The 144179-nt window shown below is 35.7% G+C and overlaps 4 protein-coding genes across 4 annotated transcripts; 2 read left to right on the plus strand and 2 right to left on the minus strand.

Moving 5' to 3' along the window:
• Positions 1-5994: 5994 nt before the first annotated feature.
• LOC129280475 (cerebral cavernous malformations protein 2 homolog) lies at positions 5995-42198 on the plus strand. The gene is made up of 11 exons (XM_064112149.1): positions 5995-6036; positions 7129-7329; positions 14573-14656; positions 17085-17180; positions 21155-21242; positions 22928-22983; positions 24326-24449; positions 29211-29265; positions 30177-30279; positions 30910-31048; positions 37979-42198. Exons 1-11 carry the CDS (start codon positions 5995-5997, stop codon positions 38194-38196), a joined length of 1206 nt encoding a protein of 401 aa, XP_063968219.1. The 3' UTR covers positions 38197-42198.
• Positions 42199-54032: 11834 nt separating this feature from the next.
• Positions 54033-97315, plus strand: LOC129280583 (uncharacterized). The gene is made up of 34 exons (XM_054916586.2): positions 54033-54266; positions 55221-55471; positions 56469-56554; positions 57534-57653; positions 58274-58415; positions 59159-59305; positions 59732-59854; positions 60205-60278; positions 62643-62747; positions 63430-63559; positions 64334-64363; positions 65266-65286; positions 65910-66005; positions 68166-68383; positions 69091-69204; positions 70635-70776; positions 71291-71383; positions 72019-72132; positions 72428-72504; positions 80327-80440; positions 80890-81037; positions 81610-81717; positions 82286-82528; positions 82953-83134; positions 83685-83868; positions 84735-84833; positions 85550-85759; positions 86721-86822; positions 90951-91139; positions 92138-92251; positions 92753-92971; positions 93689-93814; positions 94299-95166; positions 95558-97315. The coding sequence occupies exons 2-33, from the start codon at positions 55243-55245 to the stop codon at positions 94496-94498; spliced, it is 4299 nt and encodes a 1432-aa protein (XP_054772561.2). The 5' UTR covers positions 54033-54266; positions 55221-55242; the 3' UTR covers positions 94499-95166; positions 95558-97315.
• A 3823-nt stretch (positions 97316-101138) lies between these two features.
• Positions 101139-109708, minus strand: LOC129280474 (uncharacterized). The gene is made up of 5 exons (XM_054916492.2): positions 109338-109708; positions 106429-106701; positions 105783-105806; positions 105013-105109; positions 101139-103944 (listed from the first exon to the last, which is right to left on the minus strand). The coding sequence occupies exons 1-5, from the start codon at positions 109480-109482 to the stop codon at positions 102768-102770; spliced, it is 1716 nt and encodes a 571-aa protein (XP_054772467.2). The 5' UTR covers positions 109483-109708; the 3' UTR covers positions 101139-102767.
• Positions 109709-126286: 16578 nt separating this feature from the next.
• LOC129280473 (uncharacterized) lies at positions 126287-132847 on the minus strand. The gene is made up of 5 exons (XM_064112353.1): positions 132450-132847; positions 131491-131760; positions 130842-130865; positions 130072-130168; positions 126287-129175 (listed from the first exon to the last, which is right to left on the minus strand). Exons 1-5 carry the CDS (start codon positions 132613-132615, stop codon positions 127999-128001), a joined length of 1734 nt encoding a protein of 577 aa, XP_063968423.1. The 5' UTR covers positions 132616-132847; the 3' UTR covers positions 126287-127998.
• Positions 132848-144179: the final 11332 nt, after the last annotated feature.

A 144179-nucleotide genomic window follows, 5' to 3' on the forward strand; every position in this document is an offset into this window, starting at 1 on the left:
GAATAAACCCAATTTCATATATTAAAAATACAACAGAACAAGTGGGAATATGGCATCATCAGTTTGCTCATTGAATATTCATGAAGACATGCCTAGAACTGTTTAACCAGAATAATGCAAATCTTTATTTGTCATAACTTTGTTAGTTTTTGTCCGATTTTGGATCAAATTTTCAGTGTTTAGTTTGTCTGATTTTTCCCTATCTGTTCAAAACTTCAAATCATATGAAATAACTGACATAAAGAATTGTACATGTATACAAAAAAGCAACAAACTAGCAATGTTTGCCCTATTGACAGCCCATATAATTAAAGTCCTGTAGATATTTAGACGACAGTCTTGCCATGACATGGCATCATACAATATTGTACATGTAGCTCCATGGAATAACCAACCACTTGACTTGGCTTATGAATGATGGGTACATGTAGCTTTACCATTCACTGGTAACTGGCATGGCAACAATGTTCAACAGCCATTTAAAATCACGGATTCAATGGCTGATACTGGCAAAGTTTAATACCGATGGGGTTCTGGTCATTACTGTTTAAAAAGGAATCCCAAATGATTGTTTTTTACAAATTTCCGAATCATTTTCTGATTTTGAACTAAAAAGCGAAACATCCTAACAAAAAGTTTGTCATAAAAGTAGCAGAAAAATACAATCAAAATGTTGATGGAGGTCTGAGGAAAATCCATGAAGATTATTAAAAGGGAGTAGAATGTTAATTTTTTGCTTTGTGACGTTATAAACGAGCAGCTGCCCCATATGTTATGTGATATAAAACGCACATATTTCAATTTTCTGATGGCTGATAATAGGATAAAGATTTTTTCTCTTTTCAGAGCTTGATACTACATGTACATTGTAAAGGTGCATTGCAATAATGTACATTTTTTTAGAGAGAATCACATTTCATTGATTTTTTGCTATTCAAAAGGCCTAGACCAACATGTACATTGTAGAGTTGCACATGACGTCACATACAGGGGTGTATTGAAAAATAAAATTCTTATGAAGCTTTTTAAAACTTTTTGTCTGAGGGATCTTCTCCTGTAATGGAAGATGCTTTCTAAAGTTACCATGATAAATTAAACATTCATGCATAGGGGTGCTGGTCATTTTTGTTCAAAATGAAAAAAAAGGATTGCAAATGTGTGGGTTTCTTTTAATTGCCAACTATTACTTGACTTGAATCCAGGAAAATTAAAATGCTTCCATTGCACGTCAAATGTACATGTATTAGGCCTGCACTATAATAGCAGATGCTTTAATACCTTGTAGACATATGCTTTTCACACTATAGAAATTTTCCTTTTAATCCCGGGAAATACAATGTACATGTAGGTGGCCAGATGGGGCTAAAGGGGGCGGCCTTTTAATAGCCCCACCAATTTCCCAGGGTTAAGTTTAGCCCACTTTGGTTTCACAATACGTTTTACCAAAGTGGACTAGCACGGTATATCGTACAGTACTACATGTATCTGGTCCTGCTAAAAAAGCAGGGTTAGCCGGCTTATTGTGGTGCTACCACCACAATTGCGGTGCTAAGAAAGTTCTACAGTGTGAAACTAAACCGGGCTAAGCATTAGCCAATCTCAAAAGTCCAAATTGCATGTTAATCACGCTCTGTGTGGCAAAATCATCATTATTCATGAGCTGTGCTATGTATAGTCCGGGGGCTTAATAGGAGTTAACCCCGGCTCAGCAAATAGTATGGGGTAAAGAAAGACATAAAAAAAAGAAGGAGATAGTACGGGGTTAAGGATAGTCCGGGTTAAGGATAAAATGGGGTTATAGGAAATACAATGGGAAAAGCATACTATTGTACATTGGATTAGACCTGTCTAATGTCTATATGTTATAGCCCTACTTGTAGGTTTTTAACCTTTTCTTTGATGAAGTAAAACAAATTCTTTGATGAAGTTAAAAAAATTATTTGATGGGATTCGACCTTGCAATTTCTAGCGTGACTTTTTTCCCATAATGTCTGCATGAGCTTTGCATGCTGGAGAAGGGGGCAAACTTGATGCATGATGATAAAGCTTCCCAAGTATGCATCCCCAGGGGGCAATAAAATATTTCCAAAAAAAGTGAGTGATGTTGTGAGACAAGTGTGAAATTCTCCCTATCTCTCTATCGATAATCGCTCCTGACAAATTGGTCTAACCAGTAGGTCCATGGTCTAACGCCCTGCAACAGTTGGGTGTGTATCGTAAAATTTTGTTTTTCATCCTCATTATTGCCTCCAAATCCCAAACTCTTCTGACGTGCAATTTGATGATAATTTCCCCAAAGGAAATTGGCTGAAATCGTGGCTCAATACCATGCCAGTTTTTTTTTTCATTCGCTGCTGCTAAACTCTCCTTTTTATTTTGCAATGTATGTGCAACCATGGTTCAACTGAGTAAAATTTACTGTTCATTTCATTTTTAATGTTTCTTGGAGAGACTGTCCTAAACAATTTTATTTCAGACAAAAAGGTAGCTTGCTGAAAAACTCTAACAAAGCTCACTTTTCCCTGAAACTTTTATAGAGTTCCATGTCAAAGTAGGTAGTTTCAAACCGCTTCGATCAGAAGAATCCCCGTTAAATTACGAGAAATTTTTCATGCTAAAAATACCAGATTTTTCAGATTCGGGGAAATTTCTCGAAGTTATGATCATGCGCAGTACTGTCTGGTAGCAGACGAAGAAGCGCGCGCTTTTAGCGGTACGTATCGCGATCGGGGGACGGCCGGGGCGGGAGATTCGCCTCCGGCCTAGCTCTAGCACGTACTAACTATACTCAATCGTATGTGCAAATCGTTTGTTCCCTTGATCATTATCTGCAATTGCACTAGATTTCTCTCCACATTGAAATTAAGGCCTTGGTGGCCTCCTCACTCCAGTAGAATGTAGAATACCGGTAAATATCACCCTTAATTCGTAAAACTAATTTTTTTAAAGAAGAAAATTCAAACGCCGAGTCACGTTGCATGAAAAGTGTACGTATGTTTATCGCTGCATGCACTGGCGCTGGCCGGGCGGCCGCGCCGGCTTGCTCGCTCGGTAGGCCTCGCATCAGCCTCGCATATCCATGCATATCGCGCTATGCACCGGAAATTCACTTATCGCGGTGATCGATGGGATACAAGTTCTCGTACTTTGCTTTCAGATTGCCAAAATACCCACGACCTTGGAAAAATCCCCGCGAAAGTTCTGGTAATTTCGCCAAGTACCAATAGCGGGTATTTTCTTTCGGGGAAATTACGTGTAGTTTGCTTTCACATTACCAAAATACCTGGTATTTTCTGATCGGGGTAAATTTCCTGATCAGAGAATACCTGGAACTGAAGAACTTCGAGGCGGTCTGAAACCACCTATTGATGAGCTAGATGTACATGTACAATGTACATGTATATAGGCTATGTATATGTTCAGGGGACAGTTGAGAAGTTTTAATGATAAAAGGGGTTCTCTGGGCTGAAAATAATTATATGTAAATGATAGAATAGAGTAAAATTCACACACCAAGCAAAATGCTTAAAAAAATCAACAAATTCTGATGACATTGACAAATAGTTATTGAATTTTACAGTTTAGCATTATTTTGTGACAATAGTAAATACATATTGTTATGTGGGCTGATGACGTCATGTCCCTACTTTCCCTTTTCATGTTATTACAGTATGACATAATGATTATTTCATGTTTTCATGCATTTGTGTTTGATACAGTATGTTTCCCTTTTAAGTCGCAGCAATGAATATATAATATTAATTAATACATTGTTTGTCAATCCAATCTTTTTTATAATTCCTGGAGGATGAAATTTGAATAAACAATTTCAAAAAACCCAATTATTTTCATTTGGGCATTGGACATCATTGAATATTCATGATGAAGATAGAACTGTTTTACCAAAATAATGCAAATCTTTAAATGTCATAACTTTGTTATTCCTTATTATTGTTTTGTTTGTCTGATTTTTGTCTTTATCTATTTACATCATATTATTTTCATCCTGAAGTACCAAGTCTTTTTGTCTTTCCATTGATATACACAGTCAAATTGTTAAAAACCAAACCAAGACCTTCATTCTTTATAAAACAGATTGTACTCTTGTAAAGCACAAACAGAAACCAAATGTAAATAGAATAATATTTTAGTTACAGAGTTTAAAATTTGTGAATTATTTTTATGCAAACGTGTGAATATTTTAGTGAGCACTTGTCCCCACCTTCACTTTTTTTTCAACATTTCGTTTTTTTTCCTTTTCTCTCAAAAGAGGAAATCTTGAATAGTTTTTGTTTTATTATATCTATTTTGTCTCTTTAATATATGAATATACAGTACATGTACATGTACTTTATTATTTTGCAATTTGGTAAATATGGGATACTTCTCACTATATTATGAGGTAATATCAAGCCCTAAAGATCAAAATGAAAACGTTCGTGTAAATATTACAAAAAAGTAAAAATACTGCTTTTGTTTGAAATTGAATATTTCAGACCTGTGAAAGATCGCCTGAACTCAACAGTGTTGTATTTAAACATCATTTTTTTATGGAGAATGATACATTGTAGATGGTTTGCATGCATGAGAATCAACGATGTGATTGCTCATTTTAATAAAAGAAGCCCTTGGGGTTAGAACAAGGAGGAGGAATTATAGGATATCCTGTAGGCAGAGATGATGATGTAAATAGTTAGATTGGACACACCTCTTTTCACCTTTATTAGAACAATCTGTCATATCTAGAGGAGGTATTACTTTTCCTTGGTCATACTGTACATACAGCTACATACCCCTCTCAGTGGCGTTTCATATTTATTTATACAGTTACGCACATCTTTGCAAATGTATGTTGTCACTTCCTTTTTTTTTATCACAGCTACATGTACATGTAATGACATTTTTACCACTTATTAGAGTTCAAGACAAGAACCAAAAACTTGAGGTAGCCAGACATTGTGTATGGGGATGAATTTCTAAAAAGCTGTGATGCAAAAAATATGAGTTGTAATACAAAAATCTAATTTTGTGATGAATGTTGGCATGTTCATCACAATGCATCCCTTTTTTGTCTCGCCTGAACCACTTGGTAGAGACCAACAGAGTGATCACTTTTCCTCTTTGGTCTGTTTATTTTATAGTCTGTTGTTACAAAAATATTAAAGTTTTTGTTCGACATGCTGTCATTTCTTTTTTTCTACATCAATTATGTTCAAACTTGGCACATATTATGATATAGTCCTTTGGTAATACCACATGTGATCTTGGAAGAATGTTGGGGTCAAATGTCATCTAGGGGTCAAAAGGTCAACTGATATGAGGTCAGGTCCAACCGTCCATCCTTTTTTCACAGTTTTGTTCAACTTGCTCTAATTTCTTTATTAATGTACCAGTTTTGATCACACTTGTTTCAAATGCTCTTTGAGTAATACCACATGTGTGTTGTTGAGGATAATTTGGTCAAAGGTCATCAAGGGGTTAAAAGGTCAAGTGTAAAATGTATGTTCAACTAGCTCTCATTTTTTTTATTTCTGTATCAATTATGTTCACTTTTGTTTATCCTTGGGTAATACCACTTGTTTGTCCATAATATTGATGGGGTCAAAGGTCATCTAAAAAGGGTCAAAAGGTCAAAGGATATGAGGTCTTGTCCCTCCTTTTTTGAAGTTTTTGTGCGACTTGCTTTCATTTCTTCATTTCTGCATCTATTTTTTTATCAAACTTCTTCTTCTGGAAACAGTACAGTCCACCGTCTGGTGTATTGTCGTACTGGCTTCTTCTTCTGGAAAGAGTACACTAACTACACCTGGTTTAAATGATCCTCAAAGTGGGTAATACCACATGGACATGTATATTGTGTATGTTGTACAGGATGATGGCATCAAAGGTCAAGGGGTCAAAAGGTCAAGTTTTTTTTTTCTGATTGCTCTAATTTTTTTTAATTTCTGCATCAGTTGTATTTACACTTGGTAAAAAAGAACCTTGGGTAACCTCATGTGTGTTCATGAGGATCATGGGGTCAAAGGTTATCTTCAAGTAGGGATAAAAAGGTCAAATGAAAAGGAAGTCATGACCATCCTTTTTTCTAGTTTCTGTTCAACATGCTCTCATTTCTTTATTTCTACATCGATTCTGTTACACTTGGAACAAATAATCATTGGGGAAATACCAGTGCCCATGTGTTCATGAGCCTGAGGATGATAAGGTCAGAGGTCATCTAGGGGTCAAAAGATCATTTGCATATTTTATTGATCTCAAAACAAGACTTGTGGTGAGCACCTTGTCTCTCCTTTTCTTTCTTTTCCTTGGTAGTGTTTTTTTTTTTTGGGGGGGGGAGGGAGTCCATGTCCCCAAGCCCCCCCCATCTGTGTTTTGAGTGGTCTAAAAGATGTAGTTTGTATTGTTTGAATGCCTAAAAAGTTGCTGTTGTACATAACTTTTCACAAATAAAAAAATTAATAAAAAGTTTACAATTTCTCTGTACAGTACTGTTTGCTTTCATTGTTATTCTGTACTTTGTTTCATGTACATGTAGGCCTAGTACAAGCTGGCATTATGCCAATAAATGACTAAAACAATGGAACAATTTAATTGAACCAGTAACACCCAATGACCAAACCTATGGAGTCGAATAGAGGAAAACAATGAAAAAAAAATGACCTCAAATCCCTTATAATAGTTATTATGACTATGACTGTATTGGGTTCATTACTTTATAATATACAGTACCTGTATATTGCTTCATTAGACAGAGTACCCCTGTAGGCCTAAGAATATATTTTTTTAAATAAACTCTATCGAAAATCTATCATTTTTCATGGTATTATTTTGTAGAACATAATTTGTGATTTTTTATTTATAAAAGAGGAATGCTTTGTTAAATTATTATAAAAGGACCATATTTCTTTTTGAGTTCTCTAGACCTTCAACATTTCAACTGAACATCTATGGAGTACATTTTCCAAATTTGTATCGATTTATCCTTTATAGTTTTGAAGATAATTTTTTTTACCGTAATAAAGATACTGTATTAGTCAGTAAATTAAAAGAAAAGATGAAAATGAGATTAACCTTTCCAAATGATCTCGATAATTTAGACACATTTTACCCCATATCTCTCCTCTACAGACTGGTTTCAAACTCTTTCCTAGTAGCAAGCAGAGATCTTCCACCAATTCAAACAGAGAGAACGGTTCTAACAACAGTGCGTCGTCGGCAGCTGCCCAATCAGAGCCAAGAAGGCAGCTGAAGACACTGGAGTTAACTCCACCAGACTTCAAAGTTGACAGACAGATCCTCATCGATAGCTATCTAGATATCGAAGTCAAGGTATTTATCTTCGATTCATGCATTTTTTGGGGGGAGGGGTTGGGGGTTATTTTGCAAAAGTTTGTTAATTACAAAGAGGTAAAGTATCTACTTGTAATGTTAATTACCACAAAGTATAACAACTGTCTACTGTTATCATTTAACAAAAATCAGGTTTTAACATTTGTATTTTGTTATATTATTAAGGCTTATTTTTTTATTTGCTTAATATGTTTATCAGGGCCAATTTTGAAACCTACATGTATTACCATTTCTAAAATGTACTGTACATGTACACCATGTGCTTTGATTCTGTGTAGAATCGGCACATTGAGAGGAAGTATACCAGCAGACAAAAATGAGAAACAAAGCAGGAGGAAAAATTAGACCAATTGATATCATTTCCTGATTCCATAAATAACCTTTAGATTATAACGTCAAGGTAAACTACAGAGGTCAGTAAAAGGTGTTCTCTTTGATTATATTTATTCAATATAAAATTCATCCCGGTTATTAAAAATGTGAATAGTGACAAGCAGAACACTGGATTAAAGTCTCTCTGTAAAGATTTGAAACCTAATGACACATAACTCCACAACGGTAAGTCGGTTTTCAACCAAACTTGGATGGTAGATGGACTTGGGGGACCTGCATGTTATGCTGCAGTCCGAGGTCACATGGTAAGGTCAAAGGTCATTTTCAGGTCAGCGTTAAAGTTTACATGCAAGACTCTTATGACACCTAACTCCGCAACCGTACATGTAAGTCGCTTTTCAACCAAACTTGGATTGTAGATGGACTTGGGGGACCTGCATGTTATGCTGCAGTCGGAGGTCACATTGTAAGGTCAAAGGTCATTTTCAGGTCAACGTTAAAGTTTACATGCAAGACTCTCTTATGACACCTAACTCTGCAACCATAAGTCACTTTTAATTCAAACTTGGATGGTAGATGGACTTTGGGGACCTGCATGTAATGCTGCAGTTGGAGGTCACATGATAATGTCAACGTTAACATTTATTAACAATTGAGGTCACACTCACAGTTGATGTCTCATACATGTATGATTTTAGGGGTATTTAAAGGAAACAGCTGATTTTGTGGTCAACTCTCCATTTGTTTTGTACACAAATTTTCAGATTTTCCTGTTTATTTTACATATTTCACATTATCTCCTCATGACCGTTACAATACATGTATACAGTATGTGGTGTGAAATGTGAATTGTATTTTCCCATGACATATGTTGTGCTCAGAAGGAGGCAAGATGCAATTTGAAAGATAATGAGGAAAATCTGAAAATTTATGCACAAAGCAAATGGAGAGTTGTCCACAAAAATAGCAATTTTGAAGAACCTTTGCCAATTTGAGGATCCCCATAGAAAGTACAACAAGAGTTTTCAAACTGACAGTACATAACTCACTCTATACAACCGATTTTGATAAAACAAGTTTTAGATTGCTCCTTTCATTTTATTCTTTCTGATAAAAATAGATTTTCTCCTTGTATTTTGGTTTCCTTGGTATGAAAATATCTTTTTTGGTAACAATTAGCATTATGACCCATGCAATCTTGTACATTCAAATTCAGTTCTTGTTCTAATCCAAAGTGAAATTCAACTTGATGAAATCCACATTTGGAAATCATTATTTGACTTTTGATATTGAGGAAAATAAATAATATGGAGATATCCTAATAAAGTGTACATGGTGTTTCAGTTGAGATTTTTAATAATGAAGATGAGCTTGTGCCAATGAAGTATAAACTAGCAAGATGTTTCACAGACAGCTATAAAACAATGACATTTTCAATAGCTTGCTTTAAAAAAAAAACTCATATTAAACGTTAGGGTAACACCTTCAGCAAACATGCGGCTGTGTACTGTTCAAACAGTATTTCAGTCAGCCTGTCAGGCAAGCGTGCCTCCATCGAAGGCGAATATTTCCATTGCCAGTGAAATAGGAGTTTACCGTTGGGAATCAATTTCCATTCATTTGCTCATATTAGAGTTTTCCTCATCTCTGAAATTTTATCCAGGTTCTGTTTGCAAGTTTACCTTTATAGTTTTGTACAGTAGCTGATGAGTGTGGGAAAGACAGAGAGAGAGTGAATTTACTAAAGGGTGATTGTGGCTGACAAGATCGAGAGATGGGGATGATGTGTGCTGAAAATGCAATAAAAGCTTTACTTTTGATATTTATTAGGGGACTGATGAGAACACAGTCAACACACCCTCACTATAATATTTCAATTTCCCTAAAAAAATGTGAAGCATTGTTCCACTGCTTCTGTAACATTAATTTTGTAATTGCTGTTAAATTGGAACTAATTATTATTCATCTACATTATTGATTGAAAGAGTCAAGTAAAGTTTTCATAAACACTTATGATTGACATTGTTGACTCTCATACCACCAACCATTATTGTGCAATAGGGCAAAACCTTCAGTGACATAGCTTTCGTATTACACCTCTTTTGATGAAATTTTTATATAATATTGACTGGTCTTGAGGGGAACATAAAATATATTGCCAGCAAAAGAATCATATTGGCCCGAGTCTTTAGACGAGGGCAATATGGGTCTTTTAAGGGCAATGTATTTGATGTTCCCCGAAAGAAGGGCAGTCAATATTTTTATTATCATCCAAATCAGATATCTAGAGCAAAAATCATGATAACAGTGATATCTTTTAAGAATAGAGTTTTGTTGTGTCATGATAATATCAGTGTCTAGGCTCTGCACTTTACCATTATGATCGACGTACTTGCAAGCGCCCAGATCCAGCGTTGTCTTTATTATGACGTAGATCGTTGGTGTGCGGAACATTATGAAGCGTATCACTTCATTCGCATCCTCAAAGGCCCGGATGTGAGACCAGGGAAAATACAAAGGTATATTTTGCGTCGTCTCTGCATGCAAAGTCAATACGCGCATTGAGACCGAGGAAAATACTTACAATATACCTATCCCTTCCTGATAATAATAAAATACAGGGAAATACGGTTTTGTAAATGACCAGCTCAGATGTATGATACGGGTGATAATCAGTGTTAATACAGTGATGCAAAGTACATGCTGTAGTTAAATTGTCATTTTTATTTGAATTATGATCATGTTGGAGAGGAATTACAGTACCGTTGGCTTTAAATTATTATGCAGTTGACAGACTATAATTCTGCTCAATTGTGGCAAAACAAAGCAAGTGACTTTGACCCAGTTGTTTTCTTTTGTATGGAATGTGTACATGTAAATATAAATTTTTCAAGAAATGATTTATTATTCAAGGCATTTTTAATCTCTGATGCTGCTGTGAGATAAACATGAAGCTGCATTGCTGTTCATAGTCGATAGCTTTTTGCTCTTTATAGACCTACATTACACTACATGTATGTTTTTAATAACAGTTGCTTTCTTTTTTTCTTCAAAATTTTGAAGAATTGATCAGGCCACTGCTGATTTCTTATTGTCTCCTCCCCCTTTTTTCCATTCACAAACCTGGATCACAACTGCCTTGGTGATCATAATAATGTAGGTGTACTGCACCCCCCTACATCCTGCCTCCCTCCCCTATTGGCAGTGGGTCAAATCGTAGTATTTAGAAGTACATTAACCCATCATCAGCGGTTCCTCATAGAACAACAAACAAACGTATTAATTAGTCTTTTGGAAAGGGTACCAGTATTAGGTAACTATTGGGAAGTTATTAATTAAGGGAGAGGAAAACTAAGATCAAGTCGGTGTGAAAACAATGACAAATGACTTTAAATCAAACATCTGCCACTATTTTGCCTATGTGTACAATGTACATGTATGTTCAAGCTGCAGAATTTTAGAGCAGCATGTTATTTTTGTTGTTCTTTTTTTTTGTTTTTTTTCCTCTTCTTCCTCTTGATACCTTTCCTCTCCTTGTATATTTTTTCTGCTTTCTATGCTACTTCATTTTCTTTCCCTTCTTCCTCCTCTTGTTCTTCTTCCTCTTTCCTCCCCTCCCTTCCCCTCCTCATTCGCCCCCTCCTCTTCCCCCTTCTCCTCCTCTTCCACATCTCCTCCCTCCCACCCCTCCCCTTCCCCCTCTCCCCTTCCCCCTCTCCCCTCCCCTTCCCCCTCTCCCCTCCCCTTCCCCCTCTCCCCTTCCCCCTCTCCCCTCCCCTTCCCCCTCTCCCCTCCCCTCTCCCCCTACTCCCTTCTTTCTACCCCCTCCACTTCTTCCATCTCATCCTCTACAGTTCTATATAAACCCAACATGCAAGCATATCCATATATCGACCAATGAAATTTCCTTAAAATTTGGTGTTACATACATGTATGAATATCAAAGTTACATTTTTAAGCTTCATACATGTAGATAGATATTCAAATCAATTTTTTTTTGGGGGGGATGCACTTGACCTCTATTCCACTTCTGACATCGATAGGGTGTTGCAATTACCTTACAATCTATTTGGGGGTCTTCCAAATCAATTTAAAGTCTTGCAATTAATTGAAAATTTTTAGTTGATTGCTGAGTATTATTAACTGATTTGCAAAAGCTAAAATTGATTTATCAATTGTAACAATGCAACAGAAAATCAATTGCAGAACTATTTCTTGCAACACCTCCTTTGTAATACACAACTGTGGTTTGATAAAACGGTCCCTTAGATTGTCTTGTACAGTACATGTTTCTAGGAATTGTCAATTAACACTCAACAAGGGTGGTTTCTTGAAGTGTGAGAGAAGCCACTTAGTGGTGAGAGAATCTAAGATTGAAGGATAATATTGGTGGAAATTGAATGTATTTCCTCATAGGATATGAGAGTGTAGTGGTATGGTATCACCTGGCTGCTACCGTAGCAAGTCTACCTTTTTGACTCACTTGTACCAGTTACATGTAACTTTGCAGTGGCACTGCCAGTGTTACGAACATTGTAGGAAAGCAAATAAGATGAATTTTCTACAGAAATGAGTCAAGATGAATTAATGCCTTGTTCCTTTATGTACATGTACTCCTGTAGGCCAATAGTTAGGCAGGGCCCCGTCTTCCATAGAGTTACGATTGATCGTAACTCTATGGAAATCCATCAGTGTCATACTTTTTTTACAGGAACTTTGCAAAATGTCCTTTGAAAACAAAGAACACACCAAATTGTCAAGAAATCAATGAATTTATGGATACATTCATATCTATTTTTAACAAACATGCATTTTATTTGTTGACTTCGCTGGCTTTTCATAGTTGCAATTGATCGGATCAATCACATCTCTTTGTAAGATGGGGCCCCAGGAGTCAATAATTTCTTCTGGTTCAGGTGGTTGAGTTTTGTAGTGCATTATTTTGAGCCTTATTATGGCCTTTGATTTTGATACAGGTATTCTTGTGAGTTGTTGGCCAGTGTGATGGAAATCCCAAATATAAAGGGATCTGTGGTGCAAATAGGAGACATGACGTGTAGGTCTACACATTTGAATACTAACTCATACAGCAAATGTAAATTGCAAATTGGCATACATTTGTATCTCAATCTTTTATCTCAAAACATTGTCAGGGAAAAGTAATACTGGGGATTGGGCGATATCTCCCCCAAAATGCTCAAAAGAGCTCTGGAAAATTCCTTTTCAGTGCAATTTCAATGCTTCTCTAATGTTGCAGATTCAGCCAGTAGGTTGGTACAAGTAGCCCCCCAAATTTAATAACAATGATAAAAAGAAGAAATGATTAAAGGTCAAGTCCACCTCAGAAAATTGTTGATTTGAATCAATAGAGAAAAATCAGACAAGCACAATGCTGAAAATTTCATCAAAATCGGATGTAAAATAAGAAAGTTATGACATTTCAAAGTTTCGCTTATTTTTAACAAAATAGTTATATGAACAAGCCAATAACATCCAAATGAGAGAGTCGATGATGTCATTCACTCACTATTTCTTTTGTTTTTTATTGTTTGAATTATACAATATTTCAATTTTTACGAATTTGATGATTAGGACCTCCTTGCCTTATTTTACATCCGATTTTGATAACATTTTCAGTGTTATGTTTGTTGGGTTTTTCTCTTTTTATTCAAGTCAACTTTTTGTTGGGGTGGACTTGTCCTTTAAAGGACAAGTCCACCCCAACAAGAAGCTGCTTTGAATAGAAAGAGAAAAATCAGACAAGCAAAACGCTAAAAATGTCATCAAATTCCGATCTAAAATAAAGTGATGACATTTTTAAGTTTTGCTTAATTTCACAAAACAGTTATATGCACATCCTGGTCGGTATGCAAATGAGGGGACCGATGACATCACTCACTCACTATTTCTTTTGTATTTTATTATGTGAAATATGAAATATTTTAATTTTCTCCTCATTGCCATGTGAAAAAAAGTCATTCCTCCCTGAACATGTGGGATTCCATTGTTTTAACATTTTGTGGTTCAAACAAGAGGGTCCTATTTGTCAAATACGTAAAAACTGAAATATTGTATAATTCAAACAATAAAAAACAAAAGAAATAGTGAGTGAGTGACATCATCGACTCTCTCATTTGCATATCACTGAATTGTGGAAAAGAAGCGAAACTTTAAAATGTCATAACTTTCTTATTTTACATCCGATTTTGATGAAGTTTTCAGCGTTATTCTTGTTTGATTTTTCTCTATTTATTCAAATAAACTTTTTTCTGGGGTGGACTTGACCTTTAAAATGAGGGTCTGTAGAAAAAGCTGTAGGGCTAACAGTGACTGTAAGATTTTTTTTCTACATTACATGTACTGCATGAAGTTGAAGTCAATGATTTGAGTCTAGAGATTATTATTAGATTAATAAAATGTGCTGCTATTTGTGGGATTGGGTGTGGGCATTATGACTGGCATTGCACTAAAAAAGGAGATCAATATTTGCACATCGGTTTGGGGCAAAAGTGCTGTCATTGAATAGAAAACTGGAAAGGTTGCACCCTATAAGACTTTTTTTAGAAGTGTGACCTCTCCCTTGCCCCCCCCCCCTCCCCTGGATGTCATGTAATATTTTATGGACAATTTTTTTTCCTTTATGGAGAAGGGGTTTATTTTCTGCTTGTCAGGAAATTTGAAGAAATCTACCCACTCGTCTCTTTATATCAGCTTCATCAGTGGTTTGAAAACACTGTTTTACAAGCTCTGTCCTCTCACTGTTTGTACGTGTACATACTGGTAAAGTTTATCCTCAAAAGTTTTTTCAAGTGGTTTCCGGCAGTTTGATGAAAATCATTCACAAAATTGAAACTTTATTCAATATTTTCCTATTTTTTGTCCCTTCCAGTTTTTAGGCCAACTTGAAGACATCCCATTTGAAATAGACCCTACCAAGAGAACGGAAATACTCAGGAACATTGATACAGCAAGGGTAAGTATTGGTTCCATGAGAAGCCTTTCACTGGGCCTATTGTCAATGTTTATGACAAATCTGCTCTCAGCCAATCACATGAAAGGATTTCAGTGGCTTATTACAGAGCAATGACAGATTGCTTCATGAAACCCTTCCAATCTAAATGCTTTACATCACACAACCTATCTACATGTACCCAATAATAACTAATTAACTGTAATAGCTATAAACTTAACTATCATTAGATAACTTAACTACCAACTAATATCAACAGACAACTGTGAAAATTAGATATCATATAAACTATTTGTGGAAGAGATGTTATATATTAAAAGTGAATGAGATCTTATTAGCTATGGGATTGAGTTCCAGAGTGTAGGAACAGCAACTGAAAAGGCTTTGTCGCCATGTGTATGAGAGGTGGTTGCCTTGGGTATGGCCAAAAGATTTGTGTTGGATGATCTAACTCTATTAAAGCCAAACTAACCAGAGTCATTGGGGATCTAGTGTAGTTGGTGGCCTGTGTGAATGTACAACATTTACACATATTACAGGGACAAAAAACCCTGTCAAACAAACCCTATTGTTACTGTCATGTCAAACATGTTTGTTATTCCTGTTTGTATGAATGGACTGCATTAGATAGAGGAGAATGTTTTTAGGAGTGTTGTTCTTTGTACACCTTGAGATGTAGTGTGTACAGTGCAATTACTACCTCGGTCACATTTGCTCTACGGTGGCCGTACGGCGAGTCGAAAACAGCCGTTTTAACATTTTTTTTACCAGCTATACATAGGTGGTTTGAATAAAAATGAATAAAAGGGCTGTTGTCGACTCGCCGTACGGCCGCCGTAGAGCAAATGTGACCAAGGTACATGTACATGTATAACTTTGCGAACATTAATAATTCAAAAGGGCCTGGTTTAGGCAGATATGAATGCAGAAAATCTCTGGTATTTTCATGCCTTTAACAAAAATGAATATCAAGCGTATTTTCTTCCTCCATTTTTTAAGGGAAAATTTCAGGAAGCGAAAACACTGTTGAGCTTTCCAATTCTTCATAGTCCACTGCAAGGGAGTGCTTTTCAATTTTAAGCAAAGAATCAAAACAGCTGACTTGTACAGGCTCAACATCTGTTACCAACCATCCCAATTCCAGCAATAGCTTGCCCGGGAAGATTCTCTGTGAAAGTCAATATTTGGTCTTCAAAAATCATAATTGTTCTTGTTATTAAAGACCAAATAACATTAAAAGTTTGTGTACAAAGAGTTTTCTTTGACACAAGTTTTTGCCGACTGTTTGGATATTTCACCAAGTTCGCATAGTTTGCACATCTCATGCATTCTGAGTGAACCCCAGTCAAACTTCTTCACTGTTGTTTTCTACATGTACATGATATTTTAAGCTAATATCTACATTTGTGTACATTCAATCAAATACTTATGTGGGATGTTGTTGATCAATTTTGACAAGTTACATGGATACCATTTCAAAGCTTGGGATGTGCTTCATTTCAAACTAGAAATCTCAAAATTCATGTTGGGCGAGTTATTGTTGGTGCATTTCTGTGTGAATGACTTGCAGCAGACTTGACTCAATTCCGTCTCCTTGTGATTCAAAGATCTCACAGCATATGTTAGGTTGCATTGTAATAGTGATAATGTTTAAGAAAATCATGAAAGTGAAATCACATAGGAAAACTAGGAATGCAGATGGATGGGTGTGGGGCGGTTGCAGGGGAAATGAGCAATTTGGAATGTTTCTCTTCAAAATCCACCGGCTCACTCATGATCACATTGTTCTGGAGTTTGGCTCGGAAATGAACGGTGTCAACGTGAACTGCACTTCATTTCACACTTTTGTGACTAGTTTCTAGCTTGCTTTGGCTTTATTGTTTTTGGCTTGTTTTTAACATGCACATTTGATTGTATGTGTGCAATGTACTTTAAAGCAGTAGGACAATGACCTAGCATTCCAGGCCTGGTTTAAAAATACTGTTATTGTATCAAACTATGCCATTCAATGGTAATCTATCATGGAATCCTTGATATTGAATGCATGTTGAGAACTTTATCATCGGATGGTAAAGTTACTATGTAGCATAGCCAGGATCCTGGACTGTACTTCACATACTTCCAGAAAATTTAGCACAATATACATTTATGTTTATAGTTCCATTTTTAATGTTGCTCGTCAGTGAGTAATTGCTACATGTAGATATCCATCAAGGGTACTTTTTTAAATTACCAATAATTGATATGCATTGAGCTTGGTCTTCTGGTCTTGAGTAATTATTATGACATTTGCTTTAATAAATACATTCTTATGAGGTACATGTGTGCACTGTGCAGTACAAGCTATAAAAAAATAACGATTCTTTTGCCTGTTGCTTTTACATTGTATATACACATGTATGTATAATTCTCCTTTTTTTCATCTTTTCAGAAAAATAAAATTTTACCATGGAACAGTCACTCCAGTCGCTACGACGCCATCATTCGTCTGTCTGCAAGACAAATCAATGTTTTACGAAAAGACGAGGTACGGTATATGAACACTGATAGATTTTCATTTTGTGAATGAAGGGTCATTCTTATTGCCTATCAGCAGCAAGTAACATTATGATAGTTTTTAAATACATATAGGGGCCTAAGACCTACCAACCAGTACGTTTTACGTTTTTTAGTACGTTTTTGCAACCAAAATACGGCATTACGTTTTTTCTTTAAAAAATATGTTTTTTTTACAAAATCGTAATTTATTGAGAAAAATCATCTCTATATGTCTCTATTTCATAAAACGTACACAAATATGGTTATTAGATCAATGTAATTTCAGGTAACTTGTTGTTTTTTCAATCATTTTGTTAAAACCAGGGTGAAGCTATACACATGTTTCAATGTTTTTTTTTTCATCTGCAAGAGCAGTGCGCATTTTAGCTTGCATGCAGCTTGAGCGCCGCGATGAGCAAGTGCGCCAAGCATTTTATTATGAAATAAACTTTTTTGGGGAAAAATACAGTTTTTGTCTCACCTGCATAGCAGAGTGAGACTATAGGCGCCGCTTTTCCGACGGCGGCGGCGACGGCGGCGGCGTCAACACCAAATCTTAACCTGAGGTTAAGTTTTTGAAATGACAGCATAACTTAGAAAGTATATGGACCTAGTTCATGAAACTTGGCCATAAGGTTAATCAAGTATTACTGAACATCCTGCCTGAGTTTCATGTCACATGACCAAGGTCAAAGGTCATTTAGGGTCAATGAACTTAGACCATGTTGGGGGAATCAACATCAAAATCTTAAAGGAGAATGAAACTCTTGGAGCAAGTTAGCTTTTGTGAAAGCAGAAAAATCAAAGAATAAGATCAACAAAAGTTTGAGTAAAATAGGACTAGCAATAGAAGAGTTATGAGCATTTGAATGTCGAGATCACTAATGCTATGGAGATCCTCCCATTGGCAATGCAACTAAGATCTATGATGTCACAGATGAACAACTCTCCCCTTTTGGACGCTGAAAATATACACCAAAACATCTCTTTTTGCTCATTCTAATCATATGACAAACGATTCATCAATGATATAATGTTGTGAAACCTCTGTACTTGTCCTCTCATAAAGAGAACACCTCACCTTGTGATAGACTCTATAAAAGTGAGAATATAAGTGAAATAAGTACTAAAGTAATGAGGGAGTTGTACGTGTGTGACATCACAGATCTTGATTGCATTGCCAATGGGAGTATCTACATGGCATTAGTGATCTCAATATTCAAATGCTCATAACTTTATTATTATTCATTCAATCTTCCTCAATCTTTCAACAATATGTTTCTTTGATTTTTCTCTTTGATATGGATTCAGCTGGTTTCAAGGGTTTCATTCTCCTTTAACCTAAGGTTAAGTTTTTGAAATGTCATCATAACTTAGAAAATATATGGACCTAGTTCATGAAACTTATACATAAGGTTAATCAAGTATCACTGAACATCCTGCATGAGTTTCACGTCACATGACCAAGGTCAAAGGTCATTTAGGGTCAATGAACTTTGGCCGAATTGGGGGTATCTGTTGAATTACTATCATAACTTTGAAAGTTTATGGATCTGATTCATGAAACTTGGACATAATAGTAATCAAGTATCACTGAACATCCTGTGCGAGTTTCAGGTCACATGATCAAGGTCAAAGGTCATGTAAGGTCAAAGAACTTTGGCCACGTTGGGGGTATTTGTTGAATTGCCATCATATCTCTATAAGTGTATTGGTCTAGTTCATAAAACGTGGAAATAAGAGTAACCAAGTATCACTGAACATCTTGTGCGAGTTATAGTAGTTTTCAAAATCAGCACTGCTGCTATATTGAATCGCGTGATGCAGGTGAGACGGCCAGAGGCATTCCACTTGTTTTATCACAGAATACAGTTTTTCAATCCCAGAGGTTGGCAGGTCTGGGGCTTACATAAACAGTAGTATTCCATTATAGTAATCGCCACCACAATCTATATCTATTCTAATTTTACAGAAAAATTCTGATGAACACTATTTTGTTGTATTCTGTCATTGCATGCCACCATCACCGCTGTAGTAGAATGAATGTTTACATTGTACAACGTTTTTGTTTTCTGTTGGAGGAAGAGAGCGTAAATTATTTGTTGAATGTCGGTCAAAATGGGTGCGGTGGGCAGACTGACAAAGATCAGGAAGGATATATTCCTCAATGAACTACCAACAGGGAAAACAATAGAAGTTTATATCAGTACTATAAAGTCAAATTAACCTTCATGGGTTTCACTCATAATCAACGCTTAAAGGAGAATGAAACTCTTGGAGCAAGTTAGCTTTTGTGAAAGCAGAAAAATCAAAGAATAAGATCAACAAAACTTTGAGTAAAATAGGACTAGCAATAAAAGAGTTATGAGCATTTGAATGTCGAGATCACTAATGCTATGGAGATCCTCCCATTGGCAATGCGACCAAGATCTGTGATGTCACACACGTACAACTCTCCCATTTGGACACTGAAAATATACCCCAAAACATCTCTTTTTGCTCATTCTAATCATATGACAAACGATTCATCAATGATATAATGTTGTGAAACCTCTGTACTTGTCATCTCATAAAGAGAACACCTCACCTTGTGATAGACTCTATAAAAGTGAGAATATAAGTGAAATAAGTACTAAAGTAATGAGGGAGTTGTACGTGTGTGATATCACAGATCTTGGTCGCATTGCCGTTGGGAGGATCTACATGGCACTAGTGACCTCAATATTCGAATGCTCATAACTTTCTTATTATTCATTCAATCTTCCTCAAACTTTCAACAATATGTTTCTTTGATTTTTCTCTTTGATATGGATTCAGCTGGTTTCAAGGGTTTCATTCTCCTTTTCAATTCTCCCAAAGGAGAATATGGTCTATACTCATCATGATGTACATGTATACACATGAACATGAATTGAACTGAATGTGCAATGTTTGCTAAGTTCTCAACCCGGATCCTTGCCCAGCAATTGAGCTTTCCAATCACAATGTCAATATTTTCATTTCATCAATTTGTATTGATTTTGTCTGAGATTTATGAGAAAATAGTACATCAGACAAAAGGGAAACAAAATTACTTTAATAAGATCATGAAATTAATCCATAGAACTTGGTGAAAGAAATCAAATTACATAAAAATACATTTTTTATTGTGCTTGAATTGGCCTATTCTCATACTAGTCAGCTTTAAGTTAAATTCGCAAGATGGTTTGACATTTGACAGAGTTAAAAAGAGAATCAATTTTTTAAAATACTTTTTTCATCTTGTCTATCTAATATTGGAATCATCTTCATTGAAATCCTGCGTGCCCTGGATGATGTGTATAATATTGCCTTATATCTTCCTTATACTTGCTCCCAGACATCTCTAGTTCGTGCCTTCATTCACAATATTGTCTCAGTCAGCTATGTATATAATTCTTACTATTGCACTGGATAATGTGTATAATATTGCCTTATATCTTCCTTATACTTGCTCCCAGACATCTCTAGTTCGTGCCTTCATTCACAATATTGTCTCAGTCAGCTATGTATATAATTCTTACTATTGCCCTGGATAATGTGTATAATATTGCCTTATATCTTCCTTATACTTGCTCCCAGACATCTCTAGTTCGTGCCTTCATTCACAATATTGTCTCAGTCAGCTATGTATATAATTCTTACTATTGCACTGGATAATGTGTATAATATTGCCTTATATCTTCCTTATACTTGCTCCCAGACATCTCTAGTTCGTGCCTTCATTCACAATATTGTCTCAGTCAGCTATGTATATAATTCTTACTATTGCCCTGGATAATGTGTATAATATTGCCTTATATCTTCCTTATACTTGCTCCCAGACATCTCTAGTTCGTGCCTTCATTCACAATATTGTCTCAGTCAGCTATGTATATAATTCTTACTATTGCCCTGGATAATGTGTATAATATTTCCTTATATCTTCCTTATACTTGCTCCCAGACATCTCTAGTTCGTGCCTTCATTCACAATATTGTCTCAGTCAGCTATGTACGAGATGATGCTCAACATCTTGTCATCATGAAAACAGGTTTGTACAATAATAAAGTATTTTCAAGTTTGGTTTCGGTACTTTGCCCCGTCTTACAAAGAGTTACGATGGAAATCCATCAGTGTCATAATTTTGTCTTCAGGAAATTTGCAAAATGTCTTTTTTAAACAGAGGAGAACACACCAAATTGTCAAGAAATCAATGAATATATGGATATACATTCATAAATAGAATTTTTTTTGAACAAACATGCATTTATATGTTGACTTTGCTGGCTTTCCATAGTTGCGATTGATCGGATCAATTACAACTCTGTTGGTGTTGTGCTTGAATATGTATCAGGCTGCTCTACTACATGTACATGTTCATGTACATGTACACCAAGGAGCTTCATAAAAACATTGCAAGTTCTACAACAACAATTTGGAGTTACAAAAACAAAGTATGTTGTATGGTTTTGATTTTTCAGTGTTGATGTTGGTGTATATGTTATCAGTACATATAGAATTGTAGCTTCAGTGCCAATTGAGGATTTATAAGATAAATACAGGTATTGTTGCTTGTGTTTGTGTGTATTCGCCTATTGGGTTGTTGATTCTAGTATTAATACAATAGCTATGGGTGATAAAATGTAAATCTTAGAATAATATAAAAAAAAAATCAACCATTAAAAACAATATCTGAAACCAAGTCTATGAAGGCCTAGAACTAATCCTAACCTAAAAACAATTTGAAGTCTTCTATAGGCCTAATGTTAAGATGCTCTACTATTCTAATCTTATCTACTATTCTAATCCTACAAATTTTGATGAAATTATCATAGCCTGTGTAAATGGCCTACTTAGCAAACATCTGAGTCAAGATACATTTGAGATTTGCGATTGATCTGAATTGATCATGACCATCTTTGACAGAGGGGCCTGGTAAACAAAGGTTGATTGATAAATCACAGACCTCCGGATCATATGAAACATATTTGTATGACTTCCTTTCTTGTGATACAATAAGACAGTCATCTCGTATGATGCCAGAGTCTTGACAACAATTGATTAGTTTGTCTGAATCTGTAATGATGTATCTTCATGTTTGCTCCAGTAGAGCAACGACCCCTGAACCACTCATTGGCCAGAGTAATTATATTCAAACCTTTAAAACTTGACAAATGATGTCTTGGAATATGGAATTGCACTTTAGTAGTGGAAATTAAACTATATTGTTTGTGATGTAGAGCTCAATTTCAGTTATACATCCTGTTTGATAAGGAATGTTCCATTATCAATATATTGTGATTATGGATTCCATGTCAATTGCTCTCCTGCAAAATTTCAACCAGGATTGCAAAGTAGAGTAAGGCCTGAGTCCAATACTAATGTTAATCCGAATCAAATTATCACGCTTATTCTGAACCAAGCCCCCATTCACAATCATAACTCTGGATTGTTTTTCTTCAGAAATTGAGATGAGATACATGTAGATACAATGTATAGGAGGGTGCAGAGTGGTGAAAATTAAAGTTGAAATTGTAAAATAAAATACATGTAGCTACTTCAGAGCAAAATCATCCACAAAATTACATTTTTGGATATTGAAGAACAAATAGCTCTTCAAGTTATTCCTGATTTTTTTATTGGAAAATGTTTGTCATTGAATTAAATCATGTCATTGAATATCTTGTACAGTCATAATACTCTTTTTTTACTTTTCCTTTGTTTTTGTTTCTTTAGCTACGGAAAGTCAACAAGAAAAATGTGAGCTTGTCGTATGGGAATGTCCTTCTAAGGTTTGTTTACTTTTGTTCTCACTCTGATCTCTAAACCACTTTGGGCAACTACAGATGTTATAGCCACTCACAATTGATGGCACTATTAGTAACAAGTGGTATCATTTACTCGTTTTCACTACATGTACTTGTGATAGATAGCGACAGGCAATCAGTAACACACCATTTATAAACATTATTGCATGTGGAAGTTGACATGCTTTATGCTTCTCGGCAGCACTATTATGACACATGATGCACCACAGTGCATGCAAGACATATCATACATGTAGTCGAGTGCGAACGAGCCTCCATAATCCAGTAGCCTTGGCAGGTAAAATGCATATAGGCCTAGTCTGCAGTGTGAACATGCTTCTCTAATCCAGCAGCTTTGGCATGTACATACATGTACATATAGGCCTAGTCTGCAGTGTGAACATGCTTATCTAATCCTACGGCTTTGGCATGTAAATACATATAGGCCTAGTCTGCAGTGTGAACAGACCCTCTTTAATCCCATAGCTGTATATATGTGGGGAGGGGATGTAGCCTAATTGAAGTGTGTCACACCCAGTAGTACATTCACCTTTAATGGACTCAATCAACCCATACTTGAGTACATCTCCATATAAGCCATTCTTTGACGTTTATATGCTCCTCAGTATTAGTGCTTAGATTTACTGTGGCCCCTGTAGATTAAGCACCCTCTCCATCCATTTCTCCATCTATTTGTGGGAGGATTCGTGGCCTAGTGGTTATGACTCTCGTCTTTCAATCTGAGGGATGTGGGTTTGATTCCCAGCCATGGCGTGTTTTTCTTCAGCAAGAAATTCACCCACATGTGCTGTACTCAACCCAGTTGAGATAAATGGGTACCCGGTAGGAAGAAATTCCTTGAATGCTTCAGTGCCTGCATGGCAGCACAGCTAAAGCCGGGGTAATAATATCAGCGCTTTGTATCCTCGGGCAAAGAATGCTTTATAAATCTAGCTATTATTATTATTTCAAAATAACCATTATGCAAACTTATATACTGAAGACGTACTTGTATTCATATCTACTTGTAAAACAAATGTCAAGCATGAATTGTCATTCAAGTATTAAGGCAACTTTAAAAAGTCTTGAGTGATGTCTTATTGTAGAAATCCCGCTATTGAGGCACTTTGCCTCCTTTCAATACTTTGTTTATTATGAAAAGTGAGGATTGGTATTAATGTAAAACTACATGCAGTATTTCTGTGTTGAAGATGCTGCATCACAAGCCCATGAACATTAATCTTCGGTAAACTGAGAGTGTACATTTTATACTGTGTAGTTTTAGATAATTCATTCATTTCTTGTGATGAATTTTATCTTCCTACAGGAAAAATCAGAAGAGATCTGCGCTATAGTCCAGCAGATCTTTGAAGTAGTGTACACTGAAATGACCATGAAACAATTTGATCTCTCACTCATGCAAGCCGTTAAAGACTATTCAATAGGTAGATGTAAGTATCACATTAGCATGCGGGTAATCAAGGATGAGATTTATATAAGATTGATGAATTAGAGACTGTCATTTCCAATTATTTTCTCTATTTCTAAGTCTCTCCTGTCAACCGTACATGCCAGAGTCTGATGTCTTGGACATATATATGAGCAGATTAGAATATAATTCTTTGCTCTGGGTTTTATCAATATACATGGATTAAATAGCACAGATGATTACAAAGGTTTGTAAAATTGTTGTATTTTCAGGACAGCAATCCATCTGGATATACATCTGGTGTACCTCTTGCAAGCTACTCTCTTATGTGACAGACTAGTCTAATAAGCATCAATGAAATCTAAACTGACACCAAGCAAAAACTTGATATCTTTCTGAAAACGCTGAGTACACTTTCCCTTAGTCGTTCTATGTCCTCTTTCTCCTTCATGTTCATCTCGGGAGAATTAACGAGGGAATCATTTTTAGGTCAGCATCTGCTTTGGAGTGTAACATGATATCATATCATTCCCCTATTCACCTCATAGTTTTCAAAAAGATACAAATTGGACTTTCATGATGCCCAATAAAAACCTGCTTTCATTTTGTACTCTTTTCTGTGTCATGAAAAAAGTGTTCACATACAAAACATAACCAGAGGTCATATGGTATTGGCATACACTTGATATAACTTGATTATATGTAAATGAACCTGGACTGGTCTTACGTTTCTGACCAGTGGTGACCAGTTTCGATATTAGATGAGGACTTTTTTAGTCTTGGCATTGGAGTGAGATCTAGGTCTAGTGAATGATAATGGTGATGATGATGATGATGACAACGATTATGGTGATGGTGATGATGATGATGGTGATGATGATGGTGGTGATGACGATGATGATGGTGATGATGATGATGATGATGATGGTGGTGATGATGATGATGATGATGATGGTGATGATGATGATTTTGATGATAACGATAGTGATGATGAAGATGATGATGATGACGTTGGTAATGGTGATGATGATGATGATGAGTGTGATGATGATGATGATGATGATGAGTGTGTTGATGATGATGATGATGATAATGCTGATGGTGATGATGATGATGATGGCGATGATGATGATGAAGATGATGATGATGACTGACGACGATGATGATGACGTTGGTGATGGTGATGATGATGATGATGATGAGTGTGATGATGATGATGATAATGCTGATGGTGATGATGATGACGATGGTGGTGGTGATGGTGATGATGGTGGTGATGGTGACGATGACGGTGGTGGTGGTGATGATGATGATGGTGAAGGTGATGGTGATGATGATGACGATAGCCTTTCTACAGTTTATACAAGGTTCAGATGACCTAGGATATTTTAATTAAAACAGAACAAGAAGAGACATTTGCTTGAAAAAATAGTTAGTATACTCACTTTATTTGAGGCAGCAGAGATGATAGAACTGTTAGAAATCAAGAAAATGTTTTTATGAAGAGCTCTACATTTATGAATGAATATATTGCAGAGCTTTTAGGATTGGGTTTAATGCAGGTGGTTGCATGACCTACATGTATGCACTTTCACTTTGATCGGACAGATAAGGGAATCATGATGAGAATGCTTACATTTTGAATATGAACAGGGCCAATAATTAGGTCATTCTTGTCAGATTCAACCACGTGTCTTACATATATATGAAACAATGGGACCATTTCAGATTGATATCTTATCTCTTGAGGATGCATGGGTCGCGTAGGATGATGGATGTGATACGTCTGACGTCTACAACAAATTCAAGACAAATTTGACCTAGATTAATCACCGATATCGTTTGATCAAAGAAATCAGCGGATACAATAGGCCCTACCTTCGGTATCCACGTGGAGTGGATTTGAACAATTTGTCGTTCGGATATTGCAAATTACACTCAACTTCAGATGATGCTTGATACGGTTGAAGCCATTGAAGGACGATCAAAAGTACAAGAGTAAATTTGATACATGCCATGAACTTATAACATATTTTTTACTATCTGTGAATTATGAATGGGCTTTTTGTGCACGTTTTTGTTTTGCTAGGGGTGATATAGAAATATGTTCCAGGGCGATTTCACCCCCAAAATGCTGAAAATAGCCCTGTGAAATATAAAAGAGCCCCAGAAATTCCGCCATTCACTGATTCTCTTTATCTGTCTGATCAATGTGAAGGTTAAAGCTTAACCACTGTTTCAGATTTAGACAATTAGTTGTGAAAACGAAAAATTGTCTGTGAGGTTCCATGCAACATTACAAATAGACCTGGTTCATATACCTAAAATCTGAATAAGTCTAGTTATCTCCTAATTGCATTGGCCACAGTACACAATAAAATTACCAGACTTATTTAGATTGAATGAATACGGGCCTTTGATTATGAACAAATATCTCTTCTCATGATTGAATGAGAATTTTTAAACTACATCAGAATTTTGTTACAAATTTTCAACAGTCCTTGTAACTTCAAGTTTATTTCCAGTTTTATGAAAGGCAGTAAAGGGTCACATCAAACAAAAGCTCAGCAAAATAAACATATTTACGTCTGACCCCTAAATCCTGGCCCTTCTTGAGATGGTGTGTCTCTGTATTTGGGCTTCAGATGGAAAAATTGTCATTCTTTCAAATGAACATTTGTTTTAGTATAGTAGTTCATGAATTGAAGGAAAGTTGGAGAAATTGGGATCTGACATACAAAATGTTGATAATATTATGGAGTTGTCGAGGGCCCATGTCTTCCAAAAGTTACGATTGATCTAATTGGTCTCATTTCTATAGAAATCCATCCATACCATATTTTTGTTCTACAGGAAATTTGCACAATCTCCATTATAATCAACAAAGAGAATCACACTGAATTTTCAAGAGAATGATAAATCTATGCATACACGTCATATCTAGAAAATATTTTGAACAAACATGCAATTTAGATGTTGACGTTGCTGGCCGTCCATAGTTGTGATTGATTGGATCAATCAAAACTCTTTGTAAGATGGGCCCCTGGTGTCACTAGGTGACAGTTGTGATATTAATGATAATATGATGAAGTTGTATAGCACACCCACTTTATATATATAATTCTTGATTGCATCTGAAGCCATTTCGCTTTCCGTCCGTGCCCTTTTAGCATAAGCCGAAATCTTTTCATTTCATCAAGTATTTTGTCAGTAATTATAACTGGGGCCCGTCTTACAAAGACTTGCGATTGATCCGATCAATCGCAACTATGAAAAGCCAGCAAAGCCAACATATAAAATGCATGTTTGCTCAAATTTTTTTCTAGATATGAATGTATATCCATAAATTCATTGATTTCTTGACAGTTTGGTGTGTTCTCTTTTGTTTACAAATTTGTTTACAAAGGACATTTGGCACATTTCCTGTATGAAAAAATTATGACACTAATGGATTTCCATAAAGTTACGATTGTTTGGATCAATCGTAACTCTTTGTAAGATGGGGCCCAGGGGCCCGTTGCAGAAAGAGTTGCAATCAATCGCAACTCTAAAAATCATGCGCGACTTGATGTTCAACCAATCAACAGCGCGCATTTGGGACTTGCGATTGATTTTTTGGCTTGGGTTTAAACGCAACTCTTTCTGCAACGGGCCCCAGATCTATCTTCTCTCAGCCAATCAGAGGCTGGTATGCAAGTAGCCTGCAATATATTTGTTGGTGATTTTCACTGATAATTTTCTTCATGAAGTGATCTCTTTTTTTATTTGTCACATCCCAGGGGTATGAAGAATATAGATAATAGCTTGTTTTAAGAAGAACAAAAAAGACTGATCAGTTGTTGTTAATAATCTTGGAAGGGTTTGGCCAAATTGTTCAAGTGGGAAGTCCAGGATATTTGGCTGATGCCATCTTTAATCAGTCTTGCTCTCCTGATGGAATGCTTGAATAGGAAACATTGCAAGGAGGCAGAGTTTCCGAGTTAGTGTCAGTCGGTAGGCGTGGCCCCTTCACCCGACAACCAGGAATAAAGCTAGTGGTCATTTCCTGCTTCATGGCAATATGCAGTAATTGCATTTCCGGTCATTCCCAGGACACCCACATTCTAACCATCTCTCTCCCCCTCTCTCTCTCTCTCTCTAGTTGACAAACTGGCTCATGTGCAAGTATATGTCCGACTGACTTTCCTTCTTTCCTTCTTTCTTACCTTCTTTCCTTTCTTTTTCTTTCTTTCTTTCTTTCTTTCTTTCTTTCTTTCTTTCTTTCTTTCTTTCTTTCTTTCTTTCTTTCTTTCTTTCTTTCTTTCTTTCTTTCTTTCTTTCTTTCTTTCTTTCTTTCTTTCTTTCTTTCTTTCTTTCTTTCTTTCTTTCTTTCTTTCTTTCTTTCTTTCTTTCTTTCTTTCTTTCTTTCTTTCTTTCTTTCCTTCCATCTTTCTTTCTTTTTCTTTCTTTCTTTCTTTCTTTCTTTCTTTCTTTTTTTCTTTCTTTCTTTCTTTCTTTCTTTCTTTCTTTGTTTCTTTGTTTGTCTGTTTGTTTGTTTGTTTGTTTCTTTCTTTCTTCCTTCCTTTCTCTCTTGTTTTCTGTTTATATTCAGCCCCTCCCTCTCCTCTTCTGCTATCACTTTCTTTATTCCCTTCTCTTGATCCCTACCACTTTCCTTCCTCTCTTCTTTTATTTTCATTTATCCACATGTCTTTCACACTTTGCCACTCCCTTTATTTTTATCATTTGAATATTTGATATTGATATTGTGATATTTTCTCTCTCTTTTTTTGCAACTTTACAGCCACAGTAAGTCACCAAAGACCTCCCTTGCCTGGCCTGTATAGTCAACCAGATACGTAAGTAATCACAAACAAGCCTTCTTTGACACCCCTCCCCATGGAAAGTATAAGATAAATCTTTTAAAGGTCAAGTCCTCCTCAGAAAAATGTTGATTTGAATCAATAGAGAAAAATCAGACAAGCACAATGCTGAAAATTTCATCAAAATCGGATGTAAAATAAGAAAGGTACACGTATGACATTTCAAAGTTTCGCTTATTTTTAACAAAATAGTTATATGAACGAGCCAGTTACATCCAAATAAGAGAGTCGATGATGTCGCTCACTCACTATTTCTTTTTTTTATTGTTTGAATTATACAATATTTCAATTTTTACGAATTTGACGATTAGGACCTCCTTGCCTGAAGCACAAAATGTTAAAATGATGGAATTCTACGTGTTCAGGGAGGAATGAAACTTCATTTCACATGACAATGACGAGAAAATAAAAATATTTCATATAATAAAATACAAAAGAAATAGTGAGTGAGTGATGTCATCAGTTCCTCATTTGCATACCAACCGAGATGTGCATTTAACTGTTTTGTGAAATGAAGCGAAACTTTAAAATGCCATAACTTTCTTATTTTACATCCGATTTTGATGAAATTTTCAGTGTTATGCTTGTTGACTTTTTCTCTTTTTATTCAAATCAAGTTTTTGTTGGGGTGGACTTGTCCTTTAATAGTATTTCTCATGTGCACTTATTTTTAGATCTATTGGTCAACTTTAAATTTCATTTGGGATTTTGTTGTTGTTGTTGGGGTTCCACTTTTCAAAGACTGTCTTTGAAAAGCTTTGTCGTCTTCTTTTATCCTGAGTTTGTTCAGAATTATAACTTGGCATAACTTGATAAATATGTTTGTGAAGAAAATGAAAAATGATATTTGCATGTTTCTTTTCCCTTCCTTTCCGTTTTGTGTTTAGAAGCAGTGAGGCCGTCCCATATTCAGGGGCAAATCCCAACTCAAATAGTGCAGAAATCATCAGTGTCACAGCTAAAGTATTGTTACAAGAATACATTGAAGAGGTATGTGGTCCCAATTTAATTTTGTGTGGGGTAATGGAAAATCGTTGAATGAATGAACATGTATGCAGTCTTGAAAGATGAAAGTGAGAAGAAGAGGATGAGGACAAGAGGGGAAGAGGGGGGAGGGAGCGAAGAGGGAGAAGAAAGATGAAAAATATTAATGGAAAAAGGATCAAGAGATGGAGGTTGCGGAGGAAGAGGGACAGAAAAATAGAGGAGGTGGGGTGGGAGAAAAAAAAAGAACACAAAAAATAATTAAGAAGGAAATGAGGATGGAAAATCTTGCATAAAACTACAATTTGAAAGAAGGCATTTCACTTTTACTCTAACCCGAAGGCTTGTTGAAGCTACTATTTTGATTTTAATAATGCTACTTAAATCGTCAAATGATTTTGGATTTTTTCAAAATGAGTGTAACAAAATCAGTGTATAATAGACCTTGAATATATGTAATACACATATATATGTACATGACACTCCAGTTTATCCATTTATTTCATCTTGAAGCAGCACTTACTCTGGAAGAATATTGTTGCAATTTTGAGCATTTTTATAATTGTATTACGCTTTATATAATAGTAAGACACTGACATGTATATCCATGGCATCCTCTCCTTTTTTTTTCTTCAGCTGAGAAGTAAACTAAGTGGTGAAGAGCTGCAGCAGTTTGCGTCCATTTTAAAAGACTATCGGCAAATGGGTTCAATAGAGAATTTCTGTACCAGTTTACAAAGGTTATATGGCCCAGACAGAAAGACATTATTTCCAGGTAAGTTTCTCTAACTGATTGCCACCATTATTAACTCTTTGAATATTTTTCCTGCGGACTTTAATTTTTGCTTGCGATTTGTGAAGAAAAAAGAACGGTTTTAGAGGAATATATTTGCTGCATGAATCTTGCTAATGAATGCTTTGGGTGCAAGCTATGTGTAGCATATAACAGTTAATTTTTGCTTCTACAGGGGCCATTTAATGGTATATTTAAGCCTCATGGTAAAGTCTATGGCAAACCGTTTACAATTTACAATCAGTTGTAATATCTCATTGTCAACTTTACGTTTCTTTAAACAGTCATGGGTAAATAAATGTTAGGATAGACAACAGGAGCATGTTTCTTGCAAATTGTAGAATTAAATCATTCTCTACTTCCAGCTAACTAATACTTGTGATTTAATGAAGCAGGTCACTAAAGATAAAACTTGCATTCTTTAGCACTTACTTTTTTTGGGGTGTGGTTGAATGGAAACATTATTTGTTGAATGGAAATAAAAAAAACAATGCTTATTATTAGGGAAGCCCTATGTCAAAATGATAAACTGAATTTTTCAGAATTTCAGGGAAATCTCTTTTCTTCCACTTGTACACTGTACACCGAAACTTGGCATGCAGTTGTTCAGCGACGCCTGACACAGTGTATTGCACTTGTCTTGCACTAGACGTTTCCCCTAATGTCGTGTTATCCACATTCACCCATCGTCTCCTTCCTAAATCTATTTTCAAAAAGCACCTTTTTTGGTTGTGGATAACACGTTGGCTGGGTTTTTTTGTTTGCAAAAACTAAAGGGAAGACAGTTTTGAAAAATAAATAAAAAATAGCAGGCTAATATACAATTTATTCAAAGAAATAGATGAAAGAAAATAATGTAATTATCTCAAGCAAAAGGGGTCGATATTTCAAAGTCTTATTTTTTTCTAGTGCTGACTGTTATATATTTGAAAATTTCCTTTGTTTTTGAGATGTGGTTATTTTCACATCCTCGCATATGTTGCACTATTTCATGCATGCGCATTTGTGTTTTCAATGTGGTGCCACTTTTACTTCACATACATCGTGTACAGACAACTACATTGTTGCTGTGAAAAACTACACTATAGACTTGGTCGCAGAAAATGTTGAAACAGAGACATCAAAGAATTAGATCAAACACGTTTGAGAATGTACATGTATGAGTAATATTTGGGAAAGTTATTCATGTGCAACATCACACATAACAGTTGCATTGGTGTTCAAAGTATTACTCATAACTCATAATATTATTCATTCATTTTTGCTCAAACTTTCATTGATCTGTTTCTTTTATTTTTATGGCTGATATCATAAACTGGTTTCTTTGGGAACTCCTTAATTAGTCACCATACAATTCTAATAATTTGACATTAAGAATGAAAATTTGACTAGCTGATTCTGATGGAATCTCTACTTTTCAACAATTATGATGCCATATATATTCTCACATCCATATAAAGTATGAACTACAATTGTGTAAGGGGAATAATTAGATGATTAACTGTATACTAACATGTAAATTGCTAATAGTTTTTGCAGTAATCACTTCATAACAATGAACAGTGCAATTCTTGGTCGATCATTTGTAGACTACTTGTATATACTTAGTGGTTTTCTATTAATTATAATTCACATCTCAAATATTCAAGTTTTACTAATTAATCCAAATACAGTATTTATATACTACTTTTACCAAAACTTTTCTACTTTTCATAGCTTTGATCTTCTGCACAATGTTTTACTTCTAAAACATATTCTGAATATAAATCAAGTCAATCCTATAATCATTTGCTGAGCTTTGTGTCGGGTCACGATTCCTGTTGTTAATGACTTATGCTAATTTTTTTTTTTCATCAATGATTCAATAAATTTCATGCATATTTGTGACATTTGTGACTGCGCCGCTCGCTGACTTTTTACTTTCAAGTCTTGCGCATCTTTTGAGACCAAATTTGCGACACCCGGGTATGTGATGAAGTGCCGGTTGTCAACATATTTACCAATTCAAAATTATTCTTCTAAAAAAAGTTTGTGAAAGAATTATCGAGTCATGAAATGAGTAGAATAGGAAAATTTTAAAATGTAAAGAATTTTAATGAATTAATTGGTACATTATAATTGCTACGAATATGGAAGAAATAATATGAAGCCAGCATTCCATTGAAGTGTGTAAAATTTTATTCTACACTGGTTGAGTTTAGACTGAGGGTAAATCTTTATCAGAATAGCAACCTGATTTTCTGTACCTTTATATAGTTTTCATTAGAATTTTAATAGAAACCCTGTTGTTGTCTATGTACATGTGCATTGCAACAGGGGCACCAATCTATGTCACAAATCTGCCCCCAATGTGATACTTGTACATGTATGTATAGACTTATTTGTATTGCTTTACATCACAGGGTGATTAATTAGATTCCTGTAGTGCAGGCAACTATTTAAACTGATATTTTTCCTTTCTCTCCAGATGGTATTTTTTACTATTAACCACAATGATTTCTCTCACATTTTTCTCTCTCATATGGCATCTGTAATGTGTCAATTAATCATCTTTGTTTTTCTCCTTTCTTTTCCATTTAGCAGATTAGATGGGCCTTTTTCTAAATGTTTCTTTTCATCATATATATATTTTACTATGGGATCCTGCAGTGCTCAACATTAACCCTCCACATTTTTTCTCTGCTAACACCACTATTTTCTCTCCAAACGGGGCGTATCAGGGCTGTGCTTTACAAGCTATGCTTAAGGTAGTTTGCAATGAAAGGAAAAAAAGGGGGAAAATAGAAAGATGATAAATGACTGAAAGTGATGGGATAACATGCATGGTAGTCAGCATTCTCTATAATGGTGTATATACTTGCAGACATTGCAGATTTAAAATATAGTGCTATATTTCTATTGCACTGTTTTGAATAGTGAGCAGGTATACAAAGATTAATATTCACAGCATTGTAGTATCTTTATATGCATTTAATATTTTTTTTAGAAGAAATCGGACAAAAAGCAAAAACAAAAAAAGTGCATTTTTGCCCTTTCTTTGTGTATTAAACCTACTTAAAGTTTGGATTTGTACAGAAATATTCCCTCTTGAAAAGGCACAATAATATACATGAAATATTTTGCTAAATAGAAGTCATATGTAGACCTGAATATACCCAATGCATGCTTCACTTGGAATCCTTTTTACAAAAATCTAAAAATCACCTTGATATACAATGTATCTTGGTAATGAGAGTCGTGTTTGCATAGAAACATATGCAAACTGCTAGTTTGCTATTGGAATAATCACCATTTTCATTATATTTGCTCCTCTGCAATCAAAGTCCATAGACAAATAGAAGGGAAAAAAAAGAACAGTGCTTTCAGGAATTTCTGTATGTACTATTTCTTTCCTTCTGCAAAATGAAATCGCAATCAGCAAAGGAACAAATTAAAGCAAATGTAAAGAAATGCCCTAGTATATAGTATTTCACATTTTCTTATATTTCAATTTCTTCAAAGTATCAAACTTACATCTAATACTAATCAATGCACTCTAGATAATGTTTTCTACTGTATAATTGATATTTACAATATTACATTTCAGTATGATCATATACCTCACTATACATGTACCTACTGTGTTTGCATTTCATATTGTGCAGGGAGATTTTTTCCCTTTATATCGTTGTTGTACTATTTTCTGAAATCGATCACCAAAATGATAACAAAGGCATATTTTTATCGTTTTGGGGGTACAGTAGCCTGTAATCTAGGCAGGGGCTTCAGCTATATGTCTGCTATTGCGTTAAACTTTCTGATGAAGCAAACCCACAGTGAGTGTAAAGCAAGCACCACCTGTACCTTCTCGTTATGATTTAGATGCGATGCAGGTTTTTATGTACAAAAATCTTCTACCGGACATTCAATGATAAAACAAGAACATTTTGAGACACTAACAGCTGTTCTGTTAGTAGTCTTCCCACATCAGACCTGTTGCTTACTCTCCCATAACAGCATCAGATTTGTAAAAAGCAAACTAAGACAATAGTTGTAGCCTCTGCCTGCGATGATAGGCTATGGGTTCATGTATATTTGAACCACGGTTGCATTTCTCAAAAATTGCCATTTTACTCTTCCTTTTATAGTTTTATTACTCTTCCTTAAAATCTCATATTCTGATTCTTTTTGCAATTAATCTGATTCAGTCAGCATTGTTATTCACAATCTCACATAATTTAATTTTTAATGTTCACATTATTCTGACTTTAATATATCACAACACTCTGCACAATCATGGGTGTGTCAAATTACTTCCATGACAGTTTATATCAAGACCAATGAATACTCTTTTGTTTTCATAATTTCACTTTTCCACACTGCCATACAACACTTCACCATTCTGTGTACATACACTATGTATATTCATACACTACATGTACATGTATGTACATTCACCTTGTGATGCAGGCCTACAAATGTACATATATTCACTTCTACACTGGTTGTTTAATATTAATTCATAATTATGATCACATATTTTGTTTTATGTGACTAAATTCACCAAATCTACATGTAGCTAATTAACTGATGAACTACTTAAACTGATATCATCACTTTTATGCACACCACATTTTCCTTTTCTCTCTCTCTTTTTATCATTTTTTTTTATTTCTGTGACCTCACACATACATTTCTATTCTTTTTTTATTTGTTCCAATTAAGCATAAAAAGGGTTCTTATTTTGCAAAAAAAAAATGTTCATGTAATTATACTGTTTTCTACATGTATATTGCATAGATATACATTATGGCCCGTATTCTGAAGTCGGGTTTAACTTAAGCTCAGGTTTAAAGTTGTGGTTTAAGTATGGGAAGCCAAAAGTATCACATGTTTTTATTGAGTTGTATGTTTCTTATGTTTTTGTGCTCTTTCCTGATTCATCGACGGTGAAGACAATCATCTATTTATACTTCCTGGACAATTATGAATGATTTGAGAGCCAAATTAGCTGAAATATTATATCTCTACTGTTAGTGATTTATGTAACAATTGGCTCTCCATACTTATACCACAACTTTAAACCTGAGTCTAAGTTAAAACTGACTTCAGAATACGGGCCTATGCCTGTAAGCTCATTTTAATATTCTATAAATCTAGCTTTTTGCTATTAAAGAGGGGGGTTCAGCAAGTTGGTTTGACCCAATAAAAATGAGCTGCTTGCATCTGCCACTGCTAAGTTATTTGTTTAAATCAGTTTTCCTAATCATTTGACCATTTCATTATCCAACTATTGTTTGTTTATTTTTCATTTGTTATTATTTGTGAAATCATTTATGACTAATTCATCCACTAATCCAACAATTCGTCAGCGGTCTTCCGAACCGTCGTATCACACATACGACGGTGCAAACCCATTTTAGAGAAAATCGACTTCAAAGTTTACTATAATTTTCACACTGAGTTCCCCAGCCTTACAACACATTCATTGCTAGAAAAATACATGGTTGGAAAGACCAAGACAATTGCTTGACAATAGTATCCTTATTTTTACACAAAAGCAAGGATCAGAGAAAATATCGCAAAAGAGTCACATGCTTGTAATTTCGGTTTGAGGGGTTTAAATTCCCCCCCCCCCCCCGTACAAAAACGCCATAGGGAATACAACAACCCTGACCCCGATTTCAATGCGCGCGGTCAGTCAAAATGTCGTATCGCTTTTCACGTGCAAAGTCAACGCAGTGCAGATGGTCGATACTACAGTGTGGCTGACCGCGCGCATTGAAATCGTGGTCAGTCAAAACATTGTATCGCTCTGTTACAGTACACGTTTCCATTGGGATTTGCGCATTTTATTTTAAAAATGTATGGCATCGCCGTGAAAATCCTCTCATATCTCAGAAAATAAAATAAATTGCTGCCTAGAAATTTAGTTATGAATAGAGTAGGACTTGTACTTTAATTGTCTGCAAAAATCTCAAAATCGATCTCAAATCTCAAAAAAAAAATTTGACCAAAATTGACTGATACGACGGTTCGGATGATCGCAGACGAATTCATCCACTTATTTATCCATCCATTCATTAATCCTTTATTCATCCATCTATCTATTCAACTTATTCATCCATCCATTCAAAAGATCCATCCGTCCATTCATTTATCCATCCATCCATCGATACATCTATCCTTCCATCTATCCATCCATCCACCCATCTTTCATTGCATCCATCAATCCATTTTTCATTCACGGTGAGTTGCAGTACTGCCGTGGCCGAGTGGTCTAAGGTGCCCGACTACACCATGAAAGTCCGGGGTTCGATTCCCAGTAGGCCCTTGACCAAGGCATTTTTATCTACATCGCTCTTTTATATTGCATCAAATAAAATGAAAATGCTTTATGCATTAATATTGATACCAACATATGCACATGTTAAAAAAAAATAATTCATCCAATCATTCATCCATCCATCTATCCATCCATCCATCTTTTCATCTATCCATCCTTTTCTCCATCCATCCACCCATCCATTCATTGTTTTGATTTTAATTATATTCATTCATTGATTCATTCATCCACTCATTCAATCAGTCATCAAAAGTTTCCTAAAATAAGTTTAATCTAAATAAATATAATCTAGTCCAGTCAAACTACTATTACAAAAATAAAATTTCCAAATTTTCTAACCATATAAAGAAATATTGACCTGTAGTTGATGGTTTATTTTCATCTTTTGACATCTTTTTTGTTATAACAATATGATGGTATTTCGTAATACTACCATCTACTCAAACATGTACATTGAAGAGTGTACACCTGTATAGAAATCTGCCATTTTAAATGTTGATTTTAATGATGTAATTGGGTTGATCCAATTTTGGAGAGAAAGCACAGCCCTGACCATTCCCCTTGCATGTATCTCCTGTCTATTCTAGGGATGCGTATGTGCCTGATCAGCGACCACCACAGATCCTTCTTCGACAGCTACATGCTAGCCAACGACATCGAGGACCCCTATGGGAGCCGCAGTCGTGCCTCCATTGGGAATATCAGCGATGACGCCGATTCCACTATCAGTGGAAACTCAGGTCCATTCACCCGGTCTTTGCTCTCTGCTATGGGCACTATTGAACCTGTCTCTCCTACGTTGTGATGAATGAATATTCATGAGCTTCAATCTATGTTGAATGAACATTTAAATTAGATGAATATTTATTAGTCTCATGATGATAACGATGAAGATGCTGCTTACATAAATGTGATTTATAACTGATTGTTACTTGAAGTACAACTGTATATAAAGATCAAGAGCTGTAATTTTTTTATTTCAGTGAAATATTTATTTAATATAATTCATTTCTTATTTTTCAAATTCATTAGCTTTTATTTGCTTCATTTGAATTTTCATCTGACTTCATATTCATGGATTCAGTGAGAAGTGATAGTTTTCCATTGAAGGCTGATTTGCATAGTATCATTATGTGCATGTTTGTATTCATACTGTACGCCTCCAAATTACAGAAATCTAACTGATCATTTTATTATGAACTAACTTGCATGTAAGACAAGCCCATCCCTCGTCTAATGAATATTCAACTGCTTTCATGTTCACGTTATGTGAATTACATTGATTCAGCTGTTAAACAGTAATAGCAAGAACAGAAAAAAATACAAATTTCACCTGATTACATATATGTCCTCTTGGGTTGCAAGAAAGCTAGAGTAAATAGCGCCATCTTTTGTCAATGTATGCACAATTTTTCTTGGTGGATATTCTGTCTTTTTTTTCCATCCATAGCTCAAAGTATTTCAGGTCTATGATATATTGTGTATATCCTCACAGCCCTTATGAGGATTTTGTTAACCCATTGACAACTGGAACCGGGTTATACCTGTACAAAGTATATGGGAATAACAGAATTAAGTATTCAACGGGTTAATAGGTTTCTATTTCACTGTTTGTGTAGCATTTGATTTGTGTTTATTCATTCCGTTGTAGTTGACTGGAACCCCCCCCCTCCCTTTGTCTTCTTCACTACTTATAGTGAATGGATGAATTAAACTTTAGCCAAAATTGAAAGTTTGTGATTATCTCATGACAGTGATAGGCGTATGTATTGGCCTACACAATTTTTGCTATTCTGATCAAAGTTGCTTCAGTCTTTGTTACAACTTTGTTGTAATGTATACACACATTTGATGTATCCTGAAGATACTGTGTATTTATGAGATCATAATCAGCAAATATTTCCCTTTTATGACTAGATGTAATTACAGGGGGAAAAATAACAGGAGCTCTGGGGTGATTTTGCCGCTGAAATGCTAAAAAAAGCCCTGGAAAAAATCGAAATCCCCCATTCACTGCACAAATAAAGTGTATCCAATTTAGCAGATTTAGGCAATTGGTTGTGACAAGCAAAAAAAAAATTATATATACATTTTTATAATTTTTTTGGGGCTGCAACTGAACACATATACCAACAGAAATACAGTTGCTTGGGTACCCTAAAATTGGTCTTTCAACTTGGCATTGATCTTTGACCTAATTTGACTTTTAATCTGAAGTTTAAAACCAGTTTCAGTCTGGTACTTTGTGAGACTTAAACTCAAATACATGACCTGGTGATTTGTTTTTCAGAAAGAGTTCAGAGTTGGTTCTTCCTGTGAACAATAGCATTCCTATTTTTTTTTAAATATCTGTAATAATTTCTATAGGTCAGATGACCTGTTTAAAAAAATATTGATATCTATAGGAAGAAGTTTTTTAAAATCTGATGGCAATTTGATTTTTGATCTATCTGAAACCTTAAATTATTATTATACCCGACAGTTGCGCAATTGTAGTAAACACAAATTGTTGCATAATTGCCTGATGTTGGTATTTTTCATTTTAGTCCGCACGTTGATTATAAAAACATTGGTATTTTTTAACCATGGATCTTGAAGCATCGACACATTTTGTTTAAAAAAAACCAAACAGAACAGTAAGCCACCTTTTGAAATGGATATGTGTGCAGAGAAAAGGTTCAAAACTTTTATCTTAATCAAATATTTATAATCTAGATTTCAGTACGGTTCCATTTTAAAGAAAATTTTATTGATGTTTTAAAATTGTAGTCTTATGTTTTGCTACACAGATTTAGTTAGCGTAGGTAATTTTACTAGCCAAGAGAAAGAGCGTGTATTCAAGTGTTGACAAAGTAAATATTTTACTTTGCATTTTACTATTCACTTCTAAGTAATTTACTTTACAAAGCCTAATTTAAGCAAATATTCCTGACAACTATTGACATCATGAAAGTCTATAAAACCAAATAATGTGAATTGAATGTTTCCACCTGCATGCACCAGATGACTTGGTATGACTGCGCGTATGTACATAACTTGTGAACTGCACACAAGCCATACTTAGTCCAGGTAGAGGCTGACTGAAGCAAAATTCTCCAAACCCAAAAGAAATATATTAATTGCAAAGATGGATAGGTATTCTACATTATATACAGAGTAAAATACTTACATGTTAGCCAGAATTTTAAGTATTTTACTCTGTATTTAAAATACTTAACCATCTATGGTATTCAATGGCATGTTTTGGCTATTAAAAGTATTTTGCTTTAAAGTCAGCTGCCTACCCGGCTTAACTCTGGCTAGCATGCAGTTTACAAACATGAAATGCGCGGTGAAGCTTTCTGCACAGATGGATACATACATGTATATTGCTATTTATTATGCTCAAACTTAATGACGTCACAGGTTATTTAGCAAGTATATTGCTTAAATTTGGCTTGATAAAGTAAAATACTAAGATGCAATCTGAATAGCTTTTTGTTTAGTCAAGTAAACTGCTAATTAAACTACTTGCAAAATCATTACTTTGAATATTTACCAACCTAGGACTGCCTAAGATGGCTATGAGAAGATTTTCTAATAGTTATCGTGATCATGTACTTGTACATGTGTACTAGTATTTGTTTTCATAGTAGTTGTGTATTCATCAAAAGGTAAAAGTTGACAAATCAGTACTGCGGATTAAAAGAGTCTATATGAATATGATCTAACTTGACTTAGATTCCTTATATAGTGTTATCATTTTTTTGTATTAAGTTTTATTCCACTTTTTAATACAAAGTGTCTTTTAATTTGTTCAATTGAATTTAATGTTTTGGTGTAAATGTCTATTTGTAAATGTTTTTTTGCCAAACTGGTAAAATTCACTCCATCTTGGGGGGGGGGGGGGAGAGGAAACGGTATGATTAGTCTTCAAACCCAGCAGAGAATGTGTGCATTTGTATGGAATAATACCCCCCCCCTCCATTTTTTGTGTGGTTTTAACTGGCTTCATGAATAAAGTGGATAGCTGAAAGTCAAAATGAATGATTTGAACAAAAACTATGACCACTGATGTTACAGGAGATGCAAATGAGGGGACTTTAAATGACAATACCAATCACTGTTTCTTTGTGTTTTATATGAAATGTGAAACATTTTCCTTTTGTTCACATGGTGATGTAAACAATTATTTGATACTTGAGTGATCATGTGTTAGTTGTGATTCAGTCAAAAGCAGCCTCTTTGAGATCTACAAAAATGAAAAATTTCTTTATTCCATAATGAAATTCATGTATGATATATGATTGGCTTTCTCATTTGCACATTATATCACCCGGGTTCTGCTTGGCTGTTTTGTGAAAATTAAAACTAAAACTTTGATGTGTCGTAAATATCTTATTTACATATTATTGTGATGAAATTTGCAGACACTTTTTTGATTTTCTGTATAAAATAAAACTTGATGGGAAGTCTTCATCTTTCAACCCTTATCAGTTCAAATCAAATCATTCAAATATCCATCCTTTATTACTAAAAATAAAAATAATGGAAAAACTGTTTTGCATTTTAGTGTTCCATCCTTCATTCAGAACAGCACTACAAAGTGCTGTCATTTTCTTCATGTACATGTATAGAATATTGAAGGCATCAAGCCCTAAATCATAATGCAATGTATCCACTTTGAATATGAGTATAGAGCTGTTGATATATGGATGTATATAATGAAATTAAATTTTAGAATAAATTCTAAAGATAGTCTAGTTATTCTTGTAAAAAAAACAGGGATGTATTATGTCAGGTATTAATTAAAATGCCTTAATGCCAACTTAGACAAGATGTTTGCATCAATTTATTTCTATGTTTCTGTCAGTAATCTAAAAATAATGAAAACAAGTTGTCAAACAAGCAATTCATTTCATAAGACAAGTCTTTTACATACATTTGAAATTTGAACCATTAGAAATCCTTATTGACTTTGGCCAGCGAAAAGTCAACCTTAAGATTTTTATTTTAAACTTGAAGATATGATTTTTTTTTTAAATATAGATTCCGGAATCAAAGTGCTGGTCACTGAACAGAGTCAATAAGGATTTATTTTCTTTTCGTCTGTGCCATTTGTTGAAATCATTCACAAATTATGGGACTCATTTTCAACCAATTGCCTGAATTTTTCAGTTTTCAACACTATTTAATATCAAACATCTTTTGATTCCAAAAATAACAGCATCAAATAACTCTTTAATCATCTACATGTATTCAGTGTCACACAACTTTACATGTATGGAATATTTATGATAATTACATAATACAAAATTAGACAGGCAACATTTCTTTTAATACATACATGTAGTTGATAATGTTGTTCTTTATTTTGGATTTTCTTTACATTTTCCGTACAATAATATGATTTTGTCATTTCTAAATGCATCCATCACAATGATTTTTAACTTTCAAAGACATATTTACGATCAATAATTGGGATACATGTACATCCATTTAAACACATTTATCTTCCATTATAAAAAAATACATGTTTCCTACACAACCATCAGGCTCTGACTGTATGGATGGCAATGAAACTACAAGCCTCTCAGTTATCTTGGCTAAGTATCTTATCATTCATTAAAAGTTCACCATCAATGATAACTACCATAGGAACATTATTCAACAACTAATCAGAATCAAGGTTTCTGTGATAATTACTATTGATTACATTGTTACCGTTAATACTAGTCAGTATGATTCTTCTACATTCAGGGCAGCCATTATTATTCAGAGCATTACGTTTTTTTGTTTTTTCTCAAAATGAAAAACAGGTCTTTAGATATCTTGGAACCAGGAAGGATCTCTACCTGCAGCAATTTAATCTTTCTGTTTTGAAGATTAAAATAGGATTATTATCATTTATATAAAAATGAAGATATAAGACTTTGTATCGTACTCTTAATGAAGCCATGAACAAATTCTTTTTTGGACTTAAGGTAGGAAGGTCATTTTCTACTCTTTTGGTCTCTCAACAGGCTTAAGAACGTACATCCCTGAAAAGGACATGGCTTTCTTTGACGGCTATGTGGATAGACTTAATTTTCAGGAAGAATACTTGGACGATCTAGACCTTGCGCTTAAGGAAATTTGTGATCAAGTATATCATTTAGATGCTAGTATAGGCTCATGATATTTGTTCTTCGATCAAGGTGTGTGGATTTTCATCTGTGATAGTCATCGGCATTATTGATTTTCACATCGTCGTCATCGGCATTAACAATCATTAAGGGTTATGATTTCAATAATAGTATTATACATAACAATCAGAGTAACAATATCAAGTATCGTTTCTGGCTACTGATGCCGCTGTTACTGCTTAGCCCCGTTGCATAAAAGCAACCATTATGGTAACTTTGACATTCAATGGTAACTACCATGGTAACAACACTCAATCAAGTTCTAGGATTCCATGCAAGTTACCATCGGATGGCAAAGTTACCATAATGGTAAATTTTATGCAATGAGGCCCTACTGCTGCTACTATTATTTTCTCCTTTTTTACTTCAATACTGATGACTATGGCTGCTACTGCTGATACTACTACTACTACTACTACATGTACTACTACTACTACTACTACTACTACTACTACTACTACTGCTGCTGCTGCTGCTGCTGCTGCTGCTGCTGCTGCTGCTGCTGCTGCTGCTGCTGCTGCTGCTGCTGCTGCTGCTGCTGCTGCTGCTGCTGCTGCTGCTGCTGCTGCTGCTGCTGCTGCTGCTGCTGCTGCTGCTGCTGCTACTGCTACTACTACTACTACTACTACTACTTCTACTACTACTACTGCTACTGCTGCTGCTGCTGCTGCTGCTACTACTACTACTACTACTACTACTACTACTACTACTACTGCTACTGCTACTGCTACTGCTACTGCTACTGCTACTACTACTACTACTACTACTACTACTACTACTACTACTACTACTACTACTGCTGCTGCTGCTGCTACTACTACTACTACTACTACTACTACTACTACTACTACTACTACTACTACTGCTACTGCTACTGCTACTGCTACTGCTACTGCTACTGCTACTGCTACTGCTACTACGACTACTACTACTACTACTACTACTACTACTGCTACTCCTTCTACTACTACTACTACTACTACTACTACTACTACTACTACTACTACTACTACTACTGCTACTGCTACTGCTACTGCTACTACTACTACTACTACTACTACTACTACTGCTACTCCTTCTACTACTACTACTACTACTACTACTACTACTACTACTACTACTACTACTGCTACTGCTACTGCTACTGCTACTGCTACTGCTACTGCTACTGCTACTGCTACTACGACTACTACTACTACTACTACTACTACTACTACTACTACTACTACTACTACTACTACTACTACTACTACTACTAAATATATGATTTCTAATTTACTGTTGTTGATGCTGCTACTACTACTGCTACCACCACATCTAATACTGAATTACTTCTTTATACTTGTTTTACTTTTGATACCTCGTCATTTCTACTAATACTGATACTGCCTCATATATTTGTAATGTTTCTTTTAGGACATTGCATATTACTACTATTGTAATCACTTATACTACACATATATCATGAAGATGTTTACATAAAAACAAATTTAAACACAAATTAATGCATAACTGATAACATGCTCATTGAGCTTATACTGAAATCCTCCAAACCTCCTTGATATATTAACAAAGTGATACTTAATTTCCTGAAAATTTCTTTTAAATTTCCTATAAATTTTGACTCTTTGCATATTCAGATGCTATTGAGAAGGGGGCCATTTCATAAAATTAGTTATAATAACAAATTTGCAATAACAATTAAAAGCTACTGAAATTTATCAATTTTATTGACTGTTAGTAAACTTGTTATAAAAATGGTGCATTTGTTATAATGGTACATGTATAACAAGTCTTTATAAAAACTGGACCCTGAGTTCAACTGTATCTGAATCAAAATGATTCAGAATATGCTTTAGCAGACAATAAATTATTCCAGTCTTGTAGAATTCATGTATAAATAGTAAACAGCTTTCTGAACTACCCTCTTGTTGTAATTTTCATTTTATTTTTTATTTTCATTTCATATTCTGTTTCTTTACTTTTACTGTATAACCCAATCACTGATACTATTTGAAAAATCCTCGTGAAAATAAAATCCTGGGGGTGTTTCACAAAGAAATAAGTTTAGGTTTGCTCTTCAATTCCCAGTTGCTTGCATTATAAAAGGCGTCACAGCATCGGTCAAACCATGTTAAGAGGATGTGCGCTTACTGCGTATTAATAAGATTGCAAGTTAGAAATCATGTGCGTGTCAGCATTTAGGCATGACTCTAAGTCACAACGAACTCTTTGTGAAACACCTTCCTGGTCTTTGTACCTTGGATCCATCTTACAAAGAGATATGATTGATTCAGATCAAACTCAAATTTTGATTAATCTCCATCCTGTGCTGTAAGTAAATGATTTGATATAAATCCTTATCAAGTTTGAACAATTAACTTTTTGCTGCTCTTCGTTAGAAGGGCTCTGAAGTTTGATGATCAAAGCATGTAATTATGATATTAAGCCAATAAACAATGACACATTCTTTTTTAATTTTTTAATTTTTGTCTTTTTGCCCAAACATTATTATAATAGATACTTTAAAAATTTGAGAATGCAAACATCGTTAGTATATACATTTCAAAAAATTATATTAGCATCTTAGAAGCATTATACCTCGAGCATCTTTTCATTGCTAATAACAATAATGAAAACATCTGTAAGGTGCTTAATACAGATTTTTCTAAGGGCACAATTTTTTTACTGTGAAAAGAGTGCAATATTGAATGAATAAATAACCCTGATCCTTGCATTCATCAGAGACAAAAATTGGAAATGCGGGAGAGCTAGCTGCTGTGAAAGATACCAAGCACCGATAAAGAAGAATTCAAAGTTACAATGTCTCCTTTACAGCAACTTTCCCCGAACACCTCTTTGTTTGATTAATGATTCATATGAGGATTGCTGATAAAAAGAATATAGATGGGTGGGACAGCATAGTTTATAGCTGATCCCCAAAAGTACTGCTTTATGTCAATAACTTTTCAAAAAGTCTGGGGTCTGCTAATTCTAACCCACTCTCTGTGAAAGAGCATGTGTTTGCCTTTAAATTACAAACTTTTAATTGAGTTAAATGTAATATACCTTTGCATCTTGCCACTCTAAGCATGTCCTTTCATAGCAATGTAGCTCGATCATCTATTATTAGTTTGATCCATTTTCAACTATGTTTTCAGGCATTTCCAACTGTTTTGCAATAAACTTTCTTTGTCTTGTCTTCCCTATGCAGATATGAGACCATACATCCCCGAAAAAGACATGGACTACTTTGAGAGCTTTCTAGAGAGGAACAGTTTACAGGACCAATACAGCTTCTATCATGGAGGTCGAAGGTCACGTAGAACTGGCAGCGATGCGTCCTCGACCTCGACGATAGGGGGTGTGGATAACGGTGTGTACAGTCACTCCATTCCATCGGACATGGACGATCTTGATCGCGCGCTCATGGACGTTTGCGATCAGGTGGATCGGTTAGACGCGAGTATTGACTCGTGATCATGGTGTTATCAGGGTGTGTGTGTGCTTTGTAGTTAGATATTGGAAGGATAACAGAGGTCTGGCGTAGTCGGTCTTGCCATGGTGTCTATCACCACTGTATGAATACAACTCTGTAAGAGGATAGTTTGTTCCGAAACGCAGTCAAGGTTCAATCTACAACCAGGAGGAACTTCTCAAATGAGGGTGCCAGGGTGCACTTAAATGATCCAACATGATACTGATTGTGTGAACTCCAATCTGAAAGAAAAGACCTTGTTTGAAACGTCACCAGAAACGAATTGAGGGCCCTTTTAGCACTGATCAGGAAGCAGGATCCAATATTGTGAACACTGTGTGAAAGCAACTCTATGTAGGAGGAGAATCTACTCAAAACATCAAAAACACAAAAATAGTGCTCGTCAACAGAGTAGATTCATCGCTGTATGCCACCGATATGGGAAATACATCGCTTTCATCAATTAATGGATCATCTCCAGAAGCTCTAGTAGTTTGCATGTCACTTTTTCCAAACTTGGAATTCATCTGAAACGACAAAGGGTTGTGTGTGACTCTATCATTCCCATCCTTAAAAACTGTTGTATCGAGATTATTTCTCCATGATCTTGCAAGCGTTACTAATATACATAACACCAGTCAGGGGATACGCGCAAGAGATCCAGCTCAATACTGGGTGTGTCAGAATAAAAAGTATACCCAATTTTAAATCCTTTTCCAAAGGAGAATGTACGATCAGTGACAAAAAAAACCCATATATCTGAGATAACTCTAATATTTTTTTTTTTTTTTTTTTTTTTTTTCAATTCAATTCGTATTTATTTTTCACTCATAAAAAGAAATCAACAAAGTACAAACATATAAACAGATAAGATAGATGACACGAATATAAATTAAAATCCAGTTAGCATGAGTGAGGGCAGTGGCAAAAAAGGACGAGCCTTATAAACGCCAACCCAAGATACTTAATGAAATAAATTGAAATAACACAATTATACTAAAAATTAAGAAAACAAAATACCGTACAGACCCTAGACAAAAACAAAACTATGATACAAGAGCCTACAATATTAATGCAAATGATAATGATCCAGTAAAAAAGTCTTATATTTTTTTTTGAAAACATTTAGAGATTTACTGTTACGAATTTGGCAAGGAATGGAATTCCAAATGACAGGACCCTGATAAAATATTGGCAATATTAGCATGCAATTGGTACCTTGATTATGTTTTAGGACCACACAACACCATTCTTTTTTAAAACATTGTGCAAAAATGCTTTTGGTTCACTTGCATTGCATGCTCAGTATGGTGGCAACCATGAACAATGAAAGGAATAAGAAAAAGGTCTAATGCCTTTCCTTCCTGTCTCATTTGCTTTTGCTCTTTATCAAGAACATTCTGCTTTGAAATGTATTGAGAAAATCCAATCCAAATGCATATCATATAACTATTTCTGAATGTAATGTTGACAGACCAAAGTTATGGATGATTCCATTCTTTAAAGGAGAATGAAACCCTTGAAACCAGCTGAATCCATATCAAAGAGAAAAATCAAAGAAACACATTGTTGAAAGTTTGAGGAAGATTGAATGAATAATAAGAAAGTTATGAGCATTTGAATATTGAGATCACTAATGCCATGTAGATCCTCCCATTGGCAATGCGACCAAGATCTGTGATGTCACACACGTACAACTCCCTCGTTTTTTTAGTACTTATTTCACTTATATTCTCACTTTTATAGAGTCTATCACAAGGTGAGGTGTTCTCTTTATGAGATGACAAGTACAGAGGTTTCACAACATTATATCATTGATGAATCGTTTGTCATATGATTAGAATGAGCAAAAAGAGATGTTTTGGGGTATATTTTCAGTGTCCAAAAGGGGAGAGTTGTTCATCTGTGACATCATAGATCTTGGTCGCATTGCCAATGAGAGGATCTCCATAGCATTAGTGATCTCGACATTCAAATGCTCATAACTCTTCTATTGCTAGTCCTATTTTACTCAAACTTTTGTTGATCTTATTCTTTGATTTTTCTGCTTTCACAAAAGCTACATGTAACTTGCTCCAAGAGTTTCATTCTCCTTTAAGGCACTTTTACAATTTGCAGATTCTATTTGCAGAGGAAGTGAACCTCCTGCTACATTTTGCATCACTTTTTTTCTTAGAACAAAGGTGTAATGCTTGGTCATAGAAACCTAATTCGGGTATCTTTGGAATGCTAATGATTCATTATCTATATTAAAGTAATATGATTGTCATGATTATAGGTTTAAGTTTGATAATTTTCTCGCAAACAATCATAAAAGTTGCATACCCTTGGTATTAATACACACCATTCATATGGTAGTATCATCTTCTGAAATCAATTGCCATAGTCAAGAATCAACTCATGAGACAGTTATCTCCTGGGGCCTGTTTCATAAAACTTGTTAATGTAACAAATTTGCAATAATAGTTTAAAGCTACTGAAATCCTTCAATCTGATTGGTAGATAGCACATTTCTTATAGAAATTTGATATATTTGTTATTATAACAAGTCTTTATGAAAACGGTACCCAGAAGTCATTTTTGTTCAATCAACTTGCCTCCCTTATGACCATCTCTCATGTAACCATGCTAAATGGTTACGTTTTATATTTATTGTTGTATGCCAAATGAAGTTATTTTTATTGACTTGCAATTGGATTGAGTTTGTTTATTCATATTTATTCTATTCTCTTTTTAGTCAGGTTTAGTGGGGATTAATTCCAGAAATAAATATTGACACAATAAATCCAAGGGCCCGTATTCTGATAGCAGGTTTAACTTAAACTCAGGTTTAAAGTTGTGGTTTAAGTATGGAAAGCCAAAAGTATCAACATTTTTATTAAGTTGTATGTTTCGTATGTTTACTGTGCTCTTTCCTGATTCATCGATGGTGAAGACAATCATCTATTTATACTTCCTAGACAATCATGAATGATTTTAGAGCCAAATGAGCTGTAATATGATATCTCTACTGTTAGTGATTTATGTAACAATTGGCTCTCCATACTTAAACCACAACTTTAAACCTGAGTTTAAGTTAAACCCGACTTCAGACTACGGGCCATTGTTTCTAATTTAGGATCTGTGATAATCTGCTACCTCCCTCTTTGATTTTTTTCTTTTGTTTTCCTTTTGCTTTTTTACATTTTATGTTCTCTTGATTATTCATTTTTTCACCCTCTCCCATTTTGATCAATAACTGCACATTATATACCTTATCGTGGCTGGGCTGTTAAAACCTTGTATACAGCTTAGAAAAGAGCTGTATTTTAGAAATTATGCCAATGCTGGTGCGAGTGAAAACATTTTCTTGATACCTGACAAGTACTCTTTCTAGGCAAAGGAAGGCTGCTACTCATGTTATCACTCTAAAATCAAGCTTTTTCTGAGCTGTCATCAAAATATTTTAATTTAAGAATATAAGGTTTTAACAGCCCATAGACGATATGTCTATTCGTTAATTCTTTCTGTCTATCTATATCTTTGTCTTTCTGTATTTTGATACAATCTATTCGTCAAACTGAATTTATTTTACATGTTCTTCATAAATGTAATTGTCCTATTTATCTTACTACCTTTCTATCTGTCTGTATGTCTGTCTGATTATCTATCTTTCTATAGGGTGTCTGGAGAAAAAAAAATATTTTTCTTATTTCAAGAAAATATCACATTTTCTTTGTGAATTTGAAGAGAAATGACCTTCAGACTGACAGAAATGTAACATTTAAAAAAAAATCCAATTATTGGCTGCAAGAAAGAAGAATGAAATTAGGTCAATTTTCAGCATTTCTCTGCCATAGACTGTGTAGTTAAGAAATGGACACAAACAAATCCAAATTTTTAGCTACCGAGAGCTGTTATAAATTTATTATTAATGCCAAAAACTTGTCCATAAAGAGTCCAATAGGATTTTTTATGCTTTTTCTGATGGTATGATTTTTATAAAGATTTGGAAACCAGATCACAGTGAAAAATTGCGACAAAGTGAAAAAAAATTTACAAAACAGAAATTTCATTTTCCCATAGAAAACGCATGGGGAAATCGCAATCTCAACACACACACAAATAAGGGTTTGCAATCTATCTCTAAATCCTTATTTCAAATAATCCTATAAACTTGTCCTTACTGTCAAAAGAAGCCCCTGAATTTTCTCTTTCCATACATGCCAAACACAAGTTAATAATCAATTCAGATCACATTTTTCTAGCAGCCTGAAATTCCCGAAAAAATGTGCCATATTTTCCCCTAAATCAGCCTGTTTTATGCTGACACTTCAGTGTGGCTTCAGACACCCTACTATCTACAGTATCTATCTTTCTTTCTATCTCTGTCTTTTTTTCTCATACATGTGGACAATTTTAGTATCTCTTTATTTCATTGACCATTTTATCTCTCTAATTTTCTACCTACCTACCAATCTACCTGCCTACCTACCTACCAACATGTACCTAACTACCTACCTACCTTTCATGTTGCCATTTTAATTTGTTTAATATCCATTTTTCAAACTATACTTTTCTCTGAATCAATTCCACTTGCCAATTCATATCTCCTGTTTCATTCTATTGAACAATCAGGAAATCAAATACATGGTTTAAAGATAAATTCACTTTGCATTTCCCTATATATCTTGTGGTCATATTCTATATGGTGATTCTGCCTCTTGTTAATATGAAAATATATCCAATCCCCCCCCCCCGGCCTCCCTTTGAAAAAGTATATGTATACGGCTATGTTTCTTCCACATCCGCCAAACAAAGTTTTAAGGAGGTATAGGAATCAGTGTAATCAGTGAATCAGTGTACGGTCGGACAGGCGGTCCGCCGGTCGTTCCGTGGCAAATCTTGTGCAACAAACTACTTTCTCAGTTTTTAACCAATTCTCATGAAACATGGAACACATGTTGGTGTTGGAGTGAAGATGTGTATTAAAGACGCATTTTTAGCATGTTTCAGAAATTGTGTTGCCATGGTAACAATATATTTTGGCAAAAATAAGGTAAAAATCTTGCAGTTGAGTTTCCTCAATTTTTACCAATTCTCATGAAATTTGGTACATATTGATGTGAAGATGGGCAAGACATATTTTTCCCATGTGTTGGAAACTGTTGACATTTTAACATCGTAGGGCGGCGGTATTAATCACCTTCAGTGATATAATGGGGCTCTGGTAAATATAAAAGGTGTAATTGTTGGAGAGATAAAATCAAAGAATTGTGCACGACATCATATCAATTCCAGTTTTCTCTTCATGAGTGGATTTTTTTTCTTTTTTAAAGATATTCAAGCATTTATGTTAATCTTTATTTATTTAAATGTGATTGTACATGTACAAGTCATTTTTACAGAAAGATGTACATTATTTTGTTTTGCTTCATAGTACACTGATATTTATGAGCAGAAATCATAAATAATTGTCAAATATTCAGTTTCTTCATGTCGATGAAACCTGTACATTGATATGAATGTAATCAAAGTTTGTACATAGTAATACAACAAATCTTGTATATCTTGCATATAGATTTTTGTATTTTCGTGTACAATAATTCTTCTGTATTTTTTATTTATGACGTCTTTTAGACCTCTGCCATTTCAGGATTAGTTTGTTTTGTGATAATAAGTGGTATTTTCAGTTCTTGCATTGGTATGTCCAACTCAAAATTAAGAGAACTTTCTCTTAACTCTTCTGCATGTATTGTTGATACAAAAAGTAATGTAGGAATGGTCAGATATCTCAAGATTATTTCCCAGAGCTTGCCAGTAAAAGAAAAATGTGTACTATTATCAAAGATGGGTACATCTTAGAGAGTTAGAAAATCATAATACTAAAAAAAACAATGTCATTCCGCTTATCTACAATTTCTTTATTTTGTTGTTCAAATTTCAGCAGTTTCAGAGAATGACGCCTCACTGGAGCACTATCCATTTATAGTGACAGAAAATGTTAAAATGTGAATTAATGCCTCCCCCCCCCCTTTGAAGAAGACAGTGTAGAATGTACTCCAACTCGAGTAATATGGTATAGCTATGTAAGCTAAAGTGACTAAGAACAAATTGATTATAGAGGGTCTTTTAATTGCTTAGCCTTCAAATTTCAACTAGTGTAAGGTTGATTCAAAGTTACATTGCAAGATCAAGCAGCTAGTATAATTTATTAAATTGTAACCAGTTCTTTTGTTGTATCAACTTTTAATTTCTGTCGTATAAGTATCGTTACTTATATGGTTCTTTTTTTATCCATCCTATCCCCATCTTCTATTTATTTTGTGAATATTTGCAAAGTCTATCAAACATCCATGGAGGAGGCAGTGTATTTATATTTTGTAAAGTCTCTAAACATGGATTTGATAGTCTTCAAATATATTCCTATGATCTCGTGCATAAAATTGAAAAGTTTTTGCAGTGTGTTACTTTTAGATGTTGGAAAATTGTATAGAGAGAGCGAGAGGGTGGGAGAGGAACAGAGGGAGAGAGGGGGGAGAGGGAGAGAGAGATAGAGGGGGAAGAGAGAGACAGGGAGGTAAGCAAGGGGGGGGGGGTGTGAGAGAGAAAAAATATATTTGGGTGGAGAGGGGTGCTAGAGGCATATTGCAGATCGGTTTGACCGAGTTGAAGGAGGAGGGAGGGAGAGGGAGCGGGACATATTGTACCATAAATTGTATTTAAAAACGAAAATGACACATTTCGATACTTTTCAGATAGCCATGCACTGAGGGGGGGGGGGGTGTGTATGCGAGCTAATTGGGAAACGTCGTCAGTGCTGTCATGACTGGGAACAATGAAATATAATCAATAGTCCTACTCGCCCCTCTCAAAAGTCCTCACAACAAGTAGAACTTTCGACGAGAAATCGATATAAAACTCAATCCATCCCTCCCATTCTATAAGATAGAACACGGCCAATATTCCTCTTCTTACCCAACAAAATTATCGATTTGTAAATTCAAAGGCGGGGACAGCGGTGATCAATATTTCCTGCGATGCCAACCAAATGCTTCGCCATTTTCTTGCGACTTACAGAAACTTCAGTGCTTGCCCGTAGTACCAGTTTAGCAAGAATCTTTATCCAAACTTAGATTGCAATACTAAACGTGAACACGAGAGCAGCGGTAATGCTTTCATTTTGACCAAAATATCGAGGCTAATGGAGAAATGATACTGGTGGACACATTCGAGAATTCAATTTGAAATGACGTAAGTGAGAAAAAGAATCCTCATCGGTTAGTATACATTGCGACATTAGGTCTCATACAATTTTGAAATAGGCCTTCTTGACTAGACATGCTAGATGGATAATCTAATACGGTTTTACGGGATACAATACTCATATCTTCCTAAATGGAAAAGAAAAGATGGATTAATTTAAGATTGCAGTACAATAATTGCACACTTAACACACCGACTCACATTATTGCTATCCATACTGAGTAAACTTCCTAAAGTTTTACTAAATCATCTATTTAACGAGTTCCTTGATGCTAGATAATCATATAAGATAATTGACTGATTTAATATTTACTTGTTTTATCTGCTTCATTCGCTTAATTTTATTTATATATGTTCCGTTGCTCTCTATTTTGTAGACATTTTGATCCATATGGAATTTGTAAGAATTTGGTCAATCTTTTAAGTTTTCGTCCCCACCGGCTATGACAGTATTTTTATAATAATTATCATACATGTACTTCTATACCTACGTGTAAGTATTTTGTATTTGTTTGGATTTTTTATGTATAACTTGCAATTTGCTTCTTTGTTTTTTTTTTATAGAAACGAGAGAAATAAACTTTGACATATGAATTTCAAATAGTCAGTAATATTTTGAGAATTGAATTCACTGTTCACTGGCGAACGGAAACCATCAAAACCTTTTATCGCAAATTATCAATGCTATGATTATTTGGCAGTAGATCAAATTCAATTGTAGAGATGTATGCTGGCAACGAAGTAATCACAATTTTAAGTTTGCTATTTTGTATAAAAAAAACTGATTAAGGATATGAATGCAGGAGAAAAATGATTAAATCACATCAAATTAAAGAACACTCGCTTATTTTTTTTCAATCAAACAATATTCATGGGCGATTTCAATAACGATTTAATGTTCTTATACTTTACTATTTCAATACTCTTTTTAATCCTATAAAGATACTCGCACTGAAAAAAAAACATGTTTCCGACGAAGTCTATTTCTTCCCCTACTGCCCTTCTCGTTCTCGCCCTCGTCTACGCCGAGTTTGTCGTCATCGCTCAGGCGCAGATCGGTTCGGTAACAGTCAGTTGCGACGGTGGCGATGTCGCACTCGGAATGGGAGACTATTTCATCGAAGACAGTCAGATTAGTACCTATCATGCCTACGCTGCCGGACCCGCTGAAAACGGAAGAATTGTTTCAAGCGGTAAGTCGCTTTGCATTGGGCAGAGACAGATCCAAATTCAACAAAGGTGGGCAGGTGGGGGCATTTTTTTTGTTCCAGGAAAATTGACGTGCCCCCCCCCCACAAAATGGGTTTTCACAAGAAAATGAAGGTAATTTTTTTCCAGGAAAATTTGACAGCCCCCCCCCCCCCAAAAGAGAAATCATCTCTTGCGAATGCATGACATATTCCCCTAAAGATATATGTTGGTGCCCCTCAAGGGGGGGGGGGGCACGGGCCGGATGTGCCCCTAGCTGGATCCGCCAGTGACACTCAGCACTTACAAGTTGTCAATATCCCACAGTCACCATAGTAACAGTCAGACACAATGTGCTTCTTAGTCAGTCAATCAATATCAATGAAAGAGTCTGACGTCTTATCAGATAAATACTAACCAAACGATCTCTAGACTCTCCGAAGAACTTCCACACTCCAGCCAATTAAGCAGATGGTATTCCATATAAAATTATATCTAATCAATACAAACCTTATTATTCTTTCTATCTTTTTTTCTTTCTTTTTTCTTCTTTCTTATTTCTTCCTTTCTTTATTTATTTATTTCTTTCTTTCTTTCTGTGTTTCTTTCTGTCTGTCTGTCTTTCTTTCTTTCCTTCTTTCTTTCTTTCTTTCTTTCTTTCTTTCTTTCTTTCTTTCTTTCTTTCTTTCTTTCTTTCTTTCTTTCTTTCTTTCTTTCTTTCTTTCTTTCTTTCTTTCTTTCTTTCTTTCTGTCTGTCTGTCTGTCTGTCTGTCTGTCTGTCTGTCTGTCTGTCTGTCTGTCTGTCTGTCTGTCTGCCTTCCTTCCTTCCTTCCTTCCTTTATCTCCTTCCCTCTTTTTTTTCTTTTCTTCCCCTTCTCTTGCTTTTTTCCTCGCTCTTCCAACTTCTTCATAATTTCCTTAAAAAATCTAAATTGTTTTAGCATTCAACAAGTGCAGGTTTACAGGCTAATTGATAATTAAATCACTGTCTATATTTTCCAGATAACACGTTGTATTGGGCAGGGAAGACAAGTGATAATTACAAGTGGTTTCAGGTTGACCTTCTCGCTCACACAGTTATTTCAGGGGTAAGTCTGAAGATTATTTGTTTACTTTTTATTCATTCTATTGACAAAAAAATGAAATATGAATGCATTTACTATAAATTCAATTTTGCTATTGCGGAGGCAAGAAATTGTATCAAATCGTTCGTTTTCTCTTCTAAACGAGCTTTAATAAGTGTCGTACACTGCAAAAACTCCGGTGTTGATTTAACACCAGCCCGGAATCTATAACTGTCCACACCAGAGAAGTGTTAAACAACACCGGTTTTGGTATTAGTCTAACACCAGATAGGTGTTTATACAACACCAATTAGTAGTAAAACAGCATCGGTTTGATTCCAAACTGGTGTTGTTTCAATACTTCGCTGGTGTGGACATTCCGGGCTGGTGTTAAATCAACACCGGAGTTTTTGCAGTGTAATGTTTAATATTGACAAAATATGTATCGACCATAATTAGGTCTAACCTTCTCAGTATAAAAAGATGCTGATGGTGTAAATATTTAATGTTACACACTGTTACAACTTACAATTTGCCTAAAATCAGAAGTTTCGCGCATGCCTATCATTGATTGCTTGTATACATCATTGTCAATATTATATAATATTTGTCATTGGTATAATCATTCAGATGTACATGAGTGAATCATCATAAGCTCTAAGAGCTTGAGAGCGATGTCTAAAAATACATAAATGGCTAAAAAAAATAATATTAATGATGCGAACATGAAATTAAAGGACAGAAGGAGAGATAGAAAAAAAGAGTATAAGGGGTCGTGAGAAAGAGATGTGATGGGAGTAATTGAATAGAGAAACATGAACAGGACTAGCACTATATGGAATTAAAAAAAATATATATTATCATGTTCTGAAGACGATTATAGAATAAGTATACAAAAAAGAGTATGACCGTATAAGATTTTGAACTCCCAGAATGGAACTCATTTCGTTATGTTTCGTGATCGTAAAAAAGTGCATTGTCCTTTGACATCTCTTTGACCCAGCTCGTAATGGAAGGAAGAATGGAAGATGGCGAAACTTCAAAACGAGTTCTGACTTATTCCATCGAATACAGCAGTGATGGTAGTACCTTTATCGACTATGCAGAAAGCGGTTCAACTGTGGTAATTATTCACCAACTATTCACCGACAAGGAACTATATCACTTCTCAGCCACTTTCTAATTATTATTTTCATCGTTTATTTTGCTAATTTATCAAATAAAAAAACAAAACAAATCTTTGACTTAACGTTTGATTTAAAGGTGAACTCCGGCCTGTTTATGGAGCCAATAACAGAGATGAAAATTATGGGCAACTCGCACTGTTTAACATTATACGCACTTTTATTAAAAAACAACATTAAATTGTCAGAATGATGTCCTGAAAACCAAGAACGCAGTGTTTGGTATACGTTCCGTAAGCGCGGAGCATTTTGTGCTGGTTATATAAACTGTTCTTCCAAACGGATTTTGGAGAAAAAAAATGCAATCGCTCGTACGTTAATTTTAGATCCCAACATCAATTGAAAGTCATGAATTTTATTGCAAAGTTGAAGTTTTATAGGTGGTCTGTAGCTTCGTGCATCAATAATAAGTATACATTGATTTACTTTAGTACAAATTCTATGACATGTAGGTTTGCATCGGAGCTAATTATTGCAAATATTTTTGGCAAGATTCTTGAATTGCTATTAGATCTGTAAAATGGGTTATTTCTTTCATTTTTGTGATTATTTTGTTTAGGTATTTGATGGCAATACTGTAGAAGGGAGCACAGTCAGCGAACAATTTTCAAAAGCTATCGTAGCTCGAACTTTTAGGATGAATATTATTACGTTTCAAAGCAAACCAAGTCTGCGACTAGAACTATACGGCTGCTACCAAGGTAAGAACTCTTAATTGGGCCGCGAAGAGTTACCATAATTGGTCCAATCAACCTTGAACAACTATGAAAGGCCAGCAACCCCAACATCTACACTATAAATGACTTTGTTTGTGCAAAATATTTTCTATGTACTTATGCTGAATATCCATTCATTTATTCAACGTTTTGTTGAAAGTTTAGTGAGCTTATTTTTGTTTACAAAGGAAAATTTCCGGGAGAAAAAACACATTTATCACATTTATTTATTTTCATGCAATTTAGGTTGATCGGATCAATCGTAACTCTTTGTAAGATGAAACCCTGAGATTTGTATATTTGATTCACGAATGATATGCAAACATGATAAATTGTTGCTTTAACATTTCACAGTATGTATTTTTTTGTCTTTCTTAATCACACGTCCACACGTTTGAATTTATAACCATAGGCCCCTATATATCATTTCATTAATATTCGATATAAGATAAAAGAGCTATGTAGATAAAATGCCTTGCTCAATGGCCGTGCCTGGAATCAAACACTAGAATTCCATGGCCTAGAAAGTCAGGCGCCTTAAGTAGACCACTCGGCCAATGCACATCGCCTTTAATCGTAATACTTTATTAACTCACAATTGATGAGATATTAAAAAGCAGCGATTATAAATATTATCAGGTAATTATAAATTCACATTTGATTCGATATTTCAAATTCCCCGTAGGCTACGAATCTACTTCATTATCATTACTGTTTTTTTTTTTCAGCGAGGAGCTGTCTTGAATGGGCATATCTAGATGCTGATTACCAGTCATTGAATGGCTACTTTTGGTCCTCTGGGTCAAATGCTCTACAGTACTACGATAATAAGTATAATCCTATATCGGTCTGCTTTTATGACGACGTAAACGATGGTGAGTTAATTGTTCCCCATTTGTTTTATTATCAGAGTAGCTTCGATTGTTTCGTTTTTATTTTATTCAGTTATTTCTGTTTCTATATATAGTACTGAGCTAATTCACAAATTTCATTTAATGTTTTTACTCGAAGGCCGATCGGCTGATTGTAAATTTGTCGTTGAGATTGTACTTTCGTTGTTGTAAGTTTGTAACAAGTCTTTATAATACGTGACCCTGGTGCTAATCATTCAGATTCAGAGTTCAGCAGGAAAAAAGCCTATATCGTTTAAAATAAAATTATTGTAAAACAGAGATAATTTAGGTTGGATCAAAGAATTTAACAGAGATCATCACAATTCCTTTTCCGTCTTTTGTAGCGATATGGAGATATAATATTTCGAACGCTTAAATTAGTTAGACTGGATTTCTCCTCATTTGCAGATTTTTGGGACTGCACAAGCCCTTTAGGTGTTAGTAATGGCTATATCGACGACTCACAGATGAGTGCTTCGTCAACTCTAGGAAGCAATTACGCCTGGAATGCAAGATACGACGATTCAGGAGGTGCGTACACTTAGAATTATGATATCTGTTTATTACTTAATTGCGATAAAAGCAACCCCCAAACTCCTCAAAACAACGAAAAAGACAAAACACCCCAAAATGAATGAAAAAATACAAATCAATAATAATGATAAAAGTCTGCAAAGTCAATGAAAATAAATATTTAATGAAATGTTCTTGAAAACAAAACAAAATAAACAAATCAATCCAAATATAAAAACAAACGAAACAACGGAATTTAACTTTTATTTTGATGTTAGGAAGTGGCTTACTTGTACCCCAATTTACCGTTTATTGATTATTATTTCATTATCAAATGATTTGAATAAATGATTTTTATTCTTAAACAGTGTGGATGCCAAGTAACAACGCACAAGATGAGTGGCTAGAGATAGATTTCACAACGGATACGTTCATATCAGGGGTAAGAATAAACAAAGTTCGTGTTTATTATTATGTTATTTTGATGTAGAAATAAACATCATGGGATGCAGTACGGATAAGACTGCGGAAAAAGGGCAGAGTAAACTAGAGATGACAGACTTCTTAACGAACATTGTAATCAATTTTAGATAATTCTTGTTGAAGTCAATGGCTTCCTCCCTAAAAAGTAAGAACCCAAAATAATTGAATTCATCGGGTTTTTTAAAGTACTGCCACCCACCCCTCCCCCCCAAACAAAAAAGAGTTAAAGAGGTCTCTGTTCTGTCAACATTTATCACAAATCCTTTTAAAAAGATAAAATTTATCGCTTGATCGTGACTTTTTAGAAATGTTATGCCACCATGGGTGTCGATCACGGGGGGGATGGGGGGGATATATCCCCCCAATATTTCAAGTGGGGGGATGGCCTGTATTATCATCCCCCCCAATAATTCAGGGTAGAAAAATTGTAATAATGATGATGAAAAAATGAAAAGTTTGATAATGATGATTATAGTATGCCATCAATCAGTTTGTTTCCCTCGCAATATTGTTATTAAATAAAAACATTCTTGTCCAGGGCTTTTAAACAGATGGGTGGAGGTTCAAGATGAAAAAGAATGAAATGTTTATGTCCCGGTATATGATATTTTTTAAACACATGACTTAAAAGGACCCTGACGAAAAAAAACTTTTGTTGATTGGGTGTTCCATCCCACCAGTGGTGAATAAATTAATTTTAAGAAATCAATTAATTCAAAAGGGTGGAAAAATAAACGGGTGGAAAAGGGTGGCAAGATAAACAGGGAAACCTCCATGGACGTAAATCCTAGAGGGGTAGATCTTGAAAAAGTACAAACAACTTTTCTCAGATTTACCCCTCCCCACATCCAAGTGCATGATGTTTGTCCCATTTAATCTACAACCCTTTTGAATATTAAACATTTTATCATGTGACTCCATCAGATACCTCTCATGAAAATATTGAGGTTCAGTGAGCTCAATATAATATGATCATATTTTTACAATGCCCATCCAATCGGCTGACAAAAAAAAACGAGGAAAAGGAGAAAAAGAGGGAGAGAGGAAGGGAATGTAATGGGAAAGAAGACATTATTTTCATTATGATGTTAGATTATACTATAATTCTGTTATATTACATAAGACGCATTTTTCATAACTTTATGAAACATAATTTTATTAGGGCCCATGTCTTCATTGTTCCTGGTGCTCACATTGTCTGTTTAACTTTAACGAGATATATAATCCTGTGGCACTAAAACCTCCTGTTTTCAATATACTTCGCACTTCGAATTATTATTTTATGTGCAATAGTATGCTTCTTTTCATGACTACTCAAAGTGATTGCCACATTTTAAGGTCTTAATATAAAACATTTCTTGTCCGTGCTTATGTTCGCATTAGTGAGATATGTCTGCTCTCCATGAATTCCTAGAATCAGTCCTTAAAATGTCCCTTTTTCTGATCTCAATATCAAAACTTTTCAGATCGCGCTTCGCGCTCGCATCATTTGGTTAATGAAATACGTATGGTCTTAGTGAATTCCTACAAACAAGCTTTAGAATGCCCCTTTTCAGGTCTGAATTTCCTAAATTTTCAGCTCGCGCTTCGCGCTCGCAATATTTGATTATTGAGATGCGTATGTTAATAATCATGATTACAATGACTTCATGTGTAATTCTAACAAAATCAGCAAGCGCTTAGCACTCGCATTAGATGACTGTGGTGAGATATGTAGTGGATTCCTTAAATATAGTCCTTAAAATCTCACTGTTTGGGGTCAATATATACAAAAATTTCAGCTCGCGCTTCGCGCTCGCATTGTTTAGCGAGACAGGTAAGTATCATGATTACAAAAAGTTGATTATAATGTCCCTTTTTACGTCCGAATATCAAAAATGTTAAGCTCGCGCTTCGTGCTCGCATTATTTCATCAGTGAGATACATATCTGTTTAATATATGGCACTGTCCTTAAAGTGTGTCTATTAGGTCAGTATACCTGGCAACTGAGCGCGCTCACTAAGTGACTCAAAATTTTTGCTGGTGCCCCCCAATGCCATGACCCACGGTACGCCACTGGGTTTACTTGTAACACAAATTGAATTTTGTGATTTTAGTGGGGGTAATATTGAAAGATCCACATCCACAAGAATATTTGTGTCAATCATCCCCCCAACCAAGAATACCGATCGACACCCATGTATGCCACAATGCCCCTCTCATTTTGTTTTGGCTCATTACGTCAACTCTTTGAATTCGTGATACTGTCAACAAACAAGGACAGCAACGTAGGTACAAGGAGAATTCTTGAGACATTTCTTTTACATATTGTTTGCTTTTCAGTTCAAGACGAGAGGGGATTCGCTTAGCTCAAATCAGTTAGATTCATTTCTTGTGACATACAGCACTGATGGAACCAATTATGATGCACAAACGGAATTCGCTGAGGTCAGTTTCTACAAAATATTAAAATTTCTTCAAAGAGAAATACATTCTTTTGCTTATTTTGATAATTTTTTACTAGTTGTTTTAATTACATTTTATGATTACTGTCTATCCTAATTGGGTTTTCCCACTATTATTGTTATTATTGTGTTTCTTTTATCATTATCGTAATTATTGTCAATATCATTATAATTTTCAGTGTTATGATAATCGTCATCCTTATAGTGTCATCGTTATATTGAGTTTTTTATTAGTGATATTGTGAACATAATTTTAATAGTAATGATATTTATCATCATCAGCATCATCATCATCATCACCATCATCATCATCATCGTCATCATCATCTTTATCATCATCACCACCACCACCACCACCATCATCATCATCATCATCATCGTAATCATCATCATCATCATCATCAACTTTATCATCATCATCACCACCACCACCACCACCATCATCATCATCGATATTGGCAATATTCTAACTGTAATTGTTATCATTTTTACATCAACACTAATCATGCTGTTATCAGTTGTGGTCATAATGTGTGTGTGGGGGCGGGGGGTGTGGGGGTGTAATTGAGTTTTATCAAACGTGTATCAATCTGATATGTTTATATCAACATGTACTCTACTATTCTATTTTTATTTTACCCTCTTTCCTTTTTTTCAAATATCAGCCCCAAGTTATTGATCAATTGTACCTGTACCAGACCCCAATGACAGCACGCTATTTGAAATTTACAGCAGATACGTGGACCGATAATATTGCGCTCGCCGTGGAAGTCTATGGGTGCGGTCATCATGTTCGTAAGTACCTATCGTATACATTTTGTAGTATTGGCTGGTCCTTGAGATATATCTCTTATTTGAATCTTACGCATTTTCCTACCTCATTGTATTACTTTATGGACATTTAATATATCATTTATTAACTTTTATAATCTGTGTATTATGCACAGTATGAGAAAATAAAATTGCTTATCTGTAATGATAATTTGTTTTCTTATAATATACATACATTCATTCTGTATCACATTGATTTCTTCTTCTTCTTCTTACTTCTTCTTCTCCTTCTTCCTCTTCTTCATCTTCTTCTTCCTCCTCCTCCTCCTCTTCTTCTTCTTCTTCTCCTCCTTCTTCTTCTCCTTATTCCTCTTCTTCATCTTCTTCCTCCTCCTCCTCTTCTTCTTACTTCTTCTTCTTCTTCTCCTTCTTCTTCATCTTCGTCCTCCTCCTCTTCATCTTCTTCTCCTCCTTCTTCCTCTTCTTCCTCTTCTTCCTCCTCCTTCTCCTCTTCTTCTTCTTCTTCTTCTTCTCTTCCTCCTTCTTTTTCTTCTTCCTCTTCTTCATCTTCTTCCTCCTCCTCCTCCTCTTCTTCTTCTTCTTCTTCTCCTTATTCCTCTTCTTCCTCCTCCTCCTCCTCTTCTTCTTCTTCTTATATTATTATTATCATTTCTTCTTCTTCATCTTCTTCTCCTTCTACCCCTTCTTCATCAACATTTTCTTCTTGCTCCTTAATGCATTTTGCACTATCTTTAAAGTGGAAATCAACTTATGTATCCTTCTAATCTTGTTTTACAGCTACTGCTTTTCCGACCGTTGGCGCCGATGGTGAGTAAAATCATAACAGTAATGTTGTACATACCAGACGATGTTATAGGGTGTGTATGTGTGTGTGAGGGTGTGTGTGCACGAGGGTGTGCACTTGTGAGGGTGGGTGTGTGTGTAAAAGTTTTGTGTGTGCGCACGTGCGATGTAGGGTGTGTGTGTGAGGGTGTGTGTGTGGGGGGGGGGGCAGGGAAGAGAAGGGCATAATAGGAATGTCACTAACAAATACCCCGGAAGAATATCAAATGACATTAAATTCCAATTCCGTTATTCATTGGAAAATCAACATTGTGTTTCAAAGAAGCCGTAAACTCCAACTACACTCTTATCGTATGCTTGGAAATTTCTGAACAAATATTATTGTTAGACACAACATCTAAATATTGTATTATGAGATCATAACTTCATTTCCATTCGTCAATTTTGTGTTAAATCCTATAAAAGAACTAATAAGTGATGAACAAAACAATCCCATGTTACTAACCATTACTACATTATAAAATTTTACATATTTAACTTAACGGGGTGCCGATGATATGGAATGAAAACGTGTTTTTGTGGATGTATTTTATTGCTACTTTACTCGGAAAATCATTTTGGTCGGAATCCAGACCTAACTTAGAATAACTACCCATTCTTACTTTTTGATGCTCAGAAGAGAAATTCTATTTCATCGGCATGTTTTGTATCTTGAAATATAAAAATCCTAATTTCATAACAAATCAGTTGATGATTGAAGATTTGGTGCTCGATGAACAGAACGTTAGATGATACTCCAGTGTAATCGACATTTATTAAACTTTTGCTTGAGCATTTAGAAAGGCTTAGATATTTTACAGTTCTACGTACGTGTTGACTTGAATGAAACAAAGTTTAATTGTATCTAACTGTTTGTTTCCTTATAGCTACCTCTTCTGCTCCATCATGTAAGTATATATACATATATAAAAACATTGGTCAAAGTTGTTAAGCACTGTTAAGTGTTTTCATTTTACATTATAAAGAGAGACATTTGGAAAAAAACAATGATAATTCACTGAATATATAGCTTGAATCTACATTCATGACATTTGGTTAGCGTGGAGCTTTGAATTTCTTAATCACTTCCTTTTAAAAACACTTCTTGGAAATAATGGATATTGTTAAACGGTTTTAAATATCATAGTTTTGTGTACTGTTACATCCCATAACCAGAACAAATTCATTACGCCTGTCGTTTAACGAGCCAGCTATTTTATTATAGAATTCGAATCCTTTCACTAAACCATACTCAGATACTGATCTTGTTTAACATGGTTATGTTACGATAATTATCAAATATGTGCACAATGTCTTCGCTCCATCAATGTCCTCGCGATGTAGAAACAAAACCAAGGAGCCTCCAAATGCAAAGTAAAAAAGTGACAATTTACCCTTTTTTCGTCATAATGGTTTATCAATATTTATTCAAATGAGAACATTGTTGATATTAAACATGTTAAAAAAGATGTTTTTGAATATTATTTTCATCTTCACTCACATCTGTTTATCTACTTACTTTACCGCTTAGACGGAGACTGCGATGGAAAAGAAGGTTACTTTTACATTGATGAAGATGGTGATGGTAACTCGGATTACACATACTGCACAAGAATGACAGAATATCGTGAGTTTGACTCAATTTGCATTGAAATTTTGCTCGTATCTCATATTTCGAGGCATATATAAAATTAATGTAACTTTTTGAAAACAATTTCTTAACAACAAAAAATAATATATCATATACATGTTTTTTTTAAATCTTTATCTAACTTTAAGCTTTGAATTAATCAATATAATATTAAAAACGGTTAAGATAACGTTAAGATTAACCTTATCGGAAAGAACACAGCTAGTGTCCCGCGGTGTGTTCCCCAATGTGTTCAAAGTGTGAAACACAATATGAAATCACCATCACACTGTTAAATTTGAGCATTTCAACAGTGTGAATCACATATTCACATCGTCGACCATGTGAACACGCCGTGGACAGTCACACTGTCGAGATGTTCAGTGTGAAAGTTTCTTCACACTGCTGTATTTGGGCATTTTAACATTCTTTCCAGAAAATAACGCCGTTGAACAATTATTTTCATTCGAAGTTAGAGCTCTCCCCCCCCCCCCACTTCGTTGGTCCATTTTGAGTTGTGTTTTGAAATGACCACCAGTCTCGGATTGCGACTCAGGCTGGAGGTATATTGTGCCCTCTACGTTCATATCTACTGTGGATTATTATAGGCCTTTATACTGAAACATTGTGACTCCTTTGAGGTTAGAGACCTCTCCTCCTCTTTGTTGGTCCATTTGAGTGGCGTTTTGAAATGATCACCACTCTAGGATTGCTACTCAGGCTGGAGGTATATTGTGCCCTCTACGTTCATATCTACTGTGGATTATTATAGGCCTTTATACTGAAACATTGTGACTCCTTTGAGGTTAGAGCCCTCTCCTCCTCTTTGTTGGTCCATTTGAGTTGCGTTTTTAAATGATCACCACTCTAGGATTGCTACTCAGGCTGGAGGTATATTGTGCCCTCTACGTTCATATCTACTGTGGATTATTATAGGCCTTTATACTGAAACAATGTGACTCCTTTGAGGTTAGAGACCTCTCCTCCTCTTTGTTGGTCCATTTGAGTGGCGTTTTGAAATGAACACATGACTAGGATTGCTACATATTATGCTGGGGTATATTGTGCCCTCTACGTTTACATCTACTCTAGATTATCATTATACTGAAACAATGTGATTGATTCAGACGCGGATCCAATGTCGTCAAAATTCTAATCACATTGATCAGGGGCCCGTAACACGAAGCTAAGCAATCACCGTAGAACATTGTTTTTGCGATTGATCGCATTGTACTACAATGTACAATTAATCTTGGAAATCAAGCGTATGATTAATGACTTATCTTTGTGTTACGGGACCAGGCATCTTGTACAAGTTTGACTAATGGGAGCAACCAAGCCCCCGAAGCTACCGCCATTTTGTTTAATCCATTAGAAGCTAAAATATATTATAAGGTCTTTGGGAGCAACCTGGGAGCAACACACCGGTGTGTTGATTCAGTTGGTAGAGCGTCTGTCTCACAACCGGGAGGTCGGGGGTTCAAACCCCGGCCGCGTCAGACCAAAAGACGTTCAAAGATGGGAGTTGCTGAACCCAGTTTGGGGTTCAACGATTAAAGGGATAGAGCCTCGTCGATCTGGCGCTGCACAGTGGCTGCCGGGCCAACGATCAATTATTGGGCAAAGCAAGTTTTCGGAGTATTTCATTTCTGGTGTCTATTTCGAACAATAAAATGGATTTCCATCATTTTTTCATCATTGCAAGTAACTTGCGATCAATTGCAGATATATTCAGGGTCCCCCATATCGATCACAAGTTTTGATTTTTTTTAAACAAACAAACAAACAAGTGCACACCTAGTTACCAATAATGCATATAGCATTTTCATTTATTTGAAAGCAAGATGAAAGAGCATTGTAGATTAAATGCCTTACTCACAGGCATAGGTGCCACGGCCGAGGATCGAACCCCGGACTTTCCATGTATAGCCAGGCGTCTTAGACCACTCGGCCACGGCACCGCCAAGTTTTGAAATTAATTGCAAGTTTGAAATGGATTGCAGATCTGCTTCTTGTAACATGTTAAGTTGACACTGGATGACACAATACATTTTCAATTTCGTTACTAAGCTTCCGTTAATAATCTCTAGTGGTCTATCTCGTTAATGTTTAATCATCCCTGTCGTTTTTCCCCTTCCCCGCTACTCATTCATGTAGTCTATGACACGTGTTATAACGCGCTGGGCATGGAAGATTATACCATTGGAGACGATCAGATAACGACGTCAAGCGACTCCGCCAGTCGCTTCGGAGGCCATAATGCACGATTGAATGTACAGTCAGGGGGCAATGGCTGGAAGCCAGCTACCCAGGATGCGAACCAGTGGCTTTTGGTTGACCTCGGGACCTCCGGCAGCATCCCACTCGTCACCGGGGTAAGTCGTGATGGCCGTCGTCATCGTTGATATCGTACACGGATGACATATTTTATATCTATTTCAATTATAAGAATGTGTGTGTGTGTGTGTGTGTGTGGAGGGGGGGGGGGTATGTTCAGAAGAATGAAGTTATAGATTCTGTTCCCTTAACACGCTTAAAGTCAACATCCATAGAATTATAAGCCTATGCTCTTTAGCTCATCTCGTCTCCGGTCGCTATATCTTTCTTATATCAAGGCCATGTGGAATCCTAGGCCCGCCTTTTTTATAGGGTTTTGATGAATGGAAATGTGATTATGATTTTAGAGTATTATCAGAGGTGGACATAGGACTTTTCCGAAGGGGGGGGGGCCTGGCTTTTTTGCTAACAAAATCAATTGAGGGTTATATCTATGTTCAAGAATAAAAAAAAGGCAAAAAAGCAACAACAACAAAAAGAGTGGCTCTTCACTGAATAGGCCCGACATTTCCAACCAAAAACACCTTTTTCATGGCTATCTAAATAGTGGGCGGGTGGGACGGATATGCATCTCCGATCACCTATAATTTGGTAATCCTACAATAAAATTTCTTCAAAGCTTTCCACGAATACATTTGAAGTGCGAGTGGGCTCAGTAGTATGGGCTTACATACGACTACTTTCATGACATGATTTCTATTGTAATTATACCATGAAATGTTACATCATTTTTCATTTGAATTAGGTTGGTACCCAGAGTAGAGGCAAAAATCATGCAGAGTTTGTGACGTCACTGAAGATAAGCCATAGTGTGGATGGACTTTCGTTTACTACCATACAAGATGACAGCGGAGACAGGGTATGTCATTGGATAATTATTATACAATAAGAAGTTAACAAACATTTTGAAGGAGAAATTAAACGTTCCATGATTGCCTAGTGCGGAAAAAATGAGTAACAACGATTTTTTTTATAAAAACATCCATATTAAAGTAACACCGATATAATTATGTGAAGCTTGTTATCAGTATATTGCTAAAATAGTAATCCTTTAATGCTTGTGGTTCTTTTTAAAGATATTTACAACCGAATTAATTGTTGAAACTGAAGTGTTTTTTTTCGATAGAGCTGATTAGGAGAAATAGCTTTAGTCGTATTCGACAGGCTTACCTCAGAAACGTTTAGAACATGAATGTTTATTAATCATTGGTGAAACATTGAAATAGTAAGAGATTATGCCAAGCTTGTATTGTTTGTGAATTATGAATAGTGACAGTAAAATGCTACACAGTCATTCAATATGATAATTTATATCAATTGTCAAACCCGAGTGGTTTGTCTCCCCTTTAACAGGTTTAAAGGAGAAGTTCTCCCTGACAAAAAGTTTATTGTAAAAATAGCAGAAAAATAATTAAAAAAATACTGCCGAAAGTTTGAGAAAAATCCATCAAAGAATGAAAAAAAGTTATTATGATTTTAATCATTTGATTCGTGACGTCATATGCGAGCAACTTTCCTACATATCGTATGGTAAAACAAAATCATTGAAATATCTTTTTCTCAGAAAATCGAAAATGGCCTTTTACTGTACCTTAAATATATCAATAGACAAATCATTTCACATCAATTTCTAAAAAGAAAGACAAAAATAAGTCCTCACGAACCATTAAAAAGTTGAAATTTATGCATTTTATATTACATAACATATGGGGCAGCTGCTCGTTTTAGACGTTCTAATAACTTATTTAATCTTTAATGGATTTTCCTCAAACCTTTAATATTTTTATGAAATTGTCAGCTATTTTTACAACAATCTTTTTCAGGGTGAACTTCCCCTTTTAAGCCATAGCTTGTGACAGGATGAAAAAACACAACAAGTAACAACAATTAGATGTGCGATGTTAGAATCACATTATATTATAAACACATAATATCATACTATGGCATTTATGATGTAAACATAGATCATAATGTATGATTTATAATGCTCAAAATGCAATCTGTAGAGTGCTCAATGCGCAATGACAAAAGAAAAGGAAATGTATATAAAGCAATTAAAGACAATACTCGAGGACATAGGAAGCATTAAAAAGACGGCTTTGGATTGTATCATATTTATAATATAACCAATGAAAGTACTATCTAAACAAACTCAATAACAGTATCACACCAATTGTGATTTATTACTTGAAACTGTCGCAGTTTCTTTTTTTAATTGACCTTATTTACGTTTCATTTTATTTTGTATCTCTTTATTATTTTCATATCTACCCTCCTTGATATAAAAAGGTTTTCGATGGCAATACCGAATATGGAACGGTCAAGTACCTGTACTTCGAGACTGCTGCCCACGCCCGCTTCGTGAGGTTCGAACCCCAGACATACTCGGGTGCATTGTCTATGCGAGTCGAGGTCTACGGATGCCGAAACAGTACGTATAGACCAATTGACGTAGATGGCAACGTAATTATGAAAGTATAGTGGCACTTGATACTGAACTCCAGCTATTTACGAGCGTTTAAACCTGCTTTTTGAATGATCAGCAAAAAAAATGTCTGAAATCTATCTGAAAGAAACGTGGCCACTCATCGACTACTTTAAATGGAGATTTAAATATTCAGTTTATCGAGGGCAGAGATTTAATAAAAACGTCAATGATATAATACCCCAAAATGTATTCTAATTTCAGATATAGATTATAAATATACATACCAACATATATATATATATATATATATATATATATATATTTATATTTTTATGTGCGTGCCTATTAATTTACGTCCGTGGAGCGATTAAGTCAGTTTGGTCTAATGACTAAAATCAGTGGAATACTAGCTTTTGGCTGATTATAAAATGAAATCCTTTTTTAAGGTCTGTCTACATTTTATCTTCTGAATTTTTTCTCCTCACTCATCATGCTCTTTTGGTTGTTTCACCCTTAGGTCTTGTGTCATCAGAGAACGTTTTGGATGAATCAAGCAGCAGCTCCGGCTGGTATTACACGTCTGGGTCATCGTGGGACTTTAAAACGACAAGTAAATTAAATGAACTTTTGTTTCTCTCATCTATGAAATAAAAAGGAATATTCATCTCGGAAGACAACTTGACTCTCTAATCTAATTCATATACATTCACTGTTGTATATTTAGTAAAATAAGTTTTTATTTCATTTCATTTATTTACATCTCCAACATTTACAATATGTTTTGTTCCATACATCATAAGTTGATACATAATCAATAGATCAAGTAAAATTTATATAACAATAATCAAGATAACTATTCACACAGGTTGGATATGCAGGAGGCTGCTGAAAAGCGGAGCTTGTAGAGTGCAGCCTCTTAATAAAATATTCGTATAAAGTTTTGATATACTCACGAAATCAGTAAAAATATAAAACACTGATATAATACATATTTTGTAATCATCGTCCATATCCTCAATAGTTTCGGATACTTGAACATCAGGGGAGCGTTTCATCAACATTTATGTCCGACAAGTTGTCAGATCTGACAACTTTCTTTGTTTTTGAATCCCTGAGAAGCATTGTTACTATGGTAACTCTTGAATAGAACAGGACTTGTTCTTCAGCTCCTTTCATAAACCCCCCCCCCCCACCTGAATCACAGCTAATTGTTGAATTATTTAATTTCTGTTTTTCCTTGTTTAGTTGATGGTGCGTATGTCAACCAGGATGACCTCGCTTCACTCAGTGGTGTGACTATGAGTGCGTCAAGCGAGAAAAGTGGTAATGAAGCGACAGAGGGCGTTCTTGATAATTCCGGTAATTAATGTTCATTAAATATAATTAAATTTCATTTCATTTCGTGGCGTACAGAGGGGGGGGGGGGAGTTGGGAGCGCCTCCCCCCAAAAAATCACAATAAAGAAAAAAAAATGATAGAAAAGGAAAGAGAGAAGGGTGAAATATAATGTTGTTTTCCTTTTCTTGTTCGGAGCTTTTCGATTTCGCACTTAAAATAAATTGGGAAAATTGAAATAAAACTGAAGTGAATAAATAACTTTTGTGACTTTTTTAAAACCCTGAGCATTTATCCTGATTTGTCTCTTTCTATGCAGGATGTTGGGTCCCAAGTACGACCAATGCTAATGAATGGCTGCAGTTTGATTTTACTGTTGGTACAGTCATAACAAAGGTAAGTATTTGTTACAGATCAGGGTCAAGTGACACTAATGAAAACAATCAATGTTGATCACAGTTCTGGCTGGTGTTCAGTATTATGATCAATATGCGCATGCAACTGTGAGTGTGATTGGCCAATTTCATGTTTAAATCGATTTTAAATCCTACTATAACGGAGCGGAGAACAAGGACAAACGGATTTTTGGTGATTCATGCGTTAATTGTAGCATCAATCAAAACCGTGAGGGGATATTATTCCGTCGCTACGCCAGACTATCAGTGAATAGCAATTCCTCAGTTTAACAGATACACCATGATTGTCACCAAATGAATTAGCTGAGCGGTGTTAAGGCCGAAAACATTATCTTCGCGAAATCATACATGTATAGGCCTGGCTATATCAACGGCGACCCGACAATTGCTCCGTCGACAATTGCTACGCAAAATAAGACAATTGCTCCGCCGACAATTGCTCCGGACAATTGCTCCGCCGACAGTTGCTCCGTCGACACTTGCTCCGCCGATATGTGCTCCGTCGACACTTGCTCCGCCGATATTTGCTCCGCCGATATGTGCTCCGCCGACATGTGCTCCGCCGACATCTGCTCCGCCGAAAATTGCTCCGCCGATAATTGCTCCGCCGACATCTGCTCCGCCGAAAATTGCTCCGCCGATAATTGCTCCGCCGACATCTGCTCCGATTATACGACAATTGCTCCGCGACAATTGCTCCGCCGATATTTGCTCCGATTATACGACAATTGCATGAACATCTTATTTCTCCAAGTTGGTCCACGTTAAATGATAAGAAATTCATCCTGATACAAATTGTTTTGTCGTTGTTTTGTTCTTGTTATTCGTTAATGTTTTATTTACTTTATTCTCCCCCTATCATCACAGCTTTCTGCTTAAAAAACAAAACAAATTGTTCTCCCTGCCGCTGCCACTTGACAAAGTAACGGAGAAGGGGAATGACACACTCCCCATTGAAATTGTGAATCTGGATTTTTGTCTCACCTGCATAGCAGAGTGAGACTATAGGCGCCGCTTTTCCGACGGCGACGGCGGCGGCGGCGGCGTCAACACCAAATCTTAACCTGAGGTTAAGTTTTTGAAATGACAGCATAACTTAGAAAGTATATGGACCTAGTTCATGAAACTTGGCCATAAGGTTAATCAAGTATTACTGAACATCCTGCCTGAGCTTCATGTCACATGACCAAGGTCAAAGGTCATTTAGGGTCAATGAACTTAGACCATGTTGGGGGAATCAACACCAAATCTTAACCTGAGGTTAAGTTTTTGAAATGACAGCATAACTTATAAAATATATGGACCTAGTTCATGAAACTTGGCCATAAGGTTAATCAAGTATTACTGAACATCCTGCCTGAGCTTCATGTCACATGACCAAGGTCAAAGGTCATTTAGGGTCAATGAACTTTGGCCGAATTGGGGGTATCTGTTGAATTACCATCATAACTTTGAAAGTTTATGGATCTGATTCATGAAACTTGGACATAATAGTAATCAAGTATTACTGAACATCCTGTGCAAGTTTCAGGTCACATGATCAAGGTCAAAGGTCATTTAGGGTCAATGAACTTTGGCCAAATTGGGGTATTTGTTGAATTACAGCCATAAATTTGAAAGTGTGTTGGTCTAGTTCATAAAACTTGGACATAATAGTAATCAAGTATCACTGAACATCCTGTGCGAGTTTCAGGTCACATGATCAAGGTCAAAGGTCATGTAAGGTCAAAGAACTTTGGCCACGTTGGGGGTATTTGTTGAATTGCCATCATATCTCTATAAGTGTATTGGTCTAGTTCATAAAACGTGGAAATAAGAGTAACCAAGTATCACTGAACATCTTGTGCGAGTTACAGTAGTTTTCAAAATCAGCACTGCTGCTATATTGAATCGCGTGATGCAGGTGAGACGGCCAGAGGCATTCCACTTGTTGTTTTATTATATTATATTATTATCATTGGTTTCACTCCGGTCTTGAGCGGGGAGAGAATGGGGGGGGGGTGCTGGACACAATATCTCTTCTGCTTTCCAGCAACTTATACACCATACATTCGCGCGGGCTCTCTCTCTCTCTCTTTCTCGTTTTGTTCTTTCACGTTGTTTATTTTTATTGGTGACCGCTTGATTTATTGTATATTTATCAGTATTATAATTATTAATATTTTTATCAATAATTTTTATTTACGTCTTCGGCCTTATCTACCCTTGCACTTTTTTTCCTTCAATTTGTTTCAAACGAAAGTATGATCATCACTGGCGTACAGATGGGGGAGGGGCGTGCTAGGGGTCACGGATCCCCCCATTCTCCCTACCAATGAAAAAAAAAAGAATAAAGGAAAGGAAAATAAATGTCATCCTTGTCTCGCCCCCTCCATTTTTTGTTGTTGGCTCATTACGCTACTGATGAGTTACTATAAAACTAGACTTCGGTTGTATTTTTGTTCTATTCTGTGCAATAGCGACAATATAAATATATTATAATAATTGAATATATGTATGTATCTCTCTCATTACGTCTAAACAAATAATGTTATTTTTAAAAGACAATAATATATATACCAGCAATAATATAGTTACAAATTCATGAAACCCAATACGCATCTCACTTAATTTATAATGTAAAAAAGGGGCCTAAGCTTTCGATCCTAGCAGAATCTTCGTCGGAGGCAAAATGGCAAACATATAAAGTGGAACAACCATAATATAGACCACAAACAAGCTACAGCAACACTAGAAACAAGGAGACAAAAGGGGCATTAGTGAGTAGAGAAGACCAATCAGGTTAGTGAAGGGGATGAAAGAAAAGGAGTAGGCAGACACAAAGGGAAGTTAGTCTAAGTAAGGCCAGTAAAATACCTCAAGCCAAGAGGGATTAAAATAATGAGGCAGGCAACATCAAACAGGATCTGGAACAAAACAGTGATAATGGGATGAAAAACAAGAGAATTAGTGAGAGGTGGGTCAAACAGGTTACAAAGAAAGGCTTAATAAACTGGTGCATAAGAGTGGGGGGAAAAAGGAAAAGAATGGGGAACAACTGATAATGTGCAAAAGACATATAAGTATATATGATAAAGCATTAAACAAACTAAGAGAAGAAGGTAAGTGTAAATATGTATCTATAAGTGATATGTATATAAATATATCCAAAAAAGAAATGTATATGAAAAAATATATAAATACACATATGGTGTAACTGATATTGTAATCCGCTAGGTGTGACGGGAAAAAAACATAAGACTATATAGTAGGAGAAGAAGAAAAAAAAAAGGAAAAAAAAAAAAAAAAAAAAAAAAAAAAAACCTGCATATGTGAAAAAGAGGAAGCAAATTGCCTAAAAAGGTAAAAGCAAATATGGAAGAGAGGGGGTGTATTATGAAGAAACCATAGTATACATGTAAATAAGCAAATGTGGTAAATCTAAAAGAGGTGAGTGGAGAAAAAACAAATATATATATATATAATAATTATTATATCGCCTGAATAAGGAAGGAAAAATTGGAGCTGAGCTTGTATGAGATATGGGAGGAAAGTAGAGTAAGAAACTATAATGTAACTATTCAAAAGAGCTGAGGGGAAAAATTATATGTATATATAAATTGAAAGTGGATAGGAAAGAAAAATCAGTCGTTCCCCTCTTGGATGTTCAGGCCATGAGGTTGGGTGGTGCGAAGTCGTCTCATCCAGAGCTTCTCCCTGCTAGTACGGACTGAGTCAGGACGGGTACCGAAAGATTCGATGCCCTGTAGCATCATGTCAGTGATGGAGTGGTTGGGGAGGTTAAAATGGCGGCCAACTGGAGTGTCCAGCTTTGCTGTGTTGACGGTGGATCTGTGCCCGTAGAATCGTTTCTTGAGTGTGGTCTTGGTTTCCCCTATGTATTGTACCCTACAAACTCTGCAAGTGATGAGATATACAACATTAGTGGTAGTGCATGTGATGTTGCCCTTGATTTGGTGAGACAGGCTGGTAGAGTTGCTGGTAAAAGTATCGCCCTCGTGAAGGTGTATTTCACATATGATGCACCTGTTGCTGGTGCATTTGAAGGTGCCATGCTGTATGGGAGAAGAATGGTTAGTGAGGGAGGGCACTTCAGCACGAACAATGAGGTCCCTGAGATTCGGTGGGCGTCAGTATGCTAGAAGGGGAGTATCGGGAACGGCCTGTTGGAGACGATCAGAATTAAGTGTGTAAAATGTGGTGGTTATCAAACAGGATTTTGCGGAGAGGGGGTAGATTGGGATGGAAGGTGGTCACAAGCGGTATTCTGTCGGTGGTCTCCTTGTCACTTTTTGGTTTGAGAACTTCAGATCTGGGGAGAGAACGAACTTTGTTAATTGCCAGTTGGACTGCCCTGGCCCCGTGGCCCCTGGCACAGAGATGTTTCTGTTTTATAATGCGAGCACAAAGCACGAGCTGTTAATGACCTGGAAAGGGGACATTTATACGCTTTTTTTTAATTGTAAACATGAAGCATATCTCGGGGGGGGGGGGGAGATATCTCGTAAAAGAAATGAGAGCACGATGCGTTAATTGAATATTTTTGATATATTTACCAGAGTTACAATTCTATATATTTCTTTTTCTTTGTGTTATTTCTTTCGACAAACTGTAATTGAAGTATTGAAGAGTATATAGGCTGTTATGCCTGCTGATCATGATAGAATGTGGATTATTTTGCTGATTCATTAGATCTTAACATGTGTTCTTTAAATTTGGTAATTTGGGTACATGTTAGAAACACAGGCATTGTGCATTCAGATGCACATTGTGGAAATGAGATTCAGTATTCCTTGCAGCTAAGAAAGGTTTTGAAAATGACACTACTCTCAATTACATGTATACTGTGTCCATAGTTGCGAGTGTGTGAAAATGAAGGTGTTTGCAGTCATTAAAGTGTAGTTTTGGTTGGAAAACGTTAATAAAACTGTCGGGAACGTACAGTCTTCATGATTTCATTTATCTCATGTTCTGATCAGTAAATCAAATAAAAAAAATTATAATGACAAGAACTTGTTAAGTTTATCCTTCTATTTCAATCCCATGAATAAACAGAAATCGCGATATTCAGAAATGATAAGTCATACACCTCCTTTTTTCCTCAAGCTCTCACTCCCTCCCCCTCTTTCTCTCTCTCTCTCTCTCTCTCTTTCCCTCCATAACCCTTTTCACAATCATTTTTGTTTGATTTCCGCATAAGCAAAACGACGACGGCAATGATAATGATGGTGATGATGAAGATGCTGATAATGATGCTGATGATGATAATGGTGGTACAATGATAATGATAATAAGTACATGAACACACGTTTTCTTCTCATATAGTTCATTCTTGGAAAATACATAGGCGGCTATATACACATGAAGGTATATCATTTATAAAAGAAAATCTTGTTTGATTGATTTTTTTTTTTTTTTTGAAACTACGTGTAAAATTATATCCCCCATCAACAACAAATTGTTACTTACATTATAACATCATAATGAATATAATTCGACTATTGGCGGACCATATTTAGATTTAGATTAAGATTTATTCATTTTCCGTTCACAAAGCACAACAAAATCAAAGTAACAATACATAGTCAAATTTAAAGTACAATATCAATCGGAATAATGCATAAGAATTAGAACGTATAAACAATGAGAACTAATGCGAACTAAAGTAACCTTGACTAATAACTATATAAAACAGAACATATGGATTTTATTTTTGGATTATTTAAAAAAAAATTAATTATCCTTTTTCTATCAGTGAAGAAAACAATCATGATCAACATAAAACAAAAAAGCAACTCACTATTATATACAGTATTATCATAATCTAAAAACCTACGGTGTGTATGACATGATGTGGATGTGGAGACCAGACTGAGAGCACTGTGTGTACGAGAGGATATGGAAACCAGAGTGGAGGGGTGTGCCGAGAAGGTGACACGACATGTAGCCTTTCACAAGTTGGTATTTTCTTGAATATTAATTTTTACTTACTGAATGTCTTGGTCATGTTTGTGTCGCACAAAATTTGCCGACAGTAAACATTTTGCGTGACTACAGTACAGGTTTTCGACAAAATAAGGTTGGGTATACCGTTGAATTTCACCTGGAGCAAATGTCTCCACTTCGGAGCATATTTCGGCCAGTCTGAGCGATTTTGTTTCTACTGTTATAACATGGAGCTATATATGGTTATAATAATTACATGAAAACGCGTTTTTTTCTTCTTTTTAATCGCCAGGCACGTAATAAAACTTACACAAATGCTCCCCCCCCCACCATGAATAAGTATTAAGAATATCTCTCCCTCCTTTGTGCTTACCCCTTTTTTCTATTTCTTTCTATATGCATGTATCAGGGGCCGCGGAGCCGGGGGGCTTTAGCCCCCCAATTTTCCAAAGCCGTGTACAAAAAACGTAAGAATGATCATATGATTGTGATTTTTAGCATGGACAGCCCCCCACTTTTGACTCAGCCCTCACTTTGAAAACCGTTCCGCGACCCCTGTGTATGATATGTAATATATCATGCAAGCATAGTTTAAGTTTACTTTGTAAATTCATGGAGCTATGCTCCATGGTAAATTGACGCCTTCAGCCTGTGCTACCATTGTTATGCGTATGAAAGTAGGAATAAAAAAAAAATCATAATTGTCGCATTATCGGAGCAATTAACGGCGGAGCAGATGTCGGCGGAGCAATTATCGGCGGAGCAATTGTCGTATAATCGGAGCAGATGTCGGCGGAGCAATTATCGGCGGAGCAATTGTCGGCGGAGCAATTTTCGGCGGAGCAGATGTCGGCGGAGCAGATGTCGGCGGAGCAAATATCGGCGGAGCAAATATCGGCGGAGCAAGTGTCGACGGAGCACATATCGGCGGAGCAAGTGTCGACGGAGCAACTGTCGGCGGAGCAACTGTCCGGAGCAATTGTCGGCGGAGCAGTTGTCGTATTTTGCGTAGCAATTGTCGGCGGAGCAAATGTCGGCGGAGCAATTGTCATGGAACCATATCAACTGAAAGAGATAATTGCTAATTAAAAGCTTTTTATAGAACTCGCGATATTTTTATCCTGGGTTCAAGATGATCAGTCATGCCAGGATTTTCCAAAAGAGAGGCAGATTTTCCCGAGGAAAAATGTGACAAGCAAAATGAAAAAAAAAAGGTTTTCAACAAAAAAATAACATTTTGTCCACAAAAATAATTGACAAGCAAAAATAAAAGAGAGACAAAAGGTCTTCACTTTCAAAAAGGTATTTATTGTGTCTCTCAGGGGGGGGGGGGGCACGGGACGGCTTTGCCCTCCCACGTGGATCCGCAAGTGAGTCATACCCCCACAAGCAGATCTTCAAGGGGGGCATATGCGATTATCCCCATCATGTTCAAGTAGTGAATATTAAGAGTGGAAAATAAAGGGGAAACGAGGGTGAAAAAAAATCATGGCTCAACTCTCTCCTGGTTATCCAATATCATTTGTTGTAATGATGGCTTTTATCAGTATTGCTGTCAGCGTTGGAGTTCGAAGTCTGAAAAAAATATGTTGAAAGGCCCCTTTCATATTTGAAGATTTACTATAATTTCTGTGTGGGCCTACACGTCTTAGTAATGCTAGAACGATGAATAACCTAACTTGACAATTTTCCTTTGTGTGAGGGTGTGTGTGGGCGTTTGTGTGTGAGGGTATGTGTGTGTGTGTGTGTATGTACTGAAAAGTCCTTCACTGGTAAAACATTTTTACATTACAATTTAAGGTTGATCAGTGATTATTAAGAAATGATGAATATACTGTACATAATTTCTTCCACAGATTGACATGCAAGGACATCAAAGTAGTGCTAATAAATACGTGGAGAGTTATAACATCTTGCACGCAATGAGCGATGATTCATTCACAACCTTCCAATACCTAGGATCAGATTATGTAAGTGCTATCCAAGGTGATTTGTTTTCGTTCGTTATTTAAAAAGAAATAAAATCAATCACCATGGTGTGTTAGTTCAATAACCTTAAATTTCATTATTGATTAATATGATATTAGTAGTACATGTAAATTTGACATGTTCAGTGGATAAGAAGACATATTACAAAATGGAGAACACCTTGCACGGTCCGTTAGAAAATATAGACATTTATAGCTCTCTTGTCCAACTGTTATCTTTTGATATTTTTTTTGTCGAATATTTGTCGTCAAGTTTCTCAGAATTTTTGTTTTTATCAGAATGAATTTAATAACAGAGTTATGAGTTTTTCCTTTTGCTTTTTTGGTCGAAATCAAAAGCAGAAGGCTGTCAGATTTTTCAGTGTATTTGAGCTGCTTGAAATGGATGATCAAACATTATTTTATTTTTGTTTATGTATTTCATTTCATAGCTTTTCATTGGAAATGACGGATCGGGAGTCGATGTTATATCATCTGCATTTTTCAATCCTCCACTCATTGCACGCTACGTTCGAATAGCCCCTCAAGCTTGGGGAAATAGTATTGGATTAAGAGTGGCTCTATACGGTGTACAACATAGTAAGTAGCAACCCCAAACTATGACAAGATACAAGATACACTGTAAAAAATATTGGCAAACTTTTTACCACCACGAGGTTAAGTATTTTTCCAACCAATTTGGGGAAGCATTTTTCCCAATACGGGAAGTATATTGTCCAGTAAGGTTAAAAAATAAGCAGCAATTACTTGAAAATGGGCAAAATTTTCATCACACTGGATGAATAAAAATGCCCCAAAGAAATGCCTGATGTTGGTTGGACACATAATTACCCTCATGGAGCACTTTTACCCAATATTTTTTAGAGTGTACAAGATATTAATTTTGTCTTCGCATACGTGATGATTACAAAGAAATTTGTTTTCCACTAGTATAATTATAATAAACATGCATGAACAAAACATAAACAAAAAACAAATAAATTACTCAATGCCATTTCCCCTTGTCGAATAGTTCAATAGATTCATCACCTTTCACTGTGACACAATGTCAGCATATAGACATACTATATAAGATGGTTTGTATTATATATATTTTTAGTTTTGAGTAAGTTATCGATTTATTTTTGATGTTTTTTTTAAATTAAATCCAGGTGCTACATGCAGAGAATGGGAAACAAATCAGTACAATGCCGTTACGACAGCCGGTTATTATCTTTATACAGACCTCACAGATCCAATCTACTGCCCGATAGACAACTGTAAGTACAGGACTATCCTTTTGGCCATTGTTATTCAACTTTAAGACAAGTAGTGAGCATTTAATTTAAGACAGATCCAGATCAAAATAAAATATATGTATACATTTAAAGAGGGACTACTAATTTGTAGGCCCTATACTGGGTTGACTAAAGCAAACTTGCTGAAGTGACTGGTTCCCGAAACTAGTTAGCTCAGTACAACTGATACCATTATTTTCACTTGGTAACCAGCAAGCATACTGTGTTCAAGTCGAATTTGACTCGAAAATATTCAAGTGTGACTGAATGTGACTGAGCTCAGTGACCCTTTTCTAGTCGAATTTGACTCGAAAATATTCAAATGTGACTAAAGTAACTGAGCTCCAGTGACCCTTTCATATCTCGTCAGTTTAAACTAAGTTGTTTTCGCCAGTGCAATTTTGGGCTTACTAACACCCCGAACAGCTCCAAAAAAAAAAATATATATATATAGAGGAAACGCCTTAATGAGAGAGAACGAGCATAATGCGTCAGGCGATACAGTGATTTTTATTTAACATTTTTTTTCTAATCCCACTACGGACCACAGCGCCCGATTATAGTAGCTGTAAGGACTACTATGACGCAGGATTTACAGACAGTTACTACTACGTCTTAAACCCGACGGGAGGCTCGTACGACGCTACCATCTTCGTCCATTGTGACTTCACATCCGTCCTCAACAATGATGTTGCTATGGTAACCGTAAGCAGCGATTTGAATGGTTGGAATTTCCTCCAGTCTTACGATGGGAATTATTCCTCGAGTGTTACATATAGCTCAAATGCAGCCGGTAAGATCATGAAGATGAGAGATAATTGTAAATAAAAACACTAATCATTGTCAGTCACTTTTGACATGCTTGACATAATCTGGAAAAATTAAGGAATGAATGGAAAATTGAGTTATCACATACTTACACAAATAATTAAATACATAATAAATATGACTGGATTAATGACTAAATTGATATATGTATGTATTAATGGATAGACAAATAAGTTAAAACACATATAAATAGATAAATAAATCAATAAAGACGCATATAACTAAATAAAGAATATATCAATAAAAGTTAGATATGCAAGGGATGAATTATATAGATTTCGGCTAGAAACCTATTGATTTCAACCACAAGAATAGCAGGGTGAAGCAACTTGCGTTTCATTATCACAATGATTCATTGTCATAATCGTTTTTATCTTTATCATTTCTAGCTAACGTAGGATTCATGGCGGCTGCTTCCGATTACTGCTACCAATACATGATGTACGAATGCTTCGAATCGAGGACTTTCTCCGGTTCTATGGCCTTGTCTTATTGGCAGGACAAGGATGAAAACCAAATGCCATTCTGGCCCGGCAATGAGGCCGAATCTACAGCTTGCTATTGCAACGAGGTACGATGATAACTTAAAAGTTTGTGTGAGTGGGTGTTGGGGTGCGCGCGCGTTTATGTGGGAACGGGTGGGTGGGAGTGTGAGGGTGTGGGTGTTGATGTGAGTGGGTGTGATTAGGGTAGAGGGTGTTGTCACTGTTGTGTGACGCATGTGCGCTCATACTGGGGAATAAAGTGGAACGGAAGTCAGTAAGTGGCCCAGAATTTTGTAAGAACTCGATTATAACGTCCCCAGTTACCAGGCAAATTGCCATACACAAGCATCCCAATTTAGATGCATGCTGTATAAGACAGTGTGTGTCGTTGCAATATCTGCTCTCTATACTACTACTACTACTACTACTACTACTACTACTACTACTACTACTACCACTATTAATACTGCTAGTCCTGCTACTGTAGTTACAAAAAACACAGAAGAAAAAAGAGCACCAATAATCATGAAAACAACGATACCAACTTCATGTTTTTTTTTTTATTTACAGGGGCAACGTCATTATCAATCATCTTGTATTATTTTAATCTACAAATACTTTTATCTCAACTTTTAGCTCGGTAATTGTGCTAAGGATACCGAATCCTGCCACTGTTCTGGTCTGGGCAACTGGTACTCGGAAGGTGGATGGATAACGAATAAAGACTTATTACCAATAGGAGGTCTATACATTAGTGATATCAGCGACGGGGCATCATCCGGGAATTTCACTATTGGTGACCTGATATGTTTCACGAAATGTAAGATATGCCATTTCCATTTTTAACGAGTCAACGCTGTATTTAAAAGACATATTTCTGTCCTCTGACTACATTAGATCGAATGATAAAAGCAAATAATGAATCTCACTATATGAAGCAGAATTAATAATTCGCCTAAATGTTGTCTACTTGTCTTGTCTACCAAGGTAAAATTATATTTTTACACTCTCTATCTCTGAACTGACTATCAAGGTCTTCATAAGATGTGTATATAACCAAGTTAAAAAACAACAACATGAAATCCAAGAACGACTAGAGTTTTGAACATTTCAGACCGCCTTTGATTTGTGATGTACCACAATCTATCACACAACCTGCATCGCTTCAATAAATGCTTTTGGTCAAAGGGCCAATCAACGGGAGAGAGAAACAGACCCAAATTACCTATTGAATAAATCTGAAGCTTACGAATTATAGTTTGAAATTGTTGTCGCATGGATATCTAAAAAAATCAATATCATCATCATCACGGTTATTATTATCATTGGTATAATTATTATTAATAATATTATTATTTTTATGATAATGATTGTTATTATTATCATTATGAAAATGTTTATTTTTAAGGGAAATAAGCCATCTCGGGTTTAATGGGCTATCCTGTCAAAGTATTTTTTTATACTTCCCACTATTAACGTGCTTGTTATATTTCACCTGACAAATTAATAAATAAATATTATTATTCGTTAATGTACTTATAATCATCATAATTAATTGTTATTGTGCGTGATTCCGTGAGCTTTTCCCCAATGTAACTTATAGAATATATCCAAGGTAACTTAGTTTTTATTGCTACATGTATTATCGTTAACATCATTCTTCTACTTTTTCGTTTATTATTTAAGCTGGAGCCGTGCCATCGTCATGCTATGATGTAGCACAAGACGGTCATAGCACAAACGGATTGTATCTTATCAAACTGAGTACGGGAGACTACATTCCAGGTGAAAATTTCGATTTTTTTTTTTTTTTAAAGAAGTCTATTTTTTTGTAAATGTCATGCTCCTTCAAATATAACACATTTTCAAAGTCATCAACTTTCTTACATACATATACTAATTTTTTTATCACGTTCAGTTTATTTCACGATTACCTTTTTTCTCCTAAACTCTGTTATGAAGGGGGTTTATTTATTCATTTATTTACCTATTTATCTATTCATTTATTAATTAATTTGTTTATTGTTTTGGGGGAAAATATTTATTAATATATCATTAATATAGTATGCAACTAAGAGTATTTTCATTCATTTCAACTCTCAAAACAAATCAGTTAATCGAGTCCGCTGGGTGCAATTGTTATTCAAGTCATATTCGACTATTTTCTAGCCGTATTTTACTAGAACAGAGTTATTACTGACTAGAATATATGACAGAAATGTGACTAGACATATCAGTTGCACCCAGTTGACTACTGATCTAGTCAATTTGACTGATTTGTTTTAAGAGTGAAAGGGTATAATAGTGATAATATCAGATAACCTAGTGATAACAGAAATGTTGTCATCAGATTCTGCTCATGCTATCGCCATCGATATGTACTCTCTGTAATATGATGAGGGATACCCGTTATCATAATTATAGTGTATTGAACCATCCCTCTAGGATTACTACTACTTTTAGCTATGTAAATATTCCAATAACTCCATTATCTGTTGCAGTATACTGTGACTTCAACTCCGTGGAAAATGCGATCCTCACCCGACTTGGACACGACTTCCAAGAGCCATACGACGTTTACGATTATAAACGCGAAGGACGATTCGCTCGTGATATCAACTACGACTACTCAGCGACGATCACGAAGGCAGGCCTATTAGTCGATGGGGAAGATGCTTGCAGACAAAAGATCGAATTCACCTGTTACGATGGTAAGTGAATTCAATACAATCTACTATCAGCTATCTGTTCGTCATTCATTAAGATGATTGGGGATGAAGCACAATAGCGAACAGAATTGAGAGGGGGGGCTTGGGCGCTATGGACCCCCAAATTTTTGCCACCAAGAAAAAAAAAGAGAAAGAGAAGGAAAAGGAAAAGGGAAAAAGGTGAAATATTAAATTATTGCTTGAATATTTTACCACAATCCATGAGAAATTTATAATTTTGAATAAAAAGGTCGCTATTTATCTCGCTTGTTTCGTTAACTCGCAGCCTTTTACAAACTTTCCCCATACGCCATATACTGCCCCCTCCATTTCTTGGCAGGCTACTGATTAAGCACTGCTTGATAAAAATATAGCTAATGGCTTTAATCTTTATGGATAGTCCCCCCGACTGTTATATTATCAGTTGCCCCTGGGAATCTATGGATAAGATTAAATAAATTTGATTCACATTGGTGCCCTGTTTTTAAGACAAAATGGAGTATAACTATTGTAATAAATTTCCTTGAAAATCGGAGTGATCTACCTATTTGTGGTCGCATGGATTAAATTGGGACTTAATTGTAGACCGTGTGCAAACCTTGAGGCCCTCAGTTTTTTTTTTCTTTTCATTAAGCTAGTTTTGTACGTCACATTAAATCATCTTTTATAATATTGTGTTCATTGCATGTTTTTAATTGTCAATAAATAAAGTTAATCAAACAACAAACCTTTTGTAATTCGCTAGACATTTTGTGCAATGCAGAATTGTCATGATTGATGTTCACTGAAAGTTTCCCTACAGCATACAAAAAATGATTAAATCTATATGACTTGTGATGGCGCGGATGGTATTTCTTTAGAAAATTATCAAAGACGAAAACAGTGATAGATCCATAACGAATAATAATAGTAATCAATGAAGAGCTATTAGAAAATTGATGTACTCTGTGTTTATTTTGAACAGGAGCGTTGTTGGACCCCATAGAATATTCTTGGTTAGGCCTCCGAAACGGCTCGGCGTCCACATCCTGGGCAGGTACCAGTGTGTATGATATGTGCCCGTGTGGTAAGTAGTATTGTCAAGTTGTTTTGGTGGCGATAGTGATAGTAATAGTAAAATATATTAATGCCTGACAATAGCAGTGTAATGATAAAGATGCTGTGACGAATCACTTCTCTTTTACAACAATTTAGATATTCAAATCTCTACATAACTAGAAAATGTATTGGGTTTTAAAGATTCAAAAGCCAGTGCTTAAGACAAAGGTATGGTATTGAAGAAATTAGAACTAAGGCGCCTTAAGGAAATTCGTAAATAATAGTGATCTAAATTATCATATGGGATTTTGAGAAGAATGCAGTAAAGATTTTGATGTGCCTAAAATTGACATGTGCTTTAAGGCTCCATGTATTTTAAGTAAATGTTATTCAAACCAGTATCATTATTATTGCAAGTATCATAAAGGTATCGTTATCGCTGCATTACTTTAAAGTCGGTTTACAAAGAAGAGGAACGTGATTATGAGGATCATGATGATACTATTAATGATGACAATAATACTTATAACAATGATTGAGGATGAAAATGGTGAACAATTATGTTCAATGAAAGCCATGTGTTTATACTAAGCCAGTATACAAAAAAACATCTTTTAATGGTGGATGAGTGTTAGGAACATGATAATTTTTTTTACTGTATCAACTGTATCGGCAATGTGTTTCCTTTCAGTAAAATTTCCGACCATGTCATGAGTAATCTCTTCCTAGATAATAATTACAGTTCCTCAGTTCACAATGTGGAAAGCAATAATTTATTTCAGTCTCTCATTGAGAATAGTTCTGAAACTTCCGAACACACTTACTATTCTGTAAATGAATTTACTACACAATATGATGCAGATTCTTTATCGAATAGTTTCTCAATCGTTCATTTCAACTGTATAGGAGCATTTAAAGTTCTTTGATCATCTTGACATGTTTCTTGATAATAAAAAATCATAAATTCAAAATCATTGGCCTCACTGAAACATGGCTTACCAATTCTTCAGCAACTAATCTTTACAACATTCCTGATTATGAATTTATAAACAATCCACGTGATTATGGACGAGTCGGCGGAACTGCATTATATATTCATAAGTCTTTACGTTTTAAGATGCGAAATGATCTGACATGTGTAAAAAAAAAAACATAGAAACTTTATTTGTAGAAATATTATGGAAACATAAACATAATATCATTGGTGTAACATACCGTCCTTCAGGACAATCAATAGAGGAATTCCAAGTCGAATTATCTAATATTTTGAAAAAATTTAACGTTAGTTCTAACTCTTGTTTTATAATGGAAGATTTTAATTTAAATTTGATTAATAATATCTCCAACAGTATTGAAGATTTAATGAATCTGATGCTTACTTTTTCTTTACGTGCAACTATTTTCAAACCCACCAGAATAACTGATTGTTCAGCCACCCTGTTTGATAACATTTTCTCAAATTCTACTGATTTCATTAATTCTGGAATTTTAGTGACAGATGTAAGTGATCATCTTCCGGTATTTCTTTTGCTACCTTCAATCTCCTATTATAATGACAAACCTGCTGATACTCATTACATTAAGAGAAGCTTTGATGACTTATCGTTACAGAACTTCTTTATAAAGTTGTCTAACTCTCAATTTGATGTTAGTTCAAGTAACAATGTTGAAACAAAGTACAATCATTTTTAGGTATATTTTTACTTCATTACAATGACTGCTTCCTCATAAGAAGCTATTCCATAAAGAAAAGGAATAAAAAACCATGGATGACTAGGGAACTTAGAAAATTATGTATAAAAAGAATAACCTATACAAGAAATATATCAGAAATCCAACAAATTTAAATGAAATCAAATATAAAAAATATAGAAATTGTGTGACTTATCAGCTGCGCAAGGTCAAATCTAATTATTACACACAAGAATTCAAACAGGTGAAAGACAATATCCATTCTACATGGAAATTAATAAATAATATAATGGGTAAGAAACATAATTCTAAACCTATTGACTCAATTATTACTCCTGATGGTCAAACATTGTCTGACAATTTACTTATTGCGAATGCATTTAATAATCATTTTGTAACTATTGGTGAAAAATTGATAAATCAACATACTGCTATTAACCCTTGTACTTTCATTTCAGCATTACATTCCACAACGTAACCTGAAATCTATGTTTTTTAAACCAATAACATGCAAAGAAATTTATGATATTGTGAAAGATATGTCAAACGACTCTAGTCCGGGTATGGATTCAATAGTTGTTAAAGTATTGAAAAAAAAACGATTTCATTGATATGCATCCCATTATGTAATATTTTTAATTTAAGCATATCAACAGGTACTGTTCCCAAATATTTGAAGATTGCTAAGGTCACTCCCATAGACAAAAGTGGAAGTCGAGAAAATATGAACAATTATCGTCCAATATCTGTATTAAATATATTTGCTAAAATACTTGAGAAATGTGTGTATAACAGGATTATTAGTTTTATTGATGAAAATTATATAATATTTAACAACCAGTATGGATTCAGGAAGGGGCACTCCACATCGTCAGCTGTCTTGGAGCTCACACATAAGATACACAACTCTATTAATAACAAAGAACATACTCTAGCAATATTCATTGATCTCTCTAAAGCCTTTGATGTTATTGACCACTCTATTCTGTTTAAAAAAAAATATTACCATGGAATAAGGGGCTTGCCACTCAAATGGATCACAGATTATTTAACCGATCGAGAACAAATTACTATATTTAACAAATGTGAGTCAAGCTCCAGGACAGTGAGATATGGAGTTCCCCAGGGTTCAGTCCTCGGCCCACTCCTTTTTCTGTTATTTATAAATGACTTACCTCAGTGTTCAAATATGCTAAATTTTGTGTTATTTGCTGATGACACGTGTGTCTCTATGTCTGGTAGTAATGTTGATTTTCTGTTTAGAGATATGAATTCACAGCTTAAAAAGATCAATGAGTGGATGTTAGTCAATAATTTAATTCTGAATACTTCAAAAACCAATTATATGTTGTTTAGTACATGCAGCCACAAGATAGACAACTTGAAATTATACTATAATAACTTCGAAATTACTTAACTTCACAATGTAAAATTTTTAGGTATTTGGATGACAATTTATCTTGGAACTTTCATATTAAACAGGTCTGTAATAAAATTGCCAAAAAGATTGGGATAATAGCTAAATCTTGCCAACTTTTGCCAACTTCAGTTCTAAAAATGTTATATCATGCTTTTATCACATCTACCATTAACTATAGAGTGATTGCATGGGGATTTACAACTAAAAGAAATATACAGAAAATATTTTATTTTACAAAAACGAGCAATCCGTCTAATAGCTCATTCCGATTACCTCTCTGAAAGTGCACCTCTTTTGCAACGAAACAATATCTTACCGATTCAGAATATCATCTCATTACAGACCTGTTTATTCATGTATCAATGCCACAACCATATGTTACTTAAGTCTTTTCAAGATTATTTTAAAATGAATAATTTGTATCACTCATAGCGAACTAGAAATCGTAACAGTTACCACCCTCCTTTGCCACGTATAGCTTTAACTAGACGATCTGTTTTTTTATTATTTTGGAACACTCTTTTGGAACTCATTACCTAATTCTGTTAAATCATCAAAATCTTTAAATCAATTTAAACGTGCATGTCTCCAAAACAAAACACTTCTAAACACGGCTTTCCATTTATTGCAATAATTTGTTTTCACCCCCTCCTTTTTTCTCTTAGACTTATTTGTAATCATGTTATGATTATGATTATATTGTTATTGTTTATTTTACATGTATTAATTTGATTTATTCTTACTTTGGGGCCAATTTATACAAGCAGTTGTGCTTTCTTTGACCCCTCCACGTGTAATATATCTCTTAATGTCAATGATTTATATATATTTTTAACTGTGGAAATAAATTTTAATTTGAATAGTTAACATTTCGTTATCAATTGAATATTTCAGGATTATGAACATTCAAAACAGTATATACATTGTCATCATAAATGTTGTTGTTACCATAATTATCAAAATCATCATGATATTCATGAAGATTATTGTCAGCACTATCCTGGTTGACGATTTATTCTCTTTGCCGTTACGATTCCAAATAAGGTGCTCTTGGAAGTTGCTATGACAACAGCCAAAGTTGCAACTGTGACGGAGTGCAGACAACGATTCACGATGACAATGGATGGGTAACAGACAGAACCATGCTACCGTTGAAACAAATGAGAGTTGGAGGAATAGAGACTGGCGAGACCGCAACAGTCAGAGTCAGCCAGCTTGAATGTTTTAAGGAAGGTAAGCACTGTGTGGTTTAGTGGTTACAGCGTTGGACTTGTGATGGTAAGGTCGTGAGTTCAGATCACCGCTTATGCATTACCTCTGCTTTAACCGAAAAGGTCCCATATGTAGTAATTTCTGTCGTCTACTTTATAAAGATCAGCCACTGTGATTAATTTAACTTTTGTTTCCCGTGTAACTGGGTATATCAGCTTGGCGTTAATGCAGCGAAAAGCTGCGGCGCCGTGTTCCTATAGAAATTACATTAACGGAAACACACACAGAGGAGATCGTGCAGGGGACGGGTGTGTGTGTGTGTGTGGGTTGGAATTAAGTACTGCATATCATGCAAATATAACTTTTGGAAAGACAACTTCGTTGTCAGTATTGTTATTGTCAGTATTGTGATATCATTTAGAATTTTATAATCTATTTGACACTGCTGTACATTAATTTCTTCCGAAAAGAAATAGACGTCAGCGCCATACATTCTAGATAATTATACAGCAGCTACTTGTAATAATGAATGCAAACATCTTTATTTGGTATTGGGGAATGTAATGCCATTATATTGATCCACTACCTAAACTATTTTACTTACCAAAATCGAATATTCAGTAAAATTGGCAACAGCAAAAAACCTACAAAATATATATTGTTTAGAATCTTATGAAACTCTCGGGAGATTTCTGCTGCGGTCAAGCAAGCCATGCGTCAATTTGCATACAAGGGAGGTCAAACTAAAAGTGAAGATTTTAATTGATACGAGGATAGGAAAGTTAGAAATTAAAAAAGAAGTCCATGTCTGAAGATGTCAATATCCTGGACGTAGCTTTATAATCAAGTGAGATGATTTGGCATGATCAATCAATTTCAGATCAATAATCTTTTGCTGCCAGTTCTTATCATGGACTGAAGGGTTGCCAGATACCGTTGATATGCAGCACTGTGATCGTACTGTAATTATTTCAAAGGAGAGTTTTAACGAAATATGGTGATTTTTTTTTCTTCTCTAGAATCTGGGGCGTTACCTCCATCATCGTGTTATGAGATCAAAGAGAACGGCGAGTCCATAGCTGGAGATTATCTCATTGATCCTGATGGGCCAGGCGGTGAGGAGCCTTTCATAGGTAAGCATAAGCAGGATAAAATTTGAAAAATATATCCCTTTCATCTCTCAAAGGGCTTCAATAATTCAGGAAAATAATAGTATTTTGGATTTATTAATCAGAACATGATTGCAGATATTAACCACAAATGCAAGGTGATTGTTGTAGACCTATTTGTTTTTGCATTTTAATCAAATTATTCAGCGTAATTATAAAGAATTGTGATAACTTTATTTCTTCTCTAGAATCTGGAGCGTTAGTATTATCATTATTATTACTTTTATTATTATCATTATTAAAATACGTCGGCCCAATTTCTTGTAACTTATTCTTGCTTCATTTCCCTTTCTTATATAATATGACCGATTGTTAAATACTATTAATGATGTAACAGCTGTAATTGGCTGCACGTTGTTGCAACTTATATAAGTTATATTATTTTAAGCAATTTTGTACTTTTGAATTTACCGTTCTCGTTTTATTTACTATTCAATCACTTTTACATTTTCCCATCCCATCCAGTTTATTGCGATCCAAGTTTCAACTCCACGCATGCGCAAATGATTATACATCACGACTCTGAAGACCGCAGTCACGTGGTCGATAAAGGCTCGGCTGGAGAATACCAGAAGATGGTGACCTATGATGGCGTCACAATTGAACAGTTTACATCACTCTTTTCAAATGACATCAATGTCATGTTCCTATCCTGTGTACAAGAAATTAAATATGAATGCTACGGTAAGAATCACATAATTTAAGAAAACTCTTATGGAACAAATGTTATAGTTTTATAATAAATAACAAAGGACAATTTTAGCGCACGTGTCTGCCTTTTCTGTGTATATAGGGCCTTAATAAATATACATATATATATTAAATATATTAGAGAGAGAAAGAGAAAGTATACACCTACAAACGATAGGCAAAAATAACCAACGCATTCTTTTTTTTTTTTATATGTCTGACAGTCAAAATGACCAAATCAACCATTTGATTGCCTGAAATCTACCAGAATTTTGATTGGTGTTTATCGGTATGTTACATTGACCAAACCTTCTGAAGAATGAAGAATGATTCTTACTGTCTTTGTTTTTCTCAGAATAGTTGCACAAAGATAGATTGTGCGTTAAAAGTACATACGAACAAGGTATAACAGTAATTATCAGGCCAACAAGAAGAGAGTGGTTGTCATTTGAATATTTCACCTGAAGAAAATAGAGAAGTACATTTAAAAAGTATATTAAAAAATCTCATTATAAAATCGTTTTTTTTTCAATTTGAATAACAAAAGAAACTATTCAAACGGCTGAACAGACCAATTTTTTATTCGAAAAGTAAAAATCAAAGCTTCAAAATTGAACTTCTAAACTGAAGTATAATGTTCCTGAAGAGCCAATTCAATTAACTTATTTTTTAAATATTTCTTGTCTGTTTTGTGTCTCCGTGATGCCAAAGCTTCTACCCTGCTCAAGAATAACATGGGTTGGTTTGTAGACCGTCTGGGAGCTTCAAGAACTAATTTCGGAGTCGCCAATGACAGTATCTCATCATGTTCGTGCGGTGTCGATGGAACTTGCAGCAGTAAGTATACAGCATCAAACTAATTTCGTTTACACATTCCTAACAAAGAGAGGTTAACAAGATAAAATAAGTTAATTTCTGATCTGTTCCAAATTTATTGTTTATTTTTGACTGCTTTTGGCCTAATTCAACATTCGCAAATGAATCATTTTAAAAATGTTTGTAAAAATATTCACTCTATGATATATGTTTCATATTTTCTAACATTTCCAAAATGCGAAAAAACATTATTTTAAATATTTTAAAAATATTATGGCTAAATATTATATGAGGAAGCAAGAAGATTTTTTACCATATAAAGACCATACTTTTTGAAATTTTATGTTTTCCTAACCTTTAGGTAACATGATTATAATTTTTTATAATGTTTTTGTGTTAGCTGAAAAAATTCAGTGCAAACGCCTTGAAAATCAAGTATTTATTATTGTGAACTCTGTGAACAAATACCATCATATCATTTCTCTTAATACTATCTTTACATTAGGCGCATCTGAGGTTTGCAACTGTGACAACGACGCGATCAGCTGGGCGGAAGACACAGGCGACATCAACGACTTCCACGCTTCTTTCCTTCCGGTCACTCAACTACGGTTTGGTGACACCGCTGGGGGTGTAGGAAACGAAGAGGGGTACCACACACTTGGGCCTCTTATCTGCAGTTCTGGACCTAGTAAGTATGGATGAAACTGCTCTGGCCATTTTAAACCATATTCCCGGTGTTCGGGAGAGTGGGACCTACCGGATAGTATTATCCCACTGACAGGTGGCCAGTGCAGGAGGTAAGTAAATCGGCTCGTCGCATGCAGCTAAGATGTGCGTTCCCCGTGCGTGATACCCCGCGCCTTTTGTTCACTTTTGGAAGAACATTGTTCGACTCTGATGAAATGTTTTAAACAAAAATCTTGCGCGGTAAATTGCGCTATCCCGGCTCCCCGCCCCCTCCCCTCAATCCTCAGACCCAAAGACAGGTACAGGTCATCTCTGAGGGATCGTCATGGAATATAACACCAGGTTTGATTAGCTTCTGACGTCCCCGTAACACCAACTAAAGGTACACTCACATCCTGAGCACATCCTGAGCGTACTGCTTTACCAGTCCCTCGGATCAGACGGGTGTTCCTTTCCTTTGGGACGATGTCACCAATCCCTACGGCTCATCCCGGGGATGAACTGCACCTCAAGGGAACCGATGGCGTCGTCAGGCTAGCTGTAAAGGCATGGGATTCAGCATCATCCAAGACACATCCAAGCTGCAGAGACTGGCTGTCATCCGGCGACTGAGGGTACCAAACCAAATAGGACAATTGGACCGAACAAGGAGACTAATTTAATAGTATCATCAAACTCTTCAGGTAAGATTACCTCGATCCAGAATGTACAAACCTCCGAGAAATTATTGAAAGGGAGATAATGAGTAATATTCTTCAACACTGCGAGGTTTCGTTCTTCATTAGTCGTATACGAACTATGCAAGTCTATCTAGTAGATCACAACACTTTTGTTTAAGTGTAAACTTAAATGATGAATTTATATCCATCGCTTACACATGTCATAAACGTATAGTATTTCGAAATCGATTAAGATTTGGTATGATTAATCGAATATGTGAATAAAATTAATAATTGATTCTTTATTGGTTCACTTTTGATTCATTTTCTAAATCGAACACTTGTTATTGGTTAATTTTCTGGAAATTATTTTCTGATTATATTTTTCCCATAATTTATGTTGCATATATTCCAGATGGAGGCATAGCAGAAATATCAGCATCATCACCATTTAATCAGACATCTTGCTTGCCGTCATTAAGAAAAGGATTGTAGTAATAACAGGAGTGACTCAACGGATTCAGAACTTTTAATGATTACGTTGATTTTAAGATTTTGGAAACACGGGAATGTGAACCTATATAACTTATGCGACAAGAAACTATGACCAAATAAACGACATTTATGAGTTCGCTTCGTAAACTTGCTTCAAAATCATTTCCGTTGATTTCATGTCATGTCCATCAAGGAACACTTTTTTCGGCCCAACCTAGTCTTAGGTTGCAGGTCGATTGCAAATGGTGTCCCTCGGGCTCTCTTTTTGGTCAGGCGTTGTTATTTTTTCTGTATATTGTTCAATACATGTGGATATACTTTAAATCGTTTAACGACTGCTATTCATACGATTCCATTCCACTTAATATACTGTTATTGTAATGGAATGCATACTGATTTATTAGAAATAAAACACATAATGTTACAACATGATGTAGTACCCACCAATTGCCAATGCAAATCAATGATTAATGTAATGAAGAACATTAGAATTGCATTGAGTGATTATCTTAAGAGATGTCACTGCAGGGTGAAATGTTTACCTTGAAATTTCAAATCTATAGAGTTTTCAATAAAACCCCAATAAAGTATGAACCTGTAAAACTGGATTTCTAAATATTTTGAGAAGAGTTTAACTTGGATAAGTATTAAGAAACATCCTCCTAGCGTCTAAAGTAATACGGCATGAAGTTAAGTAATTGATGAAGAATGTCATTATCACTTAGGTTTCGCGCAAATCGTATGTTTATGATACGTTGTTCTAAAGTCCCGGTTGGTCATTATGATGTAAAACGATATCCTCATGTAAGGAGTGATGTCATTCAATGCTTTAAATTTTACTCATTTTCTGTGGATTATATAGCATGTCGGTTTCTTAGTTTCAAACTAGCAGACAATATACCCCTAGTACATTTGTGCACGATTTTATGAGGTCTTTACCATGTTAACTGTTCTCAGAGTTCGATTTTATCTACCGGACAGGTTTATTTATTTAAATAAACATCCAAGTTCAAAATTTTGTTGGCGGTCGTAGCCAAGCTTCGGACTACTCAATATACGTTGGCTCACATTACTTGGTATGAAAATAGAACAATCTTTGAAGTGGTAAATTATACTCAGCAATAAGCTAAACCTTGGATGTTTATGCTAAATAACATGATGTCCGCTTGGGAATGTAATATAAGTCATTAAATATACATGTATGATCTCTGCAAGCAATTACCATTTTACAAATATTGTGATTTCGGATTCACAAGAGTTTGGTAATAAATCTATTTCATAGGTTCCAGATACCATATAGTTTTGTATCGTGTTTTGATGAATGAAATGTGATAGGGCCATTTGTGTTAATTGGTACTAAATCCCATTTGTTGATTATAATTGGCGATCTTTTAAGTGGGAAGTAAAAGCTTTGAAAATGCGGTTAAATTTTATTGACCAATGAAACCTGAAAGTAGAAGATTGGAGTGAATTCATTTTAACTTAAAGCTTTCAAATGCTGAACGATTCGTAACCTGTTCAACTGTTTTCATCCTTTCCTTCGAGCACCCTAAATCTATATTTCATTTTATCATGACTTACATATACAATTGCTATGAATCTTTATCTGCTGCTTATTATGTATTTGTTTTAATATTATTTATGAATGATTAAACAAACAACATGCCCTTTAATTCAACACGAGCGCGAATACTCTGGTTGTTATTATTTCAAATGATTCATAGCGTATATATATGATAGTGTTAATTATATGTGTGTGCAGGTGTGTGTTTGTAGCTGGCTATGTGGGTGTGTGAGTATATGTGTAGTTTTTTCTTATTTACTCTCTAGTTTATCACTGTGAATAATTTCTTCTATCACCATCTTTTTGTAATTATTATTATTATTATTATTATTATGTATTCGGCATAATCAAATACATAAACAACATATACAAACAATAGGAATATGAGAGTCACATGGATGCCGGGAAAGGAAAAAGATTAACTAAATAACTAAAACCCGAAGGTCTTCCTTTCCAATCCATGTGACTTTACAAAGATAACATACATACATGTACTACAAAATTGTAAAATACAACTATACAACTATATAGTTGTTGAAGATGACAACAAATTAATGTTCTATATAACACAATTTTTGTTTTGATTTGTTTGTTTCATTAAGGGGCTCCTTCACAAGCTCTGTTTCTTGTTTGATTGGTTTAAATAAACTTGAACTTGAGTATGAGAGAGAGAAAGAGAAAGAGGGTAGAGGGCAGGGGAGATGAAAGGAGTCGTAATGAAAGGATAAATAATTATGCAAAAGAAATAGATGATAGCTGAAGATAAGACATAGAAGTAAAACGCTTTATTGATACCATGGGTATAATGATTAACGGGAAAGCGAAACTGGTGATCAAACCACGAGTTACTTTAAAGAGAAATTCCAGTATTTGCAGTAAACACTGATTTCATGAGAAGGTCTGTAAAACAAGGCTTAATTGTCAGTATATCATCGAGGATCTAGATCTGGTACGGTTACATAAACTGAACTTTGTAAAATCTTGAAATCTACGCTGAAAAATGTTCACACTGAAGATCACCAACACAGATAGGCACACGTGGGACAGTGTATTATTATTGCTAAAATAAAGACCCGACGGAAGTGACCGAATCCGCGCTTATTTTGCTTATTTCTCAGCAATTACACAATTTCTTCCAGAATCCTTTGGCACATATTTTTTATTCATATAAACAGACACTTTGGTGGTCATTATATCAGATTCTGTAAAAAGTCATTTTTAGATCGTTACCAAAACTGGAATTTATCTTTAAGTCAATAATTTATCTCATCACTTATTCAAATTTCTCCTATACAGTGCGTTCCACAAAAAGGAAACCCGTTTTTAGAGACAGATATCATAATTATGAAATATGTTTTGATATTTAAGTTAAGTGTAAACTCCCAATTTAGATATATGAGACCAACATATAGAAAATCGCGCATGGCAGATTAAAAACGTGTCAGAAATCAGAAATGATTTGCGAAGAAACTCACGTGTGAATCTGAATATACTCTCTTTCAGGGATCAGTGAGAGAAACTCAACAAAGAATACAAAAGAAAGGCTAATGAGCCAATCGTCGAATAAGCATGGTCGTCGTATCACGAACCAATCTTGTTCAACTTTTCTGTTCAACCTGATTTCGCATTAAAATTTCAAACTGGTCTTGCTCATAGTCATTAATGCGTGAAGTGTTTGTCTCACATTAGATATCAAAATATGGAAGAACAATTGTATGGTATGATGATGTAAATTAAATATCATGATTCATTTTCCTTTGAAGAAAAGAGACATGGGTATCCCGGTTTCCTTTTTATGGGACGCACTGTATATTAACCTGCTCTGATAGTAAGCTAACTGCTGAATAGGGGATCTAAACACAGTATCATTCGATAGTCATACATCACTCTATAAGTAGATATCACGTGAAAGTGGTTCTTGATATATAGGAAGGGCTCCTGAGCACGCTCATCGCTAGGCTGAAGTATGTCAGCCTTCAATATTATTTTCACACTTTACCACCAAACATTTCTTCGTAAAGTCAGGCAGTCATAGTTATTAAACAAACAAACACACACACACACACACAAATATTAATGGGACTAAATCTACCGTAAGAGTAACATTATCCTCACTTTTCAATACAATTGAATTGTTCCAAATAACATTTGAGTATAAAGTCTCTAGACTACATTTTAATACGAGATTTGAGACGTGACGGAAGTAAAATGATAAATGTACTTGATCACTTAAAGGCTTTCGAAAAGTGTTCATATATTTCCAATTGTTTCTATGAAATTATATTCAAGAGAACAGGTTCCTAATATAGGCCTATAGAACTTTCATTGTCTAAAAAGGTATCATATATGATTGTGTATATCCATGAAATCATGCCCGTGTGTAGCTTGACGGACTTTTGCTCCGATCAAATTTCAAGTCCTTTATTTATTATTGATTAAAGAAAACTGATGTAAAATGTGCACTTGATCGTGCATGTTATCTTCAATCTCAAAACGAAAACAAATACACCCCCCCCAAAAAAAAAAAAAAAAAAAGAAGGAAAAACACATGTAACGTGGCAAGCACGGTCGCTTCGCCTTCTCAATTATGACGTTCCGGGAAAAAGGGTTGAAAATAAGAATGAAAAAGTTCGAACACTTAGCAAAATTATTTTGTTAACCCTAAAGGTCAACCTGACCACTACTAGTATATTGTAATCCACGTCAGAATCTTGTGTTTTTCAGCCATGACTATTATAACCAATGAATGACGTTCTATCTAATATTCATATCGAAACTAAAACTAAAAAATAGCTCCATACAACCGATCGACAATATGATGGGAAACTTCAGGATCATATTGCATTTAGTTTACTTTATCTATACTTTCTGAATTTCCTTTCAACCTAATGAAATGCTTGAGCTTTTTCAAGTGTTCTGTATATAGTTGTCAAGAACTCTGTGCTATTATACACCATGTACATGGGGGTGATACGACATTTGCTCCTGCATCAATTGCTACGGGCTCAACTTCGTCTAAGATGTAGCGTCGGGGTTGGAATAGGGTTTTATGTTGGGTTTAGGGTAGGATATAGTGTTAAAGGGGAATCCAACCCAAATAAAAACTTGTTTTTATGAGAAAAAGAAAATCAGATAAGTTGATAGGTGAAAGTTTGAACAGTATTGGACAAACAACAAGAAAGTTATGAATTTTTAAAAGTTGTAGATATTGGTAATCACTATACTCATGGCAACTTCAAATTGGCCGCATATGGGATGTCATAGTGATGTAAGGCAAGGACTACTCTTCCATGTGCTCCAATACATATTATGGCTAAAATGTCATTTTTCCCAAAAGTTTTATTTAAAATTATATTTTTCTTTCATGAGGACATTAAACAAAATACTACCTGGGTTATATTTAGATTACTGCCCCAGGGGAATGGGTACTTAGGAGAAAACCACAAATCCCTGATAATAAAGTACATGGCCTATGGAAAAGTTGTCCTTGCCCCTTGTCATAATTTACTTACCCAGTTGCCAATTTGAAATCTACATACTATTAGTGATCTCAATTTTAAAGCAGCTATAACTTTCTTATTGCTTGTCCGATTTCTTTCAAATTTTCACCATCCTGTTTAATTTATTTGTCTCCTTCCCAACACAATATTTTATGGCAAAGGTTGGATTCCCCTTTAAACCCATGGTTGAATTGTTGAAATGTCATGGAACCTGTACACGGACAACACTTCTAATTAATCTATATTCATTTTTGCAAAATGATATTGTACATGTCATTTCCTATTACGGGTCTTGTTTCAGCAAAATGAACCTCGGTGGAATTTAAGACCAACCGCCCCAACCGCAAAATATAAAAATAAATGAAATAAAATAAATGGAAAGAAAAGGAAAAGGCACATGCTTACGCAGAACAAATCCAACAAACATTTCAAGATATCGGGAAGCAATACCAATTTAATATTTGAAAGCACGAGATCATCATTTTCACATTAAAACACTTTAAACATTTATCTTTTTATTTCTTTGTGTTCACCATAATGGGCTAGTTACATAGAAACCAAAACTAACTGGTGTATTTATTACTCATACATAATATTTAACTTGGGCGAAACAACGAAAATAACCCACTCAATGGATGTCTAAGTGCATGACAAAACACGCTGCACAACCATGACAACACAGAAGTTTTAAATACGTATAAAACATTATCATATTGCATTATACCTGTCGGCAAATCGATTTGTTTGGGCGTTATTCAGAGGATACGCTATGCTCTGGGATGGGGGGGGGGGGGGGTGACCACCACAAATGAATCTCTAAGGAACAACATGAGAAAAAAGGAGGTTAAAACAGAAAGTCATGAAAATGTGCTATAAAGCGAGACAATAGGGTTTTGTTCAACTATACTGCTATCATTTAACTGAGGGGAAAATGACGTCACCTTGCCCATTCCTTCAAAATATCCTGACGCCGCCTCTGGTAGGACTATATTTAGGCCTTCTTATTCTTTTGAAATTGCAGTCCAGCCATATGTAACCTATAGAGTAATATTATACCTAATGTTAACGTATTTGAATGAAAAATCAATAAATATCATGCGAAATCCGATAAGATACATTGTTTATTATCTATGTAATGCATTTTAGTGGATAGCATTTTGGCCATGATTTCCAGGTGCAGTATCAGAGCGTATTGTATTTTCTTTAAGGGACAGCGAAAAATTTCCACTCTTTACATTGCTTTCTACATTCATGCACTAGGCCTATATAAAGAGTGGTATTTCTTGCTGTCCGATATAATGTACATGCAAATACTGTCAATACGAACAACGTATATTAAAACGATGTAATTCAATAAAATGGAAACAAAACAGGAAAGGACTGCATAATATTACCCCGGCTATAATTGCCCCGCTGCATGGGCTCCGTAACAGAAAGGTTTGCAACCAATCACAAAAAATACCAATGACCAATCAAGATCATCGTTGCATGCGCTCTCGGTTTAAAATACTGACCGGGCACCAATCAGTGCGGTTCTCTCATATTTGCGATTCATCGCAAACCTTTGAGTTACGGAGCCCAGGATTAATATGCTTTGAAAATTAGGTTAATACTGTTTACAAACTCTTCTTTGCCACTCTGGCCACATAATTCTAATAGAATGATGAGTGAGTGCTTTATAAATACTGAACATGATGGTTATTTACATTTCGATTAGCATAATGCAAGTCTTTTCTAGAAATCCATGAAGTTTACTTGTAAAGTCTTGTGCTGATAATCTCACAATGCACCACATATTGTATACTGTACATAATATGTTGTCATAAATATTTGAAATTATCTCTTAAAAGAATAATTTCATGTAAGTATTGGGATCATTACCGCTACAGGTAGGCCTATATACATTACAGTTTCATGGCTATGTACAAATAATTATGCTCGAATCTTCTGGTTATGACTTGATAAGGTCCAAGTATCACTGTTTTTGCGCGCAAAATGCTTGTAAATGTGGTGGGAGATTGGGGGTATCATTTGCAAATATCTCGAAAGTAGCAGAAAACGAATTTCTAAGATGGATCATAAAGAATATTATCAATCATCCCATTATCTCCACCCACTTCGTTGCGATTAGCTTGCCTATGCTTACATGTACAAGGTAAGAATCTAAGGTTACTCTGCCCTGGAATTGCTGCATAGTCATACTGTTGGTCAGAAGACCCTGAACAGGTAGGAGTGTCTTTGGAGCCTTGGTGGCCATTTGCTTTCATCGCAGAACATGGCTCTGATTGTTCAATCGAGTATTCACTAGGCTCTAGGACGAAGTACTCCGAGCTGGAGAACTGTTGTCCCTCATTCATTTCCCCCACTGTTTTTTCTCCTTGGTCAGGCTCTAATGTATGATAATATTCACCAGGCATATCATCGTTTTCGACAGCTTCTGGCTTCTCAACTCGGTGAATAATGGGTGGAGGATTGTCGTCGGATCGTGGTGGTGGTCGTTGGTTACTTCTCCCTTCACTGTTGTTTCCTACGGTATCTCTTTCACAAGGTAGGGCCAGCATACTCCTTTTCTTAGAGCTGGCTGACATTTCTTTACTACTCTTCGAACTTTTCTGCAGGTGGGCATCTCTTCTTGGACCTCTACCCGCTTCTCCTACCGAAGGTTTTCTTGGTTCCCGTGCAACCTCCCTCGGCCACCTTCCCCGTGAATCATTGACACTTCCATCAGCCCCGTATGACCGTTTATCTGACCATTTCACCGACCCTACACGCCTGTTGGAGTATGCACCAGGGGTTCGCTGATCGGATCCGGACCCTCCTTGACGCCTTCTCTTCCTGCAGCTGCATTGCACGCCGTGTTTACGATCTGAGCAACAAAACTCGGGGATTGAGCCACCCCCTTGACATTTTCCCCTATCTTCTGTGACATTCTGCATGCCTGTCGGATTTCGCATTGAATGTGCAGAACTTGGCTGGAGACCCCGTGGTAACGAGTGGGATCCTTGACGATTGCCCCTTCTGCTCTGGATGCGATCAGACGAAGTGGTGTGATCATACGTGTCTTCAGACGACAAAGTTAACTCTGAAACAGAATATCCATTGCTGGTGTTAACAAGATGATGTCGACTGGGTCCTGCAATACTGTAGATATTGCTCACACTCTGAGGTCTTTGGGGTTGAGATGTAAGTTCTGTTGGCGTGGAGCTATCGGTTTGCTCTCTGGCGTGTCTCCTCTTACGTCTCCTATTCGAATGAATAAAATGAAAGCAAACATACATTTAGGCCTTTCTTTCGCTTGAATATGAAATTATGATACAGTGATTTTTAGATACAGTAAATACCACACTAAGAGTTGAATCTATGGCTTTCAAAAACTGAAATGAACCTCTGAGATGCAATCCTACGCAAGGTACAGCTTCTGGGTGAGGAAGGTGACATGGGATGAGACTACTCGAATCCTTACATGAACAAAAAGGCATTTTAGAGAATCAGGATACAGTGACTGATATAATACCTAGGTATTAATAAAGAAAGAAATAAAATGAAGAAAGAAAGAGAGAAATCAAAATAAGAAGAAAGAAAGAAAGAATAAATAAATAAAAGAGTTCTATTGACCCTAACATTTGCACTTATTTCAAATAATGTTCATTCGCCAAAAAAAATCCTTAGTGTGCATCTACCGTAAGACTACTGTAAGCACGATAAAGTCTGAATTATATCTTGCTAGTGTAGGCTTATATTAAAAATGTGCAAAATATGATTTATGTTTTTCTAGCAGTGGTTATCTAACGATTCTTATTTATCAAAATCAACAGCAGCAACAAATCGTAAAACCCAAAAGTTTACTTTTATTTTGTTGAAATCAAAATTTCTTGCACCGCTTGTTCAACTCAGCATCTTGTGTGTGTGTGTGTGTGTGTGTGGGTGTGATTTTTTCTGTATTCTTTCCATTCTTTCGTTTGCATTTAAAAGATGCAAGTCGCAAACTTTCGATAAAGTTATTACACAGCTCTATTAAATAAATACGGGGATACGATGCATATTTTAAAATATATTTCTTACTCGTAATATTCATCAAAGTATTGCATGACAGGATACTCTCACGAATGACTAATCTCTCTCACTTCCACAATATGTTGAATTGAATTTATTCAAACCAGTCAAAGGAGAACAAAGTACAAACAAAATAAATGGTTACATTATAAAGAACTGAAACAAATGACAGGTTTGGGACCCCAAAGAAGCACAGCTTGTAATCAGGGGCCCCTGCATATGATATTTTACTCAAACATGGAATAACTATGGGTGTACCTTTCACTTATTGAAACGAAGAAGCATACGAAGCACGTTGTAACTACGATCCCACCACATACGATAGCTAATATCAAAATCTTGTTACCTGGGGGATCTAGGGGTAAACGAAATAAAATATACGATATTTGTTTAAAACCATTTTTTTTTTCAAATATGCAAAGCGCTAAAGAAAACGATGGCACTCTTTAATATACAATCATAATGATCACTATCATAAGATAAGTGTTAACTAACCTTCTGAAAGAAAAAAAAATTACCAATAGAAGGGAAACAGGAAATTTTGTTTATTTTTTTCTTACAAAGAATCAACAGCTTTTACTAATAGGTAAAATTTGAATGGTAGATGACATAATTCACAATTTTGACAAGTAGCAAAGCTTGCCAAAGGCAGGTGTTAGCATAATTCTGACAAAACCTATTCGATCTATGATGGTAAATAGTCGTATTCGGGAATTATTCTTAGTGCCAAATGTGTAAACATGTTAAACAGTTTAACGGAGCCGATAAGGAGGGCATTATTGCATTTTCAAATTGAAACTTAGTGAGAATTAGCACCAATTTTGTGAAAATATTACCTCATCTACTCCCGTTACAAATTGTTCCTGAGAAGATGGAAGAAACTGATAATAGTATTAAAAACAGAAAAATTAATAATATTTAAACAGAATACCTCGAATAATATATCAATTATATTGATTAAAAAGAAATAAAATGTTTAAAATATGAGATACCTTTTAATAATCATTTATCGTAATCTGTAAACATACCTGATGCTTCATTCTCAAATGTGCCTGAAAAAATAAACAAACGATATGATTTTAATTAAGTCAACTTGAAGATATGTCAGAAAATCAATTAAGATATGCCTCATAACAATTAATAAACAATCTTAATTGCGTAAAAGTATTAAGCAAACACAAAACATTAAATACTGTTAAGTATGATATATCGGGAAAACAAGCAGATAAACAAACTCATAATCTTTTAAAACACATCAAAGCAATATGTTTACATCCAAAATCCATTAAAGATGGATGAAGTATTTTCAAATGCTGCGGTTATCAAAACGTTCAACGAATTGATTATTTGCATTGTTATCTGAATCTAGTCAATATAATAAGTCACTGTGTAAAAGAGCCAAAAGTTTCTAGGGCCACGTCAAGGCATATGCAATGCATGCGGAAAAAAATATGATGAGCGAGCAAAACTTTTCGGCCTTTTACCAAATAATGACAAATCTAATTTTATGATGTGTGTTGACATAGTTTTCAACAAATAATATCACTTTGGACAATTTTCATTTCCTTTCTCTATTTGTTTTGTTTATTTTTGTGAGGGGGGGGGGGGGGGCGAGGAGAGGGCAGAGCCACCTCATTCTGTACGACAGTACAAAAATACTTCGACGGATCTTACCGCTTCTATATACTTGATAGAATCCTATACCCCCGCATGGCCAAAGGACATCTGCGGGGCTTTTTTCACAGGGAATACCACATTTTCTATCGCACATTCGATTCTTTATTTGACAGGTAAAGTTTCCACAGGAACACAAGTATCCAAGTGATAAGGCTGAGGAGGAATGGTTACCATCTTTACATTGGCTGGTACATTCGTCTATATCAGTGACATTTGAAGTTCTAACCGTCTCAATACAAGTATAGTTGAAACAACCAATGTATTCCATATCTGAGGAGAGGAAATAAACGAGACTAAATATATGTAAGATTATATCTTTTCAGGTGCAAAAATTATTGATATCTATCTAGACAAGAATAGACCTAAAGTAATTTGTCACAACGTTTGCTTCACTTTTTAACGTCGAGAGTACGATTTAAAACACACCTTAACCCTTAATGCAACAATTAATCATGCAAATGAAAGTTATTTTACATTTCAAGCGCGGGACTGTAAAAGACAACGCTGAGAAAAGTGTGGTATTTTTTTTGGAATCTTGAAGCTTACATCATAGAACCACGGATCAATCCACGCAAGGACCAGGGCGGAGACTCTAAGAACCTTGGTCACATTTGCTACGGCCGCCGTAGATTCTAAAATTTATACGGCGAGTAGCAATTCTACGGTCGCCTCAGAATTTCCACGGCCACTTACTCTAGCGGTCACATATGTTACGGTCGCCGCACGGCGTATTTTTTTATTTATGGGGAAAAAATCTGCGGCTGACGTCTGTCCTTGAAATCATGACGTACGGCCGCCCTAGGGCGACCCTGCGCTGGCCGTAGGTTTTTGACAAATACTACGGCAGACGCGAGGTGGCCGCAAGGCGCCCTCACGGCGGCCGCAGGGGGACTATACAGTGAGTATACCCAGAGAGACATCTCTATGGTATACCATGAATTGCTTGTCACATTCATCATGATATTTTATATTAGACGTTTCATTTTAGAAAGTTTTCAAAGTGTCGCACCATGCCCAAGTGTGTATTCTGGGGAGGAGGGAGGGGGGAGGGGGGAGGGTTCGGGGCCTGGGCCCCCGGGTAGGCGAAAAGGGGGCGCCAAAAAGAGGGAGGAAAGAAAGGGAAAGAAAAGGGAGATAAAAAAGGAGGGAGAAAGAAGAGAAAGAGAAAAGAAAGAGAGAAGGAAACAAGAAGAAGGGAAAAGGAGAGAAGAGAAAAGGGGGAGGTGTAATAAAAGTGCGGGGGCGCCAAATTGATGTTCGACCTAGGAAGGGGGGGGGGGTCGCCAAATTAATGTTCGACACTGATCTGAATGTTATACGATCAGTAATGTTCGACTTAGGAAGGGGGGGGGGGGCAAATTCGACCTTTGGTGTGATTCGCGCTTCGCGCTCGCATCGAATGATAGTTAGATGACATCCTGTTAATGATTACCTAAATTGCGTAGAATGTCTAGTTATGGAACGGAATATAAAAAAAGTTCAGCTCGCGCTTCGCGCTCGCATCGAATAATTTTTAAGTGCCCATCCTGTTCATGATTACCATTAATGCTTAGAATTTCCAAACTTTGGGTCATTTTGGAATATAGACAATTTTCAGCTCGCCCTGACAGATAGATAGATACCCATCCTGCTCATCCTTACAACACTTCTCAGAATATTCTATTTTCAGGTCTATACAGAAGCTATCAAAAATCTCGTTCGCATTATTTATTTGGACTTATGAAATAAATCTCCCTTAACCATGTTAACTTGTTTGTATGAATAAAGTTAAGATGTTACTAAATGCGTTAGTCTTAAGTAAGAACTACACCCTAGGAAACAACAACAAAAATCAGCATTTAACTCCCCCTGATAATAATAATAATGATAATTATAATAACGTCATATTTTACCAAAGTTAGCCGCTGGTGAAAGGGCAATATCTGTGCTTCCTGGTCACATTTGTTCTAAAAAAAGTGGTATTGCATATTCATGGATAGTTTGCTTGTTATTAAGTCATCATTAAAAAAGTGGTCTGTAGTTGCCCTCTTTCATGTGATTATGAAATAAGATAATTCAACATGCATTTAAGGCACCTGTTTGCCTGACGAGGAGGGTTCACCATTTTTTCCCGAAAAAGTACACATGCATATGGGCCAAAATTATAGGTCGGGGCCCCCGAGGTGCAAAATTATAAATACGCGCCTGGTGGCTCCCGAGCAGATAACACAAAAGGAGAAGGGGAAAGGAGGGAAGAAAAACACGAGGGCAGCCGCACGGCCACCGTTTGCTCGACGTACGGCCGCCGTAGACCGTTCTACGCCATGCCTACGGCATTTTCTTTTCTACGCTTGCCGTAGAAATTAGACATGCCTACGGCAAGTCTAATTTCTACGGCAAGCGTAGAAAAGAAAAAATGTTATAACTCCAAGTTAAAATTCTACGGCCACCCCTTCGGCCTGTAAAAAGTAGGACTCCGCCGTACGTCGACCCTGCGGCCACCGCAGAAATCTCTCGAATTCAGGTATCTACGGCCGCCGTAGAGCAAATGTGACCAAGGTATCCTGTACATGGGATATCATGTTTACTGGCCGTAGCCAGTCAACTTGTAAGAATGAATTTAAAAATTAAAATAAACCAACAGTTTGTTTGATTTCAAAACACGAAATAAATACATGTCGGCATCTGAAGTCGGTTGGTAAGCGTAGGATTATGCGCATGAATCGGACTCAACTGTATCGCACTGAATACGTTGCATCCTTTCTTGAAGTTCGTGATACAGTACAGATAAAAACAATTTTAATACCCATATTCATCATTTTCTGGATAGAAAATAGCCTACAAATTGAATCCATAACATTGTCATAAATATAAGATTAAAACAAGATCTCGATCGTCTGTAAAAGAAAGTGGCAGTTGAGACTCACATCCGGAAGTACGATTAGCTGAATAATCATTACAAAGAGGGTCCAAGGCACCCGGGGTAGCAATTGTCTCGCTTGAAACAAAAATGATCAATTGCTGAATCAAACACGCGACGACACCATTACTCCAACGACCGAAAAGCGCCATGTTGCACAAAAATGATAACCTCGCCTCTTGGTGGCGGAAAATCGATGACGAAAACAATTTGTTAAATGTCTTTTCTTTGTAAAATCAAGTCCATGTATTGGGAAACTTTAAAGCTTTGCCACGATGGCACAAAACCACTGTCCTCATTACTAGGGATACTTCACACCTTGTATAACCGTGATAACCGAGCCTTCCCCCCTCGACCACTGATGAGGAAGTATTCAGTGGATACGACAATATCATTTGGTCTCTATTAACACGATTGTCTCATGCACGACCAGTGAAGGCAAAATTGTCAGTCATGTGAGCATCCAAGCAATTGTTATCGGGGAAAACAAAACTAAAACCCAACATGTGCAAGGATTCTTTTAATGGTACAAAACAGTCTACATAACCGTGCTTCTAATTATCAATCGAACTTTCTTTTAGTTTTTGTCATTATCATGATTATTGGGCGTAATCTAGTTTCAAGTTTAAGTCTATTTTCTTTCCACTGAAAGTCACAAACAAATACATCCATTCATATACAATATCAATGAGGTAAATCAGTAAGGATAAACTCATATACAATGTGCCGAGAATATAAGATATACAGTATGGAAAAGAGGTTGTCTGTAAATGCAAAAGACAAAATTATTAAGAATACCAACAGTCTCCATGAAAAACAAATGCAGATAAGAAAAGGCTAAATAAAAGGTTAAAGAGATATACAGAAGGGATATAAAAAAAAAACTAGATTAGAAAAAATGTGAATACACTTGTCCCATATAATGCAAGGAGTGCTAATCTAGTTTTCTACAGTGAGTTTAAAGACAGATCTATCACTTTGACCAAAAATAACAGAAAAAATAAGTAGTTGCAACGCTCAGTATCGGGAGTTAAATACATGTATATATATATATCTATATAATACGAAGAGCTCGATTCCAAAACGATCTAAATTAATTTTTGATACAAATATAATGTATCTTAGACATGGGAATCAAATGCAACATATCGCATTTGATTTTTTTTAAGTTGGCAAAAATTGATTGCAAATTTGAGTTTTGTTCCAAAGGAGCTTAATCCAAAACAGTTTTGCTCCAAAAGGAGCTAAATTCACTATACCGTTATTTTTTTTCCTGTTTTACATAAAGTTATGTATTCAATCTATTGAGTACATGTTCTGGATACAAGTTTACACAATCAGTGCAAATTTTGCTGAAAATAACATAATTCTACAATCTTTATTAATATTTTTGGATTTAGCTTCTTTTGGAATTTTTCGAAAAGTCACCGTCCTTAGAAAAGAAGACAAAATATCATATTTTTCTTTTTGTAATTTGCAAATAATAAACATCGGAAAAAGATGTAAAATGTACCATGCTAGCCATATTTATGTGCTTCGTGTACAATTTCCAATATCAAATATGTAAAAATTGCCAAAAATTGACACTTTACTAAGGTTCTGTTCCAAAAGGAGCTAAATCCATGAAAAATAAAATTTCCAAAATTCTTTAAAAATTGATGAATGCTAAATTTTTGAAATCATGATTTAATCAACCCAAGATGATAGTACAATCATATATATTAAAATAAAACAGCAGTGGCTGAGGGAAAGTGGTGAATTAAAAAAACCTTCAAGTGATTTACAGAAAAATATCAAAAGTGGATTTAGCTCTTTAAGAACAAAACTCTTCATGTAAGGAAAAGGTAAGAAAATAACAGTAATGCAGTACGATATATAACATTGTCACGTTTCACAATAGGTGTACAATATAAGATTTTATTTTCTTTTTAAAAACAAAAGAGCTGACAGAATGCCTAATAGAATTGTCTATAGAGAGTTCCAATATTTTGGTCCACTATATGCAAGTAAGTTAATTCTGAGCTGAGTTCAAACTAATGATACACGGTATAAAGATTTTGCCAAGGGTACTCCACCCTTTTCTAACTGATACATGAGATATCCGTGGTATAGACGATATACATGAATATCTTGGACCTTCAGTATTTTGTTTTCATAAAAAAGCTCATCAGTGTGAGCGCTCATGTCAACAGCCGAGATAATTCTCACTGTTTTCCTTTTTAATGAGCAGAATTTTCATGATTTGGGTGTGGCTCCCAAGGCAAGCACATTAAGGAAGAGTACAAAGTGCAAAGTACACCCTTAGGAAATACAGGCTTCAGATTGTTTTCTAGAAAGTAATTTACACAAGTGGGATGCCTTCACCTTCCAAGACAACTTACCATCAATGTAAAGACCTAGAAATTTAATAGATGATACCTTTTCAATATTAACCTCGTCGAAGACTGCATATCCAGGCATAACTGTCTTAGCATTACTGAATAGCATATATTTTGTTTTCAGTAAGTTAAGTGACAGTTTGTTTGCATGAATCCATTAATAGTTAACACATATAGCTCCCTATTTACAATTCCAAGAAGAGTTTCTGTGAGAACATCTGCAAATGACAAAAAAGAGAATTTCTGTGAAGATTTTGGACAATCATTCACGTATAAAAATAGAGCAAGGGACCAAAAAGGGAACCTTGATGTACTCCACATGTGACGGGTCGCATATCTGTGGATACTTCATCAAGCTGCACAAACTGTTGCCTGTTACTAAGATAACTTCTAAACCATTCAAGTGCAGTCTCTCTTACCCCATAATAAGATAGCTTGTGCAAGAGTATATTATAGTTCACCGTATCAAAAGCTTTGGAATAATATAAGTATATACCAATCGTATGGAGGTGTTTATCTAGTGAAGAAGATATCTTGTCTAACAGACAAGGATTAGCATGAGAAGTTGTATGTTTCTCTCAAAAACCAAATTGGGAACTTGAGAAAACTTGACAAAACTTCAAAAACGTATATATCAATCTAATATATACAAGTTTTTGCCAAATCTTGGAGAAGGCAGTGAGTAAAGTAATTGGTCTATAATTACCCGTTTCTGAGGGGTTTCCTTATATATATATATATATATATGCACAACTTTAGCTATTTTAATTTTTCTTGGAGCACTCCCCTGCACCAAGGACAGTTGAAAATGTGAGTGAAAGGTGCAACTATAAATGTAATTGCCTCTTTTATCAAATCATTAGTTATACCATCAAAACCAGGGCTCTTCTTCCTTTTCAAGCCCTTGACAACATCTATCACCTCAAATTTGACAACAGGAAGAAAAATAGGTTTCTTTCATTTGGACTGTCTGAATAATTTTTCAAAGATTAGACAGAGTAGCACCAATGTTAGAAAAGTAATAATTCAACACTTTTCACAGATCAGTTTCTTGTCTCCAATACAGTCTTTATAGACAAGTAATAATCTGTGATTTAGGATTAGTTCTTAAAACATTACGAATAACTTTTTATGTTCCTTGAACATCATTACATGCAGACTGCAGTTGAAATTGAAAGTGGTTTTTCTTTGCTTGGCGCAGAGCAGAAGGCAGTACATTTTTGTATTGGGGATACTTTAACTTAGATGAACTGGTTTGTTTTGCAGCTTTATACCTGCAAAACAAACGATTTTTCTTATTTATAGACCTAAGTAAAGACTTGTTAACCCATGGCATACGGGGTAATTTGTTATAATTTTGCTTACATTTTTGCACAAAAGGGAAACATCTATCATGAAATAACAAACATATCCATAGATTTATTGAAGGACTTATTATCATTTTCATTTAGGAATTCACTCTATTCAACAGTTCCCAGTTTTCTCTTAAACTGCGATTCATTATCTTGAGTAAATTTGCGTGTTAACTTTCTGTCAAATGCATCGCAAGAATTCTTCTCTACTATAGACTGATAGATGTTCTGACAAAAATAGGAAAATTGTCTGAAATATCATTTACAATAATACCAGCAGTGGGAATAGGATACAAGTTGGTAGAAACATTGTCAATTAAAGTCTGCAAGTCTTCTGCTACTCTAGTTGGTTTGTTAATCAGTGGAATCAAAGAGAATATACTGTACTTAGAGTATCACCAAAATCACTGTCGTAACATTAATACTTTAATGTCACCCATAATGAATATATTTTCATTGCTGAATGAAGGACTTTAAATATTTTCCACAATTCTTCGACAAATTCATAAACGTCACCATATCAATTTTTTTTTCTCAGGAATTGTAATCTCAGCAAAAATGGATTCTAGAAATATATTCATAATACACAGTTCAGCTTTTGTATGACACTCAAATGAGGTGGGAATATAGACAGCTGGCAGCCGTCTGTTTCGAGGAGTTTTTAAAACATTTTTTTTCTCGTACATGCACAGACGGCTCGCGTTCATGCAGCCGCCATTTAGGGTTAGAAATGCAAAATCCCGCCCCCCCCCCGACATGGCTCATCGATTTTCGTTTTCATTTCATAAAAAAATATTTAAAAAGTACTGGACCAAAATAAAGATTATTATTCCGTTTTGGCCTGAAATGCACCAAAACGGGGAATTTTTTTTTTTAAAGGGGGAAAAAACCGTGACTTACTTCGGTTGTCGCGCAGCTCCCACTTCCCTGGATTATCTGAACTTAATCTATAAACATATAGCCATTATGTCTCTGTAATTGGTGAATGGAGCCAACGGAGTTCAGCGGAACAACCAATAAAACAGAGACCAAAGCTTTTGGTATACGCCACCACCTGCCTTATTTTGTCAATTATTAGAGATAAGTTGATGCTCTACTTATAAAGATTATAAATGGCAGTTGGATTACTATAAACCCATGTTTAAGTGATTCCGATTACTGGGCACTTGTCCTAAAAATTTTCCCAAAACAAGGAAAGTCTGTCAAAATTTGCATTCATAATACGCATATGAAGGTGCAAAAAGGTCGTCTCATTGGCAGAACAGTTTGCCAGAAGATAAAAAAAACGCTTTTCAGTATAATATTCTAAACCAGTCACTGTAGTTTCATCCCCATCGTTTAGTATTTAATTGTGATTATATCTTATTTACAATATGCGCATCGTAATCACTGAGGCAAGAGAAAAGTAACCATAGCACCCGAAGAACCTTGTAAATGTAAGCATTTGATGTTGTACAGCAGTATACAGCTTCACACTGTCCTGACCGACCCAAAATATGGCCAGCTATCCCAAAACCAACAGTAAGTCGCTGAAAATGAAATCTGAGATTTGGATTGGGTTTGTAAAGGCACGTCCGAATCTTGATATATAACTTGTCGAAGTTCATCAACAATAACCCTCATAATTATTTTATCGAATGCAGAGGAAATTCAAGGAGAGCTTAAGAAAATAAGGAGCAAGGAAGGTTTATATTGTTAGGGGTTCATTTAAGCATGAGATGTACTCACAATCTTGGTTAATTTTTCTCAGTGTGAAGACGAAGAAGAACTGTTCTTTTAGATAAGCCTATAATTTTCAAATTGTCTGCTTTTTGAGACCAAGCTTACTATTCTGGCTATTGATACAAAGAAACTTCCCTGACGACGTATCTGTTCATTTTGAAGAGGCTAGCAGTGGCGGATCCAGGGGGGGGGGGGGGACACAAGGGTCGCACTGATTGATAATGATATAATATTAGCAACAGTAAAGGAAAGACTATCCCCCAGCAAAGACTTTACCCCTTTTTCAACATTTTATTTTATGGTGCCGGTGAAGTGCAAAAATATGTTCGCCGCTCGGCAGTATGCCCCCCCCCCCTTTCGCCAAAAGCTGGATCCGCCTAAGGCTAGTCACAAATGGTCAAAATGAGAATAGTTGGAAACCATAGAGAGTGACATGAGACTGACGATCCCGAGTCCCGGGACATAAGATCCCGAATTCTCTCGAAACACAGTCATACGACAACATGTTTGGTGTTTTCATTACCCCGTAATACAAGTAATTGTATTGATATTCATATGAACTGTTCATTATTTCCAATTCCAGATATTGTAACAAAATATATTGAATTTATGTTTTCGCTGTCGTCGTCGTTGAGATTGATATTGGTAATTTTTATGGTGTATTCAATAAAATTTCGTAGTAATATTCATGGGTTATCGAAGTGTATTGTAAGTTAAGGTAAATTCGTACAGGGAGACGCATTATTCAACAATGTCTTGGAAGGCTTTGCCTACATGGCGGTGAGGAGGACTTGCCATTTCTGGTCAAGGAAAAAAAAAAATGCATCACAATGACCAAATCATTTTATAAGGATCGTCCATATGGGACCCTTTTTTGCTGGGGGGAGCAGGTCGCGTAAACTTTTTCGAATATCCTCAAAAGCGAGGGTGCGAAACGGCCGAGCTTGACATTGGCGCTATAACATTTTGTAAAGCGAAATTGATGGATATCGTGTATGCTTTTGATTAATTTTGTGAAAATTTTCAGGAAAAAACTGCCCCCGCTACGTAGGCTATGTATGGCATCATCTCCAAAGATGAAAAGTGACATGTAGTAGCGTCGACAGGGGAAGTGGACACATCGAAGGTGTAGGTGCAACAAGAACGAATTGTAGCTAGAAGCATTTAACATTGATGATAGTTTGTCATTAAACTTAGTGTTCATCAAAACATGCGATAAAACAAACAAAAATACAGAAAGCATAAAATTTATACTTAACAATCCCCCAAGAACTTGAACCCTTCCCCTTCGAAGGACCTTACATCTGTGATCCTTGGCAATAGTGATGCAAGGAAGATTTCAAATTAAAGCTGATGAGTTTCTTTGTATCGTGAAATAAACATCAAAATAATAAATAAAGAAGTCCTGATAAAGCTGACATTTGAACTAAGGTTCCACAAGGGCCTTTTTTACGACCCTTCGTGTATTAGAAATCATCCGCAATAGAATAGAATAGAAATGGTTTTTTTGAACAAAATAATCATTCGCGGCCCAAAGGCCGAATTACAGATTTTCAGACATAAAAGCAAATACACAAATATACATAAAAATTACAACATAGTGAAAACGGGAATTAGAAACACAATCCAAAATACGTGAAAAAAATTAATCACATGCCTGAGGTAAATAATACATACATACGTTATTGTCAAATCAATCATCATTGTAATACAATCATTCTATAACCATTAATTATTTGATTCATTGTCATAATTAATCTAAGATTTTGTTATTATTTTATCATTACTATTAATATCATATTACTATCCTTTTATTATTCACATTATCGTCATAAATAATTAAGTATTGCACATAGAGAAACATTGACGCTTTGTATTACACTCATCAAAAAATAAAAGATGTTCGTTCATAATTTACCACTGGAATACATATTGTTACAATGTGAGTACTTATAGGTCATAGTAACTGGAAAAGTAAGGCTATAATTGTGTAGGACGGCTAACAAATGTATTTAGATTCCGGAAGGCTTGGCAATTTAAAAAAAAACTTTGTGAGAACTCATACATTAACTGATATATAAGAACGATTAGCAAACGTGCGTTAATGCAGTTGTTATGAACATGAACAAGATTTAAACGACAGAGAGAGAAAAAAATCTAAGCTCAGTTTGGTGTGGAAAAAGTAATTATCTAAAGGCAAAGTAATCAAAATCTTAACAAAAATTATGAGAATTTTCAGTTACATAGAATTCAATAAGTCAATAAGGTAAGGGATGGCACTTTGTCGAATTTGCACAATTGTTGCCTGACCCTACTGTATCTTAGGGTTCTGCCGACACCCTTCGGCTTAGGGATCAGGTGTGATAATCTTTCATTCTTTTCCAGTTTCTGTGCAAAGGAAAGACATAAATCTTTCCTTCGATCTGCAAGAGACTTTAAGTGAAGTGATTCAAGTGCAGAGTCATATAATGTGAAGCGGGGATCTAGAATAATTCTTACAGTTCTCCTCTGAATTCGTTCTAAGGAAGCAATCTGTTGTTTTGTGAGTTCTGTAACGCTATGGTGTGATCAATTCGATCGAATGCCTTACTGAAGTCTGTTAGGATAAGGTCAGATACTGATTTACTTTTCTCTGCATGCAGATACAAAGTGTGCAACATATCTACGAGGTAATGACATGTTGAAAGCCCTTTCATGTTCCCGTATTGTTTCCTGTCGAGATGAGGCGCTAGGGTTTTCAAGATCCACTTTACAACAAATCCTTCGAAGACCTTTACAAAGGAATCCGTCAGGGATATTGGCCTTAAATACTCAATCACTGCAGGGGTACTCTTAGGCACAGGTATTACCACTGCCTTTTTCCACACTTTTGGTACGCAGCCTTTGGCTAGTGATGCGGAATATATATCTGAAAGCGGTTCGCTTATTTCACATGCGAATTCTTTTATGATACGAGGATGCATCGAGTCAGGGCCAACTGCTTTGCTGACATTTATTTTCTTCAGCTGCCTTAACACTTCCCATGGTTCGATTCGTGGAGGAGGTGACGGTGAAGGTAGGTATGCAGGCAGATCTTCCCTTTTCATAGGAGGAACGTCCCTGGCGGTTGAAGAGAACATTTCATTGATCTTAATTATCAGCAATCTGCTTATTGTCGTCAACTCCTGGAACTCGAATGCTAGTATTACTTGACCCCGTATTTGTCATAACTTTAATCTGCTTATACCATTCTGCGGGGTTTGACTTCTTGTGGATTTTGATTCTCTCAACATAGTGATCCTGTTTAGCTTTCTTGATCTCTCTGCTGACACGGTTCCCAATAGCTTTAGACAGAGCTATGTCGTTCTTGTGGAAAGCTCGCAGACGGTCCTGGATTAGTGCTTTAATTGCAGGAGTCATCCAGGGTTCATCACAGCTGTGCATCTTTACAACTCGTGTCGGTAAGAAACGATCAATCATACAATTCATAATTTTGTAGAACAAGTCAGTCTTTTCATTGACAGATGATGTCTCGAGGACCGGAGACCAATTACAGCCCGTGATAAAAGATCCGAATTCTCGTAGTCTTGAATCTGGCAATGGTCTTGTGACTCTCTTCACTACTTTATTATGATGGTTACATGGTATATTAGGTGTCCAGAGAATAGCATTGCGATCACTTGCACCAAGAGGGCATGTGATCAGAGGTTCTTGGTATTGGACAGAAAAGTTCGTTATAATTTTGTCCAGGGTTCTGTCTTCTCTTGTTGGTTTATTCACCACCTGCTTGAATCTTCTATCCCGCAGGAGTGGGGACAAGTCTAGTTGGTTAAAGTCTCCCATCACAGCAACACCAGCAATGAATAGGTCTTTGGGCCTATCCTATCCCGCCTTTGTAACAATGGTTGTCTAATGACATTTGGCAACTGTTAAGATGCAGTTTGATCACATTTACATAAACAGAAACATAATAAACAATAAACATTTAAAGTGGGAAACAATAGAAATGCAAACTTACGTTCAGATGCTCTAACACTGCCAGTTTCATCGCAGGCCGTACTGTGAGCCTCTCCAGATTCGTCTAATGTCATGATGAATAACATCAGAAGCAAACAGTGGATATCCATTCTTTTCAGTTGAGAAACAAGGCGTTTTGTGTCACGTTTTATTTTCTGACTCAATACATTAGAAGTGAAAAAAAAAATTGCAAGAGATCAGCAAAATCAACCAGTAGATGGATGATAAGTTTAAGAGGTAGAGAGATAGAGAGAGAGGGGAAAACACAGAATGAATGGTGATACGCACCCATTTCCAAACACACGATCGCAGATAATGCTGTAAAGAAGAAAAACAAAGTTACGGTAACCTAATCATGTCAGAAACTATATGAAGATGTTTATTGACATTCAATATTTAACTGAAATTAATATTTTTGTTATTAATTCGAGGATGTCTGATGACTTTTGAAGAATCCATAACCGAAAGCTTCAGACTTTTTTTAAAATTCCATGTTTATTCTTGTGGTATTGTATTATGTGGATTTGATAAACGCTGGGAAGAAGAAAGTGAAAGCAAACATATGGTAAATATTTAAGTAATTAATAATTCATTTACACTTTATTGTCCACCACAGAGTAAACATATAGATTTATCAAACTCTTCAGTATGTACGTTTGAATTAACCATTATGGTTAAAAAGGAAGACGTACATGTTCTTTACATAGTAAAAACTTTTAGCCGGCGAATTTGTTGACTTAAATTCTTTAATTCATTAACCCTTTGCGTGCGACGGGCTTCCACAGAAGCCCAGCGAGTCGTTCACTTAGCTACGACGGGCTTCTACAGAAGCCGAGATATGTTTGGTTTAATTCAATGAAGTTTTTCAGCTTTTTCGTAATTGTTATGTACTAAAATCTCTGCCACTATTTCCTTTATAAACCTATTTCGATAACAGATTGAAAAAAATATACAGCTACGTGGGGAAAAATCCCGAAATTAGGAAATCATTTCAACTTTACTCGATTTTCTCGTTGGAGTCTGACGGGGAGGATAAATTTTGTGACGAGCACGTACGCGCGCGCACAAGGCCTGATCACGTGATTTGTTCTGATCACGTGATTTGATCCATATCGTTGTTCTGATAGATGTACGCTATCTTTTCTGCAAGATCGTCACGTAATAAGCTACGCGTTTATTCACCATTTTCGTCTTATTTTTTTCATCAAGGAGATATCACTTTAGATAGAATGATATCTCCTTGGTTTCATTGATCGATTGTATTTTCAGAAAAACAAAAAGCTTGTTATGTCTTAGTACTTTGAGCTGATCTTGGTGCACTTTTGAACTTTTTCTCTCCCCATTATCCCCCTTCTTATTATTTTTGTCTACTATTCTGAAAAAAGGAGAAAAGAAAGCAGTTAAACGAACCATTCATCTTCTGCTCTTTTAAAAAAAGAAACGTCCATGTAGTTCATGATATCGGCACTATCCGAACAAAAGAATGTCTGGGCGGCCACTCAAACAAATTCCTTCCGAAAAGAGCAGGATACAGATGGTCAACGCCCCGAACAAAAGGAAGATTAGTGTTTATCGGCAGGATGACCCATTGAATGCTTTTCGTACTTAGCAATACAAAAAGCTTTTATGAATACTTTTTTTTCGACCAACAAACCGTATCTAAAAAGAAAAAATTGTCTCATTTACCGACAACGCAGGTGCTTATGACATCCGTCAGTGATTCATATTGCATAAAAGCGCTACCCCTGGGTGATGATGCATATAAGGATGAACGAAGAATCATTTAGGGAAATTATAGATAAAATATGTTCAGATGTCACGGAGAACGAGAGAGAATGAGAGACAGAGATAAAAGGGGGAATAGACAAGTGCGCTTTTGCTAAAATTCCATGAATATCTACTTAAACGAATAACAACATGACTTTATTTTTTGGTTAGATTACTTTTAAAAAATCCCACAACGTTTGTTTGTCGCAACTCGGTCCCCAGACCCTTGCCATACTGACGAATTTTTATCATTATTCTTGTTTGACCTTGCCCCCTCCCCAGATGGAAATGTTCTGAACTACACTATAAACTTGCTTGTTTGTCTCCTCTCTCCGATTTTCTGTTTTTAATTGCGAGTAACGCGGTAGAAAAGATAAGAATAAAGACCGTCTTGGCCACTTTTTTTCCCCGTTACGACCCCCCAAAAAAAATTGCATTTGGGGCGCTTACCATGGTTAGCATCTAAACCAAAATATTTGGAAAAAGATGTTATACAGGGACAGCAATGTTTTTTTATGGTGCAGGGGTTGAGCTGTGGGACGGGGGTGAAGCGGCTAAAAAAAAATTACAATTTGTTAATTCATGTCATTTTACAGAATGAATTTATAATAGGTTAGGTTTTAGAAGCTCTCCATCTTATTTCCTTTTCTCTCCCAGATGAAAACTTTTGCATTGAAAAGTTGCCGGAAACATAATCACTTCAAATGATAAAATCAATAATGAACTAAAAGTTTCCTCGCGCGAAATGGAGGAAATAAAATGATACAGGATGATAATTTGTTTGTCTGGTGTGTCATCCGATAGAACCCTCTCAATCCTACAAACTTTTATTCATGTGTTACCTACACCCCCCCCCCAAAAAAAATGTTGATACCGACCCAAATTTTATTGATTTTCCTACTTTTTCGCCAATTTCTTTCTTCTTTTTTTTAACCGGCGAATAGCGTGGTAGAAAAGATTCATAGAGGAAAACAAATTGTTTCCGTTACTGCAAACAATCATTTGGGGCGCTTACCCTGGTTAGCATCAAAACCAAAATATCTGATTTTTTAAAATAAAAAACAGGGGCCACTGAGCGTTTTTTATAATGGAGGGGTTGAGCTGAATGTGGGAGGGAGTGGACCGGCCCCCCAAAAATCATAAATTTATATAGACTTCGGATTTTTTTTGTACATGTTTGCTGAAAGGGGTGAGGACTGAAACTTCCTACCAACTCCGCTGCCTCTGTACTATGAGATTGAACGATTAAAACGATAGAGACAAAAATGAATTCTAACTATTGTGAATGTTTTTTAATGATTTATTTATTACTTTGTTTTCGGCTGTGAAATCAAGGAGACAATATAACAAAACGAAGGAGATAATCGAACAAAACGAAAGAACATGATTACGGATGCTATAATTTATTCAAGAAAAATTACTTTCTCTTACTTTCAGTAATTGCTATCATGGCTCTTTTTGAGGGAATAGTAAGATAAAGAAAGAAACGTAGAAAGTGACACGAAGAGAGTTGGGAGGTATGATTTCAGACTTACAATTTTGGTCACTTTCATTCGTTTAACACTTTGAAATAATTTCAGGATATTACAAATCGAATACCGGTGCGCAAACTTCAGGAACAAAATTATTTTATCATTATAATACTAGTAGCTGCGTGGAAAATCAAATTAAATGAGACATATAATTTATGAAAAAATCTAAAAAAGAAAATTACTTTAGTGAAAGATTGAGGCCTGTCTTGCCATAACCCTAAGCCCCAAGTTCACAAATAGTTTAGTTGTGCATTTTTATACAATGGAGATGATCATCATCGTCATATTGTCTTTTGCGAAAGATATCTACCCATGTTATCAATATAGAAAATGGAAGATGATATAGAATTCATTGTGAAATGACAGTTACAATAGTAATTTTAAAAGGTTTTTCGAGACATTATTTGAGAAACTGGGGGAAAACCCCCCAAAATTTTCGACATGATGACCACGATGAAATAGAACGAGAGGCCCACAAATCCAACCATCTCCGATACAAGTTGGCAAAAACGAGGCATTCTCTCGGAACCTTTTCCGATGAAGAGAGAGAGAGAGAGAGAGAGGGGGGGGGGGAGACGTTAGATGTAATGTAAAATGACAGGTACTGAGAAGAAAAAATCAGAAAGGATTGAGGGGGATGGGGGCGGGTATATACCTCGTAATCCAAATCGGGAAGAAGGAAGACGATACAGATATAATTTAAATGAGAAGAACTAAGAGAAAAAACGGTGTAGAAGGGAGGGGATATAGAAAGACGATAGATATAAGGAAATGAAAGCTGTAGATAATACATTCGGTTACAGGTTAGAAACCAGAGAAAGGGAAAACGAGGAAATCCCTAATTGGCACCGTTTTATAAATACATTATACATGTACATTTTATATTGACAAATGCGCAATAATTTAAACAAATTTACCATCCGCCAGTCGAATAGAAGGATTTCAGTAGCTTTCAAGTGTTATTGAAAATTTGTAAACAAATTTTATATAAAACGGGCCCCTGGTTTATATTTGAACCCCCCCCCCCCCTCCGCTTTCTCTCGTTCTCTCATCCTATATTGCTCTTATTTTTGTCTTCTATTTCAAAGGAAACAAACAGAAAAAAAAGGAATTTAGCACACCGTTTATCCTCTGCTCTTTTGAAAATGAAAAACGTCCATGTAGTTCTTGATCTCGGCACTCCCCAAACAAAAAGAAAGTCATGGCGGACGCTCAAACAAATTCCTTATAAAAAGAGCAGGGGACAAATAGCCAACGCCCCGAATAAAAGGAAGATTAGTATATTTCGTCAGGATGACCTACTGAATGCTTCTCGTATTTAGCAATACAAAAAGCTCTTACTGCTTTTCATATTAGGACAGTAACATTAAAAAAATAAATGTTTACTCATTTATTGACAAAACATGGCAGGCGCTTAAGACATGGCAAGAACATTTTCTTCTTGAGCATGACAGTGCTTTCTTCACAAAAAATACAATTTCCCCTGGGTGATGATACATAGAGGGATGGAAGAAGATGCAAGTGAGATTAAACAAAAAGAATAGAAAATGCAAATCGAGATACATGTATAGGAGAATGATAAAACGACAGAAAGGATGGAAGGGCAAAAAGAGGAAATGGACCAAAAAGGTATAATGTAAACCATAATGTGCGCTTTTGCTATTTCATGAATATTTACTTATAAAGAATTATAGAATACTAGTCCCTCACCTCAATTTGTAACTCACGCCATTTTATAGAATGAATTTGTCATGTTAGGTTTTGGAAGAATTTCATCTCATTCTCTCTTTCTCTCCCAAGCAGGTGAAATTTTTTGCATTGAAAATTCGACAAAAGCATAATCAGTTCAAACGCTAAAACTAACAATGAACTAAAAGTTTCCTCGCCGGAAATTAAGGAAATAGAATAAGAATTTACGTTGAGGCATCCACCTAAAAAAAAACATGTTTGTTTGACGTGTCCCGACAAACCCCTCTTAATCTTACACCTAACCCTCCCCCTAAAAATGTTATTAATTTTTTTCGCCAGTTTCTTTCTTCTTTTTGTTTTCTTTTGTTTTTCTGGCGAATAGCGTAGCAGAAAAGGATCCATATAAAGAAAAAAAAAAGACAGGTTGACCTTTTTTTTTTGGGGGGGGGGGCGCTAACCCTGGTGAGAATCAACACCCAAATATTTGAAAAAGATGTATAAATATATTTAATTCAGATGCTACAATTTCAATAGATAAAAATAATTTACTTTCTCTCATTGTGACGAACAGTAATCGGTAGCATGGTTATTTTGGAGGGAAAAGGGAGATAGAAAAATGAAACGTAGAACAAGACGAGGAGAGCGTTGGGAGGTATGATTTCAGATCCACTATTTGAGTCACATTTACCTCCTTCGCTCTTTGAAATTGCAACAGGAAAACAAATCGAAGACTGGTATGCAATCTTCAGGAACAAAATAATCTTTTTATTACAAACTATAATTAATTAAAGGAGAAACAAAAGGCGATTTTAGTAAAACATTGAGGCCACCGTCTTAAAGCCCAGAAGCCAAAAATCACAAAATAGTTTGGGACTTTCGTTGCGCAGCATCATCATTGTACTTGCAAGGGAACATTCACCCTTTTTTATTCATTCTGGAAAATAAAGGTATTTGGTATGCTGTGATTTCACCCAAAACGGATTATCGTCGTAATTATTCACTTTGCAAATGATCTGTATACAAGGGGGTTAAGAGACCATTCATGAGGAGCGAGACAATAGGCAATGCCGAAAAAAAGCACCAGAGCAGACAACAAAGCGGTATCGATCGAACCCGACTTGTCCGCGCGTGCTGATTGCCCTTACGCATTTTTGTACACAGTGCCTATTGACTTGGGAAAAAGCGAAGATTTGGCAAAATAACAGAACTTTTTCCTCATAAATTTCTTAACTATTCTGTTGGTTTCTGAAGCGAGACCTTTAGTTCTAGAAAGAAAAATGTCTGATCTTTCATCTTTACATTTACTAAAAATCCTGAAAATACTTCAGTTTGGCGCAATTAGCAATAGATTAGGAAAACACCGCCACAGATCCAAATACCAGCAATGTACAAAAACAGCTCCGCCGCAGGGAGGGGTATCCGGTTTCACGGGCCCGCACGCAAAGGGTTAATAAAAGAGACGATACCCTCATTCAATCTTTTATTAAACCTTAATGCAAAACGAACTTTTAATTTATATCTTTTCTTCGTCTATACGTACCTGTCCATCTATATACCACCGATTGATAGCCAATCTGGCGTAAACTTAATTATCTAACTTATTATACTTCTTTTTGGAAAACCAGTGACCATTAGACATGTTAAAGGGGGAGTAAACTGTTTGTGGTCTCTCATTGACTGTGTGTTATAAATACGTAGTCTTAAAATATATGTTTTCAGATATCTACTAATACTACAGAGAATAAATTTACCTATACTTGTATTTGTATAGAGAAACTAAAATGTTTTGAGAGGAAAAGTAATTGTTTTGCTACTTGGTAACATAATCATTTCGGTATAAATGTCTCAAGTAGAAGCATGTTATCATGAATATAAGCCATTTATCAAAATAAATAGTTCTTTGAAAGAGGGAAGACTGTGAAAAAAATGGGTAATTTTTTTACCACCACGAGGGTAATTATGTGTCCAACCAATTTCGGGCAGCATTTTACCCGATGTGGGAAGCGTGATGTCCGGTATAAAGGTTAGAAAATAAGCAGCATTCGCTCTAGAATGGGCAAAATTTTCATCACACTGGATAAAGAAAAATGCCCCAAAGAAATGCCTAATGTAGGTTGGACACATAATTACCCTCATCATGCTCTTGGAGCACTTTTACCAAATATCTTTAGAGTGTAACCAGCGAATAGAGAAAAATGTCACTCGCTAGACTTTGATTATAATATTTATTCATAGTAGAACGAATGATTGAGAGATTGGGGGGGGGGGGTGCCAAAACTATTTTCAAAATAAAAAAAGCACTTAACACCGACAATTAATCATTTTCAGACAAAAGGATGACATTGATTAAAAATGAATAGCTAGATCTTATCTTTGAAGCGTTAAAACATATTTTCAAAGTTTTAGATGAAGGCATAAAGTCACTTTTCAAAGATGATCTAATACAACATTTTCTCTTCTTGATTTGCAATTGAGAATCCATGTACAAACAAAAACAAGTAGTTCGAATAATCCAACTATGAGATTTCTGATGGCTATAATTAAAGCAATTGTTAGAAAAATGACTACATCTTACGTTGAGATATTCTATCAGCACCTATTTCACCACAAGCCGGAGTGCGAGCTATTCCTGACCCTTCTGACGTCACAATAGATGAAATGATAACTAAGCAAACCATATCCACTCCTCGTAGATATATTTTACCCCCGCTGAACTTCATAAAAACATATTTCAGATTAAGGGTATATTAGGCTCAGATTTCCCTCCATTCCATTCTTGGACCCGGTAGTAGAACAGCACACTATTCGTAATGCGGTTCCTCTTTGAAATATTGATTTATTTCAAGAGGAGCCTATCCTTTTTTTTTCTTTTTTTTTTATTCAGCAAGAAGAAACAACGATTACATTATATCTAACACTAGTTACACAATTTTCATGAAAACTTAAATTGGTATTTTAACAGATATCAATGATACTGATTGCTTAGAGAAATGCGGGCTTGTGGCTTTAATTATTATATTATACCGGAATTGAAACCCATTAGAAATGTAAACATTGAAGTGGTTTAATACACATTTATGTCCATGTTTACTATAACATCAAATCAGGTATTGTAATAATTGCAAATAGACCTTAAAACCATCGATACAATTTACATTCATAAAACTCTGCAACGAATTATTATTATGAGCGAAAATTGGGGAACAGTTTTCCTATATTCGGGTGTGTTTTTGTGGCTTAATTTTGGCTTAATTTTTATCGATTCATTTGTTGTTTTCTCAATTATTTAGAGTCATCATACTTAAGCATCATGCGATATTCTCCCTCACACACGCATATGCACTCGGCCCCCCCCCCCCACGCCCCACACACTCATTTTCTCTCTCTACCTCTTTTTACTATCCCTTCTCACTTTTCTCAAAGGTTTGCAACCAATCACAAAAATACCAATGGCCAATCAAGATAATCGTTGCATGCGCGCTCTCGGTTTAAAATACTGACCGGGCACAAATCAGTGCGGTTCTTTCATATTTGCAATTCATCGCAAACCTTTGTGTTACAGAGCCCAGGTGGGTGTTTCATAAAGCTGTTCGTAAGTTAAGAGCGACTTTAAGAACGACTGGTGATTCTTTCTGGTGATAATTTGTATATTCATTGACGATGGTTGAGCGCGTAAGAAAGGTTTACCAGTCGTTCTTAAAGTCGCTCTTAAACTTACGAACAGCTTTATGAAACGGCTCCAGGACTAATATGCTTAATAAAATTAGGTTAATACTGTTTACAAACTCTTCTTTGCCACCGTAGCCACATAATTCTAACAGAATGATGAGTGAGGGATTTATAGAATACTGAACATGATGATTATTTACATTTCGATTCGCAATGATAATGCAAGTCTTTTCTAGAAATCCATGAAATCTACTTGCAAAGTTTTGTGCTGATAATCTCACAATGTCACAACATACTGACATATTGTGTACTGTACATAGGTTGTCATAAATATTTGAAATTATCTCTTCGATGAATAATTTCATGTAAGTATCGGGATCATTACTTCTATAGGGAGGCCTATTACAGTTTCATGACTATGTACAAATACTTATGCTCGAATTTTGGGGTTATGACTTGATAAGGTCTGAGTATCGATGTTTTTGCGCGCAAAATGCTTGTAAATATGGTGGAAATTTGTGGTATGATTTGCAAATATCTCGAAAGTAACAGAAAACGAATTTTTAAGATGGATCATAAAGAATATTATCAATCATCCCATTACCTCCTTCCACTTTGTTGTGGTTAGCTTGCGTATGCTTACACGTTAAAGGTAAGAATCTAAGGTTACTCTGCCCTGGGATTGCTGCATAGTCATACTGTGAGTCAGAAGACCCTGAACAGGTAGGAGTGTCTTTGGAGCCTTGGTGGCCATTTGCTTTCATCGCAGAACATGGCTCTGATTGTTCAATGGAGTATTCACTAGGCTCTAGGACGAAGTATTCCGAGCTGGAGAACTGTTGTCCCTCATTCATTTCCCCCACTGTTTTTTCTCCTTGGTCAGGCTCTAATGTATGATAATATTCACCAGGCATATCATCGTTTTCGACAGCTTCTGGCTTCTCAACTCGGTGAATAATGGGTGGAGGATTGTCGTCGGATCGTGGTGGTGGTCGTTGGTTACATCTCCCTTCACTGTTGTTTCCTACGGTATCTCTTTCACAAGGTAGGGCCAGCATACTCCTTTTCTTAGAGCTGGCTGACATTTCTTTACTACTCTTCGAACTTTTCTGAATGTGGACATCTCTTCTTGGACCTCTACCCGCTTCTCCTACCGAAAGTTGTCTTGGTTCCCGTGCAACCTCCCTCGGCCACCTTCCCCGTGAACCATTGATACCTCCATCAGCCCCGTGTGACCGTTTATCTGACCATTTCACCGACCCTACACGCCTGTTGGAGTAAGCACCAGGGGTTCTCTGATCGGATCCGGACTTTTCTTGGTGCCTTCTCTTGCTGCAGCTGCACTGCACACCGTGTTTACTATCTGGGCAACACAACTCGGTAATTGAGCCACTCCCTTGACATTTTCCTCTATCTTCTGTGACATTCTGCATGCCTGTCGGATTTCGCATTGATTGTGTAGAACTTGACTGGAGACCCCGTGGTAACGAGTGGGATCCTTGACGATTGGCCCTTCTGCTCTGGATGCGATCAGACGAAACGGTGTGATCATATGTGTCCTCAGACGACAACGTTAACTCTGAAACAGAATATCCATTGCTGGTGTTAACAAGATGATGTCGACTGGGTCCCGCAATGCTGTAGATATTGTTTACACTCTGAGGTCTTTGGGGTCGAGATGTAAGTTCTGTTGGCATGGAGCTATCGGCTTGCTCTCTGGCGTGTCTTCTCTTACGTCTCCTATTCGAATGAATAAAGTGAAAGCAAACAATAATTTATCTTTCGCTTGAATATGAAATTATATAATACAGTAATTTTTATATATAGTAAATACCATAATAAGAGTTGAATCTATGGCTTCCAAAAACTGAAATGAATCTCTGAGATGCAATCCTACGCAAGGTACAGCTTCTGGGTGGGGAAGGTGACATGGGCTGAGATTACCCAAATCCCTACACGAACAAAAAGGCATTCTTAGAGAATCAGGATACAGTAACTGATAAAATACCTAGGTATTAAATAACGAAAGAAATCAAAATAAGAAAGAAAGAAATAAAGAAAAAAATAAAGAAAGAAAGAAGGAATACAAAAAGAGAGTTCTATTGACCGTAACATTTGCACTGATTTCAAATAATGTGCATTCGCCAAAAAATTGTATTAATGATACTTCCTTTGTGTGCATCTATTGTAAGACTGCACGATAAAGTCTGACTTATATCTTGCTAGTGTAGGCCTATATGCAAAATATTATTTATGTTTTTCTAGCGGTGGTTATCTAACGATTCTTAGTTATCAAAGTCAATAGAAGCAACAAATCGTAAAACCCAAAGGTTTACTTTTCTTTTGTTGAAATCGAAATTTCTTGCACCGCTTGTTCGTCTCAGCATCTTGTGTGTGTGTGTGTGTGTGGGTATGATTTTCTCTGTATTCTTTCCATTCTTTCGTTTGCATTTAAAAGATGCAAGTCGCAAACTTTCGATAAAGTTATTACACAGCTCTATTAAAAAAAATACGGGGGTACGATGCGTATTTTAAAATCTATTTCTTATTCATAATATTCATCAAAGTATTGCATGACAGGATACTCTCACGAATGACTAATCTCTCTCACTTCCACAATATGCTTATGGGTGTACCTTTCACTTATTGAAACGACGAAGCACACGCAGCACGTTGTAACTACGATCCCGCCACATACGATAGCTAATATCAAAATCTTGTTACCTGGGGGATCTAGGGGTAAACGAAATAAAATATACGATATTTGTTTAAAACCATTTTTTTTTTCAAATATGCAAAGCGCTAAAGAAAACGATGGCACTCTTTAATATACAATCATAATGATCACTATCATAAGATAAGTGTTAATTAACCTTCTGAAAGAAAAAAACATTACCAATAGAAGGGAAACAGAAAATTTTGTTTATTTTTTTCTTACAAAGAATCAACAGCTTTTACTAATAGGTAAAATTTGAATGATAGATGACATAATTCACAATTTTGACAAGTAGCAAAGCTTGCCAAAGGCAGGTGTTAGCATAATTCTGACAAAACCTATTCGATCTATGATGGTAAATAGTCGTATTCGGGAATTATTCTTAGTGCCAAATGCGTAAACATGTTAAACAGTTTAACGGAGCCGATAAGGAGGGCATTATTGCATTTTCAAATTGAAACTTAGTGAGAATTAGCACCAATTTTGTGAAAATACTCCCCCATCTACCCCAGTTACATATTGTTCCTGAGAAGATGGAAGAAACTGATAATTATAATCAAAACAGAAAAATTAATACTATTTAAACAGAATACCTCGAATAATGTATCAATCATATTGATTAAAAAGAAATACAATGTATGAAATATGAGAGACCTTTTAATAATCATTTATCGTAATCTGTAAACATACCTGATGCTTCATTCTCAAATGTGCCTGAAAAAATAAACAAACGATATGATTTTAATTAAGTCAACTTGAAGATATGTCATAAAATCAATTAAGATAATTATGCCTCATAACAATGAACAATCTTAATTGCGTATTAAGCAAAAACAAAACATTAAATACTGTTAAGTATGAGATATAGGGAAAACAAGCAGATAAACAAACTCATCATCTTTTAAAACACATTAAAGCAATATGTTTACGTCCAAAATCCATTAAAGATCGTAGGTATTTTCAAATGCTGCGGTTATCAAAACATTCAGCGAATCGATTATTTGCATTGTTATCTGAATCTAGTCAATATAATAAGTCACTGGGTAAGAGAACCAAACGTTTTTAGAGCCACGTCAAGGCGTATCTAATGTATGCGGAAAAAAGTATGACGAGCGAGCAAAACGTGTCGGCCTTTTACAAAATAATGACAAATCTAATTTTTTTAATGTATGTTGACATAGTTTTCAACAAACAATATCACAATATCACATTTCACAATTTTCATTTCGTTTCTCTTTTTGTTTTGTTTATTCTTGTGAGGGTGGGGGGGGGGGGGCGAGATGAGGGCAGAGCCAACTCATCCTGTACGACAGTACAGAAATACTTTGACGGATCTTACCGCTTTTATATACTTGATAGAATCCTATACCCCCGCATGTCCTGAAACCTGTGAAGCTTTTTTCACAGGGAATGCCACATTTTTTATCGCACATTCGATTCTTTCTTTGACAGGTAAAGTTTCCACAGGAACACAAGTATCCAAGTGATAAAGCTGAGGAGGAATGGTTACCATCTTTACATTGGCTGGTACATTCGTCTATATCAGTGACATTTGAAGTTATAACCTTCTCAAAACAAGTAGAGTTGAAACAACCAATGTATTTCATATCTGAGGAGAGGAAATAAACGAGACTAAATATATGTAAGATTATATCTTTTCAGGTGCAGAAATTGATATCTATCTAGACAAGAATAGACGTAAAGTAATTTGTCACAACCTTTACTTCACTTTTTTAACGTCGGGAGTACGATATAAAAGACACCTTAACCCTTAATGCAACAATTAATCATGCAACTTAAAGTTATTTTACGTTTCAAGCGCGGGACTGTAAAAGACAACGCTGAGAACAGTGTGGTAATTTTTAGGAATCTTGAAGCTTACAACATAGGACCACGGATCAATCCACGCAAGGACAAGGGTGGAGACTCTTAATATACTGTACATGGAATATCATGTTTACTGGCCGTAGCCAGTCATTTTGTTAAAATGAATTTAAAAATGAAAATCAACCAACAGTTCGTTTGATTTATAAAACACGAAATAGCTACATGCCGGCCTCTGAACTCGGTTGGTAAGCGTAGGATTATGCGCATGAATCGGACTCAACTGTATCGCACTGAATACGTTGCATCCTTTCTTTAAGTTCGTGATACAGTACAGATAAAACAATTTTAAATCCCATATTCAGCATATGCTGGAAAAAAAATAGCCTACAAATGGAATCCATAACAGTACCATAAATATAAGATTAAAACAAGATCTCGATCGTCTGTAAGAAAGTGGCATTTTAAACTCACATTCAGAAGTTCGATTAGAAAAAGTATCATTACATTGAGGGTCCAAGTCATCCGAGGGTGCAAATGTCTCGCTTGAAACAAAAATGATCAAGTGTAGAAGCAAAAACGCGAAGACGCAATTACTCCACTGATTGAAAAAAGCCATGTTGCTCGCAAATGATGACATCGCCTCTCGATGACGGAATCAACTTATGTCTTTGATTTCGTAACATTTATTCCAGGTATGAGGAAACTTTAAACATTTGCCACGATGAGGCCCAAAACCTCTGTCCTCATTACTAGGTGTACTTCACAATCTGTACAGTATAACCGTAATAACCAAGCGTTTCTCCTCGACCGCTGATGAGGACGTATTCAGTGGATACGACAATATCATTTGGTCTCTAACACGATTGTCTCATGCACGACCAGTGAAGGCAAAATTGTCTGTCATGTGAGCATCCAAGCAATTGTTATCGGACAAAACAAAACTAAAACCCAACATGTGCAAGAATTCTTTTAATGGTGCAAAACAATCTATATAACAGTACTTCTAATTATCAATCTAGCTTTCTTTTAGTGTCATTATCATGATTACTGGGCGTAATCTAGTTTCAAGTTTAAAGTTTAAGTTTACTTTCTTTCCACTGAAAGGCACAAACAAATACATCAATTCATATACAATATCCGCATACATTCGTAATTCCGAAGCTTCATAATTCTGAAGGTTCGGTTATTCCGAAGGTTCGTATTTCCGAAGGTTCGTTATTCCGAAGGTTCGTAATTCCGAGGGTTCGTTAATCCGAAAACGAAATAAGGTTCGTAATTCCGAAGGTTCGTCAATCCGAAAACGAAATAAGGTTCGTAATTCCGAAGGTTCGTCAATCCGAAAACGAAATAAGGTTCGTAATTCCGAAGGTTCGTTAATCCGAAAACGAAATAAGGTTCGTAATTCCGAAGGCTCGTTAATCCGAAAACGAAATAAGGTTCATAATTCCGAAGGTTCGTTAATCCGAAAATGAAATACGGTTCGTTAATCCGAAAATTAAATAAGGTTCGTATTTCCGAAAATGAAAATTATTCATTTTGGTAACAAACACGGTGTTGTCATTACAAGATAACACGATATTATGCAATAATAGTAATAACGATCGATGATACATGCATGTGTTGTGGCCAAAAGCATGTATTTCATTAAGAATAGGCGCCCGGATCAAGCATAGGCTAATTTCGATTTTATCTGAGCAATTGCTGCCTTTAGCAAATGGTTTAAGGATGCAGGGGATTAAGTTTGTTGGTCGCGTGCGAGTAACCTCCAGATAATAGGATTTGTATTGGAGGGGATGTCATTTTTAATAACAGCTTCTGCTGGTAATAAAAATAAAAATAATACGAATAATGATCCTTGTGAGATGCTGAAAGCGCGAATCGCAAGCTCAAACTAGTAGACATTTCATGTAACAAGACTTGAACTTAAAAATTCTGAGCATTTTTTGTAATCGTGAGAAAGATGTGTATCTTACTAAAGAATTAACGCGAGCGCGAAGCGCGAGCTGTAATTTGTTTATATACTGACCTGGGGCCCGTTGCATAAAACTTTTTACCTGAGAAAACTCAGATTGTTTTTTTCCGGAGTTTTTGCCCTGTGCTAAAGTCAATGGCGGAAATCAGACTAACCTTAGTTTTCAGTTTTTACCAGAGTTTTCTCAGGTAAAAAGTTTTATGCAACAGGCTTCAGAAAGTAACCTTTTAAGGACTGCATTTAGTGACTCATGAATAGTATATCTCACGAACTAAATAATGAGAGCGCGAACCGCAAGCTTAAAATTTGTGATATTCCAACCTGAAAACTGGACATTTTATACATTTTTTTGTAACCAGGAATAGAATGAGTTCCTCAATAAACAATATTTGATGCGAGCGAGAAACGTGAGCCAAATTTTTCCGATTTTCCAACCTGAAAACTGGACATTCTAAGCATTCTTGTAAAAAAAATAATTGATGCAAGTGCTAATAAGCGCGAGCCCAAAAGGGTATTCCATTTTGAAAAGGTCACTTTTTTCCGACAGGATTTTTTTGGGGCAAGTATCCACCCCCCCCCCTGTCCCCGGTTCCGCCACCCCTGAGTGAAGCGAGCAAGATTTTGGAGCATGGGCGATTTAGCTCTAGCAACTTAAACTCCTTTTGTAGTCATGAATAGGGTGAGCATCTAAACAAAACAATTAATGCGAATGCAAAGAGTTTTAAATATTTGATATGCTGGAATGAAGTCATAAATATAACTAATATGATATTATATTTAGAGATAGGGGCGCAGGCAGGGTCCTGTATGGGGAATGGATGTACATACGGCGTACACGTCACAAGGGGAAGAGAGGGCATTTGCCCTAAAGATGAATGGGGAGAGGCAAACATTTGCCCCCCTCAAAACCCAAAATTTGGAGGTAAAAAGTTTATCATTTTCACAATAATTATTATTATCATTGTTCATCATCATGGGTCTTGTGGTCCAGTGGCTAGAGAATTGGACTCATAATCGCAAGGTTGTCAGTTAGAATCCACACTCTGCCATTGTCTCCACTTTGATAAAAAAAATACCCGAGAGTAATATATGTAGTCTATAACTTCAGCCACTATGACTGATTAACCTAGACGTAAAATTTTTCTTACGTAATTGGTTATATACCAGCTTGGCATTTACCAGCAAAAAAAATGTCCTATCGAGTTCCTACAGGGGTTACCATAAACAGAAACATAATTATCATTTTTATGATTAATTTCGACATCGTCGTAGTCATCATCGTCGTTTTCGTCGTAATCAACGGTCGTATGATTATAACGAGTTAAACTTTAATATCGTTCACAAAAGAAAAAGTGGCAAATTCTGCATCCTTAAAATTTCACACTGCGAGATTCCTATTTGGGTGCCACTTTACCACCCCCTGACAAATTATAGAGAGAATTGGCAGTTCGAGGGATGTAGAAATTGGTAATTTTTCGAACACGCTGGCATTCTGACTTAATTTTCATGAGGTTGGCGCTTTACCACAAGTTCGACATTCAAAAAGCTGTGCCCTATGAGATTACAAAGAGTTTTCGCATTTACTACGGGGAAACTCTCTACAATGAATCGATTCTTCCATTATTTATTCTTTGAAGAATTTATTCTATTCATGTATTCCATGAAGTTCTCAAAACATTCCTTTTCAAGTCTGATCGTCAAAAATTATCAACTGGCACTACGCGCATTTTCATTAGCATGTAAAGGACGACTTCTATATGAATTTTTACAAACTATTTAAAATCCCTCTTTATGACAGTTCATCAAAAATTTTAGCTCGCACTTTTCGCTCGAAGTAATTAGTTCCATACGCGTCTTGTTAATGACCATCACGAAATTTCAAAAAAAAAAAAAAAAGAAGAAGCTCCTCATCAGTTTTTATTTGGTATAAGGTATTCGTCCAGTTCTTGGTAACAAAACATGCATAGAATGTCCACTTTTAAGGTTGGAATATCACACATTGTTGGTTCGCGTTTTGCGCTCGCACTAATTATTGCTTATTAAGGTAGTCATTCTGATCCTGGTGAAATAAAATTCCTAGAATGTCCAGTTTCATGGATAGAATATCACAAATTTTCAGCTCGAGCTTCGCGCTTGCATTAATCGATTGGTGAGATATGTAGGCCTAGCACATATCCCATTCATGAGTCACCAAATGCAAAAGGTTCCTTTCCTGGTCAGTATATGAAAAAATTCAGCTCACGCTTCACGCTCGCGTTTGATTCTTTAGTTAAATTCACATCCTTTTTTCATGATTACGAAATAAAATCGGAACGTTTACTTTTTATGTGGGGCGTTTTGGCCCAGTGGATAAGTCTTCTGACTTTAAGGCAGAGGGTCGTAGGTTCGAATCCAAGTCATGGCATTATTTCCTTCAGCAAGAAATTCATTCACACTGTGCTGCACTCAACCCAGGTGAGGTGAATGGGTACCCGGTAGAAATTCGTTAATGCCTTCCTTTGGGCGCCTATAGGCAGCCCAGCTAAAGCCGGGATAATAATAATAGCTGGGAGAACAGTTTTCAGAACTGAAGTGGCTTCCCTGGGTAAATAATATCCATATCATTATTATCATTTTAGGCCTACATGAAATTTCAAAAAGTTTGAGCACGTGATCCGCTCGCAACATCTCACAAGGATGCCCTTTTAACAGTAATTGACCAAAAAGGTGAATTTTACATCTTCAGATTTGGTTTTTCCCCCCAAACCGCTTGCTCGCTACGCTCGCAGAAATGAAACGTTAATATATAACTTATCAATCAGAGATCACTTTAAAAATTTTGCTCAACTTAATTACTACAAAACACACAACCTCTTTAAACAGATAATAATCTTATGGCGAAAATATCCGTTTGCACCAAAATGCCCCTATTGGCCCCTTTTTGGGCTTTGCCCCCCCCCCAAAAAAAAAAAAAGAAGAGGAAAATACGTTCCGCCGCCACTGGTTGAAACACGCATCGTCTTCATGGCTAACTGCAAAAAATTCTTAAAATGTCCCCTTTAGATCAGGTCAGAGCTTATATTTAAAATTTCTGTTCGCGCTTCTTGCTAGCAGTTATTATCTAGTTACATAGGCATCTCGTTTTGAAGATCACAAACATATTGCCGATCATATTTAAAAAAATATATAGCTCGCGCTCGCATTATTCAAAAAGGGTTTATCATGTTATTCCATATTTACTTTATTTTATAAGTATAAAGCTAATTATTGACTGTTAGGACTACCCTTTCAAAGAAACAAACAAAAATCAACTTTAAGCTGCCGATCGAGGAAAATATGGCTGAAAAAAAAATTTGCCCCCCCCCCTATTTGACAAAAGTTGGATCCACTGGGAGGGAGGCAGAGGGCACTTGCACCCCAAAAATGAAATAAAAAACAGGGAAATTCATATTTTTCCAAAATGGGAAAGTTCCTTTTTCGAAAATTAATATGCTGTTTTTCATGTTTTTCGAAATATAATACTCTTTTTAAAGTATACAAGTTAAGTTTTCAGGCTGGAATATTGCAAATTTTCAGCTTGCGCTTCGCACTCTCAATTATTCGATTGGAGAAATATGTATCCTAAAGGGGTCACTAAATGCTTTCTTTAACAGGTTCCTTTTCTGGTCAGTATGTTTAAGCTCGCGTTTTGCGCTCGTGTTAATTCTATAGTTAGATGCACATCTTTTTAATGACAGCAAAAATCTGCTCGGATTTTTAAAAACTTATTTTCATTTTTTATTGAAATACCCTTAAGTTTTAGCTTGTGATTCACGCTCGCAACACCTCGCAATAATGCCATTTTAAGAATAATTGACCCCCAAAACGAGTTTTACAACTTCACCTATATTTTTTTTTAACCAAGCCGCTCGCTCATTATACTCTCTCCCGAAAAATAAAGCCTAAATATACATTTTGTCATAATAAGAAGTCACTTCAAAAAAGTTGTTCTCTACTTAATCACTATCAAACACACAATGACTTCAAGCAGATAATAATCTTAAGGTGAAAATATCACCAAAGTGCCCATTTTGGCGTATGTGTTTCATTTTTTGGCTTTACCCCCGAATGAAAATTCGTTCGGCCGCGCTTGCCTTCCCATCCTCATAACAATTGAACGGCAACAGTGTCCCCCGCCCCCCCCCCCCCCTTGCCTCTGCCTCTGCTTTCCCGGTTTTCATTTTTCGAATTAACGAACCTTATTTTGTTTTCGGATTAACGAACCTTATTTCGTTTTCGGATTAACGAACCTTCGGAAAAACGAACCTTATTTCGTTTTCGGATTAACGAACCTTCGGAAAAACGAACCTTATTTTGTTTTCGGATTAACGAACCTTATTTCGTTTTCGGATTAACGAACCTTATTTCGTTTTCGGATTAACGAACCTTCGGAAAAACGAACCTTATTTCGTTTTCGGATTAACGAACCTTCGGAACAACGAACCTTATTTCGTTTTCGGATTAACGAACCTTCGGAACAACGAAAATTATTTCGTTTTCGGATTATCGAACCTTCGGAACGACGAACCTTATTTCGTTTTCGGATTATCGAACCTTCGGAATAACGAACCGTCGGAATAACGCCACAAATGTTCGGATTAACGAACCCTTTTTCGTTTTCGGATTAACGAACATCAAGGTATAGGCAATTTACGTGTTTCGGAATTACGAACCTTCGGAATAAAGAACCTTCAAGATTACGAAGCTTTGGAATTACGAAGTGTAACCACATTATCAATGAGGTAAATCAGTAAGGATAAACTCATGGACAATGTGCCGAGAATATCAGATATACAGTATGGGAAAGAGGTAAATGCAAAAGACATAAGTATTAAGAATATCAACAGTCTCCATGAAAAACAAATGCAGATAAGAAAAGGGTAAATAAAAGGTTAGACAAAAGTGAATACACATCTCCCATAGAATGACGGGGGGGGGGGAGGGGCAAGGAGTGCTAATCTAGTTTTCTACAGTGAGTTTAAAGACAGATCTGTCACTACGACCAAAAATTACAGTAGTTGCAACACTCAGTATCGGGAGTTAACCAAAATTATCCAAAATTAATTTTTGATAGAAATATAATGTATCTTAGACGTGGGATTCAAATGCAACATATCGCATTTCATTTGAATTTCGTTGGCAAAAATTGATTACAAATTTGAGTGTTCCAAAAGGAGCTTAACCCAAAACAGTTTTGCTCAAAAAGGAGCTAAATGCACTATACGGTTATTCAAAATGTGTTATTTATCCTATTTTACATAGAGTTATGCATTCAATCTATTAGGTACATGTTGCGGATACATGTTTACACCATCAGAACAAATTTTGCAGAAAATAACACAATCTGTTCAGGGACCTGGGAAGCGGGGGTGCTGGGGGTGCTGAAGCACCCCCATAAATTATCCTGGGGGTGCTGCGTGTATTATTTTCCATAGGCAGCACCCCCACGAAATCAGGTTCCCCCCTGTATTTTTTCAAAATATGTTATAATGTACATAATTATCAGATCCGACAATCGCAAATCATTTACACAGTCTTTCACATATTCCAATAACATCCCTCCTATAACGCGACTCAATCAAGCTCCAGCGGGGCAGCAATCTGATACAGACGTGGTCGCGCGCAATACGTAATAACCATACACACTCTTCGATAGCAGAGAGGGACATGGGGGTGGTTGGACTTGAAACTTCCAGGTTTTATGTCGAATCAAGTGAGCGCGCGCCCGACCGCCCGTGTATTGTACGGTATACAAAAATTACAAGTCAGACAATAGAAATCAAATTTCACAGTCTTTTTCGCCATGCCCCATGGCCCTGGGGGCTGGGAAGCGGGGGTGCTGGGGGTGAAGCAATTTGGGGGTGCTGCGTGTGTTATTTTATATAGGCAGCGCACCTCCTGGAAATCTAGTGGTAGGTATGATAAATGACAGAAATGTAATGAAAATGAACGACGTTTTGTAAACCCCCCCCCCCGCCCCCTTCAGAATTTTCCGACACATTACTTGAAATAGTGTTTAAATTCACCCTCTTTCAGATCGGAATATCAAATATTTTCTGCTCGCGCTTCGCCTCGCATTGATTTTTATAACAAAAATGTATTTAGAATGCCCAGATACTAGGTCTAACTCTAAACACGCGCACGCATGTTTATTCAGATACGCAGCTTGATTGGGGGGGGGGGGGGGGGTACTCCGGGCTGAAAATATTTATATCAATACATTTTATCAAAATAAATAAATGTAATCAAAATCTAATAACGATTAGTTAAGTTATTTAACTTTAAAGTTTAGCAATATTTTATGAAAATGGTGATATGCATTTTGTCATGAATATTTAATAGGTGGGCTGATGCTGTCACATCCCCACTATCCTGTTTCTTGCGGAATCAAAATTGTTTCATTTTTTTCATACCAGAGTGAATGATATGTCTCCCTTATAATGAAATAAGTTGCAGCAAAGAATATCTAATGGACTAAATCAGTTGTCAATTCAACTGTTTTGATTCTTGAAAGGAAAATATTGAATAAACCTAATTTATATAATAAAATACATAAGAACAAGTGGGGATATGACATCACCAGTTTGCTCATTGAATATCAATGAAGACATGCCTAAAACTGTTTCACTGGAACAATGCTAATCAAATCTTTATTCTTATGTTCGTCTGAGTTTTCTTTATCTGTTCAAACCATTTTACATTCAGTGTGGAGTTTCAGATCAGAATATCAAAAAAATATTTTGCTCGCGCTTCGCGCTCACATTATCAATTTAAGAATATATCCAATTACCCTTCATTTTCTTGATTTACAAAACATGAATAGAATGTCCCGTTTCCAGGTCTGAAATCTCAATTTGGTTTCCGCTCGCGCTTTGCGCTCGCAATATATTGTATAGTTATATACCTATATCCTGTTCATGATTAGAAAAGTGCATAAGATGTCTCGTTTTTAGGTCTGAAATCTCAATTATGTTTCCGCTCGCATATATTGTATAGTTATATACCTACCCGGTTCATAATTACAAAACGTGCTTAGAATGTCCAGTATATTTAGGTCGGAATGTCAAATTTTTCAGCTCGCGCTTCGCGCTCGCATTATTTGATTGTTGATATATGTATCGTCTTCATGGGTAACTGCAAACAGTCCTTATAACACGTTCCTTTCGATGAGGCCAGAGCGTAAATAAAAAATATCTGCTCGCGCTGATCGCGCTCACAATTATTATTTGTTACATACGCATCTTGGAACATTGCTCAAAATGTTCACTTTTTTTTTTTTTTTGTGTGTGGGGGTGTGAGGGTGAGTGTGTAATTATGGAAAAATCAATTGTGTCTGCCCCCCCCACCTTTGAGGAGAGATTTCAGCACCCCCACTGAAAAAATCGTTCCCAGGTCCCTGAATCTGTTCATGCTCAAGTGAAGAAATACTTTTAAGAAAGCAAGCTAATGTATATAAATTTCAGTCCGGCTTTCGTATTAAAACGGATATTCCACTGAAACCTGTTTAATACATTCAACAGATTTTATCAGGAATTAAATTTCACATGGGCGCATGGTTGGAATGGTTCTCCTATACTTACAAAAAGCCTTTGATACTGTAAATCATAACATACTTTTAAAGAAATTAGAAGTGATGAACTTAGACTCTGCATGTGTGACATGGTTTAGATCATATTTATCTAACCGTCATCAAATAGTTACCATGCAGACGGTTCTTTCTGATTCACTGCCTATTAAATGCGGAGTCCCTCAAGAAAGTTTTTTAGGCCCCATTCTTTTATGTCTTACATCAATTATGTGTACTTGTATTAACGAATCTAAATTAATTTCACATGCTCATGATACTGTCTTGCTGTATTTAGATACAAATCCCAAGAAAATAATATTGATAAAAAACTTAATGCAGATTTGGCAAATTGCATCGAATGGATGTCTGACAAATGCGATCCTCGCAGCTATGGTCACGTGTTCGCGTATTGACCTATCACTGATTCGAATCTACATAACCTATGTAATATACATGTATATCTTGGACCTTCAGTATTTTGTTTTCACAAAAAAAGCTCATCAGTGTGAGCGCGCGTATCAGCAGCCGAAATAATTCTCACTGCTCTCTTTTGAATGAGCAGAATTTTCCCTAAGTGTGATTGGGCTGTGGCTCCCCAGGCAAGCACACCATAATTTAGGTAGGGCAAAATTGAGGAAGAGTACAAAGTGCAAAGTACACCCTTAGGAAATACAGGCTTCAAATTGTTTTCTAGAAAGTAATTTACACAAGTGGGATGCGTGCACCTTCCAAGACAACTTACCCTCAATGTAAAGACCTAGAAATTTAATAGATGATACCTTTTCAATATTAACCTCGTCGAAGACTACATTTCCAGGCATAACTGTCTTAGCATTACTGAATAGCATATATTTTGTTTTCAATAAGTTCAGTGACAGTTTGTTTACATGAATCAATTAATAGTCAGCACACATAGCTCCCTATTTCATGTATTTACAATTCCAAGAAGAGTTTCAAAATTTCTGTGAGAACATCTGCAAATAACAAAAAAGAGAATTTCTGTGAAGATTTTGGACAATCATTCACGTATACAAATAGAGCAAGGGACCAAAAAGGGAACCCTGATGTACTCCACATGTGACGGGTCGCATATCTGTGGATACTTCATCAAGCTGCACAGACTGTTGCCTGTTACTAAGATAACTTCTAAACCATTCAAGTGCAGTCTCTCTTACCCCATAATAAGATAGCTTGTGCAAGAGTATATTATAGTTCACCGTATCAAAAGCTTTGGAATAATCTAAGTATATACCAATCGTATGGAGGTGTTTATCTAGTGAAGAAGATATCTTGTCTAACAGACAAGGATTAGCATGAGAAGTTGTATGTTTCTCTCAAAAACCAAATTGGGAACTTGAGAAAACTTGAGAAAACTTCAAAAACATATAAATCAATCTAATATATACAAGCTTTTGCCAAATCTTGGAGAAGGCAGTGAGTAAAGTAATTGGTCTATAATTACCCGTTTCTGAGGGGTTTCCTTATATATATATATATATATATATGCACAACTTTAGCTATTTTAATTTTTCTTGGAGCACTCCCCTGCACCAAGGACAGTTGAAAATGTGAGTGAAAGGTGCAATTATAAATGTAATTGCATCTTTTATCAAATCATTAGTTATACCATCAAAACCAGGGCTCTTCTTCCTTTTCAAGCCCTTTACAACATCTATCACCTCAAATTTGACAACAGGAAGAAAAATAGGTTTCTTTCATTTGGACTGTCAGAATAATTTTTCAAAGATTAGACAGAGTAGCACCAATGTTAGAAAAGTAATAATTTCAACACTTCACAGATCAGTTTCTTGTCTCCAATACAGTCTTTATAGACAAGTAATAATCTGTGATTTAGGATTAGTTCTTAAAACATTACGAATAACTTTTTATGTTCCTTTAACATCATTACATGCAGACTGCAGTTGAAATTGAAAGTGGTTTTTCTTTGCTTGGCGTAGAGCAGAAGGCAGTACATTTTTGTATTGGGGATAATTTAACTTAGATTTATTGGTTTGTTTTGCAGCTTTATACCTTCAAAACAAACGATTTTTCTTATTTATAGACTTAAGTAAAGACTTGTTAACCCATGGCATACGGGGTATTTTGTTATAATTTTGCTTACATTTTTGCACAAAAGGGAAACATCTATCATGAAATAACAAACATATCCATAGATTTATTGAAGGACTTTCATTGAAGCATCATTTTCATTTAGGAATTCACTCTATTCAGCAGTTCCCACTTCTCTCTTAAACTGCGATTCATTATCTTGAGTAAATTTGCGTGTTAACTTTCTATCAAATGCATCGCAAGAATTCTTCAATACTATATAGTGATAGATGTTCTGGCAAAAATAGGAAAATTGTCTGAAATATCTTTTACAATAATACCAGCAGTGGGAATAGGATACAAGTTGGTAGAAACATTGTCAATTAAAGTCTGCAAGTCTTCTGCTACTCTAGTTGGTTTGTTAATCAGTGGAATCAAAGAGAATATACTTAGAGTATCAACAAAATCACTGTCGTAACATTGATACTTTAATGTCACCCATAATGAATATATTTTCATTGCTGAATGAAGGACTTGTAAGAATTTTCCACATTTCTTCGACAAATTCATAAACGTCACAATTTGGTGGCCGATA

Source organism: Lytechinus pictus, chromosome 17 (assembly GCF_037042905.1).
Source record: "Lytechinus pictus isolate F3 Inbred chromosome 17, Lp3.0, whole genome shotgun sequence".
Classification (NCBI taxonomy): domain Eukaryota; kingdom Metazoa; phylum Echinodermata; class Echinoidea; order Temnopleuroida; family Toxopneustidae; genus Lytechinus; species Lytechinus pictus.

Excerpts from the sequence above, each read along its gene's own strand:
- LOC129280475 (XM_064112149.1), top strand. The coding sequence starts at position 5,995 with ATGTGTGTTCATGAGGATCATGGGGTCAAAGGTTATCTTCAA. Across the intron at positions 14,657-17,084 it reads GGAACATTGATACAGCAAGG|AAAAATAAAATTTTACCATG; the intron begins GTAAGTATTGGT and ends TCATCTTTTCAG. Across the intron at positions 24,450-29,210 it reads AGACTATTCAATAGGTAGAT|CCACAGTAAGTCACCAAAGA; the intron begins GTAAGTATCACA and ends GCAACTTTACAG.
- LOC129280583 (XM_054916586.2), top strand. The coding sequence starts at position 55,243 with ATGTTTCCGACGAAGTCTATTTCTTCCCCTACTGCCCTTCTCGTTCTC. Across the intron at positions 63,560-64,333 it reads TGGGTGCGGTCATCATGTTC|CTACTGCTTTTCCGACCGTT; the intron begins GTAAGTACCTAT and ends CTTGTTTTACAG. Across the intron at positions 91,140-92,137 it reads GCTTGAATGTTTTAAGGAAG|AATCTGGGGCGTTACCTCCA; the intron begins GTAAGCACTGTG and ends TTTCTTCTCTAG.
- LOC129280474 (XM_054916492.2), bottom strand. The coding sequence starts at position 109,482 with ATGGCGCTTTTCGGTCGTTGGAGTAATGGTGTCGTCGCGTGTTTGATT. Across the intron at positions 105,110-105,782 it reads ATTTGAGAATGAAGCATCAG|ATCCCCCAGGTAACAAGATT; the intron begins GTATGTTTACAG and ends GTTTACCCCTAG. Across the intron at positions 103,945-105,012 it reads TTCGTTTCAATAAGTGAAAG|GAGACGTAAGAGGAGACACG; the intron begins GTACACCCATAG and ends TCATTCGAATAG.
- LOC129280473 (XM_064112353.1), bottom strand. The coding sequence starts at position 132,615 with ATGTCATCATTTGCGAGCAACATGGCTTTTTTCAATCAGTGGAGTAAT. Across the intron at positions 130,866-131,490 it reads CTATCAAGTATATAAAAGCG|GCACATTTGAGAATGAAGCA; the intron begins GTAAGATCCGTC and ends TTATTTTTTCAG. Across the intron at positions 130,169-130,841 it reads ATTTGAGAATGAAGCATCAG|ATCCCCCAGGTAACAAGATT; the intron begins GTATGTTTACAG and ends GTTTACCCCTAG.